Genomic DNA, 127903 nt, shown 5'->3' with positions numbered 1-127903 from the left:
AGCGATAGCGATAAAAATCCTTAGCCGTCGTAGCGTCACTTTGGTCCACATGAATGTCGAAGTCCCTGACAATAAGTATTCAGTGGGACTTCAGGGTCAGCAAACTCTGACAAAAAAACTGTATGTGATTTAGTCTTAGGTGGTTTGTAGACCGTAGCAATGATTGTAGAAGTAGAAATACTAAAATCCAAGCATTCAAATGATGAAAACTGAGGAACAGACACAGCGCTCATATTGAACTGCAGGTTGTAAACCACAATAATGCCGCCGCCGCCTCTGCCAGATAACCTCGGGAGATCTAACAGTCCAAAACCAGCATGAGTAAACGGGAGTCCATCATTTTCTTTACGCCATAATTCAGTTAAAAACAGTAAATCCAAGTTTTCTCTGAAATAAAATCCGATAAAAACAGTGCCTTGTTATTCACAGAACGGACATTTGATAACGCAGCATAAGCCAGGCTCTGCGGTGGAGACAACAGTGATTTAGTCTCCCCACAGGGAACCCATATTCAATTACTGTGATCAACACCAATGTAAACTAGATTGTTAAACTTAAATCGACGTGTAGGGACAAAAATATTAGGAGAGGATGAGATTTTAAGGTCAGAAGTTGGCGTGCAGTGTAACTTAGGGCCATAGTTGTTAAGTCATCATACACAGGCCTGTCGTAAGAGTTGAATCCCCATTGCACACCGCAGGTTATTCCGGGTGAAGTACAGAAGTAAAAGCAGCAATCCAAAATGTATAAAATGGCACAATCACATCGCAACCACCAAGGCGCAGAAAAAAATATAACTTGGATAAACCAAACAAACAAAACGGTGAGAGGAGCGGCAGTCAATCACGCCGGCGTTTCCTATCGACACCTAATGCATGTTATGGATGGATGATTCACGTGTGAGCGCCATCTTCTGGTCAGACGTACAAATTATGCATTATGGGTATTCTCTAGCCGTTGAGCGTACACCGGTTGTACACTCATTATTGCAGTGCATTGTGGGATTGAATGAGTGCACTCAACGTCCACTATGGTTTCGGATACCACTACAAATGACTGTTCCCTCAAATTGTGTCCTATTTAAGGGTATATGCTACGACTTTGGACACAACCACAGGCTGCATCTGAAATCGCATACTTCCCTACTATATAGGAAGCGAAAAACAGTATGTGACAAAAGAAGTATGTCCGAATACACAGATGACGTACTTCTTCTGGCGAGATTCTGAAGTGTGCATACGATGGTCACTTTACTATCCCATGAGGCCACGGGAGAGGATTTATGAATGGCAGTGAAGCCACGCAACTGAAGCTGGAAGGTCACATGATAATGAGAGCATGGTGAATGTAGTACGTCCAGATTTCATTCATACTACACACACTCATATATAGAACATACTTTTTAAGCGGTCGTGAAGTAATTACTATAAGTATAAGTATCTACTCGAGAATATGCGATTTCAGACACTGCCATAACAAACAAACAGCACCTTTTACAGTTCCTCCTACACCATGCCGTAACCGTAATTACAAGATGGCAACCCTTGACGTTATACCAGGAGCTGTTCACGTCCTCAGACTCTGATTTATGCGTTTTCATGTCAACATTATCAACGTCGAAATGAATCTGAAGCAGTCAGGTGGTACAACTAGAGCTCTGTAAGTTGTTTACGTTCATTATTATTTGTAATGTTATGTGCTTTGAGAGTCGTCTCGTGACGCATTGCTGACGCTCATGTGTTTTGAAGGAGGCGTGGCTTTGGAGACGCTCTGAAATTGCCTACCCTACCTTTAAGATATATCTATATATAATAAATAAAGGTTCTTCTATGGCATCACTCTGAAAACCTCCTTTTGGAAGTTCTTTGGAAAAGTGTTTTTTTGCAGGGGTTTATTAGCTGAGACATTCAATCAAAATCAAAAAATTTATTTCAATAAATATAAAAATAATGGTAAATTTGGTTTTCCATATGTACAATCAGTTAAGAACCGGTTTAAAGTCAACATGATATCTGAATTTACCCAATTTACTTTTCTTAATCCACAATCCTTAGGCCACATGCTACTAGACAATGTCATTGCCAATTGCCAAATACCTATTTGGGCATTTCAGTTCCTGATGGTTACATTTTTTCTCATCAAATACAAATACAATTACTGAAATGTTAAATTTAAAGAGCCCAGAAACCAATATGTATCAATAATCTCCAAAGCAGCTCACGAACCCTATACAGCCAAAAAGATGTATGGTTCAGAAGAACCATCAAAGAACCTTTATTTTTAGGAGCATACACATCTACAGCATCTCTGTAAACTCACATTTGAGTGTTGTCCTATAGCCGTTTGCATAATCTACCCCAGAAAACACACACAGCCCCTCGAGCATGTGTTGACTAAGTACCGTTATGTTGTTCTCTTCACATCTCTCATCAGAATCAAACAGCTGGATCCAGTTATTTACATGAGCAAAATCAAAGCACAAATCCGCCTTAAAAATCATTTTGCAAAGTCTGGAAGAACAAACACGTAGCTTGTATCTTGGCAAGCGCGTGTCTGTGCATGCGTTTATCTACACTCTAAAAAAAAGATGGTTCTTTACATATAGTACCATATCTTCCTGAAGAACCATTTTATGCAAACATTTATTTGTGTTAGAGTTTAGTAAAGCAATAAGCTCAGACGCTCTGTGTCATGCCTCAAGTCACAACACTAGCTGTTCTAAATTCAGTGTAAACCTCGGATTCACTTATTGCTTTTATAAAATGGTTAGTCCATAAAAATATTTATTTTAATATTTATTGCAGTGGCGCAGTAATACTTATATAATGAGGTCACAGGTGTATATGTTTGTAGAGTAATTTACAATGGCTTTGAACACGGCTCAACCAATCAGAATCAAGGACCGGAACTATCTGTTTTTTTTTTTTTTAAATGATAAATTTCTATTTAAAATAACTATTTCCGCCAATTTTTTTTTTTTGGGAGCTCAACCATCCAATTATATCCTCCTTAAAATGTCTATACTTTTTAAAGTAAATTTTAATTGTAACTGGTTTTCAACTAATCAAGTCTTTTTTTCCTAGTAGAGGCAACAATGTAATATAAGTCCAAGTTGATAGAGAGGTAAAAAACATAATATTAATGAAAACAAACTATTATTAAACAGGTTTGTAATAACACTATTATAGAATGTTCCCTTTTATAAAAGGGTTCTATTTAGCCACAAAAAAGGGGGTTCCTAATCTGGTAGTTTAGAACCATTTTTCTTAAGAGTGCCAATAAAGAACCTTTACTTCTTAAATGTGTATATACACGTTTTTTTTATTGGCATATGGTTCCTTGAATAACCTTTAATATTCACAGAACCTTTCCACTGCACAAAAGGTTCTTTATAGTGGAAAAGTTTCTTTAGATGTTTTTAAATGTTCTTCACGCTAATGAAAAAAAGTTATTTTAAGAACTGTTCTTTGGGGAACAAAAGGTTAGGTTAGGTTAGGTTACTTTACCCGTAGGTAAACTAGTTTTACAGGCTAAGAGGCAGGACATCCTTAAAACTTTTTTGACCACAACATAACATGCAACACACAAAACATTAAAACCTGGTTCCTCTGTGGCATCACTGTGAAAACCCCTTTTTGGATCCTTTATTTTTAAGAGTGTATTTATAAAAAGTTGTGCCTCTTTATTGGGCCGCAGGAAATGTTCTATACCAGCGGGATACTGTACAAGAGTTTACGATCACAAACACACACGTCTGCTGATCCCCCATGCGTAAAATGCTCTGCTGCTATATTTACACATGTGTAAAGACTCTGGTATTATTATGTCCCATGGTAGAACTATTTAATATCACAAACACACTCTTGGCACGAGGACTCGGAAGGTCTGATGTTTGAGTGTGTGTGTGTGTGTGTGTGTGTGTGTGTCTATAAACCAGACAGGATGCTCCAGGTCTGCTGTATTAGCGTGCGTCATTTGAAATGCGGTTGAACGGTGAATTCACGTCTGAGAATCTAGACATCAGTGTACGTGGATAAGAGAAGGCTGAGGTTTAATGAAGAGGGACAAAGAGATTCCGTGAATAAATCAATTTACAAAACTCTAGATTCTGATTGCGTGAGCAGCATTCAGATCTTTTGGAAAAAGCAGATATATACACACAAGTGTGACCGCACATCAATTGCATTTTGATGCATGACGTTGTAAATGGCCTGAATAATTAATTCTTGATTATTATTATTATAACATTTGCCTCTTTTATTGTACTGCTGTTGCCGATGTTTTAGAAAACCACTAAGCCACTCGTATGTGCATGGGTTTCAGTGATTTTAAGGTGTAAAACATTGAAGGTTGTGTTACCACTGTAAAATGACTTTACCATGTGGCCTCAAATGACTTATTACTGTAATTTAACTCTTTTTTAAAATTCTCTTAACTTCCTGTCTAAGAAACAGTCACATCTACAGCTTTAATTTTGTAATTTTCCATACTGTAAAACCGAACAGTAAATCAAATGAAATGAGTTTGTTTCACTCAAGTTCCCAGCATGCTTTGTGTCAGACTGCATAAGCAGGATACATGTTGAAATGGAGTGTTATTTTGTGTGTTTTTGCACAAGATTAATATAAAGCGAGATGTGTTACTTTAATCTTCTGTTATGTTAGGATTTATGTGCATGGTTTCTGTTATGTTGCAGTTTTGCAAGGTCCGTCTAGCACGTTTACATAGAAAATAATGGAAAAGCAGTAGCCTAGAAATCTAGACGCACCCTAGGCGGCAGCAAAATGTATTTTGCAGCCAGGGTAGTCTAGCAACTCTCTGTTGACTTTTGAGCTGGAAAAACCAAACTCTAGTCAGGCCAATCACATCGTGTATAAAGTCGGTGGGCGGGCTTAACATAATGACGACAGAGTTGCGACGGTTCCCTGCTACTTGAAAACAAAGAAGAGCTGCTGCTGGCGAACAGCGGTCTTTCGAATCGGCTTTGTTAAGCTTTTCTTTGAGAAAAGAACAAAGAACGGCACTTAAGTCATTCTTAAAACAGGAAGATGTGTTCGTAGTTTTGCCGGCCAGACACGGCAAAAGTTTAATCTATCAACTAGCTCCGCTGTTGGGAAAACACTCTGGTTGGTTGAAGCGCTGTCCTATTGCATGCAGAACGAATTTGAAAGACAGCCGTTTATCCCGCCCCTCGGATTGAGCCCTGACAATGGTGAGTTGCCAGACCTAACATCTTGATGTAGGTCTGGCTTGCCAGGCTAGAAAAGCAGTGCAGTGGAACGCAAAAACGTTCTGTGGAAACGGCTCCATACTGTTCAGGGTTGCCAGGTTTGCATAACAAAACCAGCCCAAATGCTATTCAAAATCACTTCAACCTGTGGACTAAAAAAACTACCCGTGGCAGCAGTGTAAAAGTAACCCGATTCTGGGAACACTGATATGGTTTCTCCTGTTTTATCGTTGTCGGAGCATCCGGGTCAAGAGCTGTGAAGGCACGGCCCTCTTCTGGAAAGGGGTGCGGGAAGCAGCAGCTCATTTGCATTTAAAAAGACACACATTGTGTTATTACTTCAAGCTAAAAAGGGACATTTGGGCATGGCAAAATAAATGATCTGTGGGGTATTTTGAGCTGAAACTTCATAGACACATTGTGGGGAGACCTAAGACTTAAATTACATCTTGTAAAATTTAAGGGCAACTGATTGCCTCATTTTTTTTTTTTTTAGTTCTGCCAAGTTATTAGGGTTTACAGTGAAGCAGACGTGGAATTCTGATCAGTCATGCCGTCATTTTTTATTTGTTTTTATAGACCTTATGCACCAGAGAAACAAGCGCGCAGCCATCTTTTGAATTGTTTTAACTTCTGTTTTTGCGGTCGCTCTGTGTATTTCTATGGCATCGCGGTCAAAGAGTGATTAGCTGGTGAAGTGGATTTACTTATTGTAGAGTTAATGAAAGTTATCATGAGGATTGTAATGTTTGAAGCGGATGTCATAACAAATGTCAGTAGACCGGGAAGATTTTAAAACGAGCGGTTCATTCATAAATCCGTAAGATCTTACCCTCATGTTGTGGAAGTACAAACCGGAAACGAGCGCAGCGCTGAAAAGGGGCGGAGCTACATAAGGTCTATAAATCATTTCCTGTGCATGTTTTATTTTTAATCAGTTTGATTAAACGTTTGACACTCTGCACACCATCATCATTCATTGTCTAAGTCTTAAATGTAAAAGAGAAGCATGAACGTTCTGCTAAACATCTCCCATTGTCTTCCACTGAAGAAAGTCAAACGGCTATTTGAACAACATGAGGGCGAGTAAATAATTTTCTGACCTGTATGCAAAATATTCCTTGAAATGCCCTTTAAATGTGTTGGGGTCTAAAAATAGGTTAAGCTATTTTAAATGTCCTCTCCAGAGAGAGAAGATCATGAGAACCTAAGAGATGTTTGTAAAGAGGCCATATATTTTGCTCTATTGCTGTTTATCGGCGAGATGAAAGCTTTGAAGGATGAAATCAGTCAGAATGGAGCGAATGTCTGGAAAACTGCTCAATTTCCTGTGCTTTTGCTTCTCTTTCTGTGAAAGCCATTATCTATGTGCCACTATACACACACATACACTATAAAATACAAAACACACACACATCAGGTCATTTCCGTTCCATGGTAAAGCAAGATTATCCAGTCAAGCGTTTTTTTGTCTAAACACACACACACACACAAGGATGATTTTCTTCTAGCGGACATCATGTGACCATTAGCTCATTACAGCGATGATGTCAGTGTTTTGGGAGTAGTTCCATTTAGTGATTGGACTAGTGATTTACCTGCGCTGTGTGACCTATTCAGTCTCCAAAGACTAACCGTCTCTAAATCCACCTGGATCCCAGACACCATCTGACACCACCATCTGCTTATATATCCACAATATTATTAATATTGATGTTTATAAGAGTGGACCTTTGTACTACTCCAGAATTTTTTCCCCACTTGTTCATTCCAGGTAAACATACCCATCTGATGTTTTTGCGTGTTTAGTGTTTTGACTTCCTTTAACATTCCGGGAAAATATCTTTGGGAGTTACACGTCTTCTCTCCCGATGCCAGTGCTACAAACACTCGATCCAGACGTCTGTGGGACTAGCTTGGATTTAAGTTGGAACTAAGTGTGGAATGAATGTCAGTGTGTTTGGGTTAAAGGATGTGAGACCTGTTCAAGGCTTTTGGGGTTTCAGTGGTGAAACTTGTTGATGGAGATAAAGATTTTTTTTACTTGATAACTGCAAAACCAGATTTCAAAAGTCATGGGGTCAAATTCACGAAACATTCTGAAAAATACAATTCTTGTAAAAACTGCAATTTTCTTCTTATTTCCTGACTGGAAATTCACAAAAACATTTCTTAAGAATGTTCTTATAATTCTTTTCTTGCTTCTTTATTGGCATCTATGGTTCCACGAAGAACCTTAAACATCCATGGAAACGTTCCATTCCACAAAAGGTGTATATAGTGGGAAACGCTTCTGTAGTTTCTTTAACACTATAAAAATATGGTTCTTTAAAAAAAATATTCACTGAAAAAATAGTTCTTCTATGACATCAATGTGAACCCCAACATTTTGAAACCTTTATTTTTTAGCGTAAGATTGTTCTACAGACAAAACCTGTAATTTTTCTTCTTAAGAAAATATTTGAGAACTTTTTTCAATAAGCACTGAGGAACATTTTCCGAACTCCGAATGTTTTCGTGAACCCCGGCCCCTAGTAGTTCCATTTCTTTTGATCAATATTTATTTGCCAAAAATGATTAATGCACACCATTGCATTTGCTTTAAACTCGCCCTGATTTTGTCCAAGCATTTTTTCCCAAACACACGCACACTATCCCTGTGTGTGTTTGTGCTCGAGGAGACTAAGTACCTGAATAATAGCTTCCATGTGCAACCTACCTCACCACACACACACACACACACACACACACACACACGCAGTGACAAACACACACGTCTGAATGCTATCCATCACACACTCTCATCTATCTTGGCTGCTGTGTCTTTGAGGTTTGTAGTGTGTGACCGCAAATTTGAGCTGCTTGTCTTCTAAAGCCTCACGCTTTCCTGTTGATCCACAGCGCCGCGGTTTCATCCAGCCTCCAGCGTAACACACAACAGAAGCTGATAATCAAAGCCTGTTGTTGTACTTTTACCCCGTACCCTCATTTCTGAGAAAACAAGAATAATATGTATGAGGTTAGGAAATTGCTAATTTTTAATTTTTATTTCGTACATTCTGTCATAATCTTGTGTACTAGAAATGTCCCGGGTTCGGGGAAAGTTAGCGTGCTGTTGAGAACCACAGCACAGAAATTCGACTCATCCATCAGTTTTTTGCAATAACAAAAACACATTTACAGGAATGGACTTGCAGTGGAAGTCTATTGGGGGCGAGACAAAATTGCACTGGGACAAATTTGTTGGTTTGAAAATGCAGTCAAGAGTTTAAAACATTAAGTTTAAATTATTTAATCAATTTATCAAATTATTTGGTGTATTTCAAAATGTTTTGTGTTAACATGAGACTAGACTGAAGCAATCAATTTACTAATCTTGGTTTATGCAAAATTCAAATCATATCAAATATTTCAATATTCTTGTCATCACCAAGTAAAGTCGGTAATCTCAGTAATTTTGCATAATGCAGTAGGGATGCACAATGATATCGGCACAACATCGGTATCGGCCGATAAAAGCTTTAAATGACCATCATCGGCATCGGCAGATATGAATATTTCTGTCGATGAGCCTTGCCGATAGGGTGGCGTGTTTCGTATGTGCACGTGGCGACCGTGAACGTAGCATGAGCGCTAGCAACTTAAACTTCCAACATGTGGAGGCATTTCGAGCATGGGCGTCAGTTTGGTTTGAAATGTGCTGGGGACAGAGACGCATTCGCAAGTGCATTTTCAGAAGTGCTGAAGACGATGTCCTGTAGCTTACTAATGTAAGCTCTCTAAGCTACTATGCTCTCCACAGAGCATAAAATATTCATTTTATTTTATTTTTCGTGTTCGCATTTATGAGGAAAAACAGTGACAGTTCTCGGTTACGGACGTGAGCGCTCTGAAAGCGGCACTAAAAGAGACTGCTTTAAAACTTTCACAGAGACCTCAAACAGAAAGCACAAAGCCTTTCTAAGTGAATTTCGTTTTATATTAATTGTATCTTAATCAATGTTTCATCAACCAATTGCCTGGATTTAATAAATAATAAGTAAAGCAGATAATAGATAATAGATATCACGACACGGAGGCGCCGGCGCTCATAAATGAAACGAAACTCAGCATAGCCTACTTGCCTCACAGACCTGAGAAATATATCTATTATCAACGCATTCTCATCCTAGGGCGTCATATACTGACGCTTTTGACATTTCGTCTACATCGAACGCACATGGCACCCTTTAGCGTCAATATGACACGCACAGAGCTTTGTTCGCTTATGGGTAGGTTTAGGTCTGGGGTAGGGTTAGGGTTAGACCGCTAGGAGGCGCCTTCTGGCCCATATCTATCTGCGTCTCATATTGACGCTAAAGGGTGCCATGTGCGTTCGATGTAGACGAAATCTCAAAAGCGCCAGTACATGACGCTTTGGGATGAGAACGGGCTGCTATTATCTACAGAACGCTTGAAATCATATTTTTAAACAGAACAATTCAAAACAAAAGAAAACTATGTAATCCGAAATGTGCATTTCTCTCCGGCGCGTTCACTACTGCGAAGATCGCGAGTCAGCATCGTCAACTTCATCTTTGCAGCCGACACAGAAAACACTTGTTTATTAATAAACAATTAAAATGTCTCCTTGCTATATTTGACATATTCATAATCATTACTTTTGCGGTTCGTTGTGACAGCTTTTAGTTGCTTTATTGGCAGCGCCACCCTCACATGTTACATGAACGGGTCGCCACTGCATCAGCACCGAAAACAGGGGAGCATTTGGTAGGCCTGTTCAAGTAGAAGATGTACATTTTTTTATATAAAAACTTGGCACTGGCATATCATTTATTCTCCAAGTGAAATAATTTACCTATTTTTCAGGGGTGAATGTCTGTCTACATTTGTAAAATTATACATTTATGGTAGAATCAAATGTTGTTTTGTTTGTCTCGTGTATTGCCTTATCTACAACACATGAGTGTAATACGGTAAAGGTAGTACAGGAGAGAGACTTGGATTTCTCTTCAGTAAAATTAAAGTGTAAATATATCAGGGGGAAAATGTGTATATATATCGGTATCGGTATCGGACAAAATTAGTTTGAAAATATCGGCATATCGAATATCGGCCAAAATGCAATATTGTGCATCCCTGTAATCCAGTAATGCGTGTGATTTTACAGTATGTGAAGAACTGTTTACATAAAGAGAAATACACACACAGGAATTGCATTAACAACTTTTATTTATATGTTTTTGAACAGAGCTAATATAAATGCATGAACAAATATATATATATATATATTTTCTGATTTCAAGCCCTCCAGAATGTCTTGACCCATAGAATTACAAGTAAATTGTAAATGCATTTTTTTTAACTGATGTATAAGGTGAAATTATTTTATTTTAGTTATTAGTTTATTACTATTTATTACATGTATATACACTGCCCAGACAAAAAAGTCAATGTTTGAATTTTGGACACTGTTTGGAGTCTATTATTGAATCATTATTGCAGTGATTATGATGTTTCTACATGTTATATGTTTGGCAACAGTTCTTCTAACCCTAATTGATGGAGTGTGTAGCTTTTCATTTCTTAAACAACCATGTAGGAAGACACATCATGGCCGTATCGAGATCTTAAATTCATTGAAAGTGTTTGGGATGTGCTGGAAGAGACTTTACAGAGTGCTGGACTCTTGCATTGACAATACAAGATCTTGACCAACAAATGTATGCAATTTCACAATTTGAGTCTTGATGAATATTGATATTGTCATCATGGAATATGGCCATGATGAGGCTTCCTACATGGTTGTGAAATAAATGACAATCAATTAGGGTTAAAAGATCTGTTTCCAAACATATAACATGCTAGAGACATGATAATCACTGCGACTTGACAAATCATTTAAACAAATTCATCGTTCTAGTCTCATGTGGACACTAATAATTAGTTATTATACCACTAATTATCATAATTAATAATAATATCTTCTTTTCAAGTTCAGATCTGCTTTCAATAGAGCTTAACTTTTATTGGACCTGAAAGATCCCACTGAAAAAAGGCCATTTTAAATCAGTTCAAGTTGGTTTTCTGATCTTTACTGGTCTAGCTGGTATTTAGCTGGCCTGCTCAAGTGGTCAAATACCCAAAACTTCTCTTAACACCATCAAACTAGACCTGTGTAAAAAGGTTTGGTGGCCAGATAAGACCAGCAAACCACTTTAGGCCGGTTTTAGATGTTTTTTTTCAGCGGAATATAAAGTGCCATGAGTCACACTGTTTGTAACTTGTAGATGTTGAGAGTAAATCTATCAGTCCACAGCAGGTTATGAGAACATTCCAGCATCCCGAATGACGTCAGAAGAATACTGTGCTGCCCCGCGGGGAAGGTCAGGGGAAAATTATACTTCCCGAGAGGAGTTCAAGAGAACATTTTCCCGCCTCAGTTTACCCCGTCTGAACAATTACATGCTCCTAAAGCCCTGTTACACAGGTTGTTAAAAGCACGACCATAACCAGCCTCAATAAACCCACTGAACATGACCTGTGCGTGAGAGGTGTAGCTCAGGTACGAACGCTGTCAGGAGTCAGCAGTGTCTGTTTAAAGAGATTTCTCGATTTGAAAACACATGATTGCGGCTATTCTTACACAAACATGGACGCGGAAACGTGTGCAACCGAACCCTCGTGCTCACACACATGGTAAGATCATTAGCGGGGTCGTCTTACCACAAACTAACAGCCTCTGTCAGGCCATCTCAACCTACAGTGAGAACAAAAGGACACAGTGTAAGTGTGTCTGTCTGTTTCCTGCTGCTCTACTGACGGATCCAACATAACCAGACATTCAGAGAAAGACTTAAGGCCAGATCCTGTTGTAACACACACACACACACACACGCCAACGGGAGGCGGTTTGAATCAGAACATTCCAGAACTTTGCCCACCTGGATCTTAACATACTCATAATGCCTCAGAAAGCTTTAATGACAGAGCAGCTTCGGCAAAAGACTGTAATTTCAGCTCTTAACACACACACACACACACACACACACATAGGGCAGCATTCGCCCCTCTGATTAGGATGTGGGATTATGTCACTCACCACAACATCATGTGATTGGTCAGTGGTCAGTGTGATCGGCCAATCGGCGGTATGAATATGAGCATGTGAGCGCTATATCAGTATCAGACAAGTCTGTCATTAATGATACCGACCGCCATGAGTAACGTAATGGAGCTCCGCCACGAGACAAGTGATAGTATTTATTCTCTCTGTCGTCATTGTCTATCCATATATGTGAAGGAAGCATATTTTTCGTTTACAAGCTTTTTTCATATTTTTTTACTGAAAATGTGCTTGCCTGTAAAAAAAAAGCAATGCTGCTAGGATGTTGTCGGTGGTTTCTATGGTGTTGCTAGGTCTTTGCTGGGTGGTGGTTGCTAGGGTGTTGCTAGGTGTTGTGGATAATTGCTGGGTCACTGTGGAAGGTTGCTAGGAAGTTTGTTGGTGTGGGTAGTTGCTTGGTTGGTTTCTATGGCATTGCTGGGGTGTTTTGGGTAGTTGCTAAGTGGTTGCTAGGTGGTTGCCGGGGCGTTGTGGGAGGTTGCTAGGTGGATGCTGGTGATTTTGTGGATGATTGCTGGAACATTGTGGGAGGTTGCTGGGAAGTTTTGGGTAGGTAGTTGCTGGGGCGTTGTTAGGTATTTTTTTTAGGAGTTGCAGTGTGTATGTGGCCATTTTGATGCATGACTTAGTATATGCCTAATAAAGGATACACACAACAACATATGTACAACTCACAGTCTTAGATGCTTCTTTGCCTTTTGTAAAGTGCTACTGTGAATGTTATTAAACTACCATTGAGATGAGAGATGAGATCATTACTCCTGTATCATTAAACGGCTGTTACCAGTGTATGTGCTTCACATATTTATCTGACTTTTTTATTTATTTTTTTATTACAGAATCCATTGCGCAAGAATCAGACCTTCACGGAACATTAGCAACTCTCCATCCAGTTATCTATAAACAATTCCCCAGAGATCCACCCCGGCAGACGTATTTTACGGCACCTGCCAGTCAAAATGACAGGAAAATATGTGAAAACCTGAGAAAGTTAGAACGGACGGAGGGAAAAGGAGGACGGAGAGAAGGATGTGGAACAAATGGAACCTCATAAAAGGTACCAATAAGACGTCAGATGCAAGCCAGGCCCACCAATTATACGACACCACTCGTTGCTCCGCCCACTCAGCATGGGGGCGTCTGTTAGACTCATGACTCCGCCCACCACAGCTGCTGTGAGTTGATAGACAGCCTGTTTCAACACACACACACACATCATTAAAACCCGAATGCAGACCGACCTAGCTCTTTTCTTCTGTCCCTCACTCCTGTGTCCTACTCAATCACACACAGACTTTCTCTATAAAACACACACTCGTAGCCAAAAGACACGAAGGACTCAACGATCAGCTCATAAGACTTCTCTCTCACACACACACTCCTTCTGTGGGGTGGCAGAAGGTTGTGGTAAAGGATGGCCGGCACAATTCATCTCCTCACGGCTGTTTCTCTGATGTTGACTCTCAGCTCAGCAAGCGCAGAATCAACCGGTGAGTACACATAAAGTTTCCTTAATAGGTTCAAATGTTTCTTTAATTCATCATTAGTTAAGTTGCCTGCTTTAACTAATAATATGACTATTTAAGTTCTTTTAGAATAACATTTTTCTGTACTTGTTTTCACACTCTTGCTCTTTTTCTTTGACAATTGTGTAAAATTTCATGCTGAGCCTTAAATCTCACTCTAAAAGGGTCTGATTTCTTCCGTAAAGGCTGGTTTCTTCATTTTCCTCACATTTGTAATTTTATTTTTCTATTTACTTTGATCCTCTTTCAATGTGGATGCGTTTATCACAAAGCATCAGGCTCTAATTTAGTTTTTTGGTCATTGCCTGAGTATGAGAGAGTTTAAGTAAGTGTGTGTGTGTGTGTGTGTGTGTGTGTGAGTGAGTGAGAGAGAGAGAGAGAGAGAGAGAAAAGAGAAAGAGAACGGTAGTTCATTCTGGGCTATAGAAGTCATAATGTCTTTTGCAGCAAGGATGAGATTGCATTATTTTATTGAATCTGAAAGGCGGACACATAATACTTAAAGAAAACACACACACACACACACACACACACACACAAACACTGAGTACTTCCACCTAATGAGGATATAAACATTACCCTTTTAAATGTCAATGTAATATTTACATCAAGACATATGACTTAGAGAATGTTTGAACATTAAAATGACAAATAATACATAAAGCCAAATCACACATGTTGACAATCACGACCAGCATGTAAATATTTCAGCACACCATTTATGAACAGAAATGATGCTTTTGAGCAACAAACAGCTCTTTGAAATGAGGAAAATGTATTCCTCATTAGAAAGTGAAGATAAACAGCAATTGCCTCGGTTTTTGTGGGAATATACTTAGTTGATGATTAGTGATGATTGCTAAGGCATGGAAATGAGAGTCAGACAATCTTTTTCGGTTAAAACATTGGAAAAGACGTCATTCTTGAGTCATTAACATTTTTTCATACAACATTACATTTGCCTGTTTAGCCAATGGCACGTTTCCATCGCCATAACAACCAACATCTGTATTTGACATCCGGCAGTGACACCACAACGGCTGTTCGTTCACCTGGTTTCCATGAAGTTTTCCACTGAAAATTTTCAATGGATAAGGTCCAATTTGATCCCTGTCAATCTCAATTATACAAACTAAAACCAGTTGCTTCAGTTACAGGACTTTCTGTTTATAAACTCAAGATTTTAATCTGAAATTCAAGCCTTTTCTGCTTATTCTGGAACCCAACCGAACACATTTCGATCAAGTGAAATTATCTTTTTCAAATGGTTCTCACCAAATTGTGTCACTCAGCAAGCATGTTAGATATGGTCTGGGTTTCAGCATTCAGACACACACCATTTTCCCATTCACAATGCCAAAACATTCAAAATTTGAATGCATTTAAATGCCATTAGACTTGTTACAGCTGAGTTGTGTTATGTATAAAAAACAAGTAATTATTGCCATTTACAAACTTCAAAGAACTACAAATCCTTAAACATTTGTTTAGCAACATGCAACCGACTAACTAAACAGCAACAGTATTTACCGTCTAACAGAAATGACATCAACCTAAAAAGGCCTGGGCATCACTCCCAGCATGCATTAGCCTGAGGAACAATTACATGTTTGTGAGTTTTGTGTTTCATTAACACTTATGTAACATTTAAATAACATTTCCCCCGCAGTGTATAACCTCTTAACGTCACCGGACTGTCTACCGGATCTCCTGCACGGAGGTTTGGCGGAGCAGGGAGTAACAGAGCTCTTTATTCTCACAACGTTTCGTCTCCAGCCTAGAACCGGAAACACCATATTCAGCCTGTACAATCCACAAGACAACAGCAAGTACTTTGAGTTCTCTGTGCTCGGAAAACTCAACAAAGGTACGTGAACTTTGGCAGTACCATACCTGTTCAAGCTTGTGATTTCCTGTGTGGGCTTCATTTGCGTTCACTATGAAAATTTGCAGCTGACTTTAAAAGTAGAGTAGGCAATTTTCAGAGAGGCCAGCAATAGCAAGCTAGCTTTGAAAGCATAAGATCCTACCCTCCAGAGCGCCTTTCCAAAGCTACGCCTTGGACAAACGAAAAAACGAAAAAACACAAACGAACACAAGAGGAGAGCAAACAAAAGCAACATGAGAAACGGCGTTAAACTACCTCATGTCTCAAAGCTCATAACAATACAATAATGAACAAAAAATAACTTAAAGAGCACTGACCTGTGCCACCTGACTGCTGCAGATTCATTTCGGTGTTGATAGTAGGCGCGTTTCCATTACAGATTTGAGCAAAACTTTTGCAATTTTTTCTAAATGTCGACAAAAAACTATTGCGAAATGATGGCGTTTCCATTAACCGATGTTATGCGACTAAAACTTCTTTTTTTTCTCTCGCGATAAGTAAAATCATTCCAAAAACCATGGCAACGGACGTTGGTAGGTTTATGTACTATATCCCAGCCACTGCACTAGCCATTATTAATAATTGAAGGAGATGTGTGTGTGTTTTCCAATCATTAATGGTAAGGAACGACCCTTATTATACTTGAGAGCGGCACATATGAGGTGTTTCTGGGTGTTTCTCCCTCATTTCTGCTTCGAGGTCTTGATTGTGGCATTTATTTGAGGGTTTAGAATCCACTATTCCTGTAATTCTTTTGTCTTATATGAATTTAATAAAGAACTCTATCTCGTATTCTGTCCAAACACACCGCGTCATCTACGTCAGCTGACCTGTAAATGCGCAAAAACAGTTTCCATTGCAGTTTTGCGAAATATTTCTTTTTCGAATTGCCTGAAAAAGCACCTCATGCGAGCGTAAAAACTTTTTTGCGATAAATGGGAGTTTTTGCGAAATTGACGTGTTTCCATTGGGCGTATTTTCAATTTGCGCAATTTGAAGGGTAATGGAAACGCGGCTAGTGTTGCCATTAAAATGTATAAATTCGAGTCACGAATGTCACAGTTTTCCACCTCTTCCAAATTACAGTAGTTATGGTGTGAACGCAGCATAAGCTCGTTGTTTTGGTTTATGAGGAACTGTACAAGGCGTCTGCTGTTTCGGTTGTGCTGCTCGGTGACTGACGTCTGTCTAATTCTGCATAGCATGAAACGCACTGATGACGTGTGATGTCTGTGCGAGTAGGGAGCGTAGACAGGTATGTAGGACATCGTATCTTTGCATTCGGACCGTATGCAATGACTGGACGAACATTTTATGGTCCTACGAGGCAGACGATATATATACATATAAATACATTTAGACCACTTAACTTAGTGATTGCTATCAGGATGTGAAGAGACTTTCAACCAGCATAACAAAAGATGCTTCTGGAACAAATCACCTACCCTGCCTTTAACTTGGAAAAATAAAGTTTTAAGCTCTAAAGACAAGCAGAAATTACAGAAATGTGCAAATGGATAAACACTTTCTCTCTCTGCAGCTACTTTACGGTACCTGCGCAGAGATGGTAGGATGAGTACTGTCACCTTTAACAACTTGAAACTGGCTGATGGCGAGAAGCATCGACTGCTCTTCCATCTGAAGGGACTGGAGGTGGGCCACCCAGGGGGCTTCCCGCACGGCCAGGGGGTGTTACCGGTGCCCGGGGTGGAGCTGCACCTGGACTGCAGGCTGGTGGAGACGCTGAGAGATTTACCAGCTGTGTTTAATGGCCTAAACAATCACCAAGGAGTGGAGTTAAAAACTATGCAGGGGAAAGCACAAGTATGCAACATCATAAACAGTTACACACTCACATGCTGAGATATATTTGAAGGGTTTTGATGCATGCACTAATACACTAACATAAACTCACCATTGTGCTCCTTCTGATCTGATTGGCAGGAGCAGTTGGAGGAGCTCAAACTGGCATACGGTGATTCAATGGAAAATGTTGCATCGCTGCAGGACTGCCACACTCATCAGAGCGACTCCGTACAGACTTTAGGTAACAACTCGATTTTTACATTTCTGAAGAAAACACGAGTGGTCCGAAACTCATGTGCAAAAATCTGCCACCACAATTTTAGGGTGTTATTGGTGGTTAGCAAACTTTTCCCATCCAAGACACAATATCAGCATAAATCTGAGTGCACCTTTGGGGAATAGATTACAAAAGATAAGATAAATAAATAGAGTGAAATATATGTCTGCTAAAATTTAAAAAGCGTTTTTTGTTTTGTTTATAAAGGGCTTAACACGAAACAGCTTACGAATCAGATGCTGGAGCTCACAAAGGTCATTAATGAGCTGAAAGATGTACTCATTCAGCAGGTAAAACCTTTCTGCCCATTTTCCTTTTGTACCCCTTTGTTTAATGTTCTTAATTTCCACCATCCATTACATATGACCCAGATTTCGTATATTTACAGGTGAAGGAAACATCTTTCCTCAGAAACACCATCTCTGAGTGCCAGGCCTGTGGTAAGACATTACATTGAGCACGAGCATGATATCGAGTTTGTTGGTGCAGATATTCAGATAAGAGACCCAAACAATATATATTTAAATCATGGGAGTGTTCTGTTACAGGCATATGAATGCTTCAAACCACACCATATATGTGACCCTAGACCACAAAACCAACCAGTCATTATGGGTCAATTTTTTTAAATTTACATTTATACATTATCTGAAAGTTGAATAAATAAGCTTCCAATTGATGTATGGTTTGTTAGGATAGGACAATATTTGTCAGAGATACAACTATTTGAAAATCTGGAATCTGAGGGTGCAAAAAAAAAATCAAAAATTGAGAAAATCACCTTTAAAGTTCTCCAGTTATGTTCACGATTTTGCTGCATTCACTCACAAAAATAAATGTTATATATATTTACAGTAGGAAATTTACAAAATATCTTCACGGAACATGATCTTTACTTAACATCCTAATGATTTTTGGCATAAAAGAAAAATCGATAATTTTGACCCATACAATGTATTGTTGGCTATTGCCACAAATATACCCGTGCGACTTAAGACTGGTTTTGTGATCCAGGGTCACATATGCTAAATATTATTGATTAATGTTAGGTCTTGGCGGAACGGAAGTGGTGAAATCAAAATGCACTCCTGGAGTGTGTTTCCGTGATGATATGTGCATAGAAACAGACGAAGGGGTGGAGTGCGGTCCATGCCCTGATGGATACACTGGAGATGGATACAGCTGTGACGACGTTGATGAGGTATATGCCTATTTATTTAAAGGGTCATCTCATGACAAATTACATTTTTCATGATCTTCTAAAATAGCCTGAGGAAAGTCGATTGACCAAAATAAATACAATTTTGTAGCGATGCAAGCTTGAGTAGTGTGGGATTTTATATGTTGATCTACTGAAATAAAAAGTTTTTGATGTACTAAAAACATACTGCAACTTTCAGACCTCAAAAGTTTGAAACAGAAATTAATGAATACATGGCCACTCACTTTTAGTTTTAAGTTACACCTTATAGTTGTTTAAGTTGACCTGTCCAGGCACATTGAGGTAAGAAAAATAACTGATTCAGACTTTCTTTAAAGTCTCAAGAGAGTCTAAGAATGGTCTATTTAATCAAAGGAAAACATTAATGAAACTTAAATTAAGACTTTTGTTTGAAGTTACATTTATGGACTTTTTCACCTTCATTTTAATAGGACAGTATAAAGTTAGACAGGTTAACAATGGGAGGGGAAAGGACCATGAGCCAGAATTCAAACTCAGGTCAGCCTAAGCGCAGCTGCCTCATATGTCGAAGCACTAATCTTGTTTGATTGCATGACATTGCCATGCATTTTTGTGTCTTTTGCAGTGCCAATTCAACCCCTGCTTCCCTGGTGTGAGGTGTGTGAACATGGCTCCAGGGTTCCGCTGTGAGGCATGTCCTCTTGGATTCACTGGCAAACCATTGGAGGGTGTTGGTGTGACCTATGCACAAACACACAAGCAGGTATGTCACTGATGTATTGGGGCTAATGCAATGTTCCCTAATGCATTCAATTTCTATGTAAAATGAAGTGTAAAGATAAAGCAATCCCCCAGCGCCACAGTGTGCACGTCATATGTTGTAACGCATAAGTTCAGACATTTAAAAAAAAAGGACCATTTACCACTGATATTTTGATGCACAGCCTGAGTGACGAGCAAAAGGGTGTTTAGTGTATGATTGGGTATGTGTGCATTTCCTAATTCCTACATTTTCTTTAGGTGTGTGATGATATCGATGAGTGTAAAGGACCAGATAATGGAGGATGCACCGCCAACTCCATCTGTGTGAACTCTGTGGTGAGAACCGACATGTTCATAATGCATTTCTATGATGCAAAGTGCCATCATATGTCACAAAGACTAGCACCTTAAAGTGTTATATGTGTCATGTGTAGGGATCATATCATTGTGGCCGATGTAAGACCGGATTTACAGGGGACCAGATCAGAGGTTGCAAGCCAGAGAAAAGCTGTGCAAACCGCCTACAGAACCCGTGCGACCCTAATGCACAGTGCATAGAGGAGAGAGATGGCACCATTACATGCCAGGTACTTTGAAACACACATTTACACATATGAAAAAGGCATTATGATCAAGGGCAAATGCTAAGAGTGTGTGTGTTTACTATAGTGTGGCATTGGATGGGCTGGAAATGGTTATCTCTGCGGTAAAGACACTGACATTGACGGGTACCCTGATGAGAAACTGCGCTGCCGCGACCCAACCTGCAGAAAGGTAATTATGGCAACAATGCAATCGATATTGACTTGCTTAGGGCTCTGGTGACATCACTTGCCTGACTCTGGGAGAGATGATTCATATTTTGTCCTCAACACCAGGATAACTGTGTTACCGTTCCAAACTCGGGACAAGAGGACGCAGATGGCGATGGGAAAGGCGATGCATGCGACCCAGATGCAGATGGAGATGGAATACTGAATGAGCAGGTAAACACACAAACATTTACACACACATTCATGCCGTGGTTGTTTATATGTTAATGCATTGCAGAATCTCACACTAATTATTCCTTTAAAATCTGGTTATTAAGTACACTTTGTTCCTGTGTATATGTATGGATTTTAGGATAACTGCTGGTTGAAGCCAAATGTAAATCAGCTGAACAGTGATAAGGACAGTCATGGTGACGCATGTGACAACTGTATCCGAGTGGATAACCCAGACCAGAGAGACACCGATTCTGATGGCCTCGGAGATGCATGCGATGACGACATGGATGGAGATGGTAAGAGATACCCATATACATACACACACAGTGAAGTACATCTAAAAGTCTTGATGATTTGGTTCCAATAAAAGACTGGTCCTTTTTGGTACTGAGTCATTCCCATTTGTGGTGTCTGATTTTATTGATAATCAGGGATCAAAAACTTCCTGGATAACTGCCAGCGAGTGAAAAATCGTGATCAGCTGGATCGTGACGGGGACGGTGTGGGAGATGCGTGCGATAGCTGTCCTGACATCCCAAATCCAAATCAGGTACATTATTCACAGACAGCCAAATATTCCTCATATACTGTTCTGTTCTTTTTTTCTTAATACTTACATTCAATCCTCTTTTCCCCAGTCTGACATTGACAATGATCTTGTTGGAGACTCTTGCGACACAAATCAAGATAGGTGTGAAAAAGTCCATCATTCATGCAACAGAGATGCAACATGGTTTCCTTTGCATATCAGGTTCTTCATTGTTACACCAAAATGATGCATTATCATTTTTTGTATCTTCAGTGATGGCGATGGTCACCAAGATAGCAAGGACAACTGCCCGCTGGTAATTAATAGCTCCCAACTAGACACGGATAAAGACGGACTTGGAGATGAATGTGATGATGATGATGATAATGACGGTATTCCCGACTCACTGCCTCCTGGACCAGATAACTGTCGGTTAGTGCCCAACCCTGACCAGATAGATGACAACAGTGAGTACACCACTAATACTTACATAGACACAGCATGCACTGTACATTATTCTGTGATCACCGACTCACCCAGAATGTACATAAAACAAAAACAAAAAATTAACAGTGCCTGTCAAGATTTATAAAAGTAGTTGACGTACGACTTTGCACTATATTCCAAGTCTTCATGTGTAAGCAACAGGCAGCAAATGATCCCATTATTCACAGAAAGTATTGTACTTAATGCAGTGAACATACAGAAATCGTATTACAATCATCCCTCACTCACCTGTTCATTTCTACAGATGATGGAGTAGGCGACATATGCGAATCAGACTTTGACCAGGACAAGGTAATCGACCGGATCGATAACTGTCCAGAAAATGCAGAGATCACGCTGACAGACTTCAGAGCCTATCAGACAGTTGTGCTGGACCCAGAGGGTGATGCTCAGATTGACCCCAACTGGGTGGTTCTTAACCAGGTATAGCAAAAGATACATAGAATTTTATGTATTGTGTTTGAGACATACAATTCTGACAAATTCTTTGCCTTGCTGCAAAGGGAATGGAGATTGTCCAGACCATGAACAGTGATCCAGGCCTCGCTGTTGGTGAGTGGATGCATGTTTTTCCATCATGATTAATGATATATTTGATTATTTACACGAATGACACCATTCCCCTCTCCGCCGACCAGGTTACACTGCATTCAGTGGCGTTGACTTCGAGGGAACGTTCCACGTGAATACGGTGACTGACGACGACTATGCCGGCTTCATCTTTGGATACCAGGACTCTTCCAGTTTCTATGTGGTGATGTGGAAGCAAACGGAGCAGACGTACTGGCAGGCCACGCCGTTCAGAGCCGTAGCTGAACCTGGCATTCAGCTGAAGGTTGATCAGCTCAATTTCAATATATATGATCTCTAAATGTGTGAGAAACTAATCTTTATCTCTCGCTCTCAGGCAGTGAAGTCCAAGTCTGGTCCAGGTGAGCATTTGAGGAACTCTCTCTGGCATACAGGCGACACTAATGATCAGGTGCGTCTCCTGTGGAAGGATCCAAGGAACGTTGGCTGGAAGGATAAGGTGTCATACCGCTGGTACCTGCAACACCGCCCACAAGTCGGATACATCAGGTGAGCTAATCAAAATTCAGGTGACTCAAAATTGAAGCCAAGCTAGCAAATGAGAAAGAAAAGTGTTAAAAAACAAGATGATTGTATGTGTGTTTTTAGGGTTCGTTTCTATGAGGGTACAGAGCTGGTGGCAGATTCTGGGGTGACAATTGATACCACTATGAGAGGAGGAAGACTGGGAGTGTTCTGCTTCTCTCAGGAGAACATCATCTGGTCAAACTTGAAGTACCGCTGCAATGGTGAGAACACAAACATATGTTATACACTGAAGTTGGAACAAGCATAAACATATCCATAACTGTTCAAATAAAGTAATTAAAACAAAGAAATGAATACTTTAACTCAGCAAGCATGCATTAAACTCATTAAATGTGTTTATATATAATTATAACATTTCAAACGTTTGAATGGTAGTGTATATACAAGCAAGTATAAACTCACACCATATGCTCAAAACTTATTACAGAGCCTACGCAATTATCATATAGTATTTTACCATCATCTCTTTTGCAGACACCATTCCAGAGGACTTCCAGGAGTTCAGTACACAACATGGCATGGACCCCCTGTAAATAATTCCCTTCATGCTATGTTTATACTAACACACCATTACACACAGTCCTATGTGTGTCTCTGAAAGTGTGAAACACATTTGTACACAATGTGTGTGTGTAGAATTGGGATACGTGTATACACAATGTGTATGCCATTTTTTTTTTAAATCAACTAATTTTTTTACTGTTTATTAGGTCAAAAATCTTTAGCAAATTAGCTAGATCATATGACATTTAGATGAGATGGACGTTATTATTTCCTGTTATCAGTCAGTTACAATTTATAAATCTCAGCTACATGCCTAGAATGCAAGTAGATTTGCATCACATTCATTGAACATTTACAAGAACGGATGACACATATTACGATAAAAGATAAGTAAACCTAAACTTGGAGTGTCACATTCATGTCTGGTACCAATAAAAGAATCTATTCAAAATATGCGACAACATTTTATGTCAATCTGTCCAATGTATGACTACTGTTCTTCCATCTGACTAAGATTTGTATGTTCTGTGGCCCAGAGACAACATCTCTGTTGTTAGAGAGCTAGCCAGCTGTATTCAAAGGTAACATCCTAAATGAAACCTTCTGATTTGGAATCGGGATACTTGACTGTAGCTAAAAGGTATCTTTAATTGTGTTTCCTACCTTTTGGAACATCAGGAGCATGCCTATTATGCTTTAAAATGCTGTTTTGGCCGGCAGCTCACTAGGGTTTGGACCAGAGCTTATGTTTGATGAGAATTTAAGTTAGTTTGTTCACATTAGAGGCTGTTTGCTCTGCAGCATTATTGCCAGAGTGAGTTAACTGCGAGAGTAAAGAGTCTCTCCTGCTGTTTTTGCTCTTAGCTCATGCTAACCTCAGCAGTTCTTGCCTCCGTTCACATTCCTCCTTATGTGGAAGCTGTTTTATTAGAGAGTTTGAAGGTGGGAAAAAAAGCTTAGACTGTTCAGAACATTTAAACAACATGGTCAGCAGATGGCAGTATGGCCTTTACATTCACTGACTATTGCTAGAACAGTCAGTTCTCATTACTGTGTTCTCTCTTCTCCGCCTTGCCTCATGTCTGTTACGCGTCTGAATATTAATATTTTTCAGACAATCACTCTGTCTGTCACACAGTCTGTCAACCAATCTTGGTTAAATTCATTAACAAAGCAGTTGATTATGAAAATAATTACACAACCAAATGAATCTGACTTGAGAGATGGATCTGAAGTGAGAGGTGCTGTCAAATGCCACTTTACTCATTATGAATCACCTCCGTAACCTTTACTGAGGGAGAAAAAGTGAGCGCAGAAGGAGAAGATGGTGTAGGAAGAACCGAACCTGTGAATATCACTCCCCTGCAACACATAGCTTCTCCTACAATATGAAAAAACGAGGAAAAGGTTAGACAGAAAGAGTATAGGGTGGTAAATACTTTCTAAAATTGTATAGGCTTATGTGATTCTTTTACTATTCCACTAGTAAAAAGGTACTGTAGTATTATTGGTATGGCGATGGTAGCATTATATATAGCCTACCATTGTATTTTCCTGTCCCTTTAAGGTACTTTGAAGAATAGCATGATATTTCCATGGTAGTGTCCAAAAAACATGGTACATTGGATTTTGTATTTTTAATTAGTAACTAGTTTTACAAGTGTTCATACTTAGGGTTAGTGTTTTTTTCTAAACATGTAAATCATTAACAAACATGAATATCCTACCTTAATTTGGTATCTTATTGAGGAGAGATGCTATTACTATTCCAAGCGATCAGATGTATGATTTTCACCTAGAGGACGATAAAATTGGTAAATATCCCAGCTAGACAAGACCTTAATGAATAATTTTGGGATAGGTTGTTTTGATTTGTGATGGAAACCACATAGCAACAGGCTAAAAACAAGCAAATTTTCTTCACAAAATGTCAAAATCTAGTACTTGTTAGGTGTAAAGCTAATCTGTGCTTATTATAAGGGTCATTGAAGAACGCTTAATCAGTTAAAAATCGACGAAACAACAATTAACTAACTGTACATCCCTCAATCGCTCGGATCTTGTTGGATAGATGGGTTCTAATTTAGCCGGGAAATAATATAGGAGTCATTAAGTCGACGTTAATAACGGCCATTCGTCCAGAGCGCGCGAAAAACAGACTTCGCCACTATGAGGGCGCGAAGATTACGCGGCACAGTTGGGTTTCCACTGGTCACGAGCGAGAGTTATTATTAAAAGCACGAGATCACGACTTCATATGACCTCCTGCAGAGCTTTAGGATACATAGCAGAAGCGCAATGTTCCCTGGTTGTCCTCGACACCGCACTAGCACAATGTTCCCGGTTTCCTCAGAAACATTTTCACGGCGATCTCACACGCCTGGACTCACATTCATCTTTCGAGAGTCGAGACATAACGGAAATGTCCGGTCGGTCTATAATGACAGATTTCGAGGTGTCATTCACACCACTCAGCTCGGGTTTCCTGCGCAACCTCATTTTTCCAAAATGGACGAAATCTGGCTTAGAGATTCTCTGACGTTTCTAACAGGGACATCTACACCAAATTTGTCCAATATTCCGGTACCAGCGGGAATCCTGAAGCATCGTTCGTCTGTGATTGGCTGAACGCGTAACGTCTGAGGAAATATGGCCATTTATGTACCGAGGAATGCTAGCCAATTCACCTGCTCATACGTTGCGTAATGCGACATTCCCCAAGGCTCCTCTTTAATACATGAACGCCGAATACAGTTTGTGAACGCGCTCTCGATCGTGAATGCGCGGGGACATTTTTATTCCTGCGCAGAGATGGGAACATTGAACTGTCCCCGTGACGAGCACAAAGAACTATTGGTACACAAGCCATGCACCAGCCTTGACAATCACACGTTAATTGCCTGTAATTGCATGTGTGGGTGAAGCGGTTCTGGCTGTATTTTTCCATCCGTTTTAATTGCACTTTGACACAAAGGGACACTGAATTGTATGTGTGAGAGAGAGCGTGTTTATGAAAAATTATAGCTAATAAGCCTTTATTGCTTGCTCAAAGCATCAAACATGATTTGACATTTTAATAAAGCTGACATTCAAGCACAGATCTTCAGAGGACAATAGGCTATATAAGATATATAAAACACAGGGCAGTAACCACCATCGACATTTTCTAACTTTATTAGTAATCCATTAAACATCCTATATATATAGCCTTATTTCGAAAATGCTAATTTAGCACTATAAACTGAACAACTCTGTCAGACAGTGACATTTTCTGTTGAACGCTCTCTTCTAACACAATGGCAATTATAAAAACAGGTGAGCAAGTGAAAATAAAGGGTTAAGGTTAAAATAAAATAGAACATTTATTAAAAAGTTGCACGTCTCAGGTGGAGGTGCTTATTTGCAAACTCGACTTTGCATTTATTTATTTAAAAATATATAATATGCATATTTTTTTTTCGTGTTCATTTGCTATCATTCCCACCTTTTATATAAAGACTTTTCACTACCATGCTGTGCAAAAAAACAAAATCCATTGTCATCCACTACTTTCAACCCCAAATGCTGCCCGTCAATCCAAAAGAACAGTTTGTAACAGGAGACCAATTTAGGATGGAAGGATGGAGAGAGAGAGAGGGAGGGAGGGATGAGACTCATTGTGAATTCCGGAAACGCGGCTCCACATGGAGAGGTGGGCTGCCACATCCGCGTGATGCTCATCTGATTCCGCAGCAGAGCCGAGCGTGGATTGGTGGGCACGCGGTATTCCCTCTCGTGTACGCGGAGAATGGGCGTGCTCGGGGAAGCTCGGTCACGCAGCGTGGGCGCCGTGAGTAGAGCTCGGGTATAAAAGCTCGAGGAGACCGGCGGGAGATGCAGCAGACACAGCTCAAGCAGTCACACGCTCGGCTCACACTCACCGGCAGCAACAGCATCAGCATCATGGTTCTCATCTGGACTCAGTTCGGCGTCAAACACAAGAATGTCAAGTGCAAAGTGAAAGTGATCCACGGAGAGGAGGGATGGACCCCAGAGGTGAGATCCTGCACATTTATATTTAAATCAAATATGCATGCATCTATATTATCCACTATATAATATACACCCCAAACCTTGGGGGTATTACATAATGGAGAATACAGAGGCATATTAATGCACATCTATATTCCCTACAATATATTATGAATGTATATATTTATATATTGGAGAATATAGAGGATGTTTTTTATATATACCTCTGTTTTCTCTTCTATGTAATAAACACTCAGTGTTATATAGTGGGGAATATAGACATGTATAGATGTATAATTTGTTATATATAACTATATAATATACACCCAAAAACTTTGAATGTACATTAAATAATAGAGAATTGAGAGACATTTAAAAAAATCTGTGCATTTGTGTCCCACTTTATAGTGGAGAATATAGAATTATTATTTTGTACTTGGAGTCAAAATACAATGCTTTTGCTACATAAAATAATGTATGTTTTTTTTTTGATAGTTTTAAACCATAAAAAATTTTGTGTTGAAAAAGTTGAAGGTTATTTTCTGCCTATTTGTGCAATATTCACAAAAAGAACTGAAGATTTGGTCATTGAAAAAAAAAAAAAAATCATCGTCTCTGAATATTAGGGGGACTCCCTTCATTGTCTATGGTGCTTGAATCCCTGCTAAACCACTGACCTTCATCTTTTTATTTGGAATCACCTTGTGTATGTGAACCAAGGAGAACTAGAAATGAGCATACTCTAAACTCCTGCCATCTGTCTATGTGTGTGTGCCTGTAGGAGCCGCGTGAGGAACCCGAGGTGTCTAGCCCCCCGTCCTCACCACAGTGTGTGGATTACTACTCTGTGCTCGGTGTGTCAAGTGACTCTAATGAGGAGGAGATCAGACGGGCGTACAAGCGTCTGGCGCTGCGTTACCACCCAGACAAGAACCCAGAAGCAGACGCAGAGGACAAATTCAAACAGATCGCACAAGCCCACGATGTTCTGACCGACCCAGAGAAACGCAGCATCTATGATCAGCAAGGTGAGAATAATTTGCAATCACAAATGTGTGCACTTGCATGTCAAAACTCACACTCATTTTAGATGAGTTCAGTGGGTTCCAACAACCTCAGCTAAACTGATTCACACACTCATCACACTGACTGATCAATTATTTATCCATACTTTATTAACCGGAGAATGAACCCCTTCCAAAAACAGATAAGATTTGATGACATGCACACTAATAAAAGCTTTTCATCTTCCTCCAGGTTTGACCAAAGGGGGTGTGGCTCCAGCTGGAAACAAAAGCGACTCCTCCCACAGCACCTCAAAAGCCGACGCCCACTCCTGGCACATGTTCTTCAACTTTGAAGTCGACTCGGATGACGACCTGTTTAACCCGTTCATGAGGAACCCCCTTCCCCACCTCAGCCGTAACAAGGGCGGGCTAAAGCCACCGGGCGTGGCCGAGGTTCACGATCTCCTCGTGTCATTGGAGGACATTTTGCTGGGCGTGACGAAGCGTGTGAAGGTGACCCGCCTCCGGCAGACGGACAAACACACGTTGAGACCGGAAGAGCGCGTGTTCGACGTGGAGGTGAAGAAGGGATGGAAGGAGGGCACCAGGATCACCTTCCCCAAGGAGGGCCATCAGATGCTCGGCCACGCCCCAAACGACCTGGCCTTCGTCGTTAAGGAGAAGAAGCACGCCCATTTCAGACGAGACGGCTCGCATGTTGTGTACACCACCACCATCACGCTGCGAGAGGTGAGATGTGTATGTGTGTGTACGTGTGCGTGGCAGTACGAAATGTTCCCTCGCAGTCGCTGGTACTCAATAAGCCTCTGCAGAGAGCCGAGTCTAAATTTAGCATCACTCCCCCGCAGCCTCAGCGCACACACTCTCACACACTCACCCTCCCATCTCGCACACCTCCTCCTCGCCTCTCAGCATCGTCTCACACACATTCTGTCATTCGCTCCTCTCTAGCAGTGGATTGGATTTTGCCTTTACGCCCTCATGCATCTAGAGAGCAGGGTGGCTGATATAATGAGGATGTATAAATACGACAGAAAATTTGAATGAAATTTACACTTATTTTACATAATTATACTTAAACAATAGAAATGATTAATTATCCGTTGGAACTGGAACTGGAACTGACACTTTTAGACGCTTCTGCGAACATTGATCATTTGATGCCGATAATTTTAAAAGGGCCATTTAATTGACATATTCTGCGGTTATCATCATTGATAACTGTGCCTGATTGGCCGACATAATGGTGATATGTACATAAAAAAAAGCAAATCATCGTTTATTATCCCTTGAAAAGTCCATTGACACTTAAAGAACAGACACTGTAAGCTAACAGCCAAGCGGACATTGATCACTTGATGCCAATAATCTTAAAATGGCCGAAAATTGGCCAATTAATTGTCAAATTATCAACAGAAGTGGTCATTAAATCGGCAATCCTGCTCTCTAGATATCAGATTTAGCACCGGATGTTTCATTCTTTCCATTCTTACTTTCCACACCAAACCTCTCGCCCTCGTTTGCTCTCTGCCTCTCTCATTTTCCACATCCACTTCATCTTTCTCTTCCCACGCACACCTCTCGTCCCCCGCAGACTGGAGCACCATTGAGAAATGAGAGCGATTAGCGGCTCTTCTCTGCCGTTGCGTAACAGTAATGTTCAATCTGTCTGGCCTATATTCCGCCCGCGTTCATACTCGCATTATATAAAAGTATCATATATAGACAAGTGGATTAGACCTCACAACATATGCCAGAGGGGTGTTATCTCTTCTGCAGTGTGTGATATAACAGATCCTACCTAGGAGGATCGATATAGACCTTTATTTCAAAGAAGGTCCAGTGACACAATGCTTAACGCTTCTCTTTCTTTGTTCTCCTCCAGGCTCTATGTGGGTGCACGGTTAACGTTCCTACGCTTGATGGACAGATGAAGCCCCTCCCATGCAGTGATGTAATCAAGCCCGGCTCATTGAGAAGGCTCATAGGGGAGGGGCTTCCCAGAGCGAAAAACCCCGCCCAGCGCGGCGACCTACTGGTGGAATTCCAAGTGGTTTTCCCAGATCGCATTCCTCCAAGCAGCAAGGAGATCATCAAGCACAGCTTGGGACAGTGTTAACTAACACACTAATTTCAGTGATGGACTTAACGTCAGCTGTTTGTCTCTGTGAGGCACACACACACACACTTAAGTGTGAGATGGGATGCTCGCACAAACATATTACACATGGGTATGTCATACCTGCGTAAGTGTGATTGGTACAAAGATGAGGTGTTTGAGGAAAACACACACTGAACACACACCTACACTCCTCTGACTGAAGAGCATAGGTGCTACTCTGAAGTGTTAGCATACTTCTTTAACCATGACGACCTTGTACTCATGTACAGAACTGTCAGTGATTTAGTCTCTATGAGAGATTCCTGTGTCATGTTCCAATGAATTATTTGTAAAAATTATACAGAGAAAATGTGACTTTAAGGTATTGCCTGGCATGTAAGATGAACGCATGTTTTGTAAGCAGAAATAAAGTTTTATTATTGAAATGACTGGCATTTGGTGTTGTGGTCTTTAATGGGTTAAGTACTCAAAATAGAAGATGAATGCATGCATGCAATATATTACATACAGTGGGTACGGAAAGTATTCAGACCCCCTTAAATTTTTCACTCTTTGTTATATTGCAGCCATTTGCTAAAATCATTTAAGTTCATTTTTTTTCCTCATTATTGTACACACAGCACCCCATATTGACAGAAAAACACAGAATTGTTGACATTTTTGCACATTTATTAAAAAAGAAAAACTGAAATATCACATGGTCCTAAGTATTCAGACCATTTGCTGTGACACTCATATATTTAACTCAGGTGCTGTCCATTTCTTCTGATCATCCTTGAGATGGTTCTACACCTTCATTTGAGTCCAGCTGTGTTTGATTATATTGATTGGACTTGATTAGGAAAGCCACACACCTGTCTATATAAGACCTTACAGCTCACAGTGCGTGTCAGAGCAAATGAGAATCATGAGGTCAAAGGAACTGCCTGAAGAGCTCAGAGACGTAATTGTGGCAAGGCACAGATCTGGCCAAGGTTACAAAAAAAATTCTGCTGCACTTAAGGTTCCTAAGAGCACAGTGGCCTCCATAATCCTTAAATGGAAGACGTTTGGGACGACCAGAACCCTTCCTAGAGCTGGCCGTCCGGCCAAACTGAGCTATCGGGGGAGAAGAGCCTTGGTGAGAGAGGTAAAGAAGAACCCAAAGATCACTGTGGCTGAGCTCCAGAGATGCAGTCGGGAGATGGGAGAAAGTTGTAGTAAGTCAACCATCACTGCAGCCATCCACCAGTCGGGGCTTTATGGCAGAGTGGCCCGACGGAAGCCTCTCCTCAGTGCAAGACACATGAAAGCACACCTGAAGGACTCCAAGATGGTGATAAATAAGATTCTCTGGTCTGATGAGACCAAGATAGAACTTTTTGGCCTTAATTCTAAGCGGCATGTGTGGAGAAAACCAGGCACTGCTCATCACCTGTCTAATACAGTCTCAACAGTGAAGCATGGTGGTGGCAGCATCATGCTGTGGGGGTGTTTTTCAGCTGCAGGGACAGGACGACTGGTTGCAATCGAGGGAAAGATGAATGCGGCCAAGTACAGGGATATCCTGGACGAAAACCTTCTCCAGAGTGCTCTGGACCTCAGACTGGGCCGAAGGTTCACCTTCCAACAAGACAATGACCCTAAGCACACAGCTAAAATAACGAAGGAGTGGCTTCACAACAACTCCGTGACTGTTCTTGAATGGCCCAGCCAGAGCCCTGACTTAAACCCAATTGAGCATCTCTGGAGAGACCTGAAAATTGCTGTCCACCAACGTTTACCATCCAACCTGACAGAACTGGAGAGGATCTGCAAGGAGGAATGGCAGAGGATACCCAAATCCAGGTGTGAAAAACTTGTTGCATCTTTCCCAAAAAGACTCATGGCTGTATTAGATCAAAAGGGTGCTTCTACTAAATACTGAGCAAAGGGTCTGAATACTTAGGACCATGTGATATTTCAGTTTTTCTTTTTTAATAAATGTGCAAAAATGTCAACAATTCTGTGTTTTTCTGTCAATATGGGGTGCTGTGTGTACAATAATGAGGGAAAAAAATGAACTTAAATGATTTTAGCAAATGGCTGCAATATAACAAAGAGTGAAAAATGTAAGGGGGTCTGAATACTTTCACTGTACAAGAGGGAAAAATATGTTTAAGTGTTTAGGCAAAACCAGTGTTTTTTCATACACAGGTCGAAGTGTTTATTTTATTACACATTATTTATTTGCATCTGTAGCTTTTAATTGCAATACTCCAATTTTTCTTTTTCATGCACTGAGCCAGAAATGTACACTTCAGTAGCACTTGCACCAGACTTTCCAGTTTTATTATATTCTAGTTTTATTATCTATATTCTGAAGGTTTGTTCCTATATCATTTGCCTGCCTGGGTTTATGTAATATTTAGAATTTTTTTTCAGGTGGTTTGAATTATTTTCTGATTTATGGAGTGATAAGTGAGACATCCAAAATGAAACGGATTTATCAGATAAATAACATTTCAGAATATTTCAGTTCTGGAAATGCATGCCAATCAGTGCATATTTAATTTGGCAATGCCTCATTTGAATATCTAAACAACATTTCAGAAAGCTAGTGCACAGAAATGAATCAACAGGAGAAAGTATGGTGATATCTATTTCAGTAGCTACAGTTTTTACCCTATTCACCTGTGCCATATTAAAAAAACGTTCAAAAAGATAAAAGATGATTAAAGAAGATCTTTCTGTATTAATCATTTGAGTTGTTAATAATTCACACCAGAAAGGGTTTCTGCTCTGTGGATTTGAATACTAATAAACAAAAGCTATACGAGGCCATGTTGTGGTTGATTAAAAGCCAGTAGCTGCCACAAAGTTTTAGCTTTTAAATATTTAATCAGCATGATTTAAATAGTTTCAAAGCCTTCTGTATATTCCCGATTCCTTTCTGAAGATGAAAACGGTAACTTTACTTGTTATAGCACAAAGTGCTCCACAGGAAAAACTAATCAAGAGCACATCCAAGAGTAATTAATATACAGAATTTTTTTTAATCAAATCTGTTGGACATGCCTCTGAGCATGAGTGTGGTTATGAAGAAATGGTTTACTAAGTCTAGTGTGGAAGGACTTGTGCACAGGCCAAACTTGAACCTTTATTGAAGACTTTTGGGATGCATTGAAACCGTGAACCAGACTCCACCATACAACAGGTCACCGTGATTTACCAAGACATTCTTTGTTGATCCTGTCTGAAAATATATTCATATTCCTAACCCTACCCCTGAACCTAACCCAACCTACAACCAATCCTTAAAATCAGAGTGAAATGATGAGTGAATAACTCTGATGTAGAAGCACCTAACCATGGTTGTAAGACTAAACTTGACATAAACTGTAAACTTGTCCCTCAAATCTGATTGGTTGATTGGAATGTTGTTCCAGGATCCAGGAACATGTTGTGCAATCACGTCCACCATACAACATCATACCTGTCAACCCTCCCGTTTTTCCCGGGATTCTCCCGTATTTATCCTTGCTATCCCGCTATCATCCCTTTTAAATATTTTCCCGTATTTTTAATCTTTCTATAAAAAAATCCCACTGGGCGCAAACCAGTTAAGCGGAAATCCCGCCCTGCAGCCGATTCTAAAGATTTTATTGGTCATGTGAATTACAGTACTGATTACGTACACCAAACACTGATCCCTAAACCTACCCGTCATTGTAACCTCAACCAATGAAATTAGCCAGTAGCACCTCTCTGCAGTACACGAGATCCAGGGGGCGGAGTTGGATCCAGATCTAAGGGGTGGAGATTGTTAGGTTTAGGGGTGGGTTTAGGGATCAGGGGGTGGAGATGGGTAGGTTTAGGTATATGTAAGGTGGGAGGAGTTGGATCTGAATCCAACTCCTCCCCCTGAATTTCGTGTTCTGCAGTGAGGTGCTACTGGCTAATTTCATTGGTTAAGGTTACAATGACGGGTAGGTTTAGGGATCAGTGTTTGGTGTACGCAATCAGTACTGTAATTCACATGACCAATAAAATCTTTAGAATCGGCTGCAGGGCGGGATTTCCGCTGAAGTAGTTTGGGGGAAAAACGCACTTATTACCTTTTCCTTATTTTCAAATCCCAATGTTGACAGGTATGTACAACATCCGTGCCTGACCTCATTGATGCTTGTGTGAGAGCGAATCCCTGCATCCGTGTTTCAGCATCCATTGTGGAAAACCTCCGCAGAAGACTGGAATCTGTTAAAGCAGAAAAGAAAGAACAAACTTTTTTTGGTTCTGTGCTGCTGGATGGTTTCATCGAGGAAATCCTTTATTTTTCTTACCAATGAGAGCTGCTATAGGCCTATATATATATATATATATATATATATATATATATATTCTAATTAGATTTGGAACATGATTTATGTCATTTTCTTTTCAAATCTTTGTTCCAATTTGTGCGCACATTATTACTATTATATAATTTTTGCACATTTGTTTCTGAGAGTGTACTGTATATTTGAAAGGGGATATTTGGAAATGACACCCTCCAGCTCAACAGACTGGGTTTCACAGGCAATGTGCAAATATATGAACTGTCTGAGTGAGAAGAACATTGTCTCGTGTCAGTCATAGCGGCGTTTGTGTCCCATGAATCATACTTGCAGCTTAAAATGACACTTACTCTTACTCAGGGTCAGAATGGCTGTTTTTAGAAGAGTGTGATCCTAGATATTTCTTAGAAAAACTAAAAAAAGCCAACTGTTAATCTAAAGTGTAATATTTGCTCACCATTGCATCCACTTGGAAAATCCACCACTGTAGAGATGTATTTTTCAAATTAGCTACAATTTATGCAGAAAATATGTATTTTTCACGTCTTCTAACATCAGAGGAGGAGGCAATTCATGACATTTCACAACACCTACAGAGCTTGTGCATTTGTGCTTTCAGCCTAAGTGGTAGGTATTATTCTCTGTGGAATCATTACTCACTTGCAAATTGTTTTTGCATATAAATGTTCCTGCAAAATGAATGGACATAAATGTAAGTGCTTAAGGGAACATCTAAAGGGCCTCATGTCGACAGGAATCAAGGTTAGGTTCACATTTTAATTATTTATTTGACGACTACAAAGAAACAACGTACTGTGTTTGTGATTGCATTTACATAAATGGAAATGAATGACCACTACAATCCTAAACTGGTCTATACTGCCCTCTCTCGGCCATAGACATCAATTACATGGTGAGAACAATCAAATATTTTCTATAATAAAAGAATATCGGTGTTAGTAGTATTTATATACCCATTATAGTGTTAATATTTTGAGTAGCCTAATTTTATGTGTTTTTGACATTTGTATTAGGCCTAGCTTCCTGTTTAGCTTTATAGGCCTACTTCAACATAAACGTATTTCAGTTGGATTTTTAAAATAATTTTAGGGTTTTATTTAATATTAGCCTAATATTTTATTTCAATTAACAAAAACGATTTTGAATAGTTTTAGTTAACAATAACAACACCAAACGTTTCCCTCAGCAAAAACTGATTAAGAAATAATTAGGCTACATCAAGGCCATGTATCGGGATTTTAAGATTTACTTTATGTTTTTATTAAGAATAATTTGGGATCATGCACAAAAATACATTAGATTTCAATAGGCCTACATTTATAAATCCTGGCTATTCCGGCTGACAAACCTGTGAGTGACGTTTAGCGACATAACAGAAGTAGCAAAAACATGATAAAGCTACATTAACATTATTTACATTTCGTATTGTCACCCAATGTTTCTTTCCTAAGCATTTCCTTAGCAAACTCCAGAACTTTCCGGGTGATTTTGCTTGGTTTTCCAGTCAGATATCACAGCCTTGATTTTACCTCAGCTGAAAGTCCTCAACAACAACAACAAAAAAAGGACTCCCTGCAATATTGAACTTCATTATCGTGATATTTTGAGGGCTTTCGAACAAAAAAGACTCCAAAGGCATTCTCATCTACGAGGTAAGACTGTAAAGTTGTTGTAAACTGTCGATTTCAAGCGGTGAAAAGCCAGAAAGCTCTTGACGCATCAATTGATTGAAGTCAATGGGGCGCACCTGCGGTTCAACAGTCGACTGTCAGTTTTAGTCATTTTATAGATAATATTTTACATGAAAACATTAATGATCACAGGTGAAATTGTGTAAACATCAAAATCACATTATCTATCTTGATTTGTGATGAAATGTCGCAGCTGGGATCGGCTGTGCCCTCATCAAACTTACCCGAGGGCCTCCCGGTGTCCAGTTTGGCCCTGCTGATCCTGGTGCTCATTCCCTGCGTCCTTTTGCTCCTGCTTCTCAACTGCCTGTTCGTGGGATACAAGCTGTTCCGCATGACCCGGAGGAAGAGAGACCGATGCGGGTCGGAAATCTCGCTCATGCACTCCTCATATTCCACCCGCCAGAGAATCACCCGCTTCTCTGATGAGCCTCTGTTCGCTCCAAACAGAAAGACCAACTATGTTTCGGTCTCGGAACCGATGCTGGCGCCACCCATCACCTCATCCCTGACCTCCTCGGCGGAGAGAAGGGCCACCGGGCAGCGCGCCAGGTTTCTACGCCCGGATGGGGCCACTTACGCCGGGTCCGAGTCACTGCGCGTGCCGAACTGGAGGAAGAGCGCCCCGGTTCTGCTGCTGTCCAGTGATTCGGACACGGAGCGAGTCAACACGGTCCCACCGAACTCACCAGCACTTCATGTGACTCCCAATGGGGTAGGGTCAAAAACACGAGTATGTCCAAAAGCCAGTTCTGGATCCTAATACATTATAAAATTGGAATATTAATTTGAATATTAAGGAAATATGTCAATGTTTATGGATGGTAGTTATGGGCCTATTGAATATTAATTTGAGTATTAGGATGTCAATGTTGATTATGGGCCTAATGGATATTAATTTGAGTATTAAAGAAAAGATGTCCATGTTTATGGTGGTTATGGGCCTATTGAATATTAAGAGTATTAAGATTATCAATGTTTATGGTGGTTATGGGCCTATTGAATATTAATTTGAGTATTAAGATTATCAATGTTTATGGTGGTTATGGGCCTATTGAATATTAATTTGAGTATTAAGGAAATATGTCCATGTTTATGGTGGTTATGGGCCTATTAAATATTAATTTGAGTATAAATGAAAGATGCCAATGTTTATGGTGGTTATGGGCCTGTTGAATATTAATTTGAGCCAAATTGAATATTTGGGCCTATTGAATATTAATTTGAGTATTAAGGAAAAATGTCAGTGTTTATGGTGGTGGTGATGGCCCTAATGGTATCATATTTTAATACCACAGTTCTTTAAATTGGTTGTTAAAAGCTATGGTAATTTGCCATTTTCATATAGTGGGGTATTTGCATGGCACTATAATGTACAAAACCATAAGTTGTGAAGGTTTATGGTGGTTATGGGCCACTATTAATACCATGGTTCTTTGGTAATTAAAACTATGGTAATTTTGATTGGCATTTTCATATAGTGGGTGTTACGAAAATGAACCATGGTTTTGCTACACTAACCATGGTTTATGTTGTAAAACTGTGCTCAAACAAATGGTAATCAATCTGCCAAAAAAGTATGGTTACTACACTTTTACTATAGTAAAACCATGGTTAATTTTCCTAATGGCACTACAACCTATAAACACCCCACTATAGTAGCCTATTACTATAGTACCATTCTTGGCTCCCAGTGAAATATGTTTGATCCTATGGATGTAATTTAACCCTTTCCCTGCACTGGTTACAGTTCACAATGCCGATGACCTCCATGCGTAGAAGCAGCACTATGGACCTGGAGAACGCTTCTCTGGATAAGATCCATGTGGAGTGTGAGTCCGCCAGCATCATCCGGCCGGAGATCTCCTGTTATGTGGCGTCGTCGAGCCCCTCGGCGGGGGGTTCTGGACTGGACAGTGACTTCGGAGCCAGTGCAGGCCAGTTTTGTGATCTCATTCATTCAAAAGTTCAAACCACTTCTTTAAGATTATGCTCAGCACTACATATACACTACTGCTCAAAAGTTCGGGACAATTACGATTTTTAATGTTTTTGAAAGAAGTCTCACATGATCACCAGGGATGCATTTATTTAATCCAAAATACAGTAATATTGTGAAATATTTTCTATTTCAGTATATTTTAAAATGTCATTTGTTCCTGTGATGGAAAATTCTTTTTTTTTAGCAGCCATGACTCCAAATTTCATTGTCACATGATCGTTCAAAAATCATTGTAATATGCTGATTTGCTGCTCATTATCAGCTATTATTGGTGCTCAGTTATTAATAATGGTTCTTATTATTATCAATGTTGAAAACACTTGTGCTCTGCTTAATATTTTTGAGGAAAACGGTGATAGTTTCTCAGGATTCTTTGATGAATAGAAAGTTGAAAAGAACAGCATTTCATAGAAAACAGAAATATTTTGTAACATTATAAATGTCTGAACTGTCACTTTTGATCAGTTTTATGCATCCTTGCTGAATAAAGTATTAATTAATTTGTTCATTTTTGAAATACTTAACCGAAACTGGTATGTTGTATAAACTGAATGAATTATCATATCATAATGATTTCTGAAGGATCATGTGACACTGAAGACTGGAGTAATGATGCTGAAAATTCAGCTTTGATCACAGGAATACATTACATTTTAATTACAATAATTTTTTTTTTTTTAAATTGTAATAATTCACATTATTACCGTTTTCCTGTATTTTTGATCAGATAAATAAAGCAGAAGAGACTTCTTTTAAAATCATAATTATTCCAATCTATTGACAGACCAGAAGTGTATATTTGGAGTTTGTTCATTCTTTGAATTCTCCTGATTGTTCATTTAGGTGTATCTCTGCGTATCCTTTCTATGGACAGCGATGGTTTCCCGGGCTCAGTCTGGGCATCCGCTCTGGAATGGGATTACTACGACCCAAGTTACGTCACGCAGAACCACATCCCGAAACACAGACCCCACGCACCTCCCATCACCACCAAACAGTACTGGGTCTAGAGCCTGAGGACGTCCAGAACAAGACTCAATTCAGCCACTCTCATTCTAGAACTTCAGTTGAGCTGAGTCTAGGTTTAGTGCATTTAATGTTCACTTGCTGTTTTAACTGCAACACATCACATGTTGTCAAAGCACACACAATCCAAACCAAAAAAAAAAAAAGTGTTCACAATCACAGCTTCTTTCTGCAGCAACTCCAAACAGGTTTGTTCTGTTCACAAAAAATGCATTTAGTGAATCACTTCACCATTGTTCTCACTTTAGCTCACTGCATTTGTTTTACACACTTTAGATTTCTCACCGTTTTGTTATTTTTATACATTTCCCACATGATTCTCAACATGGAGTTACTGAGGATTTCAGAAAACTGTTTTGACACCCTATACATTCTTGTATCAGAGAAGAAAAGTATTTAGATTATGCCTGAATTTAATAAAGTTTTAAAATACAGGGTCTTATTTTATTGCTGTTGACCCAATCTAATGCAACAAGAAAATGTACATATTAAAAGTGATTTTTCTTAGCGAGATAAGTTTGCAAAATACTGCAAAACAGCTGATCGGGAGTTTAAAACCTCAACTCTGGTTAACGCTTCCATGAAAGCTGAGAAACTAAGAAAACACCAAATAATTTCATTATGGTACTCTTCCAAAAATTCTCTTCAATTAAGCATTTGGTTTGTATTGATATAATTCTGTTTTGTCAGACAGTCTGAGAAGTACTGAAAGTGTTTGAGAATGAATAAGGCATTCAGACAGACATTTCAAACATCACTTTTTTTATTGGAAACACAGTTTATGAGGAGCTGGACGCAGCCACGGCTGCCCGACGGGGCTTGGGCACGGTTCCCTCCCGGAATCCATTTCTGAAATGCACAGAAAACATACTTCAGTTAACACAACAGCACACAGATAATGTGGAAAAAACTATTTAAATGGCCTTAGAGATAATTTCACGAGCTCATAACATGATCAATAGATCTGAGATGTGCAATAAAATCCCCACCAACGAGAGTTTCAAAAATCCACTAGTTTGAGGAATGAATAACTGATGACTGAAAACAGATCCTAACAGAAGTATGTGTCCGGCTTACCTCAGTACAAAATTATTATCACTGGACAGTCATTAGTTCAGACATTTATGTTTGGACATCATTGGTAAGCCAACTAATCTAACCGGACATGCACTCGAGTTTTGGACAGGCATCAGTGCAGACTCAACAGGAAGATCTCTTAACTACAATTAAATATCACGGCATCAACCTCGACCCCGATGAGACCTTTCAGTGTGTCAGAGTCATAATATGCAAAAGAAAAGTGCATATATATATATATATATATATATATATATATATATATGGCCGAAATAAGTAAAAAAGTAAAAAAAAATTTTTTTAAATGCTTGAAGAAAACTCTGCCCTTAACTAGAAAAAAAATAAAAATAAATTCATGTAAAGCTTAAAGACTCTTAGGGTGTTTACACAATAACAATGTACTAAAAACAGATTACAACGATCTGCGAAAATGACTAAAAAGGCTGTATTAAGCATGCCAGGCTAGTAGTTGGTGATGTCACTGTTAAAGGAGAACTCCGGTCAATTTTAACATTGAGCTCATTTTTTCAGTGCTGTCAGTACAGAGAACAACGACAAAAATCGGTGTTGCCTACACCGTGTTATCCTCGTTTTAAAATGTGCACCCTGTTGACTTCAATGGGGCAAGTTTTAAACCTGCTTTTAGCCTCTTAACATCCTTGATGTGTCATTACAAGTGCACAGGTCATGTGAAAGAAATATATAAAAAAATGATGTTAATTCAGCCAGCGCACATACCTGTATTTACATCCTGTTTTCGGTCGAAGTCCACAGTAATCGATTGTCGAGTTCACGCGCATAGGTTTAGTACCTATGATCACATGCGCGTGAACTCGACAATCGACTACTGTGGACTTCGACCGAAAACAGGATGTAAATACAGGTATGAGCGCTGGCTGAATAAACATCATTTTTATTCATATCTTTCACATCTACTGCAGTCAGATTCACCGTGTTCACTCCGAAGGAATCACTCACATGACCTGTGCACTTGTAATGACACATCAAGGATGTTAAGAGGCTAAACGCAGGTTTAAAACTTGCCCCATTGAAGTCAACAGGGTGCAAATTTTAAAACGAGGATAACACGGTGTAGGCAACACCGATTTTTGTCGTTGTTCTCTGTACTGACAGCACTCCAAATGTACAAAAAAATGAGCTCAATGTTAAAATTGACCGGAGTTCTCCTTTAAGAAACACCCCACGAACACATAATAGGCATGCGTTAACATGTTAAGCATGCGCAGGCCATCACCATTTTCACAACTTCACGTTTACGTTGTTCACATGGTGACGATAAAGGCATCATTTCCAGGCCCCCAGGACACGGTTGTCGTGTAAATGAACGGCCAAAACGCACAAGTTGTGTTTTCAGTCGCAAACGGTGTCGTGTAAACAACCTTAGAAGCAATGAAAATCTAAATGCACGTTTACTCACCTGAACCTGCGGAAGACGACCTTCATGTGCCTCATGCGGCCAGTTCCTGTGGTGCTGCGTCTCTTGGCCTTAGTGCTCCAGTTGTCTACAAACAAACACCATCATTACACTTCACACACATGAAAAACATAAACATGCATTTGAGCAGATGAGCACCTGTGTTCTGGTCATCAACATCTCAAGCTTACCTCAGCGCAAAACACTTATCACTGGTCAGTCAATTGTTCAGACATTTGTTTTTTTTGGGTCATCACTGGTAAGTTAATAAACCAGACAGAACACAGATGTTTTTGCAGTTTTTTAAATTGTGTGTAAATGTGTTACTTTAAAGTGCCCCTTTTATGCTATTTTGTTTTGAAGGTCTCCTATAATAGGTTTACATGCATCAAAGGACAAAACAACAACTCAATATACATTGCACCATCTAATTTCTCAAAAAGTCTGAAAACTATTAATTTGAAAATTCAGTCTCTCTAAACGCCTCCTTTCCACGAGCCTACTCTGATTGGTCAGACCCAGTCTGTTGCTTAACGCCTATTACTCCATGTCTGATTTTCAGCTCCAGATCTTCCTCAGCGCTTGATATGAACCTTAACAATGGCGTTGGTTTTTCAGTATCAATTCCAGCGCGAGTCCTCATCTTTTGAAGTGCATCAAAGTGGATTCACAGCGCTGAAAACAGCATCTTCTCTACATAGACAACACAAGACAAACTCTTCCAGTCTCAGCTACAACTAGTGTTTGAGGGTCAAAGTAGACGTTGTTCACGGGCAGCCATTGAAGACCATAGGGCTGCATTATGCAAATTTGTAATGTAAATAGGAAGAGAGACTGAGAACCAATTCTATCTTTAAGGAGACAATAGCTATTTGTTGTGCGCTTTGATCTCTATAACTTAAGACATTTTACTGCATGAAAGGCAGTATTTTGAAAAAGCATAACAGGGGCACTTTAATGTTACCAATAAAGCTCCTTGAACCTGTATCTGTGCAAAGTCAGCCCAAACCTTTGAACTGTGAACTTACACTTTCTCTTGCGCTTGGCAGGGTAGCCACACTTCCCGCAGGTGGACTTCTGCAGGTGATACGCCTTGGATCCACATCGGCGGCACAGAGTGTGCGTCTTATTGCGACGCTTACCGAAAGATGACGTACCCTTCGTCTGAAAAACAAATGTATAATTCACATTATTGCTTAAATGGGTCTCATTCATACATCAGGTTGCCAACATAGACAGCATTCATCAATATACAGCTTGATTGGATTTAACACTATAATGTTAATGGTCTATTCTGAGACTAAAGTGCACAAAAATACTGTTTATGTAGTCAGCTCACTAGATTGTAATTCCTAAACATGCAGTTTAATAAAGCAGCTCGTTAGGTTGTTGCCCACAATGATATGAAGGAAGCTAAATGAGTTGAGAATATGATGCCCAACAATTATGTATAGGAAGAAAGACTGGTAAGCTAAAGTACCATGTTAATGATGGTAACTAACCATGGACTATAACTTCCAATAAACTGTTTAGGGAAGGAAACACACTAGGCTGCGAGACTATTATGCACAAAAATGCGGTCTAGAAAAGCAACTTAATAGGCTCTAAAAAAACAACAACTTCACATGTCAGCACAGGCCAACCATGTAAACTCACACCACTACGATAACTATACAACTAGTTTCAAACGCTCGTTTCTTTACGGCCTAATTTAGACAGTTATACAGTCTCAAATATATTAAGACCCAAGACTACGTATAATTAAACGATTTAAATGAACACTGGAGATCGTTTTAAAGCAAACCGGTTTATTTTCAGGAGTTCGTTTCGGGAATGCTAAGCGTCATGCTAACCGATCAAATAAAATCATCTATAACCTCTCATTAAAGAGGAATCACAAACATAATAGATGATACTGAGTCTTGAATACATATGCTTGTGATATTATTAATGTTACAGTGATTTAAAACAAGCCACGAATCAGATGTTGGAGGATTTTGAGGGCAAGGCGCTGAAAGACTCACCATCTTTCCTCAGAGCTGGTTCGAAAGAGACCGGAAGAGGTTCCGGTGTTCGGTTAAAACACCACCGGCGCTCCTACGGTGCAACAAATAAATGCGTCCCCCTAGTGTTGCACTGCGGACTTCTCCATTCAATCACAACGAATCCTGCAGATATAACAAATATTTTTAATGACGATGACAAAACGTATTTTCAACCTAATAAGTAGCTGTTCTGGTCACAAAAAGGATAAATTAATTAGCAATTATTCCAGATATGCCAAACTACGATAACAAGATTTAGCCTATTAGCCTATTTACACAATGAAAACATTATACACATCTATAACCATCAAAAACATCTTAAGGAAATTATGTCTTAGTATCTTACTATTAAACTTAAGATTGTACTAAAGAATCCTGTTAATGTTAGGTTTAGGTGGAGGGTTTGGTGGAGTAATTATAATTAGCTTAATTTAAAGACAACAAAAGTGAAGTGTTGCCTAGTCTTTTCTTCGGGAAACAAAGCCAGCCATTTTATTGATTTGTCCTTTAGAAATGGTCTTTTAACTGCAAGGACTCGCAGCTACCGTAAACATAAATAACAGAGCTGCCAAAAACGTCTAGACTCAAACTGCCCCTAAAAAAATCCTAAATGACCTTCATAGGCCATACACAATCCTCTGATATCACTGCATGATAAAGCACTGATTCCTTACCGTTTTTAACACTTGTGTCCCATATAGGAGGCTATGATGTCATTACAGTAAAAGAGTTACATTCTGTTTGTCAATTAAAAATAAGGTGAAAACATTCAAATGGCCTTCCAATGAGAAATAATTATTTCCTCTTTTTTTTTTACTATCACTTATGTTCATTATATTTTCACATTATACATATATCACTATTTGATTTATATTATTTTATTTAGTTAAAATGCATTATTCAGTCATCATATGTTATCCTAATGGCGTTTTGTTTGGGCAACCAAATATAATGTCCAGGTATCGCTGCAAAGCTTCCTCTTGTAATTGCAGTCATTGATCCTGCTCTGATGTCCCCTAAACCCTTGCATCGTCGTCTTTCTTTAATGGTTTGAAACCAGTCTAGGTTGCAATCCCTCCCTGCCCCATTGGTGCTGATGAGAGGGAGTGGAGCGCGTCACCGACTGCGCGCGCTCTGCATTCGTGACGCGCATTCTGCAGGAGTGTCGCGTCTTTGCAGGTGATGCGAGATTTCTAGCCCTCCGCATACAGAAGATTCACCTCAGTGGGCATATATCGCTTTCTCTGACATATGCACGGGCAGACTGCTCAAACGCGACACTGAGGCGAACGGCAGCTGCTATGGAGACTGAGCGCGCATCAGTGCCTGTGAGGACGGTAAACACGCGCGGGTGTGCCTCGATGTGTCTTCTCAATCTGTAGGGCAAAAGCGACCGTGGCTTTCTCTTCTGAAGGATGGGCTACTCAGATCCGACATATAGTAGAGATCTGCTAGGAAACAGATCCCTTTGTTTTATTTTCATATGTGCTTTTGGACTGGTCACTTTATTGCAGCAAATCCTCTATGGCAAGAACTACATTAAAAGGTAAGATGATGATTTTTATCAATGGTGCATAATGCAACAACAACAAAAAAAAGTTCTGTGTGGGTATCTGTTCTGTATAATAAAGCAAAATTTATACTTATAATATGAAAGTCTTCAGCAGTTATTCTTAGACATATTCTAGTCATATTGCACCCATATTGCTTCAAAACCTCTTAAATTTGAGCTCCATTAAATCATGCCATACACAGTCCCTTGAATGACTGTCTATGCAGCGAGACGCTTAAGTCTGTTTTTCTTCTTCCTCTGTTTATTTTTCTCTTCTCTTCCTGATTTGTTTTTTTTCTTTCTATCTTCAGCCCTTTAAACAGCTCATACATCTTGCATAAACCTGTGTGACAGCAAAAATCCATATATTGCAGAACCTTATCCAGTTATGTCCATAATACGAGGCTATAAAAAAAACAAAACAGTGCACTGGAAGACTGCACTGGAAGACTGTGATGTAGCCTCTGTTTTTTTTTTTTTTCTTGCATGAGCACATAGCCTAGATTCAAGCACTGGAAATTAATTATGCATTGAAATCATGGTGCTGTTTCATAAGACCCAGATTTCATGCCTTTTTTGGGTCCACTTACATCAAAATGACATCATACTAAGAATAAGCCCCGGAAGGTGAATCATTTTCGAGTTTTTTTGGGAGCGGAGGTAAGCAGAGTGAGATGGCTCAGCATTGCGAGGGTGTTTGAGTGTGCGTGTGTGTGTGTGTGTGTGTGTGTTTGTCTGTGTAAAATGGCGTCTCTCGTAAGAAGCGCCCCCAGTGCATTATGGTTCCTGCGTCCCAGCAGATGCCCATATGCTGAATTCGAGCTTTCTAACACTCCCACCTGAACCCCCCTCCTGCGTCCACCTCTAACACACACTCAGCATTCATGACATCAGAGCCTGATGGCTGCATTTCGATTGCATGAATGCTGTCCTGTACCCCGTATCTATTCTGCTGAAGTGGAGAGAAACAAGCGTATGGGTGGGTGATGGTTTCGGCTTTAATGTAACATGCAAACTGCAGATTCAAAACCGTGCAGCAATGGAGACCAAATGGAGACTTTTGAGTTATTTCTCCCTATTTTTTGTTTCCTTAGTGTTTCAAAGCATGTGAATAAAAAACTGAGCTCAGATTTACTAAGAAACCATATGCTTTCATTATGAAAATGAACTTAAAACCAAGTAATAGTCTAAATATGAAACATTTGTCTTTCCAAGACCAAGTTATCTGGGTCATTCTATATTTTTAGTGGTGTTTTGCCAAGGCGAACCTTGGTGAAATGATAAAAAATAGTTTAAAAATCCCATAGATTTAAAGAGGGTGTAAAGACAAATTAAGGTTTATTCTAGTAGAACTGCTCATTTGGCTTGGATCAATAAACATTTATTTTGGAAAGTCAGTCCGCTATCATGGACTGTAGAACTGTAGAGAGTACTTGATAATTTACTTTATAGATTTATTCTTGACTTAGTAAAGCTACTCAGAATTACTGACTCCCAGAATGCATTGCGGCATAAAAAAATTAAGCAATTGCATAAAATGTAAAACAATTGATAAAACAAATAAATAAAATGTAATTGTTGCCATTGATTTGTTCTGCATGCTGAATGTTGATGTCTGTGTGTGACTCAAGCAAGGTCAGTTGCAAGATATTGTCATAACTACGTGAGGATTTTATCAAGGCGTTTATTACATAAGTGTTAGCAATACAGTTATAACAGATCATAATTCTACGTGAAAAGTAAAGTGGGTAATGATCTGGTAGAAGGTCACCTTTTTAAAGCAACATATTTATTACTTCTATTCCTTTGAAACCACAAATAACTGTGATTTCTTGTTGCATCACCTTCATCAATAGGAAGAGAATTATAGTCATATAAATGAAGTTCCAAGTGCCCAACCGAAGGGAACACTAATCACCATAATGGCGACTTCAAACAAAACCATTTTAGGAAATCAACATCAATTTATGATCTTATGTGTTCTTCTCTCAGACTTTTCAGTTGTATTGACAATTCAACATCCAAGATGACTTTGGAAAATTAATGAATGCAACTAAGGAAGACATAACTGCAGAAGTGGAGGAAATTAGTGAAAATTATATTAAGAATTGCCACTGCTTTTTTTTTGGTACTCAAACCAACCAATTAATGTTGTGTTTTCTAAGTAACAAAGGCATATGCGAATAGTACGGATTACTACATTTTTACAATTAAGTTAAGACATTAAGTAAAGTTAATGTTTTTTAGCGTCACAAAGCTTATTCAAAATAAGTACCTTCTCAAGAGAGTATGCTATATTTCAGACGCAGCCATACGCAGTCAGACCTTTTCATGAGTCATTCAAAGGACTCGAGAGATACCGGTTTGACTCAGTCTGGAATCTGAATTAACTGGGTTCTAAATCAACATGTAACTCATCATGAAATGCAAATTAAATGGGATTTAGGCATTTTGTGTAATAATGACATGTAGCCTAACACTTTGTTTTTTCAATTGTGCCTTTATAAATATTGATTCTAAAAGTGTTTTTAATGCAATATGAGAATAGACTACTAGTATTACCAGCCGTTTTGCCCAACTTTGAGCACCACTTACACATTTTCTTCAGAAAATGTCAAAATGTCACCATTAAAGGTGCAGTAAGTGATTTCTGAGAAATGCTGTTGAAAGTGGATCAGACCGAGCACCAAAACACACTTGTAGCCAATAAGCAGAAAGGGGCGTGTCCACTCATTAGGGGGAGGTTCCTGTGCATAGCGTGTTTTAGGGCAGGGCGGTATATCGAGTTTGTACGATATATCGATATATTTTTTAGAAATGATGTGGAATGAGGCAATACCGTTTATCGATACAGTAGTTTGATACGAGCACATCTGAAAAATAGCGGAGTACGCAGTGTGAGCTGCTGCAGTGAAAGTACATTGTACAATTTGTGCTAAACATGACACAAGCTCATGTTAAGCGCTTCAAACTAACTGGTAAGATATAGTTGACAAGTTTAAAGCAGCTTACCCTGTCAGATGCTCTGACAGATACTGTTGCTGACGGACAGATAAATTCTTGCGCTGTTTAATGCGTTTGAGATCTGGTGCTTTCCTCAGTGCTTAACTTAGATGTCACAGGTATATTCTCCATCTGTAAATGTTAGAAAGTCAAACAAATATGTCCATTTCACTGTCAATAGAGGACGAGCCTTCTGCAAGTGAATCTCCGCTAATATTCAAGCTTCCGCGAACGAGCGCCGCCGCGCGCATGCGTGCCAAACATACAGAGCACAATGCAATAATTCTGACTAAAATATACATATTGCTAAAATATTTGTTGTTGTTGTGACAGTAAATGTGCCATATGTGGAATTTTAAGTATATTTTTATGAAAGTGACCATTATGGGTTAATCAAATGCAGGCTTATATAATTAGTTTGTGCTTTTGTTTTTATTTTCATTTTCATTTTTAGTTTAACCTTCAGTCAATTTAAAAACAAAAGCATAATTTTTGTTTTTAGATTGTAATGTTACAATTTTAGAATGTATTGTGATTTTAACCACCTTTTTGTACATAATATATATAGCCTACATTACATTCACTATATTTGTTTACTTCAATATCAACATTGTTTGTAGGATATCACTGGGCAGGATGTGAAATAATTAAAAAATAAAATAGAAACTGATTTTCTTTATCCAAATAGAAAAATGTAGAAAGTACAGAGATATACTGTATATCGTATATCGACATTTAATCAAAAAATACGGAGATATGATTTTTTGGCCATATCGCCAAGCCTAGCGTGTTTGTGAATTTGGGGGCGGAGCTATCAAGATAGGGGTGTGATCCTTTTGTGTAGGGGCGTGTTTGTTTTGGTGATTTCAAACATCAACAGCGTTTCTCATAAATCGCTTACTGCACCTTTAAGTCTCCTGCACAAATGGAAGAGCAACCTCTGAGCGATGAAGTCTGTATATGCACTGCAGCATACAGTATGTGTGAGCATGTGACAGTGAAGTTATTTTGATATTTACATCTCAGCATTAAAGCAGTGACAAACACAGCTCTCAGATTGCTGCTCTCACGTCGGCCTGGCTGCCGCTGTGGAGACACTGACAAATGCATGCATTAATAATGCATCCACAGAACTGAATAAAGCCACTGAATAAAAACGTCCTCTTAAAAGCTTCTGCCAGGTCAAATTGCATTAGAATTATTATAAGCACTTTATGGTGGAATTGGCCTTCTAATGCCATTGCAATTATTCTTAAAGCTGTCATGTGGTGCAGAGGTTGGCGCGGAGTTTCAACTTAAGATAAAATCGCACTGAACTGGCCAGGGCAAGAAGCGATTGCTGTTTATAGATATTTATGCATATGAATCTATTGCATCAAGGTTATTTTTATTATGATTTCCTCCTAGCTTACACTGCCACATTTAGGATCAGCCTCTGCAGTTTTGTGCCAGGCTTGAAATTTCCCCTTTGTCCTGGAGATATTGATTTGCTAAGTGCAGAAAAAGTATTGACATTTAGATACATCTTCAGCTGTGACCTTATCTACTCGTCTCTCTCTCTCTCTCTCTCTCTCTCTCTCTCTCTCTCTCTCTCTCTCTCTCTCTCTCTCTCTCTCTCTCTCTCTCTCTCTCTCTCTCTCTCCTCACATTAGCAGCTGAGTTTGCATTTCTCATCCTGGTCACGGTGTTTACAGGAATTTGAAGAGCTGATGTCCACATTAAAATGACTCTTTCAGGATATGTACACGTCGGCTACTACAGCGAATTTGAAACTTGTGTACTTTCTCTTCAGGGAAAATAATGTAGGCTACTAAAAAAAGAGATGGCATCATGTTGTTCACAGATTAATTTTTTTTTTTCCAGTGAAATGCTGTCTATATGAAACTGACTGATTGGTTTAGTAAAAAAAAAAAAAAAAAACTTATACATAAAAAGAAAAAAAAAAATCCTAGATACATATTTAGTTTTTTTATTATGATTTGTGACCCTGGACCACAAAACCAGTCACATGGGTCAATTTTCTGAAATTAAGATGTATAGATCATCTGAAAGCTGAATAAATGAGCTTTCCATTGATGTATGGTTTGTTAGGATAGGACAATATTTGGCAGATATAAAACTATTTGAACATCTGGAATCTGAGGGGGCAAAAAACATCGAAAAATTGAGAAAACCCTTTAAAGTTGTCCATATATGTTCGAGATTGTGCTGCATTCACTCACAAAAATAAATGTTTTATATATTTACGTAGGAAATGTACAAAATATCTTCATGGATCATGATCTTTACTTAATATCCTAATGATTTTTGCCATAAAAGAAAAATGGATAATTTTGACCCATACAATGTATTGTTGGCTATATTGCCACAAATATACCAGTGCGACTTATGACTGGTTTTGTGATCCAGGGTCAATTTTTTTTCAATATAAGACAGCAATGTCTTATCTCCCAAATGCCTGTAAATAATCAGGATTATTGCTTTTCTTCTAACCCAGCATATGTCTGATCTCTCGCTCTCTCTCTCTATTTTTGTTTACCAGTGTTTTAATCCATTAAGCATTGAAGCAAAATAAGCATCAGTAAGATTAATGTCCAGAAACGTGCAAAATAAGACCATGCGCAGGGTGAAGACTTGCAACATCTGTCCTCAGTTGTAAATATACACTATATACTGGTCAAAGGTTTGGGGTCAGTAAGATTTTCTTGTTTTTGAAAGAAATTGATTCTTTTATTCAGCAAGGATGCATTCAATTGATCAAAAGTGACAGTAAAGACATTTATAATGTTACAAAAGACTCTATTTAAAATAAATGCTGTTCTTTTGAACTTTTTATTCATCAAAGAATCCTGATATGAAATGTAGACCTATTTCCAACTCTTTTTCATAATCATTGATAATAATCAGAAATGTTTCTTGAGCATCAAATCATCATATTAGAATGATTTCTGAAGGATCATGTGACACTGAAGACTGGAGGAATGATGCTGAAAATCAATAAATTACATTCTAAAATATATTCAAATAGAAAAGAGTTTAAATTGTAATAATATCTCACAATATTACGTTTTTTACTGTATTGTTCATCAAATAAATGCAGCCTTGATTTTGAAAACTTTCAAAAACATGAAAAAAGTCTTTCCGACCTCAGACTTTTGAATGGTAATACATGTCTTCAGTTCAGATCAAATTATTCAGTTTTCCTGAATTTATTGTGATGTTTGTGACAGAGAAAAGGTCTAATGTATATCAACACTCTTGCTTTTTTCAAGATATAAGTCTCACTTAGAAATGTCTGAATGTCTTTGGATTAGATAATATAATAACAAACCAAATAACCTTTATTTTAAGGAAAGAAAGGACAAGCACACTTTTCAAGCAAGGTTAATTAATAGTTTTAGAAAAACGAGTGCAGCTTTTGTTTGCAGATGCCACATGGTTCGATACTCTTGTTATTGACATTTGAACTGCATCTGAACATCTGCATTTGATTATTGACACATCAAGTGTCTAAATGGGTGTAACGCAATACGAGAATGTTTTTTTATTTAATATTTTGTATTTTTAGGGGATTTTATGGTACTAAATTATATACAGTAGTTATAATCAATTTATTCACTTTTTGAGCATGGACCTGAAAATGATATTTCCAACTTTAAGTGTCTTGAATGCTTTTGAGCACAGACTTCAGTTTGGTCTCTTTTTAAAGACGACAAAGTTTAAAAAAGTGAACTTTTTTGTTGATTTTTTTTCTTTAATTTTATGAAAAATGCAAAAACAACATTTTCAATATTTATAATAAATATATATTTTGCAAAACCCATTTTACTCTAAAACTGTGAGAAAATCGAAGCCATAAATCTAAACAAGCTGTGATCCAAATATGAGGTTGCTGTCTCAAAAAACGAGCTTTCAGGAAGAGTTTGTTTGCGCGCAGTACTAAACGTTTCCACTAGATGAAATTCGTCTCCCATTCATTTCCAGTACAAGTGTGTTGTACGAACCATACAAGTGTGACTATTTTTTTTTCAGGACCATTTAACATTTTCGAATCATGTCCATGATTTGTGTGTGTATGTGTGTGTGTGTACTTGTACAACTATCTTTGTGAGGACCAGTTTGAGTTTTAGACCATTGGAGTGAGGACAAAGAGAGTAAAGTGAGGACATTTTGGCCGGTCCTCGCTTTCTGAGAGCCCTTTAAAGGCCTGTTTGAGGGTCAAGACTTGGTTTTAGGGATAAGGTTATAATGAGGTTAAGGGTCGGTTTAGGGTAAGGGTTTGGGTTAGGCACCTAGTTGTGATGGGTAAGGCTAGGGTAAGCGGCTAGAGATTGCATTGTGTCAATGAATGTCCTCATAAAGATAAGTGTACAAGAATGTGTGTGTGTGTGTGTGTGTTCACACAGCAAGTGCCAAAACCTTTAAAAATCTTTGGCCAAAAATAACCAAACAGCAACACGCATCTGACAGTAGGGCAAACCAATGTTTTAGTTTGAAGCACGACACAGAGTTTGAGAGCATTTCCACTGTTTTCATTCAGTACACAAGCGAAACACTCATCCGGAAAATGTTAGGTACATGTCCCGTTACACCCCTTCTAAACACTTGGTTACACTTTATTTTAAGGTGTCATTGTTACACTCTCAGAAAAAAAGGTACAAAAGCTGTCACTGTGGCGGTACCTTTTCAAAAGGTACACCTTTGTACCTAAAGAGTGCATATAAGTCCCTCAAAGGTACATATTGGTACCAAACGTGTACATATTAGTACCTAAATGGTACATATTAGAACCCTTTTGAAGGGTACTGTCCCAGTGACAGCTTTTGTACCTTTTTTTTCTGAGAGTGTACAGTGTAATTATATATTTAAGTACTGAGTAATATTAAGCAACTACATGTACTTACTATAGGGTTAGGGTAGGATTAGGATTTGGTTGAGGGTTAGTTATGCATAACTTACTGTTATTACTATGGTAAGTACATGTAACGTATGTAACAAGGACACTGTAAAATAAAGTGTTAAACACTTTTGTCATCACTGTAGGCTGCAGCTGATAATGATGATATTTCTGTAAATGTAAAGACTTGTTATTTCCAGTATGTGAAGGGCTGTTCTGGTCTGCATCTTTGTCATGTCACTTGTCCGATCTGGAAGATTTTCAGTAACAGCATACACAAAAGTTGTACATACTTTGACAAGCCATCAATGAAACAACTCAAATCTTACAAATCTGTGTGTTTTTGACATTTATTTGCTGCCTTTGAACAAATAAATGAAACCTTAAACGACCTGCCTCATTTTTTCACTAGTGGGCAACAGTTTTCCCGCCTCAAAGGAGAGGAGGTGGGCAACTGGAGCGGGCTCATTAGTTACCCCGATGATGGAGGGATGAAGCCGGCCAGAAATGGGAGGAAAAGGTACAAAACCGCACAGAAACCTCTCAACAACAACACCAACACTCTAGAGAGACAGTGAGAGAGAGAGAGAGAGAAAGTGAGAGAGAGAGAGAGAGAGAGAGAGAGAGAGAGAGAGAATGCCACACAGCCAATGATCAGCCGCTTGCATGTATGGACTGGAGACACATCTAATCCCATCAGCCAATCAGATGAGCTGTGGCAGCTAAAACCACTTCACGATTATCAGAGCGAATCAGAGGGCCAGGACTAATTAGAGTTTCACTTTTAGATTTCCATGGGAGAAATTAAGCACAGCAGTAATCGCTTCAGGAAGTATTTGTCCCATTCGCTTTCTCCAAACCAAACCTGCTGTGAAATGAATCGCAACCTCACAAACTTTGATTTGAAGTGAAAGTTTGAACATCTGAGAAAAAAACTGACAAAGGTGTAAGTCTGTGTTTTTTTTCTACTAACTTACTGTATATTGCACAATATATAGCCTACATGTGTACTAGCTAATTTGAAACTGTTTGTATGCTACATTTTGTAAAAACATCTCAGCTGTAATTACTTCTGGTTTATTCGTCATACTGGAAGGGGAAGGAAATGTTGGGCACATTGCATTGTGGGAAACAGTGTTCCATGCAGTTTGCTTTATTGTATAGTGCAAGTTATTTGCACGTCGAAACATCTGAACAAAGCCACTGCACTTAAATGGGAATTGACTACTTATCCCATAAAGCATTGCTAAAATTGTAGATGAATCAGATTATTGTACAATATAAACCAATTTACCATAAGCAAATAATTTTAGAAAATACAATATATTTTACGGTTATTGCAACATACAGTTATTAAAAATATTTATTAAATTATGTATTATTAAATATGATATAAATGCTACACAGCCCTGCATCTTGATTTTTTTTTTTTTTTTTGCTGATTTGCAAAAAAAGGCCTATTATTACCTAAGATTTTTCATAATATACTGAATATGTATGAGCTTTTATGCACTTATCAAAATAACAAAGGCAGTTAAATGTCAAAGGTGTGGTTTTAATGGGTTTCTGCGGGTCTTAAAAGGTATTTTTCGCCCTTACACAAATTAAGGCCTAAAAAAGGTTTTAAAGGGGAAAGCCTTAAATTCATAAAATCATGGCATTAAATGTTGCACAAAATATCTTCCTCAGTATTTCTGTCCCGTTTTCCAATACATCTTTAAATCAAGATACATTTACTTAAGATGCAAATGTCAAATGAAATCTTGAAGAATTAAGTGAGTTTAGAGAACAAGAACAACTATCTGTCAGTGAGTTATGAAAACTTCCCTTTGAATTCAGTTTATATTTCTGAGCCCACTGGCAGATATTTGTTCTTGATTCAATCATAAACTCACTTCATTTTGATCAATTTCACAGAAAACAAGACTTTGTATTAAAGGGATACTCCACTTTTTTGGGAAATAGGCTCATTTTACAACTCCCCCAGAGTTAAACAATTGAGTTTTACCGTTTTCGAATCCATTCAGCCGATCTCCGGGTCTGGCGGTACCACTTTTAGCATAGCTTAGCATAGATCATTGAATCGGACAAGACCATTAGCATCTCTCTCAAAAAAATGACCAAAGACTTTAGATATTTTTCCTATTTAAAACTTGACTCTTCTGTAGTTACATCGTGTACAAAGACCGACGGAAAATGTAAAGTTGCGATTTTCTAGGCTGATATGGCTAGGAACTATACTCTCATTCCTGCGTAATAATCAAGAAACTTTGCTGCCGTACCATGAGTGCAGCAGGCGTAATGATGTGACGCAGCGCCTGAAAATAGGTCTAATAGGTTAGACAAACTTAGTCCCGGTCACGTTGGAAGTTACAGAGCTGGGGACTATTTTCAGGCGCTGCGTCATATCATATCATCGCCAGACCCGGAGATCGGCTGAATGGATTCGAAAACGGTAAAACTCAACTGTTTAACTCTGGGGGAGTTGTAAAATGAGCCTTTTTCCAAAAAAAGTGGAGTATCCCTTTAAGTAAATGTATCTTGATTTAAGAATCTTTAGACATTTGCACTGGAAACCAAGACAAAAATACTGAGGAAGAGCACAATTTTGCACAAAAAAAGTGTTCTTAGACATTACATTTAGAGAACATACTGGTGTATTGAGTTCCCTTCAATTCTTTACTTGGTCTTAAAAAGGTCTTAAATGCAAACCTTCGTAAAACCTGCAGAAACCCTGAGCATTTGAAATGTATCATTGAACTTAGTCGGCAAAGGAGTGCAAAAACAAATGTCAACAAACTTTTCGCACTGTTCGGATGTAGTAAAACATTCACAGATGAAGCGTTTTCTTCTGTCACTGGCCATGATTGTAACATTGAAATCATGGATTAGGCATAAAATTATGTCAAACATTTTGTGAGAAAACAAAACAGGCACTATTTTTGGAATCAGCACCCCAAAATTAGTGAGAAACAAGGATTGGGTTTCATTCAGCAAATATGATGCAGTGTGGTGTTTATAGTATTATAATGGGGCTAAAGGCGCACCGGGGTAAAAGGCGCATTTACCTCGATTCTCTTTTAAACCACTAGATGGAACAAACATTCAGCTCAGCACAAAGTTGATTCTGCACTAATTTGATCTAATATTTGATTTTTAATAAAAAAATTAATAATATATATTTTTTTATTTAATATATTTTGAGACAAACGTCTCCTTAATGATTTTCAGTTTTGTTGAAGGTAAGAATATGTAAAAGTATGGTATTTGTGGTAAACGGCGCCCCTGCTGTCACAATAATTAATATGATAATAAATATCTGGCTGACTTTTCCATTTGTTGACATGACATGGTTAGATTCAGATGGGAAATATCAAATATTAAGTCGGGGTGTCCACCTTAGAGATAATACCCATATTTATGATGAAAAAATTCTTATTGACATAATAAAATGTCCATTTTTTTGTTACTAAAGCTATATTAATTTATAATGGGATCTCATTCAATGCTTTCATAATTTTTTTTAATAATTTTGTTTCTGTACTTTTAAAATGAACATATTTTAATGACAGTATATTTATTTAACAAAAACGAGTACAAAAATAGTTCAAACATTGCTAAAGTGATTGTATAGACATTATTAAAAATGTATAAATGTATAAATACTGTGTGTGGGGTGAAAGGCCCACCTTGCCACCATTTTTAACCAAACAAACCACTTTTCTGATTTATTCTCACACGAAACCTATTCTCCATCGCTTTCCAATAAAAGCACGTTTTCCTCACGATGTGCCTTCAGCCCCGCTATATTTAAGTGGAGACGATTGTGTGGAGAAAACGGATGGGATGTGTACCCGGGGAACCCTGCTGTTGTGCTCTGTTGTGGTTTTCAGGAACTGAAGGGTCATTGAACCACACGTTTAAACTCTAAACCTAATCCACTTGTATGCATCTCGACAGATGTGTCCGTCAGAGTTTTCAGCACTCTGAGGCTCAGATCACCGTAGTTTTCACGCCGTGCCTAGCTGATTTGCAGAAGAAAAAAAAAGACAAAAAGAAAAGGTAGGCCACACTGATGGCATCTCCAGTTCACCTCCTTGCCAACCCTTGAGGATGTCTCTTCTTCGTCTTCTTTCCCATCGAGGGTCCGACTGCTCATGCTCAGTGCTCGGCACACCGCCGATCCGTTTCTGCATGTTGTCTGCAACTCACCATCCGCCCTTGACCTCTGACCTCTGACCCCATCACCCCCTTCCCCTCTACCTGAGGATGGGAGACCCTCCTTGTGTTCTTCTGGATGTCATGGGTCCCTGTTTCTGTGTCCCATCATGCATTTCTTAACCCTCCCCACCCCCCCCACACACCTCACCTGCAGTGTGTCATGAGCACACTTGAGTGTGTGTGTGTGTGTGTGTGTGTGTGTGTGCACGCAAACAGCTTGTGTAGTGGAGCGTGAGTGTGTGTGTCATGTGACTTGATTCCCGCTTGCTCATTGCACCGCCTCTTTTTGACCTAAACAAGTAGGTTTTTTATTTTTTTTTTAACGGTTTTTCTTTTCATCAAAATGATCACAGAAGATTGTAATGTGTCATCGAGGGTGTTTGACTGATCACACATAAGGTCGCTCATGATTACCCAGTGTGCACCTCTTCAGGCTACAGCACAGTCACATGTCATGACGTCACTCCAGTCAGAGATGTATGGAATCGCTAAATGTGTTTCTTTTTCTTCTGCCTTGCCTTCCATCGCTCCTTCACTTTATTTCTCTCTTTGCTATCTCGTCATTCATCTTCATTACAAACCATTATTTTAATAATTCACAGTAGTCTTGGTATTGATGGCATTTAAACCACTAAACAGCATTTTATTTATTATTATTATTAATAATAAGAGGAATAAAATGCAATTTAAATAATAATACAATGAAATAATGCAATAGTAATAGAATAAAATAATATTAAAATAATCTTGAATAATAATAATAGTTATATACTCAGCTTTTAATTTTACAGTGCAGTATTATTATTACAATAGTAATATAATAAAATTATAATATTTTAAGAATAATAATAAAATAAAATAATTGGCTACACTTTATTTCGATAGTCCACTTTAGACATTCTACTAACTATAAGTAACTTTGCAACTACATGTCAACTAACTGTCATTAGAGTATTAGTAGACTGGTAGGTTATGGTTAGGTGTCATAGGGTTCGGGTTAGGAGAATAAGTTGACTTATATGAGTCATATAATGTCTGTAAGAGAGCATCGAAGTAAAGTGTTAGCAGATATTAAGCAGACAGTCTACTAATAATCTAATGACAGTTAGTTGACATGTAGTTGCAAAGTTTGCTTATAGTTAGTAGAATGTCTAAAGTGGACTATCGAAATAAAGTGTTACCAAATAATTTGAATAATAATAATAATGCAAATATTTTTGTTATTATAATGACAGTTATTATTATTATTAGTGTTAATAATATTTATTATTATTGATATTTTTGTATTATATAGTCATATGGTCACATGGAATATATAATTTAGAACATGTTATTATATAACATATAAGAAAAATATATATATATATATATAAATGCTGTAGTGTTTGTAGCCTTTGATATATGGGAGGCCTTTGGCTTCTGCAAAGATAGTTATCAGCCATTTTGGTCTGCAGTCCACCATTACAGTCCATTCAAATGGAAACTCAAAGCACTGAGTATGCTCTCATGGACGCCATGCCTGAGGCAAAAATGAAAATGGTAAACAGAGACATGAGAAAAACACTTCTTCACACACACATACAGATTATTCATTTAGTCCATGTTTTTTTTTTAATGCATATTTTCTGTATTTCTGTTTCACAACCAAGGTGAGGACTCATATTTCATCCATCCAAACCCTGCTGCCTCTTCTCATTGTGGTGAAACTGTTATTTCTTTTATATTTCTCCTCAGAACATCAGCAAAGACCATTGTTAGCTGAATGTGTCTTGCATATCAGAAGGAATGTGTCTTCAAAGTTGAAGAATCCTCAAGGTTTTCTATGGAATTCCTGTTATAATTTGGAACCAATCCAAATGGGAACATTATGGACATACAGTACATGCATACACAAATAAATGTTTCACTGTTGTTGTTGTTTTAGTTTTTTCACAATTAACATATTTTGGATGTTGAGGTAAATTTTAAATTGGACACTGAAACTTTAATACAATTTTATAAATTCATTTCTAGTTATGTCAATTTTATCAGGTAGAAATTCCTATTTGATAGTAAATATATATACAGTACCAGTCAAAAGTTTGGAAACGTTACTATTTTTAATGTTTTTGAAAGAAGTCTCTTATGCTCATCAAGCCTGCAGTTAAAAAAAAAAAAAACAGTAATATTATGAAATATTATTACAATTTAAAATAATGGTTCTCTTTTTTAATATACTTTAAAATGTAATTTATTTTTGTGATGCAAAGCTGAATTTTCATCAGCAAGTACTCCAGTCTTTGGTGTCTTATGATCCTTCAGAAATCATTCTAATATGCTGATTTATGATCAATGTTGGAAACAGAAATATATTTTTTTATAACCTGAGATACTTTTTTCAGGATTATTTGATGAATAAAAAGTTAAAAAGAACTGTATTTATTTAGAATAGAAATCTTTTGTAACAATATACACTACCGTTCAAAAGTTTGGGAACAATAACTTTTTTTTTTTTAAAGAAATTAGTACTTTAAATCAACAAGAATGCGTTAAATTGATAAAAGGTGATGGTAACGATTTATATTGTTAGAAATGTTTTTATTTTGAATAGATGCTGTTTTTATGAATAAATGCTGTTAACGTTTTACTCATCAATGAATCCTGAAAAAAGTATTCCAAAAAAATATATTAAACAGCACAACTGTTTCCATCATTGATAATAACTGAGTATCAAATTATCATATTACACTGTAAAAAAATTCTAACCCTCCCAAATCAAAATTTCAAGTGACCGATAACATCTAAATTTTTCAATTGGCCCAAGTGAAATTCTGTAAATTATAAAATTCAATTTACAGATTTTCACTTGGGCCAATTGAAAAATTTTGATGTTATCGGTCACTTTAAATTTTTGATTTGGGAGGGTTAGAAATTTTTTACAGTGTAGAATGATTTCTGAAGGATCATAAGACACCAAAGACTGGAGTACTTGCTGATGAAAATTCAGCTTTGCATCACAAAAATAAATTACATTTTAAAATATATTAAAAAAGAGAACCATTATTTTAAATTGTAATAATATTTCATAATATTACTGTTTTTTTTATTGTTTTTTGTTTTTTTTTAACTGCAGGCTTGATGAGCATAAGAGACTTCTTTCAAAAACATTAAAAATAGTAATGTTTCCAAACTTTTGACTGGTACTGTACATATATAATTATATAATATTTTGTAATTATACATACATTTTCATAATTTCATAGGTAATAAAAAGTGTAAACGCTGAAGAACATTTAGTTATTGAAACCTCTGGAATTACATAATTTCATACTGGACAAATATTTATATATTTAATTTAGCTAATTTCAATTGCCACTCATAGTTTCTGTAAATAACAATGTTTGAACATTAGCAGCTTTCTCATTACAGCGATCATGGCGCTTCAGACATTGTCTTTGATAATTTGAGGCTTCGGAGTCAGAAAGTTCTGTCGTTAATTACTCGACCTCATGTCGTTCCAAGACTTTCGTTCATCTTCAGAACACAAATGAAGATATTTTTGATGAAATCTGAGAGCTTTCTGTCCCTCCATTGACAGCTACGCTTGGACTGAACCGCTCAATTCATATGGATTAGTTTTACGATCTCTATATGAACTTTTTGAAGCGTCAACTTGGAGGAACAGAAAGCTCTCAGATTTCATCAAAAACATCTTTATTTGAGTTCCGAAGATGAACGAAAGTCTTACGGGTTTGGAACGACTTGAGCGTGAGTAATTAGGGACAGAATCTTAATTTTTGGCCGAACTATCCCTTTAATATGCAATACAAATGCAGTGTAAATGAAGAAAATGTGTTATTTGGTTCTTAGAGGATTCATATTTGATTCTGTTAGGATTGGTTCCAAGCTATGATAGAAATCCATTGGCATTCCCTCAGGATTGTTTGGCAAGACTGTAGAAAACGTGCAACAAGGATCTTCAGTTAGTCTGGAAGCCCATGGCAGTGTGTGCCGAGTGTTTGACTCTCTGTTTTCTGGCAGGTATCTGGAACGCTCCGATGGCTCTTTGGAGTTCAACTCCACTTCCTGCAAGGAACTACGGCAAGAAATCACAGATGTGAAAGTACTGACCATGTACGTTTCTCTCTCAGATGTCTGTACGTAGAGAGTAAGCAGTCCAGCGGGAGTCAGATATCCTGATGAATGTCTCATCTCAAAGGACAGACCTTGTAAAAAGAGCATCTATTTAAAGACATATAATATCTGAGCGAGAGCGCCGCTTCCTTTCCTTTCTTTGGTAGTGATTCTTAAGGAAACCGCACTTGTGCTGTGGCTGTGTTTAATTGGCTTTATGTGTGCGTGTGTTTTAGGGTGAAGACATCAGAGCTGTTTGAGCGATGGAGGAACCTGCAGGCGTGTAAGTGGGAGCAAAACAAGGAAGAGTCGGATCATTTCAAGTGAGTCCCACAAGCACACGTCCACTTTCTCCTTCCCTGTTTTCTTCTATCCCACAACGTCAGCACAGTCATAATGGGGCTTCTCTGTCAAAGGAATGATGTCATCTCTCTTATCATCTCAATCCAATAGGATTCTTTTGTTGTAACGAAGTGATGGTGATGTCATCTCTCCCCCTGTCCAATAGAATGTCTCTGTCACGTTGCTGCAATGCCCCCTCCTTCCTGTTTACCACGAAGAGAAACACTCCCTCGGGAACTAAACTGCGTTACGAGGTGGATACCAGTGGAATCTTGCACATCAGCCCGGAGATTTTTAAAATGCTCCCTGATGTGAGTGAGCGTAGAGTTAAATCATCTTTAAAGTGCTTGTTTTTGACTACATGGAAGAGAAGGATTAACCAATGATTCCTATCGGAATTTCATCATCATTTAGAACCATTCCTAATTGGAATTTTCATATTTAGATTCCGATAGTTTGGAGTATTTAGTTTCTAAGAGGATAAGAAAAGAAACTCTAATGGAGTTTATTAGCAAGACATTATTCCAATAAAATAGAACTTGAGGTATTCATAATGTATGTTATAATGCTTTATATATTTTCAGATATAATTGTAACCTAGTTAAAATGCATTATATTTGTATAGGTTCCTTATTCCATCTGAAATTAGTTGTTTGTCACGTGTTTTAATGCATTGTATTACGCATTATAATGTATTATAACTGTGGTTAGGCTACAGTTATTAATGAGATCATGCAATGCATTATAAGGTTCATTACAAGGCATACAGTAATTCGTTCAAATACTTTTATAATGCATTATATATAAAGTTGCACAAAATCTGATTCACATAAGATTCTCATTATGTGAATAGATTGTTTTACCAGAAGTGCAGAGAAGATGTTATATGCACACACACATGTAATTGTTCTACAGTTGAGTCTCTTGCGTGAAGCAGCCACACCCTGACTAACATTACCAATCTTTAAGTATCAAGGCAAGCGTTACCTAGCAACTTCTGCAGTGATCACACCCTAGAAACTCAATGCCTGCAACAGTTGCCAAGCAACCATCTCCAATCAATCATCCCTGCAATCCCATTTCGGTTCCTCCTGTCCTGTTTCTGAAAGTATTCTCTGCTCTGACTGCAGGACATGCCCTATTCCAAATCCCAGTTTAAGAAATGTGCTGTCATCGGGAACGGCGGCATCATCAAAAGCAGCAAGTGTGGACGAGAGATTGATGCCGCTGACTTTGTCTTCCGGTAAAATGCAAAGCGCTGTGTGTGTGTGTGTGTGTGTGTGTGTGTGTTTGTTTACATCATGGGAATATTTAGAGACCATCTAATCATGTTCAATCTCTCTTTTAGATGTAATATTCCTCCCATCTCAGATGTGTACAGTGAAGATGTGGGATCTAAGACTGATCTTGTAACTATAAATCCCAGCATTATAACTGAGAGGTACACACTGCACACACACACACACACACACACACACACACACACACACACACACACACACACACACACACACACACACACACACACACACACACACACACACACACACACACACACACATCTACTGAATGTGATCTCGTCACTAGTCAAACATAAAATGTATACATACATTTAATATAGGAGTGAATATTATATAATAAATAGGATTAAATATTATATAATAAAAAGCTTGTTTTTGTAAGGATACACACACACACACACACACACACACACACACACACACACACACACACACACACACACACACACACACACACACACACTCACCGACCACTTAATATTAAAAATCATAGCATTATTATTATTATTTCATTGTAGGCATTATTTATCCCTATTTATCATCACAGTAATATGTCTGGAGTTTTTACTTTAGTGATTTTTACATTTTTATTAATTAACCTCATTAACACTGATGATTGTTGTTACTTTTATATAGTATTTTTTACTGTAATCATTTTATAAAAAGACAGCATAACAAGTATTACCATGATGAATATTAATACTTTACAACTTAAATAATTTATATATATTTTTAGCATTATGATATTGAGAGTTCGGAGATAAAATCTGTAATAAGCATGAAAAGCCTAACTTATAATAGGCTTAATTTTTCTTTACGCAAAAAATAAACAATAATAAATAGTGCAGTCAAATCATATCTAACATTAGTCTTTGTTTACATAATACGTGTATATATATTATTATATTTATATATATTATATATGTCTATGTGTATATATACTGTACACACACACACACACACACACACACACACACATAATATATATAAATATAATCATATATATACACACAGACATGTATTATGTGAACAAAAACTTTTATGCTAGATGCGATTAATCGATTTGTCAGAACTATTATGTATATGTATTTCTTTTTAGGGGGGTGAAATATAATCTAGACATATTCTTAGCAGGTCCTTCTAAGAAATGTGTGCTATAACTTGATCCTTTATGCAAAGAAATAGCTATGAATACTAATGAGATCAGTTTGCATTCCTGTAACACAACCATTCGGACACTAAGGCCCTGTCCCAAATGGCGCACTTCATGTGGACTTTCGGTCTCGTGGACTTAAATTGTCTACGAGTCCGTAGGCCGTCCCATTCAGCATTTTAACGCTCTGAAGTGTGCTCAGCAGCGCCCCCTTTGTACCCCTGAAGCGGTCTTCTGCGAAGCCCGCATTGATGCAGGCCAATCAGACAACGGATGGGAGGAGATTTCGCTCACGGACAATTGTTGACATGGCTGAGAAGAAAATATTACGTTTTTTATGACCTAGATGTACATTTTACCAGTTGTTACCTACAGTTTATACAAACATTATGGTCATCGACCAGTGGTTGATGTCTCAAACATAATAATAGCGCGTTGAATAATACGATCGCATTATGATTCGTTAAATAAATAGAACCGAATGTCAGGGCTTTACTGAGTCATATGTAAATATAGTATGAATATTGAAACCTGTAAATTCATCTGAAACTCATTTTCATTATGTGTTAAAATTGTAATCCTAGTTCAAATGGAACATTATGTATTATTATGTACAACTGTACATCATTTAAATAAGCATGATGTATCTATTGTCTAATGCCCAGGTGGCATGCACAATATCAAAATATAGAACTGTAAAATTAGGCTGTGTAGTTGACATGGAGATAAGACGTCGGAGCGCAGATATGTGATTTCTCCTGTCCGACAGCAACCAGACCGTTATTTCCGGCGTGACGATTGAGTCTGTCCCAAAAATACCTCTCAATGCGCCCTCGTGGACTCGTGCCAGGGGCCCTATAGGTCTGCACTACATGACGTCACCAGTGTGGACTCTTACCCCTTTTCCACCAAAAAAGAACTTGTTCAGAACTGGTGCTGGTTCAGAGTTGGTTCAACTTGCGAACCATCTCAGAACCTGTTTGTTTTTCCACCGACTAGAAAGCCCAGCGAACAATTCATAACAATTACAATGTTGGACTACATCGTCTTTCTGCAAATGTTTCTCCTGGCTTTGCGATTCTATATTGGGGTCAGAAGAAGACGTTTAGAACACATTTGTGCTGCTCGTCTGGATTACTATAGATGGAGGTTACGTTCGAGAAGAAGTTCGACAATAACCCCGCCCCCAGCCCCCGACGTAAGCATGACGTGGTAAAAGAACGGTTCTAGTCCAGCAAAGAGTTGGTGCCGCTTTGGAACCAATTTTCCTGGCCGAGAACCGGTTCTTTGGCTGTCGAAACACAAAGAACTGGTTCGCGAGTAGGCACCGGCTCCGAACCGGCACCAGCACTGCCTTGGTGGAAAAGGGGTATCTGAGGAAGTCCACAAGTCCGGAGTGTGCCATTTGGGACAAGGCCTAACTCTCTCTCTCTCTCTCTCTCTCTCTCTATTTGCACCAGGTTTCAAAAGTTGGAGAAATGGAGAAAGCCATTTTATGACGTTCTCCGGAATTACGAGAACTCTTCGGTGGTTTTGCCGGCGTTTTACAACACGCGGAACACCGACGTGTCCTTCCGTGTGAAGTACATGCTGGACGACTTCCAGTCCACCCGCGGCGTGTTCTTCTTCCACCCGCAGTACCTGCTGAACGTGCAGCGCTTCTGGGGCGTGCAGGGCGTGCGAGCCAAGCGCCTGAGCAGCGGCCTGATGCTGGTCACCGCGGCCATGGAGTTATGCGAAGAAGTGCATCTCTACGGCTTCTGGGCGTTTCCCATGAACCCCTCCGGGATCTTCATAACACACCATTACTATGACAACGTCAAGCCCCGCCCCGGGTTCCACGCCATGCCGAATGAGATCTTCAACTTCATGCACATGCACGCTCGCGGCATCTTGCACGTGCACACGGGGCCCTGCAGGTGAAAAGGACGAGGGTCGGTGCCGAACGTGCGATCTGATTGGATCGTTTTGCAGAGCTCCTCCCGTTTACTGGCGCTACGGAACTTAGACTTATTAAGGCTGATTTAATACTTCTGTGTCGGACCTACGCCAGAGCCTCTACGCTGTAGGCAACGCGTTGGTTTTCATTTATACTTCTACGTCGTAGTCTGCGTTGAAATGGGAGCATGTGAAACCCGAGGGAGCGGTTCTAGCAGACCAATCACAGCGCTTGCGTCCGCGTAGAGTTGCCGCGTTGTTACATTTTTTGGAGAGGTGCACGTCAGGGTACGCCGAAGGGTACGCGCGCAACACACAACCTACGACGTAGCTACGGCGGGAGTTCGACGCAGAAGTATAAATTGGGCTTTACGCATGTGTACTTGCGTGTGTGCAAATCGCTGCCTTAAAGGCCAGCCGTTTTATTACTACGTGTTTTTACAAAATAATGTCTGGACGGTTGCAAAGTGGTTCGTGTTTCCTGTTCGGTGATTTTCTGTAGTTGTGTCGTATTTGTGTATCTGAGCAGATATCACGTTTTAAACTTTGTGATGAGGCTTCATGCGCCAAACAAAATAGCGACAAATGATGTAAAACAGAGCATTTTGTTTCTACGGTTTCTATTTCTGCAGAGTAGCCCCGCCCACTCTGGAATCTCATTGGTCCAAAATCCCAGTCCACTCAGTTGTACATTAAACATAAAATATATTCAGATTGGATGAGATTGTGGCACGTTGCACCTGTTTAAGGCACACTGTGCCCTTTATTACAATAACACTGTTTTAAGAGCAAGTTTAACATTCATTAATAACCACGTCAGTGCATAAAGTTTGGCATGAAGTTGAACATTCCAGCTGAAACTTTTATGTATAATGGTAAATGCTTGTACATGTTTAACGCATAGGTTCTGAAGATGTATGATAATTTACAAATGAAGTAACACTTTGTGTAATCAAATCCAACACAGTTGTTTATATGTTGAGGAATGTTTTTATAGTCCATTGGTTTCTCTCTCTCTCTCTCTCTCTCTCTCTCTCTCTCTCTCTCTCTCTCTCTCTCTCTCTCTCTCTCTCTCTCTCTCTCTCTCTCTCTCTCTCTCTCTCTCTCTCTCACACACACGATCAGTGATTGAGGTTTTAGTGTCTTTTAAATCGACTGATCTTGTTCATAATGCTGAACTTTATATACTTTGTTTCTTTCATATATGATATTGTGATAACAGTGTGACTTTATCACTTTACCAAGAAATCAACTTTTTAATATTTGCGATTTGAGATCCTGATTTCGTGAAACTTGAAGACATCTTAAAGACATCTATCTATCTATTTGTCTGTCACCACTGATTTCTTAAACTGCACAATATTCTTCTATTATTATCTTCTTTTTATTATTTTTGCATTTTATTCATATTTTTTTCTCATATTTATCATGCATTGTTTTTTTTTGTTGTCAGTTAACCTACCGTTGTTTTGGTAACACATGTACAGTTATTTGTCAAGCCAATAAAGTACACAGATCTGCTTCTCTATAAAGTGAGTTCTGTGGTGTTTTTATATTATTTTTAGTGTCTCTCTCTCTCTCTCTCTCTCTCTCTCTCTCTCTCTCTCTCTCAGATATCCAGAGTTGGTGTCAGATGTTGATCCAGTAGTAAATAATTGATCAGTTTCAGAGGTTAATCAGTGTTAATCAGACAAACATAGTTTGATTTCTCTGGAGTTCTCGTCCTTTACCTACACACACACACACACACACACACACACGTACGTACGTTGTGTTTTCATGTTTTATGGGGACTTTCCATAGACAGTTTTTTATATATTTCAGAACTTAACTGGGGAAACCCTACATTATACATCACATTATACAATTCTGTTTTTGAATGAGGATCTAAATAACATAATGGAACATTCTACACGTTTCTTTTTAATTCTGTGATGTCATTTTTATGATGTCCTCACTATTCTTACAAGAGTTTATTTTTTTCCATCTAAAAACTCCTTGGTAAGTTTTGCTTAAAAAACTTAAGAAGTTGAAATCCACCGGATATAAATCATGTAAGAAATAAAAAATACTTCTGAAATCTGAAAAAAGAGATCACCTGGAGAAAATCAGAGGAAATAGAATATGTTTTCTATGAAAAATGCCTTGGAATTATTAATAAAATAATTTGGAATGGGGTGCTTTGTTAATAATAATTTAAATGCTTATCAAACATGATGTATAATTTGACAAACAAGTTCATTTGTTTACATTGCATCAACTAATATGAACTATGAGAAATATATATTTTTACAGCCTTTAGGTTTAGCTAATAAAAACGTTCATGTTCTTGTTGTTTCACAGTGACATTAAAATGTTTCAGTAAATGTTATCTAAGCATGACATTATCTTGGCTAAATGAAGAAGTATTGTTATAAAAGTTCATTGTTCATTGTTAGATCATGTCTACTAATGCAGTTAGTAATGTTAGTAATGTTTAGTAATGTTAACAAATGAAACCTTATTGTAAAGTGTTACCTGAAAAACTTTACTAGAAGGGTAGGGTAGAGTGGGGGAAAACGCCCCCCTTAAGGAAAATGTGACATTACAGTGAAACAAAACATAAATGTGACTAGAATTGCCATCCCGGTTTTGAGTGACTATGGCAGGAGTTATTCACCAAATATTAAAATTGCTCAGCCTTCATAATTAATTAGTATTTTCACTGAAAATATTTTTGTACAAAGGGGGCGTTTTGCCCCAGCGGTGGGGTAAAACGCCGCCCAAGGTGGGGTAAAATGCCCCCTTTCTTACCAACCAGTTTGCTTCATAGATCAACAGCAAAATTAACAGACAATAGTTTTTAATCTCTAAAGGTAAAAGGCAAGTAATGTATCAACATGTATATATATTAATATTTATTTCAGCAATGTTCAAAATAGGCAAAATTAACTACCTTCCATCAGTGAGCTAACTGTGCTAGCAAGCTAGCTAGTTAATGCTCACTTGAGGTAATTTTTTCATGTTTTGTTCAAATATTTTGATTTTACCACCTAGTTATACTGCATTAAGTGTAAAACAAAGGATTTGATAGACAGAAATATTTTATTATAGTAATTATGATAGAGAAACTATGCCCCCAGGGGGGGCGTTTTACCCCTCAGCGTAGGGGGCGTTTTACCCCACAAGCTATGAGTTTTTAAAAAAAAAATTAATTTTTAAAATATAATTATATTCCTTATAAATAATATATGATCTCAAACTACAGACTTCACTATTCATCTATCATACATCACTGCGATATCCTGCAGAACAATATTCTCTTAAACACTTATTTACTAATATCTGAAAATTATAGCATTTACCCTGTAATCCTCTTCTCTTCAAATGTGTCGCTGGTGTCAGCTTCTCCATAGAGATTTGTATATCCCCGTTATCAACATAGTGCATAGCAACAGTAAAAATGTATCTTGACTACTTTTAGTGGTTATTTTGGGAAAAACAGGTGGGGGGCGTTTTACCCCAGGGGGGCGTTTTCCCCCACTCTACCCTACTGGCTATAATACAGATGAATGACATCTGACAGAAAATAAATCAAGATGTTTTTTAATCTGGATTAAGAAGTTTTTTTTAAATCTGGATTAAGAAGTTTTTATCTGGATTATATATGGATTCATACGAGTTGAATTATAATGTAAAAAACTAAAATCGAATCAAAATGCAGTTTAATTTAAGAGTAAATGTAGGCCTTTAGCCTAAATATAATATTTTTTTCATTTACTCATGGACATTGGATTTATTCTAAACACATAATTTATTAGAGCACCTGCACAATATTTTCTTTCTCAGCAAGAAGAGCTCACATAAAAATTTAAATGCATTATTCACTCTCAAAAAATTCAGAGAACTAGATCAGAAAACGAATCGTTCTTTTGAGGCGGTTCTCTTTAATGAACCACTTGATCCGGTTTACAAAGCGGACTGGACACACACAAACACCGACAAGAGGGTCAGATGTAAGTATATTAGCTGGTCAGCTGACCCATGTGTTGTCTTTACAACAGACTGTTTAGTGAAGAGTGAATAATTTAACATATGGTGTGTGTGTTTGTGTGTGTGTTCTGTATATGTGTGCACTGTGCATCATGGCAGCGTCTGTTATATCGCCCTCTGCTGGTCATGTCAGTGCTGCTGGTAAAAGTGTTTGTGCCCACAAGATGTTTCTACATGTGCAAACTGAAATAAGTTGTACGAAAGGAAAGAAATTGTGAGTTATTTTCTTTAAAATTAATATGGCTGGTGTTTTTATTGTGGTAAATGGTCAGGACAAGAGAAATGTCCAACACACAAAGATAGCAAATCCTAAACACACACACACACACACACACACACACACAACATCCTTGTTGAGGTAATTTGAGAGAGGGAGATATAAAACCGTGTATGCGAGAGATACAGTGTGTAAATGAGCTGTTGTGAGGCTGTGTGTGTGTGTGTGTGTGTGTGTGTGTGTGTGTGTGTGTTTATCAGATGAAAGCAGTATCAGGTGTTCGTAATAAAGCTAATGGCAGGAGTTAGAAGTTTTCTTATGGGTTCAAATTCTTCAGAATCAACAAAGACAAAACAATCCATACACATTTAGATTAGCAATCTACTTGCACAAGAATTAGCATTAGTTTTAAGCATTATGTGCATTAGCCTATAATAACGTGTTATGTATCAGTCTTTTTAGACCAGTTCTGCATTCATTGTCACTAATACACATCTTACATTTGTTTTGTAGGCTACATATGTATATGGCTTGGTTTTCTGTGACATTTGATTATTGCTATTTGTTCGTGTGTGTGTGTGAATATATCACTGCTTGTGATGTGATTGTTAAATGAGTAAATATGATGTTTTGTAGAAATTTTGCAAGAATGAATTGTGATTGCTTTGGTAGCATAAGAATGCCTTGAAAGTAACAGACATGTTTGTTTTGTATGCCATTTTTTTTTTTTTTTTTTCATCATTTTATGAATTTATGGTTGTCTTGGAGTTACATTCCATCCGTAAAATTTCCAGCTATTACTGCATATTTTTTTCTTTAAAAACAAAATTGAACATTTGTTGGAAAAAATGATTCGTTTTCAATTATAATTGAATTTTGCACACATCTTAGTAAATTTTTTTTTATATAATTAATTTAAAATGATGCATATACATATAATTTTAATATTTTTTTTTTAAAGACATTTTTGGGGTTTTGGCCAGAAGAAACAAACCTTACTGTTAATCCCTGTTCGAGGGTGAGCAATTTTGGCAAAAAAAACTACTTGACAACTAATCCGAACACCATAAACCAACTAACCAGAACACTTTAGCAATGTCATATGAATGCCACGGCACTAACAACATTGTGAAGGCGAGGTTTGTACAGTCAAGAAAATGTAAAAAGTGTTTATGAGCTGTTGTTTATGCTCATTTTCTTGTATGTTCACACGCAAGTGTTTTAGAGCGACTTCCACTTTCAGCCAGACGGCAATTTGCCTAAATTAGGAGCCCGATCTTCTTTATTGCCTAGGTTGGGTAAAGCATGTTAAATAGTTTGACCACGTTAATCCAGTGGCAATAACTTATTTATCTGTGTTAATGAAATCACTGTTAATTATTTACAAGTGTTAGTGAAGCGTCTTTAATTATCTGTTCTGTAATACTCCCTCTCTACCGGTGTATCTTTTTTCTCTCTCTCTATGTCTCTCTGTGTCTTTGTTATATAATCTCCCTTTCTTTTTCTCTCTATGTCCTTTTTCTGTTGATGTGCATTTGAAATGTTCAATGTGCATGAACGAGCACATATTTCCCTTGACGTTGTGCTTATGTATTTTTATAAACATAAACCATATAAGTTAGTGTGCGCATATAAACGCACGCCGTGCTTTAGTAAAGCGATCCCAGGACCATGAATAATGAACATTATGAGGCCCAACCCCCCTCTCTTTCGCTGTCCTCTCCGTTTTCATTTGCTTTCTCTCACAGATCATGTGACCACTCTGAGACCAGTAATTATTCATGAGCTCCTCACCGCACCGCAGGACCTGCGCGAGAAAGCCTCCGGCTCCGAGCTGAGGCCCCGCTCCAGCTGCACGCAGGGGCCCATCGGCCTGCACGGGTCAGACGGCGACACCTTACACCGCAGACGGCGAGGAAACACTCACCCTCACCCCGCCACACTCTGGATGAATAAAAGATGCCCACAAAAGAGAAAAAACCGACAGAAACCGAAGAAAGGGATGACGAAGGAGAGGAGAAGGAGCCAACAGTGAAAGGAAAGAGTAAGAGGGACGCAAAGACGAGACAGAAGAGCTCCGAGGAGAAGACAGCAAGCACTGAGACACTTACAGAGAAGGAGAAGAGAAAAAAGAGTGACTCAGTAAAAGAGAAAAAGAAAAAGAAGAAAAGGGAAGATGTTGAGGTGACAGAGAATGACAACGGGACAGACGAGCAGAACAACAATGAGCCCATCGGCAAAGAAAAACAGACCAAAGGGAAATCCTCTAGCGAGGAACGGGACGGAAAAGAGGTAAGGAAAGAGAAGAAGAAGAAGCGCAAACCATCCGAAAGCAAAGAAGGACAAGACGACATGGGGTCCAAGGAGAAAAAGAGCAAAGACGGCAAGAAAAAGAAGAAGTCGGCCGAGGAAGAGGAGGATGAGGACGCCGTGCAGGAGGAGGAAGAGGAGGATAAGAAGAAGAAGAAAAAAGATAAAAAGAAAAAGAAAGGTTCCGACAGCGACGAGGACAAGAAAGCAAAGAAGGGGAAGAAGTCGAAGGTCAAGCAGGTGGATTATGCCGAGCTCTACCAGGAGGAGCTGATGAACTATCACACGGAGGAATCGGATGATCAAGAAGATGAATTCAACAAAAAGAAAGGTAGACTCTGGAAGAGGATTCCACTCCTGTTCTTCTTTGTATCCTTCAAGTCTTTTCATCGAGACAAAAGAGAAAGGGAGAGTTTAAACTAGACCCGCTGAGGTTTTCCCAAAGCGGTTTGTCAAAACTTAATGCATTTATTCATTTGCTCGAAAAGTTCTGTCATCGTTTACTCACCCTCATCTTCTTCCCAACATGCTTTTATGGGTTTGAAAGGACGCCATGCAGTAACCGAGTCTTTTGAGCATCATAACGGACAAAAAATCATAAAAACACCATAAAGAAATTTCAGAGCTTCAGTGATGGAGAAGATTAGCAATTAACAACTTTTGGCCTGTTTCTCACACAAATCTAGAGTGACTTCAGAAAACTTAATTGGCTTCTGTACTGTTTTTGTTGTCCTTTTTGTAGCATGTCTGCCTTGGTTAATGTGAACTGCCCGCAAAAATCTCTCTTTTTGTGTTCAGCAAGCAGGTTTAGAACAACATATTTGTCATTTGTTCTTGAACTAACTTGTTAAATGAGCAGATTAGCCTACATGTGGAGACTTGGTGAAGTGTATAGAGCCACCCGACCTACTGTCAAACTGTCTGTCTTTTCTGGGGATGAGCTGTCTTTCTCTCTCTCTGCGTCTGTCTCTCTTTCTCTGCTTTCACTCTCAGTCAGGCACCCCCGTCCTCTCGGTTTCTCACAGGTTGGATTTCTTTTAACCCTGGAACATCTCTTAATTGATTACTTGAACGTTGGAGGTCGAATGGCGAAAACAGAAATAGACGAGGGAGGAATGGAGACAGAAAAAGAGCAAATAATCCACCTCTTATGAACGATTTTTCTGGAGTGGCAATATGGAGATTAAGATGCTCTTGTTTTTAGGCCTGCGATAGCTAATTATAATCAGAACTTTAATTTTTAAGAGTGTCAGGATCTGATTTGCAGTCAAATTCTGATCATTTCACTAACGTCCAGTCAGAGAACCTTCCGGATTTCATATTGGCAGACAGCTCTAGAGGTCTCTGTTTGGCACAGCAGAAGTGTGTCTGGATTGGCTGATTATTACAGTGTCCTGGCAGCAGGGTATCATGACAGAACGGCGGCGGGCGCTGTGCCAGCGGTGGATTTGAATCAGACGGGCACCTCTCTATGGCCTGAAACATTACACTCTAATCGGCCTATTCATGGATCCATCAAAACCGCATTCAGCACGGTGGACGTCAAGCTGTCAGGTTCAGTCAGGTGTAGCACGTTGAATTGAGGTTATCACTTAGCACCGACCCAGGGGAACCTTACCTTATATTTCGCAACTTAAAGGGACAGTTCACCCAAAATGAAAACCTGTATGAGTTTCTTTCCTCTGCTGAATACAAAAGAAGATATTTTGAAGAACATCTGTAACCAAACAGTTGTTGGGCCCCATTGACTTCTATAGTATTTTTCCCTTCCATACTATGGAAGTCAATGGAGTCCATCAACTGTTTGGTTACCCATATTCTTCAAAATATCTTCTTTTGTGTTCAACAGAAGAGATAAACTCATACGGGTGAACTATCCCTTTAACAACGCTTCGAACAACGTAAGAGAATTAAATATAATAGCAGCGTTTACCTATAGCAACAGTGCTGTAGGCCTACTCGAGCGCTTTCCGTTAGGATCTTAATGGGATATAGTATAGTACTGGTAAACTAAAACATAAGTAATGTAATTATTTTTCAGTATTCAGTATACGTCAGTATTTATCACTAAGATGGTTATCATCGAGATTTATTTTATCAATAAGATAGTTGACAGCTAATAAGGGGAGGCAAAAAGGGGAGGTTGCACGAGACGGGACAGACCTGCAGGGTAAAATAAGTCGACCCACTGAAAGTCATAATGATTAAAAAGAACCAACATATCGTGAATTATATAGATTTTACGGACAGAAAGTATAAAAATAATAGTCGATTTATTTCAAGTAGGACATAAATGAAAGTATAAACGCTTGTTTTTCAGTTTCCGCTATGAATGATTCGTAGTTCGTTCAGTGAAAGATTGTATAGAATGGTTCAAACCGATAACATTTCAGTTTGTGAATCTTCACTGATTAATTTAAAGAACCACTAGTGACCAGTTTCATAAACTTATCCTCTATGTTGACTGTGTGTCTTAAGAGCTAGTCTGACCATCAGTTTGTTATGTGGTAGTTACTTGTCGGATTCAAATTGGGCCAGTCTAGTTTTTTATGTAGCCTAACTGTTAAAATAAAAATTGTATAATTAAATAAATTACACCATGACTAACTTGTAAAACTATCTAAGCAGTTTATGCAACCGGCCACAGTTCACAAGAGTCATTTGTTCGTAAAAAACTAGTCAAAATGGATGTGTTTTGAGTGGAGCCGGGAAGACACTGTAATCAAAATATTTGTTTGAAGAACCTCAGATGATGAGGTTCAAGAGTCAGGAAGGAAGAAGACAGGGGTCGGCGTGACTGGGACTCGTACTTTATTAAAATAAAACAAAACAAACAAAACACAACGCGCATTCACCGTGGCGACGGCACAAAACAGTTCAAAAATGAGAGCTCGGATCCACCGGTTTTCTTTCTCTGCGTCCAATTTTCTCTCCAGTCTCTCGTAGGAGTCCTCAGTCTCTCTCTCTCTCTCTCTCTCTCTCTCTCTCTCTCTCTCGTTCCAGCGCGGCTTATAAACGGTCACTCCACGCCAATTACTGCAATAAGACACAGGTCACAGTGTTCGTCATTTGCTCGTCTCGTTTCTCTCTCTCCCGTTACAGACCGCGCTGAACCCTATGGCTGAACCACGTCCCCCTCGCCACAATCATCAAGAACTTTTTTAAATGTTTAAAGAATTATAGCAACTTAAGAACCTTATACAGCCATAATAATTCCTGAAATTAGGGCACAAGGATATCGCCACATGCCAAGATAAATTGGTTTGTAATGAGCTTTGGCATGAAATTATTCATTGAAAACCCAGATTGATTGGTTAATCTCTGTCCAATTAATCCCAGTTCGGGGGACCAGTATGCATTGCGTTTGTGAACATTTTGATTAATAAAAGCATGTTCCATATGTTTGAACGTTACTCCTACATGCTGCTCCTCTGGATAAAACATGCATTTGGTTGTCACAGGTCTTGCAGTGGTTCAGAGAAAGGTAGAGGTCACACCGTGAGCATCAGGGCCATGTCGTACTCTCACTCCATTAACATGGCTAAGTTACAGAGATATTGCTTACAGCGATTCAGCTTATACAAAAGTGGGTGAGCTTAGAATAGCAAGTTGTTGGGTTACACGGGATATACCTGAGCACTCTGCATTCGAGACTACAACCCTTCTAATGTTATGCTAATGAAAACAAGATGCTTTCTGTTGGTGGAGGTCGGCCATAACCGAGATATAAGCAATATTTCCGCTTTCTCCTCAGTGTACGAGGTGGTGACCATCACGGGTGATGTTAAGGGTGCTGGGACTGATGCTAATGTGTTCGTCACCTTGTATGGAGAGTTTGGAGTGACTCCCAAAGTTCACCTGGCCAGCAAGTAAGTTATGCTTCGACTCTGCATCTGTACATGATGATCTTAATCTTGAGAGTTTCCAAAGTCAAGTCATTTTTCTTAAAGGGATCGATGCATATCAAGATGTGTTTACTAACTACTTGTAATTGTTTTGTGTTCTCAAATCTTTCAAGTGTCAGCTGAATTTTCTGGTAATTTTGAGGACGTCCGTGGTGCAAAATAAGTAGGAATTTCTGTGGATTTTGACAGTGACAGTGCATATCTGTCATATTAATTATTTCACTTTGTATTCTCCTTCAATCTACAGCACAGAAAAGAGGTATAACATTAACATGGCCACCTCATCTGCTCGTGTGTGGCCGTGCATTGCTTTTTTGCGCACAATGCTGTACAAGAGAACATCCTGCATGCTTTGACCATCTCATTCACTCCTACACATCTTTGGGAAACAGATATTGTTTCCTTAGCAGGGCTATATGATTATTCATGAAATGAATTATTCATGACATGAATTTTAATCATGCTTGGCTCATCCATTACCCTCGGTCACATGGTGCAAAGCACAGGATTTGCTCTCCTCTATACAGCATCACCATGGACATTCATCTGAAGGTGAAGAGATTCATGTGACTTTCTCGTTGAATCAGTGTCATATGGCATCACTTCCTTTTGTGGTCTTTCAGGAAAACTTGAGAAGTTTACGCATATTCAACACAAAAGGTAGGCTACTCATAAAAATCTCCACACACACATATAATGTCCCATGTGTGCGTGTTGATTTTTTATGAGTACGACGACAGACCCTCAAAACTCTCCCTACAGTAATCAGTCATCCTGATCAGTGCCGATCAATAATCGGTGAGTGATTTAGAAATGAATTGCTAATGGGAGAGTTTTTACTTGCTCAGATGAATGTCCAAACGGTTAATGTTGCATAATGACTCGTAAAAATTAGAAAGGAGAAAAAAAGGACAGATGCAGCTTCAGAAAAGTTTAGAAGAAGATGAAGAACAATTCATAAACTGGACACCTATTCATAAATAATTTGGAAGTTTAGCTTATATGTCTCCAAATTTTTGATTTTACAAACGTTGTATATTTGGGTAGCTGGTGCATCTCACGAAACTTGTCAAGAACATAAACGGGTTAAATTTCACCCCGATATCTAAAGAAAAGTTATTTTGCTTTAAGGAAAGGGAGCCTATAGTTATTGTGACAGTCCTGACACGTTTTCGTGGGATTCATCCAGTCAGCAAAACTAATTTATTATGTATAATTTCATTAACACCTTCTCAGAGAGTTTCACCAGAATAGAACAGAAATGTTTTTGGACTGTAATTGTCCGACAGTCAACATGCAACATTTTGGAATCGAGATGATATTTAACAGAATCTCTGAATCTGTCTAAATGTCATCATTTCCAAAGTTTGCTGGTGCGGTTTCAGCGTGCTGATCTCAGGTGACATGTGTGTTGGTTTCACCGCATCGGTAAGTCCGTGTGGATGTGTGTGTGAGTAATTTGGCAGTGTGAGTGGATGTGTAATTCATACTGGATGATTTTTAATTCATGCATTTTGCATTTTGATTAGAGAGATGCTTTTGCAAAAGCCAACGCAAGAGACCGTAGAATGATATGTGGGTCAATGACAGTGACAGATGTTCTCTCATAAACACACTCTCATTCATAGTCAGTCTCAGACATCGAGGCATTACAAAGTTAGAAGCTTGATTGACTGTCACAGTAAATCGTTTAGTTTTGAGTCTGTTCACTGGTTTATTTCTCTATTTCAGGAGCAGAACAGCCTTCGAAAAGAACAAGACTGACGTCTTTAGGATCAAAACTCACAATGTTGGGCCAATAAAGAAAATTAGGTACGTGCATACGTCCGCATACATCCAAGAGTAACTACTTTAAAGGCAAGTCTTAAAAGTTACAGTTTGTGATGTACTTCCTGTGATGCAGAATCGAGCATGATAACACAGGCATGAGTGCCAGTTGGTTCCTGGACCGAGTCATTGTGACTGACATGAATAGGCCACACCTCCGCTTCTTTTACGCCTGCAACAATTGGCTGAGCAGAGAAGAGGCAGACAAACTTACGGTCCGATATCTGTTGGGCAGCCTTAACCCAATGGACATTCCAAAACGTATGTTGTGACCTTTTATTTACAATACATACTTGCACAATGGACCACCATTACTGGACCACCTAAAAATGTGGCAATAAATTGTCAAACTTTAAATTAGACAAAATTCTTACAATATAAAACATGCTTTTAGGTTAAACTGTTAGAACATTATTTAATTTAATTTAATTTAATTTAATTTAATTTAATTTAATTTAATTTAATTTAATTTAATTTTATTTTATTTTATTAAATTAAATTAAATTAAATTAAATTAAATTAAATTAAATTAAATTAAATTAAATTTTATTTTACTGGATCACCTGAAAAATTTGCCATACGTGTGTCTAGAACAATTGAATTTTTTTTTTTTTTACATTTCTTTACATTTTTAAATAAGCATTTAAGTATTTAAGATATCATCCAAAAAAAATAATTCTATTGTTATGTACACATCCTTATGTTGTCCCAAACCCATGTCATCTTCCATGGAACGCGGTAATCCTTAGTCAATATACAACCAACAGAACACATACACACATAATGCTACAAAAATATGACACACTATAATTTTTTCATTGACACCTGTAGAATACGTAAAGTACATCAGATAAAATTCTACGTCTCTCAAATAAAAACACTAGTAATAAATACTACATTACCTATAGATATACTTCATGCAGTATTTATATGTTTTTCCATATAAACCATAGATAACATCACATAGATCATGTGATCGTGACCATAGATGCACAAACATCACCAGCCCAAACCAGACTCAGGTTGCATACAGAGGATTAGGAGAAATTTAGTAGTAGAGTAGAGTTTCAGGTGGGGATCACAATATCACCAGTCCAACATTCCCATATACCGCTGACAATATAACATTACATCTCACAGAGAGAGAGAAAGACTAGATGTCACAGCTGTTTCAAAAAAATACCATGGTGTAATCATAGTTAATGGCCAAGAAACATGGTACATGTCCATAAAATGCAGGTTTTACCTTGTATATGTGTAAATGTGTGTGTGTCCATGTATTGCAGAGAACAAGTACATAGCCAGTGTCTTCACAATGGATGCTAAAGGCAGTGGGACTGATGCTGACGTCTATCTAAATATTTTTGGAGAGTTTGGGGATACAGGTCAGAACTAAGACCGGTCGATGTTTCTGTGTGTGTTAGTGTTTTATGTTGCACAGTCTTGGTGTGATGTTTGCAGGAGAACGGAAGCTGGTCAGCGATGGAAAGGACACTTTTGAGCGCGCTAATGAAGACAAATTCACCATCGAAGCACCAAATCTCGGCAGACTCAGAAAAATCACCATCGGACACAACAACAGGGGGTCTTCTGCTGGTTGGGCGTGTGATAAAGTACACAAACGCACTATTCTCACAAAGAACGTCTTGTGTCTCTCTCCTCTGTGATCAATATGGTGTGTTTATGTGTTATGGTGATGTGTTTTAGGTTGTAATTGATGACATGGGGAATAAAGAGGTTTATGAGTTTCCTGTTGATGCATGGTTTGACATCTCAGAAGGGGACGGCAAAATACAAAGAGATGTGCTCGTCGGGGCCACACAACCAATGGGTAAGAGCTGTGTGTGTTTGTGTGTTAGAGGAAATGCATTTGATTAAAAGCTGGAAAATCAAACATTAAGTTCTACTTAAACCCTGACATGTAGTATAATCAAAAAAACTTTAGTCAAAATATAAAAGAAAATCTAAAAAAGTTTGCACATGTGTTTTATGTTATGTATCATATTTGATACATTAGGCTTTTATTGCACATATGTTATTCAGAGGCCCAAACTGAGCAAAAATATGCAATTTGGTGCAGATGCTGATATTTATATGGCCAAAAAGTAAGAAATTCTGATAGCTTGTGATGTAAATCAGTGAGATCTTTATAACAGTATAGCAGACTACTGACATAAAATGCATTTAAATATCAGTTGTAACTCTATATCTCCCAATAATATGTCTTTGTAAGATGATTTTTAAATGCTTAGTCTTATGATCAAACATATAATGCAGAATTTGAGAGATGTACAAATAAATGTTCGTCAAAAGCCTGATGGATCATGTTCGATACTCACATTTTAACATGATTTTTCTAAAAAAAAAAGAAGAAAAAAAGGAAAGATGTATGAATAATCAAGTAAACAAAAATAGCTTCAGTCCGGTAAATGTTCATCTTGAAATATTGCTGAAAATATAAAAGTTATTTTTACGCTTATACTTTATAAAAGTCAGTAAAGATTTCATAGCAAAAACACACGTGAACCTTGAGCTGAAAAGGTTTTCACGATTATACTAAAAGGTCTTTTAGTTGCTAAAACGGTATGAAATCAGACGACAGAAGGCATGTGCAGATTTTCAGGACAGTTTTGATCATGCTGATCATTTAAAGGCCTTAGAAACGATTTCTCTGAATGTGTTTGTTGTGTATGTGCGTGCAGCGATCGTGTATAACGTACAGGTGATGACGGGGGATATCCGTGGAGCGGGCACTGACTCTAAGATCCACCTCGTAATGCACGGCCATAAGGGAATTAAGAACAGTGGCAAGTTGTTCCTGGAGGGCGGCACGTTTGAGCGCGCCCAGATCGACATCTTTAACGTGGAGCTGCTGGAACTGCTCAGCCCGCTCAGTAGAGTCACCATCGGACAGGACAACGCTGGGATGGGCTGCGGATGGTATTGCGAAAAGGTGCGTGTTGGGGCTATAAGGTGTTTTGAAGCTTTCATTACTTATTCATACATACAATGTGCGATCTATCCTCTCTTTCTCTCACAGGTGACCGTATACTGCCCGTTCACAGGCTTAGAGCAGGTCTTTCCCTGCGGACGGTGGTTGGATGAAGATGAGGGTGATGGTCTGGTGGAGCGAGAACTGTACGAGATGGTCTCACTAAGACATAAAAAGCAAAAGAGTGAGCAAATTATCAAAATATTGCTCTGTTGAAACAGTCGGGCAAATTTGCATTAACATTTAGTCATTTAGCACACACTTTTATCCAAAGAGTTTTACAGATTCATTAAACATGATGTATTTTAGTGTAAAGACATGCATCTTATTCACTAACCAGCTGTAATCCAGTGTAACCGGGCACTATGTGCTGGAATAGTGCTGTTGTATTTAAACTAAGTTATTTTCATTCTTTCAGTGCAATTATGTTGTCAATGACCTATTATTTCAAAATGATAATGCAAAAATAAAAAAATAAAAACAATAAAATCAATAATAAAATAAAATTGTATTCATAAAAATCATAAAATTAATTAAAAAAGAAAATTATATTAATAGAAAATAATAACATTATAATTATAATTTTTTCCAAAACAATGATAAAATAGTTACATTCATAAAAAATAATAAAACCAACAATAAAATAAAATTGTATTCATTAAAATAATAAAAAAATGTTTTTTTTTAAAATAGCACCAATAATAGAATTATATTTATAAAAATAGCATTAATAATAAAATAAAATAATATTCATAAAAATATAACACCAATAATAGAAAAACAGTAATCATAAAAATAATAACATCCATAATAAAATGTTATTATATGTATAAAAAATAATTAAATAAAAAATTATAATCTTTATCAAAACAATAATAAAATAAAATTACATTAATACAAAATAATAAAACCAATAATAAAATAAAATTGTATTCAGAAAAATAATGAACTTAATAAAAAATAGCACCAATGATAAAATTATATTAATAAAAAATTACATTAATAATAAAATAAAATAATATTCAAAGAAAATAATAACATCAATAATAACATCCATAATAAAATAAAATAATATTCATAAAAAATTATTAAATCAATGTTAAATTATAATCATCATCATCATCAAAAAAAAAAAAATGTTTTGCTGAATTGACTCTTAAACCATCAAAACACAAATTGATCTTTTCTGTGCGTTTGTGATTCACAGAATTCCCCTGGTCTCTGTGGATCTTTACGTCGGAGATTAAAGGTGCCGGCACCGATGCTCAGGTTTTTCTGCAGGTGTACGGAGAAAACGGCAAGAGCGATGAGATGAAACTCGAGAGCAAATCTGACAGTTTTGAACAGGGACAGTGTGACAAGTATATTGTATGTCTGCTTGTCTCTTTATCTTTGTGTCTCATTCTATGAATAAACAGCGGTCCCAAAACATATTTGTACACTTCAGTATTCAATTTATGAATGTCATTATAGTAGATACGAATTTAGCGAAGTTTACTATTTCTAATGCAGTGATATTTATAAGTGTCCAGATATTTTTCAAGGCCACTGTAGTTTTGATAATGTTGAATTGTGTAAAACATTTGCATCTTTGCTGGTGCCCTAGATTGAGATGCCCGATATCGGGAAGATACGCAAGCTGAGAATCTGGCACGAAAAGAGGAATCCGTTCTCTGGCTGGCACCTTGGCAGGGTGAGAGACCTGCACTAGAGGCTCGTGCACTATTACACAGAACCAATTTGTCCATTTCACACTGTAATCATGATTTAGGCGAGCAAGCATCCCGTTTTCTCAGCTACTGGTGCCATTTAAAGTGACTTGTGCACTGTACTGCTAAAAATAAATGTATTAGTGTTTCACAAGTGAGTCAATATGAACTCAAACATTTGATCTGGTCCTAATGATCTGTGCTATGCTATATGCATACCACAGATGCTATATGCTATATGCAAATATATTTTTTAAACAGTCTCTGTGGTGAAAATCAAGTTTTTTATGTGTTTTATAAGACAAACCATGTGCAAATTCATCAGTTAACATGATGGTTGAGTATCTTCTCCTTAAAACTGCATTGTACCAAAGACATTCTCAAAAACTGTCCCTCTTTCCTACCGTCACAAACATGTAACCAATCCCATCAACGTGCGGGGCATGGCTTTGTAGCGGCAATATAGCGGGTGAATTATGTATATGATGTATATTACGATGTTATGATGAGCTATATGCCTTTCTCCACTGGCGTTCTGAGTTGTTCAAAGCGTTTCTAACTAAGGATGCTGATTGTTAGAAGGCAGCTGTGTGAACGGGAACATGGTTTGTGTAACATTAGCAAGACGTTATTAGCTGTTTGATAACAGTAGTCAATCCAATAATTACCTTTATGTGTCCAACGTTGTAGAGAGCGTTACATAAAACGCATTACCATTCTGATACATCGACTTGTAGACGACCCTGTGTTATTCACTCTTCCTCTTCTTCTGAATCAGTTCCAAAACATATTATGGATGAATTAATATTTCCACTTGCCATTGTACAGCGTTTGCTACAGTTGACCAAGTGGATCAGAAAATCCGAGCTGGTGTGAGTGAGTGGAGGCGGGGCTAATTTGCATATTCATGAATCTGCGTATACTAAATGAATAGTGTGTAGAGTTCAATTCAAGCTATTTTTAAAGCATCAAGAACCTATAAAAATGTTTAAATATGTCATTTTAATTATCAAAGATGAGTTTTAAGGGATCAAATGATTGACTGCAGGGGGACTTTTTATATTATAATTTTTAATTATAACTTTACATTCTTTCTGAATTTTGTTTGTCCAGGATGTTGCCAGAGCTCTAAGCACTAACATTTTCTTCTGATTTACTGTGTTTGTCTGCACAAAGGTGACGTTGATGAAGACCCTTACTAGAGAGAAATACTCATTTCCTTGTAACCGTTGGTTGGACATCAATGAAGACGACAATGAGATCATTAGAGAACTGCCAGCTACTGGAAAACTTGTGTCAGAACCTTTACCAAGTGAGAGAACACAATGCACAAAATACAAAACACGTCCGGTCAGTCTTAAAGGTTGTATCAGTGATTTCAGGCCCATTTTTTTTTTTATCACATTCATCTAATCTTTCCTAACGATCCGCTAGCTGTCCGCCCCATAAGCATGCCGTCAAAAAACCGCGTCTCTGTAGGCAGCCTCTGAGATCTGCACACAAAAACAATTGGTTTCACCAACCACTCAAAACAAACAGTGTTCCAACCAATCACCAACAAGGGGGAGGGTGTTGTGAGGTTTTGAGCCAGCTTCTTCTTCAGCTCCGACTTCGCGTGCAGCCGTGCACGAGCACAAAACCTCACAACACCCACCCCCTGTCGGTGATTGGTTGGAACACTGTTTGTTTTGGTTTTGAGTGGTTGGTGAAACCAATTGTTTTTGTGTGCAGATCTCAGAGCCTAGGCTGCCTACAGAGACGCGATTTTTTGACGGCATGCTTATGGGGCGGACAGCAAGTGGATCGTTAGGAAAGATTAGGGCCTGAAAATGTTGGGCCTGAAATCACTGATACAACCTTTAAAGATAAAGGTTCAAGTTAGTGCCTAAACTATTTTAAGTATCAACAAAACTTCAAACTACAAAGAAATTCTTTAGTTCTTAAGAAAACCATTTGCATGGTAGTACTGGTTCTTTAAAGAACCCAGAACTCAAAACCCAGATCTGAAGAACCATTGATGAAACATCAAGAACTTAAACTACAAAAAACCATGATATAACAACTCGAGAGCCCCATACAGTGAATAATGGTTCCTAATAAAAATAAGGTTCTTCATCTAACGCAAGTGACTTCAAAGAACCAATGAATAACCTTTACGTGTTTTGGTCTAATGGAAGATAAAATCCCAATCACAGTCATGCATTATGTCAATAGTTTACAGTTGGGGAAAAAGCTAAGATTTTTTCCCGAATTGATGTTTACATACACATTGCTGTTTTTTTAATTGTACATTTTTTTGTGCCAATTAATAGTTCTTAAATACCGCGTGACGATTTGCACGGGAACCATCAGTGGAAGTGGAACAGACGCCAGTGTTTATTTGAACATCATCGGTGAATTAGGAGACACCGGAGAGCGTCTGATGTTCATGAGCAAAAACAACGTCAACAAGTTTGAGAAAGGAAACGTGAGTGATGACATTTAACATGCTGGCATGAAACATCGAATGGAACAAATCAGCATATTAGAATGACTTCAAAAGAATCACGTGACACTGAAGACTAGAGTAATGATGCTGAAAATTCAGCTTTTACATCACAGGAATAAATTACATATTCAAATATATTCAAATAGAAAACAGTTATTTGAAATTCTAATAATATACCAACATTTTTGATCAGATAAATGCAGTCTTAAATTTAACATTAAATATTTATATATAAATAAATAGCGTTATTAATAGCATATTTCCGATTCATTTTGAAAATGAAACCTAAAGATAAACACATTGCATTGTGGGATACAGAATTATATACAGCACAATATGCACTGAATGTATATTATCTACTGCAGGAATAGTAAGTCTTTTACACTTTTCTCAGGCTGATGAGTTTCTGGTAGAGGCGGTCACACTGGGACAGATCCGGAGGATTAGGATTGGTCATGACGGACGAGGCGGAGGCTGTGGTTGGTTTCTGGATAAGGTGATGATCAGAGAGGAGGGACAGCCTGAGGCTTCATCCATCGAGTTCCCATGTTTCAGGCAAGACAATCTGACAAACACCATGTTTAATATGTTTATTAGATGTGGGAAAGCATCTTCCAAGCTTACATAGCAGTATAAGTACGTACCCATATGTGCGTGTGTCTGGCCGGGGAAAGAACATGGGAGAGTGGTGTTTAAGTCAATTATGTAGTTGAGAAAACAGACTCTGGTTACTAATGGACACTAAAAGAGTACAGAGGAAACCCTACCTACACCAACCAGAGAGTTCGGTTACACACACGCCTATAACACACACACGCACAAATGCACACACTTACACACTCACCTACTGTATCTCTCTCTCTCTCTGTCTCATCTCAGGTGGTTGGATCGTAACGAAGACGACGGACAGATTGTGAGAGAGTTAGTCCCTACTGATCATGGTCAACGTTTGTTCAGTGAGTGCACATATGTACATACAAACATAATCACATACAAAAATGTCAAATGTGTGCAATAATGAAACAAATAAAGTGCAAATAGGTTGCATACACATCCCTCTTCAACTAGCTGCACGATTTAATGCATCATTCATCTCTGTAGCACAAACACATCTTATTCAAATCACTAGTATGAGCAACATGAGAGGAGTGATGCATAACTTAGCAAACGTCACTAAAGGTAGATACAATACGATTCAACATAGAAATTTGTAGAAAAACTGAAATAGAGTGTGTGTTTATTCCAGCTGTTGGCTATCACATTGCGATAAAGACAGGCAGTATTAATGGTGCCAGCTCAGATTCAAAGGTGTTCGTAAAGCTGTACGGAGAGAAAGGCGACACCAACAAGATGCTGCTGGTCGTCTCCGATAACGACTTGGGAAACTATTTTGAGACGGGACAGACGGACATCTTCACAATTGAGACCTTTGACATTGGCAAGGTATGCTACCTGATCAGGTTAGTCCCATTCACTCAATTTGAAGTTAAAATTCTATTCTATTCTATTCTATTCTATTCTATTCTATTCTATTCTATTCTATTCTATTCTATTCTATTCTATTCTATTCTATTCTATCTAATGTTCGTATTTATTCTATTTCCATTGTTTACATTTGTTCTATTGTGTTCTGTTGTTCAAATTCTGTTCTATTCTTTCTAATGTTCAAACCTGTTCTATTCTATTCTATTCTATTCTATTCTATTCTATTCTATTCTATTCTATTCTATTCTATTCTATTCTATTCTATCTAATGTTCATATTTGTTCTATTTCCGTTTACATTTGTTCTATTGCGTTCTGTTGTTCAAATTCTCTTAAACTCATTCTATTCTATTCTATTCTTTCCAATGTTCAAATTTGTTCTATTTTGTTCTGTTTACATTTGCTTTATTGTGTTGTATTTGTCAAATTCTATTCTATTCTATTCTATTCTATTCTATTCTATTCTATTCTATTCTATTTAATGTTCATATTTATTCTATTTCCGTTATTTACATTTGCTCTATTGTGTTCTATTTTTTAAATTCTATTCTATTCTATTCTATTCTATTCTATTCTATTCTATTCTATTCTATTCTATTCTATTCTATTCTATTCTATTAGGATAGGTACATACTAACTATGCAACTAACTTTCCACAAAGAAATTGTGTTAAGTGTGAGGATGTGGCTCCTCGTATTATGAAATATGATGAATGAAATACATAACCATATCATTTTATACATTCTTACACCACAGCATTCACACTTTGTATTCATGTAATAAAACGAATCTGCCGGATTTGTGTATTTATCGTGACTCCCCTCCGCTCTGTGGGAGGGTCCTGTAGATAAACAGGTTGTTGATTGGCCACACTAACGAGGGCCTGCGAGCTGGTTGGTTTCTGGACAGCGTTCAGCTCTGGGTGCCGGTGCACGGGCTGCAGTACATGTTCCCCAGTCACCGCTGGCTCTGTAAGGATGAGGCTGATGGGAAGGTGGAGGTGGAAATCTACCCAAGTGAGACTCTGGAGATAGAGAAATGTATGTATTTCATTTGCATTTATACGTTTGACAAATGCTTCCCAAAGTTCTTGCATTCCATGGGAATCAAACTCTTGAAATTGGCGTTGCAGGCACTGTGCTATTTTAATATAAGCACTCAAAATGTGACTGTTAATAGTGAGATTAATGCTCAGATCAGCTACTGTGAATTAAAAATGATTAATCAGTGCTTTTCTAATCGGCAGTGATCAATTATGAAGTTACCGTAGTGACAGGAGACGTGTGGGCCGCAGGGACGAATGCGAATGTCTTCCTGCAGATTTATGGTGAGGAAGGAAAAACTGAACTAATACGGCTCAAGAGCCGATCCAACAACTTTGAGAGAGGAACCACTGAGATCTTTAGGGTGAGTACATGAAAATCTAACTGCGTATTTTAAAAGCTAAATGATACGTTTCTGGAATCTGATTGGTTGTGTCTGAAGAGAATTCTCTTTCATTGGTTGATTAAGATCGAGGGCCTAGATGTGGGGCGGGTCTATAAGATCCGGATCGGCCATGACGGCTCGGGAATAGGGGCTGGATGGTTCCTGGAGAAAGTGGACGTTAAACGGCTGATCATGGCAATGGTGAAACCAGAGAAAAAAGAGGAGGAGAAGAAAGACAAGAAGAAGAAAAAGAAGAAAAAGGTCAGTTTGGGGACAAACCAATTTGACATGTGACCATTAGATGAGACCTTAATTTAGACTTAAATTAAGTCTAGAGTAACTTAAGTCAAGTCCTAATTATTTAATATTGTGAGGGACCAAATGTAAAATTTTGACAAATAAGCTATTGAAAAACTAACATTGATTGACTACTAATCTGAATATTTACTTTCTACAATCATGAGTAGGAGGAAGAAGAGGAATCCCCAGGGGAACTGAAGGAGGTAGTTCGAACTTTCAGTTTCCCATGTGGCCGATGGCTCGCTCGTAGTGAAGAGGATGGAGAGATACTCGTCGAGCTGTGTGCTGAGGATTACGAAGACCTAGAGGGTATAGAGAGAGATTCAATGCTTTAAGTATATATGGATAAAAGCTATTGATATACTGTATATATATATTTTTTTTATATAATACATTTGAAATCAATTAGAATTTTATTTAAAATTCATAAATTAATGAATACATAAAAAAAATCATAATTAAAATATAAATAAATGTAAAACAATTTAACGATTAATCACATCCAAAATAAAAGTTTGTGTTTACATAATATATGTGTGTGTACTGTGTATAATTATTTAGTATATACAAATACACACACATGCATGTATATATTTAAGAAATATTTGCTTAAATATACTATATATATATATATATATATATATATAATTTGTATTATATATAAATATAAATATTTTATATATAAATAACACATTTTTCTTAATTATATACATGCATGTGTGTGTATTTGTATATACTAAATAATTATACACAGTACACACACATATATTATGTAATGTAATGTGATTAATCGCGATTAATCGTTTCACAGCCCTAAATTTTACAATTTTAATTTTAAAATTAATATATTCATAAAAACGGTCAATATATATACATTTTGAATACATAATTATAATATAATGTAATTAATACATTTATTATTTTAAATGCATTTTTATTTCCTTCAAATTGTTATTTAAATGTTTTCCTTGTAAAGTCTGCTTGAGCTATTTCAGATAAGTTTAATTTGATAATACAATTAATTAGTTTGCTCTTTTGTTATTCTAATGCATTTAGATTACAATTCTATGTGTGGCTGAAGTGTTAAAGTCCTCCTATTATGCTTTTTTGAATAATAAAAAAAACTCCTGTGTGTTCATTTGTTTTAGACAACTTGTATGAAGTTCATGTGTTCACTGGGACTGTGCTGGGGGCCGGAACCGATGCAGGCGTTTACATCAACGTCTATGGAGAAATGGGCGACACGGGCGAGAGAAAACTACGCAAGTCAAACCACCTCAACAAGTTTGAGCGCGGACAGGTGAGTGGAACACAACACACACACACACACACACACATTCAAACGTGTACAGAATGCATCTGAATGTGGATCATTTTCAGGAGGACGTATTCACGATCACTGGGATGGATCTGGGGCAGCTGAAGAAACTGAGGATTCGTCATGACAACAAGCAGGCGAATGCTGCGTGGTACCTGGACCGCGTCGAGATCTTTGATACAAAAGATGAAACCATGTAAGTGTCATGCACATCTCAAAACACATTCCCTCGGCTCAAAACACAAGACTAGTCCCAGACTAAAATGCATGTTTAAGTTGGTTTATCTGAAAGCCACTTGTCTGATAGATCTTAAAATCAGTGTAAAAGTAATGTTTTTTTCTAGGGCATGTTTATAAAAGCTACTAAAATGCCCTAATTGAACTAAGGCCTAATCCTGGCTTAGTCTAAGCCCTGTCTATGGAACCGGGCCTTAATGAATTCTCAGTTATGTCTAATTTAAGTATCAACTTTGTCTCAGATGTTTCTTGTAAAATGCCTCAGGAGGAATGAAAATAGATGCAGATGAGTAGTACATTGTTGATGCACAGTAAGAGTAGAGAGCTATACAATTAATGTGGTTACCATTTCAGATCTTTCAATCTTGGGTTCATATTGAGATTGCTGATTTCTGATTGCAGAGTTTGGTATCAAGCAAACCTAAGCATAATTTGAGACATTGTTTAGATCTTCACTGAGCAGTGTTATTTTAGTATCATTAATATACTATGTTGTGTTTATTACATCTACATTTAATATATATTACACTTTGGAACACCACAAGTGTGACTTTGTGCCATTTTGTACATGATAAAAGCATTTCGAAACAAACTTCCTGGTTAAACATTAAAGCACACTAGTGTGATAAACTGCAATTGCTTTCATATTTATTGAATATTGACAAAATTGTCCACAAATTCTGCTTTTTTCACTAAAAAACTGAGGTGCATAAGCTCAGACCAATGAGGCCTACAATCAATCAGTTCCAAAAAGAAATGCAACTCCTGCCCTGATTGAAAGAAAAGAAATTAATAAAAAGATTGAATCCAATATTTGGGGATAATATAGCATAACGAGAGATTTATAAGCTATGTTTTGTTGGCCGATCATTTTTGACCGTGTAACAAGTTCGGAAAAAAATCCCTAAAAAGTACAAAAATTATTTTGGGAAGTAGTTATCCCCTATGTGAGCTAAGTCAGTAAGTTTTAGTCCAATGCAATAACATTAACTAACATTTTCTGGAAAAAGAAAAAGAATTCCGGGTCAAAATGAGGTTATCAAAATGATAAATGGTGCATTGGCAACCACCAAATAAAATATTACATTTTATTTTATTTAAGTTCATGTTTCTTTTATTTCCAGTAATTCTTTTTTATGGTTTTAGTTTTAGAGTTAGTTTTAGTTATCTCTCTTTTTTTCCCCTCAGATGAAAAACGTGATCCTTAAGTCTCAATTTGCTCAATTTAATCTCATTACTGTGTATGGAGAAGCAATTGAAACATTAAACAGATCTCATTTGTGATTTCTCTTGCCTATGGGTTGTGTTGACTGTGTTTGTGTGTGTTCAGGTATTTTTTTCCGTGTCAGCGCTGGTTGGCAGTCGATGAAGACGACGGGCAGCTGTGCCGTGAGTTAGTGCCTGTGGATGAAGCTTTCATGAAGAGGGATGAAGATGAAGAAGAGGAGTCGTCGCCTGCTCAACTTGGACTAGAGCAGAAAGGTTTTGAATGTTATACAAGCATTCTGCTTTAACCTATTAGTATTTGCTCGTAGCATTTATGCATTGATTGTGTGTGTGTGTGTGTGTGTGTGTGTGTGTGTGTGTGTGTGTGTGTAGCCATGTCAACCACATTCACAATGAGAGTAAAAACAGGGGAGAAGAAGAACGCCGGGACAGATGCAAATGTTTACGCCATTCTTTACGGAACCAAAGATGACACAGGTAACCTGGAAACACTGCATTTCTTCAGCACTAATAGCCCTTCAGCTTCAGAAAAGTGTGTTTGTGTTTGTGTCAGGTATCATTAATCTAAAGGCTTCTAAGAACTATAAGAACAAGTTTGAGTTGGGATTAATTGATGAGTTCACCATTGAGGCTGTGGACATCGGAAAACTCAAGAGAATCCGCATCGGACACGACAACGCAGGTACACACATGCACACACTCTCAGCAAATATCACTCTATTAATGCTGAAGTTATTGAAAACACAAATACACTGAATCTACATTCTGTGGATGCACTTGAGGATTGGTCGAGGTCAAATCTGTGCACTGATGACTGACGTGTGTGCGTGTGCTCGTTTGTGTGTTTACACTGTAACGAATCGCTGTTCTTTTTACAGCAAAAAACAGAAGTAATGCACAACCATTCCTAATAATGAACTTATTGTGTTGTTTAGAACAGTGATATTATTTACAGATAATATAAAGACAGGTTATGAGTTTAAAACTGTATATTTACTACAACATAATCGTAAAGATGTTTCTGCAAGAAAGGTTCATTGTAAAGTATACACTAATGTGGCCGATGGCTTATTTTTTCTCAGTGTAATTGCTTCATTATGAAGTGAAAATCTTCTGTTATGCATCATAAGACATACCCTACCATTCAAAAGTCTAGGGTCAGTAAGATTTTTTTTGTAAAACTTTTATCTGTCAAGGACAGTAAAGACATTTATTATGTTACAAAAGATTCTATTTCAAATAAATAATGTTACTTTGGACTTTCGATTCATCAAAGAATCCTGATAAAATGTATCACGGTTTTCACAAAAAATATGAAGCAGCACATCTGTTTTTAACATTGATAATAATAATCAGAAATGTTTCTTGAGCAGCATATTAGAATAATAATAAACGGAGCAATTCCAATAGGGTCCTCACACCATCAGTCCTCGGCCATAATGATTTCTGAAGGATCATGTGACACTGAAGACTGGAGTAATGATGCTCAAAATTCAGCTTTGATCACAGGAATAAATTACATTTTAATATATATATATATTCAACTCTTCTGATTATTCTTTTCACTCCTCTATCAGAAATCTTGCGAGGAGCATTGGTCGAGGCAAATTTATGGTGAAATGATTGTCTTTCCACTTCCGTATTACGGCCCCAAAAGTGCTCACTGGACCATTCAGAAGCTTAGAATGGCGCCTATAACCAATGCCATCATTATGTTTTGCAACAATTAGGTTGCGAAGGTCTTGAGACAGCTCTTTGCTTTTACCCATCATGAGATGTGTCTTGTGTGACATCTTGGCAATGAGACCTTTTTGTAGGCCATCATTTGGGACTGAACCAGCTGTTATTCATTTCCACTGACAGGGGGCTGGATTGCTTTTTAATTACTGTAAGTTTTCAGCAGTTGTCTTGGCTTTCCATGCCTTTTTGCGCCTCCCTTTCTTCATGTGTTCAATACTTTTTCCCTGTGTCATTTCACATTATTACACATAACTTAATTTCTGAACTTATTTTTGTTTGTTTCTTTGTATGTATGGCTTACTTGGGTTGTTACCAACATCTGGTGAAAATTTCATGTCAATAGCACCTTTGGAAATATATTTACTGAGAAAAATGATGACGTGTTCAATACTTATTTCCCCCGCTGTATATATAATGTTTTTTTTTCAAATAGAAAACATTTATTTTAAATTGTAAAAATATGTCACAATATTACTGTTTCTACTGTATTTTTGATCAAATTAAATGCAGCCTTTGTGAACAGAAGAGACTTTCCAAAACAATAAAGAAACCTAACCGACCCCAAACTTTTGAACGGTAGTGGAAAATGCCTAAATGTGTTTCCTTGTATTGTAAAATATATATTTAAAGGGAAACATTTTAAAACTTAAACCTTGGTAAACATGCATTTGGCAAAAATGATCTTTTGTGCATGTATAATGAATTCATTAAGGTTTACACATGCATAACGAAAATTAAGGTTTATTTATGTCCGTATAAATCTGTGTTTCTTTGTCGTTTATGCCTTTGTCGTTTTTGTCACTTCATTTGGGATAATGTCACTTCATTTATATCAGTGGCTCTCTTCTGAATCTCCAGCACAGACGGCATTGGTGTAAATCCTACAGACAATTACTTACAGTGTACATGTGTGTATGTACATGTGTGCATGTGTCTCTGTGGATGTATACTGTACGTGTTTGTTTGTTTGTGTGTGTGTGTGTGTGTGTTGGGGGGGGGGGGTTCTCAGGTGGGTCTCCAGGCTGGTTTCTGGACTGGGTGGAGATCGATGCTCCGTCTCTGGGTCAGCTCCTGCGGTTTCCATGTGGCCGCTGGCTGGATAAAGGAGAAGATGATGGTGCCATTATCAGAGACCTGTACCCTAATGAACTGCAGACACACCTCTACACTCCCTGTATGACACACACCTGCACACGACTGTATAGCTATACTCTACAGATATTTTACAAAGCTAATTATAATGATTACAGACTAATACTAAACCTTATTTACTTTACATATGAATCATTTTATCTTTGAGGATGTTTTCAACAGGAGGAACACTTGTTTACCTAAATGGAAACATTTCAATGACGTTTTTTGCTCTTAAAATGCCCCTATTGTGCTTTTTTCAAATATTACCTTTCATGCAGTGTGTAATAGCGGTCTGTGAATGTAAGCGGTCTGCAAAGTTGTAAAGTCAAAAGTGCAAAAAAAAAAAGAAAACGGAAAAAAAAGTGATTTCTGTAAAAGCAAATATCTCCCTTTGCTCTGAACTTTGAGCATTGTAACTTTGCAGATGTTGTTTATGCTCATACAGCAACATTACACATTAACTAAATTAAAAAAGTGAAATCATGTGCTTTTGTTATTTTTATTAGTGTTCATTTTGTATTTTACTTACAGAAAATGTATTTTATTTCAGTTTTAGCTTCAGTAATTTTCGTTCTTCAACTTGATTTTTTTGTTTTTTAAGTTAAAAATTTTCATCTAATGTTTAGATTTTATTGTAAAATTGATTTTTCAAAAGTTTAAGTCAATAATAATAACTCTAAGCCTAAACAAAATTGAGTGTTTTTAGAATTGATTAAAATCCTTATTTTGTATGTTTTGAGGAGATTATATCTCTAAAAGGAGTTTTTAACTTCTGGGGACAGTTTATTTTTGCAGTTTTGTCCCCGAAAGTATAAGTAAGTCAAAATCAGACATATACAGATACCCTTAAACCTAGAAACTCATATGTCAATGTACAGCTGTATCCTAAAAAAATTATAATAATAAATAAAATAAAATATATATAAATAATTTTGCATGCTTCATAAGTACAGACAGATGCAAATTTGTGCCTCATCATTGTCATAGACAGACCTACACGGACCGTTTGTGATTAATGTGCATTTCTCTTGTGTGTTGCAGTTGTTCCCTATGAGATTAAAATCTTCACCAGTGATGTATTTGCTGCGGGAACAGACGCAGACGTCTTCATCATTCTGTACGGGCAGAATGGAGTGTGTTCGTCTCAGAAATCTCTCTGCGTCAATAAGAGAGAGAGGAAGATGTATTTTGAACGAGGGGCGGAGGACATGTTCATAGTAGAGGTAAATGAGGAGACTGAAGCCTGAAGTCACATCTGTGCTGGTCATGTTGCGTTTTGAAAGCTAGCGTGCTTGAAAAACATTGCTATTCGCCCTGCTTCATTTGAAAAAAACTGATATAGTCATTTTAAATAAAAACCTGGCTGGCATTAAAAAACAAACAAACCTGCTTCATTTGCTAAGTTTTGCTGGTGAAGTTTTGTTGCTGAACCAACACCAGACCAGTACAAACTGGCATAAACCAGCCTGGACGAAATTCATTTTGGTCTTAGCTGGTCTTTTCATCTTAACTTTTCACTTTTCTATTAATAATTCAAAGACGGGCTTACACTGACAACAATGATGATGATGATGATGATGATGATGATGATTCTGGGCTTCTGCAGTTGGAGGACATCGGAGATATCATTGAGAAAATCCGCATCGGTCACGATAATCGTGGAGTGAATCCTGGCTGGCATTTAGACCGTGTGGAAATTCGCAGACTGCTCCGGAAAGGGAAGGTATCAAGCTTTTTTTGTACCATACTTTATTAAACTTTATGTGTGTACAAATCTGCATCTACTGTACAGTTCAATGTTTTGTCTAATCTTAGCCTACAGCATTTTTGGAAAGACTTTCAAGAGATCCAAAATAGCATATCCTGCCAATTTCAGCTCCCTAAATGTCCCAGAAATCAGCCAACTGTGGTTGATCCTTCCACATGTTGTTCAGACGTTCCCCTCCTGCCTAAATAGGTATTTTGGCCAGACTAAGCCACACCGTGGACCAGATACTGTACATTGGTCTTTATTCTGGCAACGTGAAACTAGGTTGAGTCTAGAATGTTCCCGTTTGGCCGTGGAAAACCTTCTTTTCCTCTCCACTGTCTGTCGTACACCCATTTCATTGACCCACATCTGCTCTCTGTTGCCTTGTGTATAATTAGTTCCAGTGACTAATCTTCTCTGACCTGTCGCTCCACTCCAGCGCTATCTGTGTACAGTAGAAGAGTGAAACGCTGTAGTGCCGTCAAGCACATCACACCACCTGATATCAACACACACGTCCACCTGCAGAAACACTTGTGCGTTTACACTACTGCTCAAAAGATGAAATTAAGACTTTTACTCAGCAACGATGCGTTCAATTGATCGAAAGTGAAAGTAAAGACATTTATAATATTACAAACGATTTCTATTTCAAATAAATGCTGTTCTTTTGAACTCTCTATTCATCGAAGAATCCTGAAAAAAAATTGTCATGGTTTCCACATAAAATATCTGTTTTCAACATTAATAATAATAATAATCAGAAATGTTTCTTGAGCATCAAATCATCATATTAGAATGATTTCTGAAGGATCATGTGACACTGAAGACTGGAGTAATGATGCTGAAAATTCAGCTTTGATCACATTTTATTTAAATTACATTTTATTATCAGTTATTTAAATTGTAATAATATTGCATAATATTCCTCTTTTACTGTTATTTGTGATCTAATAAATACAGCCTTGGTGATCATGAGAGACTACAATAAAGAGAAAACAATAAATAAACCTTCTTGACCCCCCAAACTTCTGAATCGTAATTGTATTGTAAAACATTTTTGATGGGCAAACCTTAAAACTTGGCAAAAATGAGGCATTGTGCATGTATAATGATGAATTAATTTAGGGTTAACGCATGCTTAATGAAAATGAAGGTTTATTTATGTCCATATGAATCTGTGTCTGTTTCATTTTTGTTATTTTTGCATTAAATTGTCACTTCATTAAAAATGTTTAATTGACAAATGTTACCAACCCCAAACATTTGAACAGTAGTGCATATTATATGCTTTTCGGTAACACTTTATTTTAGTGTCCTTGTTACATACTGTATGTTACATGTACTTACCATAGTAATAACAATGAATTATGCATAAATACATGCAACTAACCCTCAACCAAATCCTAATCCTACCATAACCCTATAGTAAGTACGTGTAGTTGCTTAATATTACTCAGTACTTAAATATATAATTACACTGTAACAATAGCCGCGTTTCCATTACCCTTCAAATCGCGCAAATTGAAATTGGAAATTGAAAATACGCCCAATGGAAACACGTCAATTTCACAAAAAAACAAAAAAGTTTTTACGCTCGCATGAGGAGGTTTTTCAGGCAATTCGAAAAAGAAATATTTAGCAAAACTGCAATGGAAACTGTTTTTGCGCATTTGCAGGTCACCTGACGTAGATGACGCGGTGTGTTTGGACAGAATACGAGACAGAGTTCTTTATTAAATTCATATAAGACAAAAGAATTACAGGAATAATGGATTCTAAACCCTCAAATAAATGCCACAATCAAGAGCTTGAAGCAGAAATGAGGGAGAAACACCTCATATGTGCCGCTCACAAGTATAATAAGGGTCGTTCCTTACCATTAATGCTTGGAAAACACACACACTTCTCCTTCCATTAATAATAATGGCTAGTGCAGTGGCTGGGATTAGTACATAAACCTACCAACGTCCGTTGCCATGGTTTTTGGAATGATTTTACTTATCGCGAGAAAGAACTGAAGGTTTAGTCGCATAACATCGATTTATGGAAACGCCGTCATTTCTAAATAGTTTTTTGTCGACATTTAAAAAAATCGTAAAAGTTATGCGCAAATCTGTACTGGAAACGCGCCTATAGACAGACAGAATACACACCTGTGTGTGTGGGTGGTCGTAGAATTCGTTGAGAAAGTCCATAAGCAGGTCGATTTTGAGAGTGCTGACACATAAGACCACATGTCTAATGACACCTTAAAATAAAGTGTAACCTGCTTTTCTTTACATTGCCTGTCTGATGGATTTTGATATTTGATTAGATTTTTGATGTGATTATTTTGCTGAAATTTTAAACTAGCCCCTTCTATCCCATTGTTTAACTAAACTGGTCAACATGCAGCCCAGACTCGTATCACTGGACTCAGATAACAACCACTCAAACAAACAGAAGAATGTTGTAAGAACGACACTGACACAGAATTTATGTAGGGTTACATTTTAAGCAAGAATAGGATAAAGTGAAAAATTTAAACATTTAACCCTTGAATAAACGCTTCATTAATCTAATTTCCTCTAATAAAACCTAACGGAAAAGACTAATATTCAACAAGCCAAGACTGAATAATGTGTGTGTACATGCAGGGCTCTGAGACGGCAATATTCCCGTGTGAGGGATGGTTGGCTCGCTCGGAGGAGGACGGCGAGACCATTCGAGAGCTGGTGCCGTCTGACATCATCGTGGAGAAGCTTTCACGAGACGGAACCCTCAAAGTCATCGAGACGGAGGTGGACGACGCGCTGGAGAGTGAGTCAGACCATACGTTTTTCAATTCATGCACTTCGTCAATGGGAATGAAACGCATGACCTTAGCTTCGCTAATGCCATGCTCTACTTACTGTTTGAGCTGCAGGAATGATTTTGCATGTGTGTGTTGCAGTACACACATATACAGTGACCGTAACCACAGGGGATGTGTACGGAGCGGGCACTGATGCAAACGTGTTCATCACTCTTTATGGAGACATGGGCGACACTGGAGAACGCAAGCTCAGCAAGTCTGAGAACACCAACAAGTTTGAGAGAGGATCGGTGAGACACACACACACATACACACTTATTTCTGTCTTTATGAGGACGTCATCCTAATGCTTCTTCATTTTAGGTACAATTTGGACCTTTATGAAGCTATTTCCTGGCAATGTCCTCAAAGTTTGTCATGTTTTATTATCCATGTGAGAACATCTTCAGACATTTGTACCTCGTGAAATCTAACTCACACTAATGAACAAATACATCATTTAAAATCACCATTCAAACGTTTGTGGCCGGTAATATTTATTTAAATGTTTTTGAAAGTCTCTTCTGCTCAGCAAGGCTGCATTTATTTGATAAAAAATACAGACAAAACAGCATTATTGTGAAATATTATTACAATTTAAAACAACTGTTTTCTATTTGAATATGTTTTCAAATGTAATTTATTCCTGTGATGTAAAGCTGAATTTTCAGATCCTAACATGCTGATTTGTTGCTCAAGAAAAATGAAATAATATTTCTTAAAACAGTTGTGCTGCTTAATATTTTTGTGGAAACTGTGGTAAGTTTTTCTTTTTTTAAGATTCTGTGATGAATAGAAAGTTCAAAAGAACTTTTATTTTTTGAAATAGAAAATTAGATATGTCACTTTTGATCAATTTAATGCATCCTTGCTGAATAAAAGTACTGACCTCAAACTTTTCCCTCTGATTGGCTGCTGATAACGACTGCTTCTGATTGGTCAGGTGGATACGTTCACTTTGGAGGCAGTGGATCTGGGCCAGGTGTTCAAGATCCGCATTCGCCATGACAACAGCATGCTGAGTGCTGATTGGTACCTGGACCAGGTGGAAGTGGCGGACACAGACACAGAGGAAGTGTTTCTGTTTTTGTGTGAGCGATGGCTCTCGAGAAAGAGGGAGGACAAACGGATCGACAGGGTGTTCTACGTTAAGGTCTGCCTGCGTGTGTGCATGCGTGCGCCCATGCATGCATGCGTTAACAATGTTGGGTTTCAGTCTAGTTACAGGACTAGTCCAGAGTGCATCTACATATTCTCTGTGTGTGTATGTAGGGGTATGAGGGAGAGCGAGAGACCGCCTTCTGTCCAATTAAAAAAGTGACAAATTTCGACAGCAACATGAACAAGAAAAACAAGAAACGGCATTCAGGGGAAGACGACGAAGAAGAGGAAGGATCACGTACGTACATCGTATTGAGTCCCACTCCAGAACATTCAGTGGGATTCAAAATTCTGAGACCACCAGTTAAAATGGTTCATTACAAATGATATTATCAGCGTAACAACTTGAGTGAAATGAATTAGAGAATTGTATATGACATTTTTTTAGCCCTTTGAATTGAGCAGAATCTGAAATATTTAATCATAATTTTTATTAATCCGTATTATTTATTCAACATACCAATTTAAATATTCTGTTGAATTATTTTTTATTTAATTTAATTTAACTTAATTTGCAACTTATTTTAATTTAATTTGACCTGACTTAACTCGATTTAATTTAATTATTTAATTTAATTGAATGTATTTTAATTAAATTAAATTAATGAAATTGCATTATATTAAATTAAATTGCAATAAATTGCATTAAATTAAATTAATTTAATTTAACTTAACTTGCAACTTATTTTAATTTAATTTGACCTGACTTATTTAATTTAATTTAATTTAATAATTTAATGCAATGCAATGCCAACCACCCATAACTGAATTGTGAAAGCAAGTTTTTTTTTCATGATTAAACACCATTATTTTCTATTTGAATTTAATTCGAGGAAAGAAAAAAAAAAGTGGTGTGTGTGTGTGTAGTGATCCCCTACCACTTCTCGGTGACAACGGGTTCAGATCGGGATGCTGGGACGAGTAGCCGAGCGTACGTCATCATCATAGGAAAGAAGAACAAGGGGACAGACCGCCTATGGCTCGACTTAGACGGGAAGAATGCATTCCTGCCTGGATCCCTGGATTACTTCACCTGTTATGGATCTGATGTTGGCGAGATCAAGACAGTGCAAGTGAGGAAACACACACAGATTCTGCAGTTTTGCATGTCATAAGCTTGTTGTGCAGCACGTATAGATACTGTAGATGTCAGATTGGTGGTTTGTGTTGTGTGTAGTTGGGTCACGATGGGGCGACCCCTGAGAGCTGCTGGTTAGTGGACGAGTTGTCCGTCGAGGTGCCGACTAAAGCAGTGCGATACGTGTTCCGCTGTAAATGCTGGTTGGCCAAAGACAGAGGAGACGGACTCACTGCCCGCTTCCTAAAAGTGCAGGATGCAGAAATGGTCAACATCTCACAGAAGGTACACCGTTTCATTTCAATAGCTCATGTAAGGTGATTACAGTATACACTACCTTTGGGGTAGGTAAGATTTCTTTTAATGTTAGGCTGTATATATTTGATCAGCAGTTAAAACAGTAATTTTATTACAATCTAAAATAACTTTTCTATTTCAATATAATTTGAAATGTAATTTATTCCTGTGATCAACGCTGAATTTTCAGCATCATTACTCCAGTCTTCAGTGTCACATGATCCTTCAGAAATCATTCTAATATGCTGATTTTCTGCTCAAGAAACATTTCTTATCATTATCAATGTTGAAAACAGTTGTGATGCGAAATATTTTTGTGGAAACTTTGATACATACACACATAAAAAACAGCATTTATTTGAAATAGAAATCTTTTGTAACATTTAATGTGTCTTTAAGTATACTTTTTTTTTTTTTTTTTTTAAATCTTACTGACCCCAAACTTTTTAAAGACGTGTACAGTACTTCATGAAAGGTCTTTTTCTCCAAGGTTATCTATGAGGTAACCGTGATAACAGGAGACGTCCAGCATGCGGGAACGGACACACAGATCTATTTAACTGTGTTTGGAGTCTACGGCACATCAGAGGAAATTCTGCTGCCAAAATTAGAGGACAGGTACGTATGTACACGCACACAAAGAAACACAAGTGTACAGTCAGCTGGTAATTAGTGCAAGATAAATGTAAAGTTTTATTTAGCAAAAATATTGATTTGAGCTGAAATTATTATAATATTTATGAAAATAGAAGGAAATTAGAATGTAACCGATTCTCCTAAAAATTATGATTATGCATATGTGACCCTGGACCACAAAACCAGTCACATGGGTCACAATTTTGAAATTGAGAATTATACAGCTTTCCATTGATGTATGGTTTGTTTCAACTATTTGAACATCTGGAATCTTAGGGTGCCAAAAAATCGAAAAATTGAGAAAATCTCCTTTAAAGTTGTCCATTTATGTTCGAGAACATGTTCACAAAAATAAATATTTTATATATTTACGGTAGGACATTTACAAAATATCTTCATGGAACATGATCTTTACTTAATATCCTCATGATTTTTGGCATAAAAGAAAAATGGATCATTTTGACCCATACAATGTATTGTTGGCTATTGCCACAAATATACCAGTGCGACTTGTAGTCCGACTGGTTTTGTGATCCAGGGTCACATATATGTTTAAACGGCCTAATTTTGTATGTTTAATGTGTGTGTGTGTGTGCAGGTTTGAGCGAGGGCAGAAGGACACATTCAATCTGGAGATTGAGGATATCGCTCCATTGAGAAAGATGAGAGTGCGTATAGATGGTTCTGGAAGCAGACCCGACTGGTTCCTGGACAAGGTTTGTAAGAGAAAGATACATACAGCATACTGTAACTTCCCAAGCCTTTGAGCGTATTAATGTGTAATCTATGTAGGTTGAACTGCACAACCTGCAGACGAATGAAGTGGCGTTATTTACGTACGAGGATTGGCTGTCTCGCTCATACGGGCCCAGGCGAACCCTCATATGTGAAATGTCTGCCGTGATTGATGATGAGGAAATGGTGGAGCTCACCATCTACACCGTTTCTGTGAAGACCAGCGATTCAACTGGTACGCAATTCCTCATAACGGTCTGCAACTATTTTGAGGGTTTGTTCACACTTGGCATGTTTGGTTGGATTAAAAAACGCACTTTGGTGCGATTGCTCTGTTACTGCGGTTCATTTGAATAAGTGTGAACGCTGCCATCTGAACCCTGGCGCCGAACAACCGGACTGAGACCGCTGGAAAGACGAGTCTCAAGAACTCTGGTGTGGCTAGACTGAAATATGAACGCAACACGGACCAAAGACATCAAAACGAACCAAAAACAGGATGTGATGTCACAAGATGCGACCCAAAAAAAGGACAGAATGCTCAAGCTTGTTCTAAATGTATCATTTTCTTTTTTGGTCCAGACCAAAAGAACCCAGAGAACCGAACTGCAAGTGTGAGCACACCCTGAAACACTTTTCATACTGTTAAAGGCTTCATTGGTTGTTTTTATTGTCACAGATAGATTGTAACCTATGGGTTGTTGTTTTTTTTAGCTGCTGGAACCGATGCTAACGTGTGGATGATTATTTTCGGCGAGAATGGTGACACTGGAACACTAGCTTTGAAAGAAAGCAACAAAACCAACAAGTTTGAACGCAAACAGATGGACACATTCCGTTTCCCAGACATCCTCAGCTTGGGCGAGCTCTCGAAAGTGCGCATTTGGCATGACAACTCAGGTAGGCCAATCAGAGCGCCCAGCACAACACTAATGAGCCAATGAAATTAGTGATGAGCAAATTAGCCTGTTCATCTCAGGGTAGGTCTGTCATAAAACCTTTATAGGTTTATATGCTCAAAACTAGTATATGTGTGTGTGTTTGCGTTGGCAGGTCTGGCTCCTGGTTGGCACCTGGAGTATGTGGAAGTGCATGATGACATCATGGAGAAGAAGTTTCGTTTCCAATGTGACCGCTGGCTCGCCAAGAAAGAGGATGATGGACAGATAATGAGAGAGCTGGCTTGTGCCAACAGTGATGCTGTGGATTTCGATGAAAAAACCAGTGAGATCTCCATACAAATGTAGCTTAAAAACTGTTTGAGATTAGAATTTTTTTTTTTTTACATAAAGGTATATTACATTTTAAAATGTAATATAGCAGAGGAGGCTTCTTTCAAAAACATTAAAAAAATCTTACTGACCCAAAAATTTGCCATGTGTTTTGCTTTCTGCCTCATACAGAATATGAGATCCTGGTCAAGACAGCAGACACAGATGATGCTGAAACCAAAGAGAACGCCTGGATCGTTCTAGAAGGGAAGAAAGGACGTTCCAAAGAATTTGTAATGGAGAACTCGACTAAGAAGAAGCGTTTTTTACGGTAGGTGTACACATAGGTGACGGGATGCGGGTGCATTATGTTCCTGTTATCACTGTAAAGATGCTTTGAAACAATCTGTATTGTGCAAAGCGCTATATAAATAAAGGTGACTTGACTTGTATGCCAGGAATATGAGCCGGGACTCTAGGGGGCCCCAAATCACCACGTTGGAATTATTTTTAATTGTTTATTTTTGTAGCTTTTTTTATTTTGTATTTTATATCTTATATACAAGAACAAGTAGTGATTGAGAGGTGAAATGGGTGAAAATTTACCCCACAAATCATGTATTACAAAATCAGAACGAACAGAGTAGTGATACATACTGTTAAAACTACAGCTCTGCAATGATAAGCTATACTTTTTGTGTTATTATAAGCTTTTTGCAGTGTACAGCCGCGATGTTTGCTATTTCCTGATTTTACTGCCTAAAATAAGAATTACATGAAATTTTTGTAATGGAGGGAGATTTAACTCTTGAATGAAAAGACAGTGTATGGCTGTTTAGATGAACACAGTAGCCTATCAATAGACACGTCCCCAATATTTGATTTTCTTGATGCTGCTCGGTATCTGTACTGCACATGTACGGAGGCCCCTAAGTGGACATGGTGCTGGGAGAAACTGTCCCCGAGAAACTTTGCATTCGCTCGCAAAAACGTTGTGTTCTCTGCAAGTGAATGCAAAGTTTCTCGGTAGAACGCAAAAGCATTGACATCATTTTTCCTCCCATCTCATATTTGTTTTCTTCACCATGTCCCTTTAGGGGCTTCGCAGTATCGCTCTCTGTGTGTCTCAGTTTATATTTTTAGGCTGGTCCACCTCTGATACAATCTACTCTACTTTGCCATTTTGAGTTAAAAAAAAAAAGACAAGAAACATTAACCGAGTCATATTCGGCATAGAATTTTGAGTAAGAGTGAATGTTTGCATTTATAATATTATTTCCAAATATTTCAAATACAAAGTTCTGTCATGAAACTCTATGGCACAGGCTAATAGGTCCTTAACTCAACCTGCTTGCAGTCACATGATTCTCTATAGGGCACAGCTGATTGGTTCCTGCTGTATCAGTTATTAACCTTCAAATACTTTTTGAGCGCAGTACGCTTTCAGAAACCCTCCACCTTCCCCAGCTCCACCTGTGTAGATCTGCTACGGGGTAATTTATCTATGCTATATTTCACTTTCACGTTCTGTAGTGAATAATGGACTGGGGTTTGAGACTTCTTCACCGTCATAACTCTAGAGCAAAGTTTGCACATTGCTTGTGTGATATCCACTGGCTCTCCTTCATGGTTTAAAATGGAAATATTTAAAATATTGTGCGATAAATTTCTTTCAACAATTGCTTGCGAGATGATGGACAGCGATTAAGATTTTGCACGTGTAATTTCCGTGATAAAATGTATTAAATTATTAAATAAATGAGTCAATAAATAAGCACCCCCCCCCTCCTCGGACTTGCGGTTCCCCATGGATTTGCTATGTTTTCATTGGTTTACATGCGTCATTCTGTGTAATGTGTGATTTCAGAGGCTCTTCAGACCGCTTTGAGTTCTCCTCCAAGGAGTTGGGAGACATCGCTAGTATCTGTCTGGGACACATCCCTAAAGATGGCAAGAAAGTCAAAGTTGATGCCTCCTGGTTTGTGGAGGAGGTTGTTGTCACAGAGATGGAGCTAGGCAATAAGTGAGTGATTTTAAGAGCAGTGTTAAATGATGGTTTAAACCTTTAGGATCTGAGTTATTGTCTAGTAAATGCGTGCTCTTTACTATCCCTAACCTGTCCTTTTCCACTCAGGTATATCTTCCGATGTGACGCCGCCATCCCTCTTTCCTCAAAACGAGACGAGTTTCAGACATTCGAGTGCACTAAATTCATCGAGAGCTTCACCAGCAAGGCCCAAAGCCTCAAACCTGTAAAATACGAGGCCATTGTTATCACAGGCGAGGAGAAGGGCTCAGGCACCGACGCCAACGTCTTCATCACCATCTTCGGCTCCAACGGCGACTCCGGCCGGAGGCAACTCTGCCAGAAGTTCAGGAACCTGTTCGAGCGCGGCCAGACCAACCGGTTTATTCTGGAACTGCTGGACATGGGCGACCTGCTCCGAGTGTGTGTGGAGCACGATAACTCCGGACTCAGTCCCGGTTGGCTCCTGAGCAGGATCGAAATTACGAACACGGCCAATGGTGTGACGACGATATTCATTTGTGGGAAATGGCTGGACAAGAACAAAGCAGATGGGAGGATAAAACGTGTGATCTATCCAAAGTATTGACATTCAATCAACCGATCAGTGGTTAAGTCAGTATTAGTAATGACACTTCATTACATGACATTCTCAGATCAACAATCCTGTCATTATTTACTCACCCTCATGTTGTTCCAAACCTGTATAAAACAAAACATTTTCATCAGAGGGTGAGCGAATCTTTTTGGTAAAATCTAGAATCAACATTTTGAGATTTTGAGAGTATGTCAGGTAATACTGATATATGGTTTGATATTTTGTTCCCACTGAAGTGAATTGGAAGAACCAGTCTTCATCTTAATGGCAGCTGATTTTTTTTTAGAATTGTCTCAGGAACAGTTTGAGAAGATGAATGAAGGGGTGTTGAAGGAGTAACTGAATTTACACCTTTACTTTTAACTGGCCAATCAAATACACTCTGCATTCGGATCATGTGCATTGCTCAGATTGTTGAAGAAAACAGCAGGATTTTGTTTTCATGATCACTCAGCCTCAGCTCTTCTCAGATCACTGGGAAAACTTTGGAAACCTTTGAAATGGAACATTCCAGTCTCTCTTTTATCTTCCAGAGTGCCACTTTCCAGTACATGTCACCAAATGTGCCTCTAAAGAGTTTTTATGGATGTGTGAAAGAATATGTTTTTGTTTGTATTTTTAATGTTATTATTTTGTACATTTACCTCTGTGAGGCAGTAAGGAGCGCATGTGTGTGCAACAAGGTTTGTCCAGTAAAACTTAACCCTGAATCCACGGCTTCACTTTTGATTCATCATTACTCCAGTCTTCAGTGTCACATGATCCTTCAGAAACCATTCTAATATGCTGATTTGCTGCTCAAGAAACATTTCTAGGCCCGGTTTCCCAAAGCGTTCTTATCTCTTAAGTAGTTCTTAACCTATTCCTTAACCTCTCTCTTAACCTTATGGGACGGTTCCCGAAACGTTCGTACGCTAAGTATATCTTTTGTAAGTCACACTTTCGTAAGGTTGGTCTGGACCACTCTTAGCTTTACCTTATCACTGTTGCAGGTCTATATGAATATAATTCTGAAGTTTTAATACACCCAGACAGTATTAAATTAGGCTAATTCAAGTGTTTTCATGCAAAGAATAAAATTGTCATTACACTGATTGTTGTTAGATTTTTAATTATATTATTATACAATATTATTAATTTAATTAAAACGCTCTTTTAAAGGCATAGGCTACTGTCAGTTAAGTCCTATTCGGACGCTAATATTGTTTCTCATGGGCTCGTCCGGTATTTTAAACATTTACAGGGGTAAGTCGGTGATTTTAGTGCCGTCGGAATCCATAATATCAGTGTTTTTCTCACCCAACCCGCGTAAAAATCCCTGGCCAAATTAGTACCTTCTGTTTTTTGACAAACAGGTCGTGTGGTAATTTAATTGCCGTCTGAATCCACATCTCCGAGTTTACAAGAGATTCAAAATTCACGGTTTAAATCCTTTTTGATCACTGCCGAGCACCGTACGCAAGATGTACACTTTTATTACTGAAATGCTGGAAAGTATTTACAAGAACAATATTTCATCGCAGCTCCACCTCAGCGAACAAAAATGGGAAAGAGAAGAAGGCACGTACATTTTTGAAAAGGTTATTGTGGCAGCAATATATGTTACAATTTTAAAATATGTAGGCTAGGCTATTATAGTTTGGATTATTTTTTATAATATCCAATAATCATAATAAATTGCAATTTCAACTATTTCTGAAGTGCTTCATTTATAAAGATCACCGCTTTCTCTCATAAACAGCCCCTGCACGAGAGAATAATTGATTGTCGAGCCATCGATATCAAACAATTCAGCACCATCGCCACGGACAGCGCCGGGTAACGTCGCACGTAAGAAGGTATATCTTAAGCAGCTTCCTAAGGTATGGTTCGGGGAACACACTTAGGAACATAAACACCTTTGGTAAGATATATCTTTCGAGCTCTCTTAGCGCGCTAAGAGTGAGCGTTATCGGGAAACCGGGCCCTGATTAATATCAATGTTGAAAACAGTTGTGCTGTTTAATATTTTTGCGGAAACCATGATACATTTCTTTTCAGGATTCTTTGATGAAGTTGAAAAGAACAGCATTTATTAGAAACAGAATCTTTCGTAACATTATAAATGTCTTTACTGTCACTTTTGATCAATTTAATGGTATAAATCAAATCATATCAGAAATAAACCACTCAAATGTACTTTTTATTGCCACAACAAATTACAAACCGAACTAAATTCAACATCTGGAAGTATGAACAGTTGAACCGCTGTGTGTGTTAAGTGCTGTAGACTCAAACTGCTCCAGAAGAAGCTGCTAAAAGAGCTTTTGGTCACATTTCATCTGTTCTCGAGAGAAAAACAAGCCTCTGACATTAGAAAAAAAAAAAAGTTGGATCTCCTAGTGAAGTATGAATTTGTGCGTCTCTCAGTCGGCTCCCTCTGTGGTGACTGTAGACACGGCAGTGATGTGATAGGGTCCCTCGTTCATGTAGGTTCTTAGCTTTAAGTAATTGCGCGATCCAAAGATCTCCTGAGCGCTCGAGGAGCTCAACAACGCCCCCACCAGCTCAAACTTACAATCCTTGGCTTCTTTTCCCTTCCCCACTGAGCGATCCATCACCCACTCCAGGAATCCAGGAGTGTCCATCATCAGCTGCTGACCCCACGGCTGACAGCCAATGGCCTGAACACAGAACAGTGCAGAACACAACGTAAGCTGCGTTTTCTGAGATCACCACACACACGACTTCAGCTGCGTTAGGATTAACCGATCGGTGCTTGCAGTCGGGGGAGGTCTTGAAAACGATGACGTGAAGTTATACACTCACGTGACACTCGAGCGGAGCTTGTGTGCTTTATCACACATGAAGTGAATCAGATGCAATATTTGTCAAATACACAGACGTTTTCATGTAGCGACAGAAGCACTTTTCCATTTCCAATAATGTAAGGATTTAAAAAGTATAATATTGCATAATAATATTTACATTGTTAGCATTTATAACATTTATATTTAACATTTTCCATGACATTTCAATGATTACTGGATGAGGATCTAAAAATACATAATATTAATAACAACAGCAAAAACACAAACAATATTAATAATAATAACAAGCAATTTCAAGCAATACTTCATGTGCTGCTTAAAGTCACCATGAAATCAATTTTGACAATTCTTATTTATAGAATATTGCAGTGTTTATTATAAATTATTTATCCGTGCACAATTTTTAAAAGTCATGTGTAATCTTTAATCAAAATAACTTCCCCTCCCTCTTGCAATGACATCTCTTTTCTTCTCTGATGATGTGTTTACTGGCGTGAGGGCGGGGCAACCTGTCACTCACATGAGATTGACCAATAGCAAACCACAACCATCCAATCAATTCCCCATGTACAAAATCAAGTCCCGCCCTACATTTGTTGTCGGAGAAGCCATTTCACTGAGATATTCATCACAATAGGGAAGAAGAGATTATCACAACTTCCATTTCACACTGACTTTTAAAGTAGATCATAAGCAACCCGTGAAGGAGCTGTTACGTCCTCAGACTCGGATTTACGCGTTTCTATGTCAACATTATCAATTCCGAAATGATTCTGCAGAGTCAGGTGGTACAGGTCAGAGCTCTCTAAGTTGTTTGTATTCATTATTATTGTAATGTTATGTGCTTTGAGACATGAGGTAATTTTACACCGTCTCTCGTGACGCTTTGCAGACTCTGCTGTGTGTGTTCATGTGTTTTAGAGGCGTGGCTTTAGAGACGCTCTGAAGGGAGGGTGGGATCTTATGCTTTTAAAGCTAGCACGCTATTGCTAGCCTCTACGAAATTGCCTTACCTAGCTTTAAGACTTTATTATACCGTTTGAGACATTTAAGACTTTTTTTGGCCTTAAATTTGATCAAACTGAATTTAAGACCCTGTTTGATGGAATACGCCACAGTGACGTGGAGTCGGTGGTGTCTCAAATCAGAAAAAAATCTGTTAGTTGCTGATCGGTCTGTGCAGAACATACTCTAACATCCTCCCAATTAACCTATTTATGCACTATTCTATGCCATTTTGTAGTATAAATAGTGCAAGTTGTGTGTTCACAATGACATTTTTCAAAAAATAAAAAGTGCACTTTAAATGTGCACACTACGTAGTTTAATACATTGTGTATAGTGCCTCATTTGTAACACAACTCACAGTGAAGATTCGTAGCGCGCTGCAGTGGAGCTCTGGGAAGGGTTGTGTGCTTATGTTCTGTATCATCGCCATCGGCTGAGAGCTCAGACAGTTAAACCACGACTCGGTCAACAGTAACAGGTCATCCGTCTGCTGCTCCACCTACACAAACCACAAATATTTCAGCTTCACAGGAACATCTGAAAACAAATCCTGCTCCTATGAGGAAACACCCCCGCACACACACTTACAGGTAACGTGATCAGCTGCGCCAGAGCCTCCAAACATCGGACTCGGAGTTCAGTGGCTCCCTCAAAGGCCACTTTACTGATTCTCTTCAACACCGACGTGAACTTCTCACCTGCGGAGTTACAAATATTTCAGAAACAAAGTCAAGCATCACGGTTACTAATCAGGCTGTTTATCAATGCAGATTTACAGATTCAATTCAGCAAGATTCTGATTCGCAAGCTTTTGATTTGATTCATTTAAATGTATGCATTTAGCAGACACTTATCCAAAGCGACTTGCAAAAGCTCAATTTAGTTCTGATTTAGTTACATTTATGTCCCTTTTGCTTACATATGAAAGTAATTCTCTCTTAGATAACACTGTAAATTATACAGAGAATCTTTTAAATTGGTACATAAAAAAATCATTTTAAATAATTAATAACAGGGGCCAAATTTTACGGTTCAAGTTTAACATAAATAATCAACAACCAAAAACTGCTAGTAAACTTGAAATTGCATTTCTCATATAAAAATGATATCAAAAATGAAAAAAAAAAAAAAATTATAATCTTTTCGATGGTCTAGTCAGGGTTTCAGATGCTTGGGTGTCATCCTTAAAAAAATAAATACAATTTTACAATTATAAACTCCAGTTATAAACTCCCATGAAAGAATATAGAAAGTTTGCATCTATAAAGAGTCTATTTGAATGATTCAATAAAAGCAGCAGCTCATAAGAGTCATTTGTATGTGTCCCGATTCAGAGGCTGCATCCTTCGAAGGCTGATTGTGTCTCAGCGGTGCGATGAAGGCATTCCCAATTCGAAGGCTCCTTCAAATGCGGTCTTGAAATGCATCCTGTTTCCCAGGCAATGAAGGATAAAACAGATAGATCCTTCGCGGCCTCGTCTACCCCAGAATTCATTGCGCGTCAATGACGACAATGACGAGAAATTTCTGGATTACACTTACATTACAGTGTAAGTATTGAGTTTCAACTTACTTGAATATCTAATGATACAAATGTAACCAAAAAACGTTGAAGCGGATCAGATATTGACATATCTTACTAAAATGCGATTTTATATAGTTTATACTCTTTATTATGTACATAAATGGACCTAGGTGAACATTAGACAGGTTGTGAACCCTGTTTTGTTTTCAGACAGCTGGATGTAACTTATAAAACAAAAGTCCAGTACAAACGTTACTGGCGCTCGTCAACGGCAGCTGTCACAAGTCTGAACGATCGGTCCGAACTTCGTGCCCTTTGAAGCCCGTGTCCTTGGAATCGGGAATTGCCTCTGAATTGGGACACAGCTATTAAAAGCAGATCTGAAACAGAACCATGACTCACTTTGAATGGCCTATTCTGAGGATGCGTTCACTAACACAGTTACCTGTTTTATGCAGGACCTGTTTACCCTCCACGGTCCCGCCGAGCACTCCGAGCGTGTCCAGGGCAACAGGGGTCAGTGTGGGGTCAAGGTTCATCGCCATGGAGAAGACCACCTCGAGGAATACTGGGTACTTCTCGCAGACCTGCTGAGGGCTATCCATGATCGCCAGACTGCCGAAGAACTTCACCAGACCTATAACAACAACAACAACAACAACAAATGTAAATATTCTTCATTTTCTTATGTTTTACTATTGTTATTATTATTTATTTTAAATATTTAAAAATAGTTGAAAATCAATTTTTATATTCAAATAGCAAAAATGTAAATATTATTATTAATTATTATATATTTCAAATATTTATATTATTGAAAATGTTATGTAAATTGTTGAATATAAATATTTCAAATGCTGAAAATGTAAATATAATTTTTCTTCTTACATTTTCAGCATTTTAAATATAGACAATTTACATTACATTTCCAATAATATAAGGATTTAAAAACATTTTTAGCATTTATAACGTTTATATTTAACATTTTCCATGACATTTCAATGATTACTGGATGAGGATCTAAAAATACATAATATTAATAACAACAGCAAAAACACAAACAATATTAATAATAATAACAACAACATTTTCAGCAATTTCAATATAATCAATTTTTACTGATCAATTTCCATGACATTTCCAATGATTATTGTATAAGGATTTATAGATAGATAGATACATTCTCTCTCTCACACACACACACACACACACACCTGGAAGGTAAAGGCTTGAGAGGGCATCGGATTCTGCTGCGATGATCATGTTGGAGATTTTATCCATGATGCCTTGCTGTGCCAGATACTGACGGCCATGTTGACTCTGAGCCAGATTGGTCACCATCTCTATAGCAGTTGCTCTGGAAAGAGAAGAGAGAAAGTTTATCTCTGCAGGCATAAATGTTTCATAGTACATTGTGTGTGTGTGTGTGTGTGTGTGTGTGTGTGTGTGTGTGAGATCATTACCTGACCAAAACATCATCTCCGGTCAGTTCTTCCAGCAGCTGTGAGAGTAAACTGCTGTTGGCGCAGTAACCCAGAGACACTGGAGACACCGTGGACACTTCCACGATCAACTGGACACACACACACACAGCAGAACGCACACGATTAAGCTCCAATCTCTCATAAAGTTCACTCCTTTCATACGTCGATTATCACGCACCTCATAAACTCTGTATCTGATGATGTCACTGGTGTGCATCACATCCTTGAGCTTGATCAGCAAATCAGAGCGGAACAAAGCATCAAGCCCCGCTTTCGTGTTGCTGAGTTTGCTAAGAGCAGCTATCGCCTGACAAAAAAACACATGAACCCGCTTCAATATAATTCATGCAGGAAAAAGAGTGTTTTGACTGTTTTCTTTTTGCCTGTTGTGATGTTGTGTTGCAGCGTGGGTCTCTGTACCTCTTTGGCCACGGCGATACGTTCAGTGCTGATGCACTGAATCACATCACACAAGATTTCCACGCTGTTCAGCATCTGGGTCACTCCATCAGCGTGACCAGCCACACGGCCGATCTGTGGACACAGACACACAACGCATGGATGAATGACATGAAAGATCAACCCATATTTGGAGTAAACTTGTACAGAGTGCAACAGTAAAAATCCCATAGGGGAATTGATTCTGAATAATAACTAACAGACTGTGAGCTATGAAGTTTTAAATCAATGGTTTATGCCTTTGTTGAAGACATCAGCCTGCATTTTTTTACTTATTTTTTAAATAATCGTGTTTAACAGCAGAATTCCTGGTGAAAAACGTCATTACCCATAATTCTGCAAAGGAATCTCCACCTTATAAACCTTTAAAGACAGCCGCACCGTGAGCTGCAAGGTTGTTAATCAATGCTATTTGCTTCTGTCAAAGTCATTAGCTCGCAAGGTTTAAAACAATTGTCTTTAACAGTGGAATTCATGGTGAAAAACTTCATTGCACCTGCACCACTGACCTGTGTGAGAGTGAGCACTTTGACCGAGTCATCCGGGTGGTTCAGTCCACTCTGGAGCGCCGTCTTGTAGTTCTGAACCAGCTGGACGGGTTCTAGAGCCTGCAGAACACGACTCAGGATTTCCACACACACCTCGATCTGCTCTCTGCACCCAGAACAGTCCGAATTTAGTTCGACATCACATTTTCCACCCTTTCCCTTTTTGCAGGTTCATTTTTAAAAGAATACTCCTGAACATAATTCATATACATAAAAAAGGAAATTTATGATGCAAATGTACAGCCTCATAACATATCAAACTCTTATTTCAAAAGAGCAAGAAAATCCTGTTTTTCAAGGTATAAAATTATTCTCAACTACAATTTTTTTCTCATATTGTGATTATCAAATTTTCAAAAATGATTATCATATTGTTAGGTTTGATGATTTTATGCAAAAAGTGGTTTAATTTTTGTGTAATATATGGATTATAGGTAAGTTTTATTTCAACAAATGAAGATCTAGCTTAAATGTTCTATGCTCTAAGTTTTGTGGCATTTAAAAATGGTTTTCAAGTTCATTTCAGCTGAAATCTAAATTATTTGCAATATATGTTGATTGCATGATCTATTACTTAACAATGTGATATATATATATATACAGGGCTTGACATTAACTTTTTTGCTCACTAGCCAATGTGGCTAGTGGTTTTCCAAAGTTACTAGCCACACAGCATTTTTACTAGCCACATTTTTGTTGTTGAGAAATTACCTAATAAAAGTTGACTATGGCGTGCTAAAATTTACTTGAACTAGATTTACAACCCTTTTAAATGTAAAACCACTGTACACACCAAAATAAAGACTACATAAATATATAACAATACAGGTCATTATCATTAGCTCTGATAAGGTTGTGTGTAAAGCTCCTTTTTTTTTTAAATAAAACCATGTATTATGTATGATATGTCGCCACATTGCTCCACCGACATACGACATAACTCCAGCAGGGCAGCTAGCTGTCTCTTCGATTCTTTGTTGTCGGTCACTAGCGACAATACTCATTATAGGGCTGTCAAAATTGCTCAAAAATGACCTTCGAATATTCCCTCTAAAAAAAACACATAGCTTATACTCGAACTATTCGAACATCTGGTTGCGCATGTCAATGACGCGCATTACGCATTACAAAGAGACATAACTACTTGTATAGGTAGTTTATTTAAGTTTAAACATATTTGACAACGTATTACCTACACGAAAACAAGTAAATCAACTAATGGCCAAGACCACAGACCTCACTCACTCTCGCTCGCTCACTCGCAGGCACTCTTTCTCTCTCTGGCCCTCACCCTCAGCACCAAACGCGAATAGAGCGTCTGGCGCGAGTGTAAAGACGCGTTTACGCGCGTCTGGAGGTCTTGCGGCGCGAATGAGGCGTCACGCGCTCTGTGCATAACAGTTTAAATGGACAACAACAATAAGCAAATGTTGAGTGCTGATCAAGAGTTTTGTGCAAGCAATTTAAGGTCGCAACTCTTATATAGCAGGCTTCATTCAGTGATTGAAACAAATATTATTAACATTAATTGAAGTTTTACAGTATAACCGACATTGAACGCTCCGAGCGAGCTGTGCTGTGGTAAACATGGAACTTTTCCTTGACATGAAACGGTAAATAATCAAACCAGTGGAAGCCTGCAGTGCATGAAACTGTTGTATCTAACCTACCTTATTCATGCAATATCTATTCAGTCAGTACAGTAGCCTACACTTTAGTAATGTTTCTGTTTAACGTTAAATAAAATGATCCCTCAGGCAGCGCGCCCACTCGCAAAGCAGACAGCCGCGCCTCTGCTACCGCGGGCGTTTTTCCACATTCGAATATTAATTTTCACCTTCGAAATTCTGTTTTTTTAAAACTATTCGAATATATATTCGAATTTAGAATATTCGTTGACAGCCCTATGGGATTTGTAGTGTCGTAGTGTCACACTTATTTCAGATGCCTTTTGAGAAGACTACAATTATTCAACCCGCCAAAGTGGCTAGTTGGAGTGACTGCGTTACCCGCCACGAGCAAAATCCACCCGCATTTGGCGGGTTGGCGGGTGTTAATGTCAAGCCCTGTATATATATATATATATATATATATATATATATATATATATATATATATATATATATATATATATACAGTACTAGTCAAAAGTTTGGATGCACCGTCTTATTCAATTATTTTCCTTTATTTTTATTGCTTCCAACATTGTATATTAATACTGAAGACATTGAAATTAGGACAGAACAAATATGGAATTATGTAGTCAACAAAAACGTGTTTAATAACTGAGAATATGTTTTATATTTTCAATTCTTCACACCATCTAAGGTGGATTCAGATCGGGTGATTGCCAGGCCATCTGATGCAGCACTCCATCACTCTCCTTCTTGGACAGTTAGCTCCTACATAACCTAGAGGTGTGTTTGGGGTCATTGTCCGGTTGGAAAACATTCTAATAAACGAATAAACGTATAAACGTATCCTCTGTTAGGCATGTTAATACCTGGCTGTCATCAGGTAGATCATCCTGGCTGTTGTCAGACTCCTTGTGCATACAGAAATCTCGCTGGATTCTTACAATTAATGGCAAAAAGAATGTTTGGAAATGTAAACTGATATTTCCTACTGACACACTACAGCAAAAGATATAAATAACTGACTTAAAACCATTTTTTTTTTGGTGGGGGGGGGGGGGGGGGGGGGGGGGGGGGGGATTAACATGCCTAAGACTTTTGCCCAGTACTGTAGCTCTTGGTCGTCCTTTCCTGGGACGGTCCTCATGAGAGCCAGTTTCATCATAGCGGTTGATGGTTTTGGTGACTGCACTTGGGGATACATTCAGTTTTTGAGATTTTTCGGGAATGACTGACGTTCGTTTCTTAAAGAAATGATCTTTTCTCTTTACTTAACTGAGTGTTTCTTGCCATAGTATGGATTTGTACAGCAGTTGTATTAGCACTAATAGTTCTATTGACTCTGTAACGTTACCCATCCTTCCTCTGCACAAGACAACTAACGTTAATGGTCTAAAAAGCACATTAGAAGGCAAGAAATGTCACAAATTTACTCTTGTCAAGACACACCTGTGAACTGAAAACCATTCCAGGTGACTATCTCGTTAATCTGATGAGAGAATGTCATGAGTGTGCCTACCTGTTATCAAAGCTAAAGGTAGCTACTTTGGACAATCTAAAATATAAAACATATTCTGGGTTGTTTAATACTTTTTGTTTACTACATAATTCCATAAGTGTTCTATCATAGTTTGGATGCCTTCAGTATTAATGTACAATGTTGAAAATAATACAAAATAAAGAAAAAACACTGAAGGAGAGTTCATTTATATCTGCATCAGTGTGCAGTCTGCAGTATTTATTGAGCCCGTTGACTCAGCAGTCTATCAACACTCACTTGTCATTTGTGTTTAAAAGCCCGAATATGATCTCCAGTCGTGCTCCAGACACCACCTGCCTCAAACCGCTCACGGGCGTCGATAAAAGGACCGTCCGGAGGCTCTTGAGCTCCTCGATAGGATCTTCTGAGGCACAGATTTCATTCAGCAGACTCTGTATAGGCGCCGCCATCATGCAGCCAATGTTTGCGTCACGTGACCGAGGGGCGGGAAACATGATCCTAGGCTCATTTGCATACCGCTTTGCGCACAACTGGCAATCTGAATGAGAAATAAATTAATCCTAACAAAAATTACTATAATATAATATTAAAAAAAAATTCTTCACATTTTAAAGTAGCGGTTAACTGGTATTTTGACGGAAACTACGGATACCATGACAGCTGTGTAAAGGAAGTGCAAAAATGGACGATATGTAAATCAACTCCATGTAAATTAGCTTGTTTCTATTTTTTTATATATTTTTTTACACAGGAAGTTTTGATAAGTAAGTTATCTATCATATTTGAGAGGACACTTGCCAATTTCCACAGGTGGGCGTTCAGGTAACGTATAAACAGTAACGCTCTGTGTTTTATTTTATTGTAAAATATGTGTTCGTACATCTACACAGCTTTAATTCGTTAGCTCTGGCGTCTGTGAAGTGACTGTGTGTTCCTTGTTTTCAATATACACACCTTCTCCCGCACTAAATACGGATTTGATTGTGAGGAGAGAATCTGTACGTCCCTCTACTGGCCGCTAGATGACGCCATTGGGGCTTGTTGTCTGTCCTTTATCTTCATTATTTGTGACTGTTAATTAACTGCGGGTTTCCAGTTTTTATGTCAGCAAGTGTACCTTACTGTGATAGTATCAGGTGGTTATACCATGGTACACACACACACACACACACACACACACACACACACACACACACACACACACACACACACACACACACACACACATATATATATATATATATATATATATACACACAACACATACATATACCATTGATACCATTGGTTTCCATATTTCCATACCACATCATTGCCATGAACCAAAACCATGTCAAAAAATGAATACACCTATGTAAAAGCACCATAGTAGTATAATCTTGAACCATACAGTAATACCACATTACCTTTGTGTTAGTGAAGGCTCTAATAAAAATGTATAGTCGATTAAGCCGGGTCTGTATCTTCAGATATCAGATCTCAGAACATCATCATATCTGCTGTTGGGACTGGAGTGTATGTTGAATGTGTATGTTTCTCCTTGCGTGGTGTTTGTATTTGTATGTCTCTTCACATCAGTGTTTGTGGACTATGTGAGCGTGTGTGGTGCGTGCCGACCTATTGCTGGGTATTGAGCAGTAATCCCTGTTAGGCAGTGGGAATGTTGGCCGAGTGCCAGTGGATAACTTCAGGATCATTCCGGATTATTCCACACTGGCAGCTCCATTTAATGCCAGCCGGGCAAGTGACCATCCATAGAGCTTATACCGCAGGAGACATACTTAAGAAACACATACACATACACTACCGTTCAAAAGTTAGGGATCTGTAATATTTTTTAATGATTTTGAAAGAAGTCTCCAAGACTGCATGTATTTGATGCAAAAAAACCAGTATTATTGTGAAATATTACTCACCAAATTTGTGAATATATTTAAAAATATAATTTATTCCTGTGATCAAAGCTGTATTTTCAGCATCATTACTCCAGTCTTCAGTGTCACATGATCCTTCAGAAATCATTCTTATACTGATTTGATGCTCAAGAAACATTTATTATTATAAACAATGTGGAAAACAGTTGTGCTGCTTCATATTTCACTTTTTTTAGGATTCTTTGATGAATAGAAAGTTCAAAAGAACAATATTTATTTAAATCTTATGTAACATGCATGTCTTTATTTTCCCTTTTGATAATTTTAATGCATCCAGTTTTTAAAAATAAATAAAACAGATAGACATAGATAGACATAGATGGATATATATATACAGATAGATAGATAGATAGACAGATAGACAGATAGATAGATAGATAGATAGGCCTAGACAGATAGATAGATAGATAGATAGATAGATAGATAGATAGATAGATAGATAGATAGATAGAGAGATAGATAGAGAGAGAGATAGATAGAGAGATGCTAAGATGTTGTAGGTGTTTGTCAGGGTGTTCTGAGAGCATTTCTATGTGGTTGCTATACTGTAATGTGTTGTTGCTAGGCGAGTCCTTACTGACCCGAGTCTAAAGATCCAGCTCCCAGTGCTGCAGCAGCCGTGGCCCGTGAGGCTTGCCGAGTCCATACAAGCTGTATTTGTGCGTCTGCATGTGGCCTCCTGACTGTGCATTAATTATGGGTGGGATACTCCTGTTTACACACACGGATCAAACCATCTCAACCGTGTTTGTGGAAGAGACTTAAATCAATGGCCTTACTGATGAACTTCACTCTCAGCCTTTACAAAGAGTCCGTATGTCTACGATCAAAGCGGATTCAGTGGAGCTTTCTGTCTCTTTCTGTCCTCGTGCATTCTTGTAGAATATAGAAATCCCTTTTCTTTCGACATCCGTGTGTTAAAACTTCAGCTGCTTTAGTTTCACTGTGTGTGTGTGTGTGTGTGTTCACTATGAGAGCATCATGCCATTTTTTTTTTGTAATAGAGAGGAGAAACACACACACACACACACACACACACACACACACACACACACACACACACACACACACACACACACACACACACACACACACACACACACACACACACACACACACACACACACACACACACACACAAATAGTTCTTCACTTCTGAGAGTGTTTCAGAGCAGGTCATCAATAGCCTCCCTGTTCCTCTGAGGTAAAATGAGATCCTACACACACAGATACACAGCAGTTTAACCTCAATCCAAGAGCAAAAATAAAACGGCAAAGACCCACCTTCTTTTCTGAAAGACATTACAGTCCCAGTGCCACACACACCCACACACAGATATTATGGTAATAGAACTAAAATAGTTGCCGTTGTTCACGTCTCATTTCTTTTGGATTACAGCTGCAGCGTCATTTCAGTGTACGCTCATATCATCATTACCATAATGACTCGATTAGGGCATTCGTTGATTCGGTTTAACAGTTTTTGGGTAGCATATGTTTCACTACACACACTAAGTTGTTTAAACTTCAAAATAACAAACCAAATAGTAGGCCAAACAGATGAGACTTGATGGCGCGTATTTAATACGTCTCAGATGTGTATATATAAATATATATACACATATAAAAATACATATACATTTTTATTCATCAAGGATGCATTAAATTGATCAAAAGTGACAGTAAAGACATTTATGTTACAAATGAATCGATTTCTATGATTTTAAAAGAACGCTGTTCTTTTGAACTTTATGTTCATCAAAGAATCTGGAGTTTCCACAAAAATATTAAGCTGTTTTCAACATTGATAATAATCAGAAATGTTTCTTGAGCAGCAAATCATCATATTAGACTGATTTCTGAAGGATCATGTGACACTGAAGACTGGAGTGATCACAGGAATAAATGCATGCATTAAATATATTAAAATAGAGAAAACTGTTATTTTAAATTGGAATATTATTTCACAACATTAGTGTGTTCACTGATTTTTTCATCAAATAAATGCAGCTTTGGTGAGCAGAAGATCTTATACCAAACCAAAACTTTTGAACTGTGGTGTAAATAGAATAAAATGAGACAGTTATTTGAGTGTTGAGATACAATATAATGTGTCTGTGATGATAAATGTTTGAGTTCATATTGACTATTGATTGTAGGTGTTGGAATCTTAGCAAATCTGAGTTGAGATCTGAAAGAGACTTTGTGCTCCATTATTGTCAAGGAGAAAGAATCGAGACATTAAAGAGATCTCGTTTGTGACGTTTCTTTCGTATGGGATGTCCTGACATGTTGAAGCCTATAGCCGCTTCTCATCTTCCATTTCCTCTCTGTGGAGTCATAGTGGCCCGTTGTGAACCTCCACACAGCACGCGTGTGTCTATTTGTCGGTCTCTTTTGGGTGGACTCATTTCTTGCTCTGGGACGGGCAGTTATTTTGGGCTCACAGACTGAGGCGCACTGTGTCACTGCCGAATCTGTATTTACGCTTCTCTGATTGGCCTGTTTTATTTGTGTTTCTCTCACTGGTCAGCTTTATTTGTCTGTGTTTGACCGGCTGTGTTTTTGTGTTGGTTTGGCGTGTTGTGTTAGCTTGATTTGTGTTTCCTGCCGTACGGCGAAGAGAAAAAGAGTCTGCCTGTTTATTCAGTCTAAAAGGCAAAAAAAAAATGTTCATTCCTAAATGAGTTTAGATTCATGAATGTTAATTTGTTCATTCAGATTGATCAAGCACTTCAGAGTCGCTGCATGTTTTGGAGCGAGCAGATCAGACAAAAGACATGCAATACTGATGTGTGTGAGGAAAAACATGAGACTCAAATGAGCAATGCATTCAAGTAATAATTCACCCAAAATGTTTAATTATGTCACTCTAGTGTTATTTCTTTTTATGGGATGCAAAATGAGTTAGCAAGAAGAATGACCAGGCTGCTCTCTTCGAAGCTCCAAAATGATATTGTGTTTTAGCAGTTGGATATGAAAGAGGTGTGTTATTTTGTGTATTTTTTAGGAAAGCTACAAGTTTGGTTCTCTTGGTTCTTTTGGTCTTGACAAAAAAAGAACATTTTACTTTTAGGGTTTGTTCACACTTGGCATGTTTGGTTCGATTAAACCGGACTCAGATGCGATTGCTCTGTTACTGCGATTCATTTGAATAAGTGTGAACGCTGCCATCTGAACCCTGGTGCCGAACAACCGGACTGAGACCCCTGAAAAGATGAGTCTCAAGAACTCTGGTGTGGCTAGACTGAAATATGAACGCAAAACACGGACCAAAGACATCAAATCGAACCAAAAACAGGAAGATGAGACCCTTAAAAGGACAGAATGCTCCAGCATACCTGTTTTTTCTCATCATAGTCGTGATGTTGCCCATCACAGTTCAGTACAGGCGTCACCCCCAATTTCCACCGGCTGCGTTACGGCTCCGGCACGGCGGCGGAGTCAATAGGTTTCCATTAAAGTCAATGAGTGTATTTCCACTGAATGCGGTACAGCTGCGTTCCGACTCCGGCGATCCGCAGCCCTCCGGAGCAGATACGCAGAGCTTCTATTTTTGCCGGATGCCGGAGAGCTCCGCAGCAATTGAGCACTTATATCGCGCGACCATACGTGAATTCGCGAGATCTCGTGGGTCCTCGTGACTTCAGCTGTCAGTCATGACCGCAGCCGTTCCGCAACAAATCCGGACCTGGTGGGTATTGACGGACGACGGAACACGGAGCTGTCACGCAGCGGAGCCGTTCCGCAGCCGTTACGCATCCGGTGGAAATTGGGGGTCAGAACCGCGTCTCCTCGCAGCAGATCTTCGCTTGTGTGTGTGATTTTGACTCCTTTATACATTTCATAAGCTCTTCACGAGTTCTCAGCTGGTCAAAATACCATCACATGTAGGCTACGCACATACAACGAGTGCATTTATCCCAACACACGGCATTGTTTTGGATGTCCGGTAAGTTCCGTTGTGAAATACACGTCATAAAAGCCGACCAATCAGGTCGGGAACATATCCCTGTGCCTTTAGGTCCTGTATCTTTTGGTTCGGTGTTAAAAATGCCAATGTGAACGCTAAGTGGACCAGGACTAAATGTGTGGTTTTTTTTTTGTCTGGACCAAACGAACCAAGCGAACCGGACTAGTGTGAAGAACACACTGGTTCTCTATGCGTTCACACTTTTTTTTTTATCAGTTTTATCACTGAGATAAAAAAAAGAAGAAGCTTTTGATGTTTTGCCACAGAACTTCCCAAACATCCCAAAAAAATGCTGTGTGCTGCCGGGCTAAATGCGCATGTGTTGTATGTGTGTACTTATGAAGGTATTTTTATCAGCTGAGAACTGTGTCAAAACAATGGCAGGAATTCCTCAGTTACTTACAAACAAACATCTGCTGAAAGAAGACACGGAAGACACCTTTACCAAACTGTAACGGACAACGTCGCGACTATGACGAGAAAGAAACTGGTAATGCTTTAGCACTTAGGGTCGCATCTTATGGCATCATGTCCTGTTTTGGTTCGTTTAGATGTCTTTGGTCCATGTTGCGTTCACATTTCATTCAAACCACACCAGAGTTTGTTTGGAACCGGACCGAGACTCATCTTGTCAGCGGTCTCAGTCCGGTTGTTTGGCGCCAGGGTTCAGATGGCAGCGTTCACACAGAGCAATCGCACCAGAGCTAACTGAACCAAACCTGAAAAGTGTGAACAAACCCTTAGTCTCAGACAGATGAATGCCGTAAAGTAGATCAATAGAAGCTACAATATTTCACATAAAAAAAAATGAAAGAAAACAAATACTTTGATGGAAACATGTGAGTGACTCAACTGAATCTGTGAAATTCCCTAAAATGAGACTTGAGAAGGCAGACAGTCAGACAGACAGACAGACAGACAATGACAAGTCATTGTGTGAATGTGGGTCAGAATATGGCCAGAAGTTAGAGACTGAGGATGATTAGTTTGTTTTGTTTTGTTGATTTGTTACATCCAGCCAACGAGAGTCTTACAAGCAGATGTCCATACAAATGAACACAATTTATGCACAAATAAGGGTACACATAGCACTTCACATTTCAGATATATTTCGCATTATACACACACACACACACAGTGTTATGTAAGTGAGCACAGTGGCACTTTTCTCTGCTGTGGAGTTTCCGGTCGGTAAACCACACACACATATACACATATATGAAGTGGACGATTGTTAAGAATACGAAACACACTAGTTTTTTCACGTGTGTTAGGTCACAGAGAGAAAAGACTATAGATCTCACTTTAGATCCACGTGAAAAGCTTCATTCAAATGAGTTTTCATGAAAAGAGCAATTCTACATGCGATGCAGCCTTAGAAATCAGCTGAAAGGAAGCGTCTTAGAAGCAGCCTTGAAATACTGCCGACCGAGGTACCATAGTACCATAGTACAGTTTGATTACCATATTCACATACCTTGTTATTTAAATTGTATTACAAGGTAGTTCAGTAAATACCACATTATTATCATGGCGCTTTGTGCCGAACAAATGTAAATCGCTTAAATGGTACTGTAAGTTACTTCAAAGAATAATCTGGTAATACCATGGTACTTTGATATAGACTATACCATAATTCTGAACAATTACCATGGCACCTTCTGCAAAAACATGGTAATATCTTGGCATTTAAATTATACTGTAGAAGAAGAATATTATGGTATTACCTATCAAGGTAGTGTCCAAAAACATGGTATTACTATAGTACCACATCCAAAAAGCTCTGGTATTGCAATGTTACTGACTCTCTCTCTCTCTCTCTCTCTCTCTCTCTCTCCCTCTCACTGTGGCTGTAGTCTGTCATTAGGGTTTTAAAGGGAAGCGTGTGGTTGTTTCCGTAGCGATGGTCATCTGGAGGCGGGAGTGAGCGGTCAGTAATATAGCAGGAGTACAGAGGAGACATGCATATATATAAACATAATTACTACATACGCACCCAGCAAAATATACATCTCACAGCCTGCAATTACGCCTCCCTCCCTCCTTCTATTCAGCTCCGCTCCTCCATTTCTCTCTCAGAGCAGCTGCCAGCGCGCAACAGGAGGGATATTTTCGAGGTTTGATTTAATGTAAGAAAGCTGATCCAGTATTTGTGGATTTGTGGGAGGACTAGTTCATTTTGCAGAGTTTATTTTTCCTAGTAACACCTGACACGGTTCGGCCCAAAGACCACTGATAAAAATACAGTAATGCACTAACAAAAAAATACCACAAAGCACCATACTGGTTCCATGGCCTTTTGAACTTGATCCATCTTAATATTGTTTTTTGACATTTTTTTTTTTACAAAAGCACATAACAAAATTACCAAAACTTAAACTAAAATTAAAATTAAAAATAATAATAATAAAACAATTTTTTTTACATGCATCTCAGTATTTTTATTTATTAGTTTTTATTTTTTATTTGGACGAGCATCATGGCAATACTGTGTTTTTTTTATTGCATGTAGCATGATAATCCCATTTTACATAATCTTATAGTAATTCTATGCTTTTTTTTTTTTGAATACGTCCCATAATATTTTCCCCGATTTTTTCTTTGGGGACATGTACTATAGTAACACTGTTTTTCTTTTTGGACATGATTGTACCATAGTAATCTTTTTTTTTTATTATTATTTTTTATATATATCTGCCATTTAATACTTATACCTCATTTTTGCATAATCATGGTACTTTGGAGTACCATGTAAATACCTTTTATGAATATGGCAATCATTCAGTACCATGGTATTCATCAAAGAACCATAGTATTATCATGCATCTGATACTACATGGTGTAAAGTACTTGTTTTATAAGGCTGATGAAGAAAGAGTGTTTAGATGGGGTTTGACAAGGCCAAAAGATTTTTGTGTGAGTGTGTTTCCCTATTATTGTGTGATGATGACCATATTTCTACACAGTGCTGAACTCCCCTTCATAATGCATTTACAGTTTTTGGCCAGAAGGGGCAGCAGCACTCACTCTCACCATTCACACACTCTGCATGCTTGTGTTTGATAATTTGTGCTTGTCCTGTGAAAGAAAGGTGTGTAGGTGTGTTAGATTACAGCTGTCATCGTGTTGACTGAGGGTGAATGAATCCTCACAGACATAACACATCCTATTTTCTTTTTCTTTCTCCGAGCCAGAAGATTTCAGAGATTGTGGAACTGTGGGCAAACTGTGGCAAACCACAGAGACATCATTCACCTGACTGAGAGAGAGAGAAAGAGAGACTGAAGGCTGAAGTATTAGAGGAGAAAGAGAGAAAGAGCAGGACACATGCAGGTATTAAGAGAGACTGCAACAAGAAAATCAAATGTTTCGGACAAATTAACGTGCAATTATTATATATTTTTATTATGACTCGAGTAATGCGAGAAATCATTCTGTCATCCTTTACTCACCCTCATGTAGTTCAAAATTTGTATTACTGACAAATTCCAATCTCTTAATGCTGCCCTATTATGCTGCACATACAACAAAGGCATATTTGTGACCAAAAATAACAAAAATGTGCCATAGAAGTAGTCAATTCAACTTACTAGGTCTCCAGTCTCCTGAAATCTTGTATCTTTGTGTGAGGA

The 127903-nt window shown here is 38.1% G+C and overlaps 7 protein-coding genes and 1 long non-coding RNA gene across 16 annotated transcripts; 5 read left to right on the top strand and 3 right to left on the bottom strand.

The window, feature by feature from the left end:
* The first annotated feature begins 13560 nt into the window (after positions 1-13560).
* On the top strand, positions 13561-23905 carry thbs4b (thrombospondin 4b). Its single transcript, XM_084387415.1, has 22 exons — positions 13561-13846; positions 15552-15749; positions 17311-17594; positions 17715-17817; positions 18061-18143; positions 18242-18293; positions 18903-19054; positions 19662-19799; positions 20057-20134; positions 20233-20385; positions 20468-20572; positions 20677-20784; positions 20924-21083; positions 21219-21337; positions 21426-21478; positions 21590-21783; positions 22068-22246; positions 22327-22375; positions 22462-22658; positions 22731-22903; positions 23003-23142; positions 23417-23905. Exons 1-22 carry the CDS (start codon positions 13771-13773, stop codon positions 23473-23475), a joined length of 2853 nt encoding a protein of 950 aa, XP_084243541.1. The 5' UTR covers positions 13561-13770; the 3' UTR covers positions 23476-23905.
* An 822-nt stretch (positions 23906-24727) lies between these two features.
* LOC311277201 lies at positions 24728-25983 on the bottom strand. The gene is made up of 3 exons (XR_014625181.1): positions 25837-25983; positions 25174-25241; positions 24728-24827 (listed from the first exon to the last, which is right to left on the bottom strand). It is a non-coding gene; the product is annotated as an uncharacterized lncRNA (long non-coding RNA).
* A 1325-nt stretch (positions 25984-27308) lies between these two features.
* On the top strand, positions 27309-31035 carry LOC311277198 (dnaJ homolog subfamily B member 5). Its single transcript, XM_084387414.1, has 4 exons — positions 27309-27481; positions 28239-28485; positions 28715-29214; positions 30371-31035. The coding sequence occupies exons 1-4, from the start codon at positions 27320-27322 to the stop codon at positions 30602-30604; spliced, it is 1143 nt and encodes a 380-aa protein (XP_084243540.1). The 5' UTR covers positions 27309-27319; the 3' UTR covers positions 30605-31035.
* Positions 31036-36271: 5236 nt separating this feature from the next.
* On the top strand, positions 36272-40151 carry hwa (huluwa). Of its 4 annotated transcripts, none has more exons than XM_084387087.1 (4): positions 36272-36575; positions 36808-37329; positions 38365-38551; positions 39460-40151. In XM_084387087.1, exons 2-4 carry the CDS (start codon positions 36949-36951, stop codon positions 39624-39626), a joined length of 735 nt encoding a protein of 244 aa, XP_084243213.1. In that variant the 5' UTR covers positions 36272-36575; positions 36808-36948; the 3' UTR covers positions 39627-40151. The 4 variants fall into 4 exon arrangements, with proteins under 4 accessions (XP_084243213.1, XP_084243212.1, XP_084243211.1 ...); XM_084387086.1 differs by lacking the exon at positions 36272-36575 and having other exon boundaries at positions 36662-36977; positions 37065-37347; XM_084387085.1 differs by lacking the exon at positions 36272-36575 and having other exon boundaries at positions 36662-37329.
* Positions 40152-40383: 232 nt separating this feature from the next.
* On the bottom strand, positions 40384-44301 carry rpl37 (ribosomal protein L37). Its single transcript, XM_084387088.1, has 4 exons — positions 44179-44301; positions 43183-43318; positions 42158-42242; positions 40384-40491 (listed from the first exon to the last, which is right to left on the bottom strand). The coding sequence occupies exons 1-4, from the start codon at positions 44179-44181 to the stop codon at positions 40422-40424; spliced, it is 294 nt and encodes a 97-aa protein (XP_084243214.1). The 5' UTR covers positions 44182-44301; the 3' UTR covers positions 40384-40421.
* A 1034-nt stretch (positions 44302-45335) lies between these two features.
* st8sia5 (ST8 alpha-N-acetyl-neuraminide alpha-2,8-sialyltransferase 5) lies at positions 45336-68269 on the top strand. 6 transcript variants are annotated; one of them, XM_084387015.1, is made up of 9 exons: positions 45336-45745; positions 54064-54171; positions 57612-57713; positions 61893-61985; positions 62222-62308; positions 62494-62638; positions 63458-63570; positions 63676-63768; positions 66242-68269. In XM_084387015.1, the coding sequence occupies exons 1-9, from the start codon at positions 45615-45617 to the stop codon at positions 66702-66704; spliced, it is 1335 nt and encodes a 444-aa protein (XP_084243141.1). In that variant the 5' UTR covers positions 45336-45614; the 3' UTR covers positions 66705-68269. The 6 variants fall into 6 exon arrangements, with proteins under 6 accessions (XP_084243141.1, XP_084243142.1, XP_084243143.1 ...); XM_084387016.1 differs by lacking the exon at positions 61893-61985; XM_084387017.1 differs by lacking the exon at positions 57612-57713 and having other exon boundaries at positions 45352-45745.
* A 4466-nt stretch (positions 68270-72735) lies between these two features.
* On the top strand, positions 72736-108065 carry loxhd1a (lipoxygenase homology PLAT domains 1a). Its single transcript, XM_084386377.1, has 42 exons — positions 72736-73609; positions 77033-77147; positions 78915-78995; positions 79087-79271; positions 80297-80395; positions 80472-80623; positions 80718-80841; positions 81713-81963; positions 82051-82186; positions 83210-83370; positions 83609-83695; positions 84888-85023; positions 86024-86178; positions 86594-86754; positions 87079-87155; positions 87446-87642; positions 88531-88723; positions 88930-89090; positions 89196-89372; positions 89579-89720; positions 90560-90711; positions 90792-90925; positions 92297-92448; positions 92566-92670; positions 92747-92875; positions 94943-95107; positions 96109-96290; positions 96674-96790; positions 99457-99619; positions 99753-99904; positions 100597-100806; positions 100926-101052; positions 101682-101887; positions 101992-102177; positions 102680-102807; positions 103424-103541; positions 103618-103795; positions 104275-104460; positions 104614-104784; positions 104964-105102; positions 106639-106794; positions 106906-108065. Exons 1-42 carry the CDS (start codon positions 72928-72930, stop codon positions 107384-107386), a joined length of 7209 nt encoding a protein of 2402 aa, XP_084242503.1. The 5' UTR covers positions 72736-72927; the 3' UTR covers positions 107387-108065.
* Positions 108066-109558: 1493 nt separating this feature from the next.
* Positions 109559-118830, bottom strand: psmd5 (proteasome 26S subunit, non-ATPase 5). The gene is made up of 10 exons (XM_084387575.1): positions 118641-118830; positions 115191-115335; positions 114643-114756; positions 114401-114529; positions 114202-114311; positions 113953-114095; positions 113184-113375; positions 111802-111911; positions 111572-111712; positions 109559-110058 (listed from the first exon to the last, which is right to left on the bottom strand). Exons 1-10 carry the CDS (start codon positions 118814-118816, stop codon positions 109801-109803), a joined length of 1518 nt encoding a protein of 505 aa, XP_084243701.1. The 5' UTR covers positions 118817-118830; the 3' UTR covers positions 109559-109800.
* Between the last annotated feature and the right edge of the window lie 9073 nt (positions 118831-127903).

This window comes from Rutilus rutilus (genome assembly GCF_951802725.1).
Source record: "Rutilus rutilus genome assembly, chromosome: 18".
NCBI classification, from domain to species: domain Eukaryota; kingdom Metazoa; phylum Chordata; class Actinopteri; order Cypriniformes; family Leuciscidae; genus Rutilus; species Rutilus rutilus.
This window is presented reverse-complemented; position numbering and strand designations above follow the sequence as displayed.

What these genes read in the sequence shown, in the direction of transcription:
- psmd5 (XM_084387575.1), bottom strand. Translation starts at nt 118,816, where the DNA reads ATGATGGCGGCGCCTATACAGAGTCTGCTGAATGAAATCTGTGCCTCA. An exon ending in CTTTTAAACACAAATGACAA is followed by an intron (nt 115,336 to 118,640) that starts GTGAGTGTTGAT and finishes TTCTGGGTGCAG; the next exon opens with AGAGCAGATCGAGGTGTGTG. An exon ending in ACAGGTCCTGCATAAAACAG is followed by an intron (nt 111,912 to 113,183) that starts GTAACTGTGTTA and finishes GTAACTCCGCAG; the next exon opens with GTGAGAAGTTCACGTCGGTG.
- rpl37 (XM_084387088.1), bottom strand. An exon ending in TGCCAAGCGCAAGAGAAAGT is followed by an intron (nt 42,243 to 43,182) that starts GTAAGTTCACAG and finishes GTTTGTTTGTAG; the next exon opens with ACAACTGGAGCACTAAGGCC. An exon ending in GTCGTCTTCCGCAGGTTCAG is followed by an intron (nt 40,492 to 42,157) that starts GTGAGTAAACGT and finishes TGTGCATTTCAG; the next exon opens with AAATGGATTCCGGGAGGGAA.
- hwa (XM_084387084.1), top strand. Translation starts at nt 36,799, where the DNA reads ATGTCGCAGCTGGGATCGGCTGTGCCCTCATCAAACTTACCCGAGGGC. An exon ending in GGGTAGGGTCAAAAACACGA is followed by an intron (nt 37,348 to 38,364) that starts GTATGTCCAAAA and finishes CACTGGTTACAG; the next exon opens with TTCACAATGCCGATGACCTC. An exon ending in TGACTTCGGAGCCAGTGCAG is followed by an intron (nt 38,552 to 39,459) that starts GCCAGTTTTGTG and finishes TTGTTCATTTAG; the next exon opens with GTGTATCTCTGCGTATCCTT.
- LOC311277198 (XM_084387414.1), top strand. Translation starts at nt 27,320, where the DNA reads ATGCAGCAGACACAGCTCAAGCAGTCACACGCTCGGCTCACACTCACC. An exon ending in CAGCATCTATGATCAGCAAG is followed by an intron (nt 28,486 to 28,714) that starts GTGAGAATAATT and finishes ATCTTCCTCCAG; the next exon opens with GTTTGACCAAAGGGGGTGTG. An exon ending in CCACCATCACGCTGCGAGAG is followed by an intron (nt 29,215 to 30,370) that starts GTGAGATGTGTA and finishes GTTCTCCTCCAG; the next exon opens with GCTCTATGTGGGTGCACGGT.
- st8sia5 (XM_084387015.1), top strand. Translation starts at nt 45,615, where the DNA reads ATGGGCTACTCAGATCCGACATATAGTAGAGATCTGCTAGGAAACAGA. An exon ending in GATGTGAAAGTACTGACCAT is followed by an intron (nt 61,986 to 62,221) that starts GTACGTTTCTCT and finishes CGTGTGTTTTAG; the next exon opens with GGTGAAGACATCAGAGCTGT. An exon ending in GCCGCTGACTTTGTCTTCCG is followed by an intron (nt 63,571 to 63,675) that starts GTAAAATGCAAA and finishes TCTCTCTTTTAG; the next exon opens with ATGTAATATTCCTCCCATCT.
- thbs4b (XM_084387415.1), top strand. Translation starts at nt 13,771, where the DNA reads ATGGCCGGCACAATTCATCTCCTCACGGCTGTTTCTCTGATGTTGACT. An exon ending in AAGATGTACTCATTCAGCAG is followed by an intron (nt 18,144 to 18,241) that starts GTAAAACCTTTC and finishes GTATATTTACAG; the next exon opens with GTGAAGGAAACATCTTTCCT. An exon ending in ATGGCACCATTACATGCCAG is followed by an intron (nt 20,386 to 20,467) that starts GTACTTTGAAAC and finishes TGTTTACTATAG; the next exon opens with TGTGGCATTGGATGGGCTGG.
- loxhd1a (XM_084386377.1), top strand. Translation starts at nt 72,928, where the DNA reads ATGCCCACAAAAGAGAAAAAACCGACAGAAACCGAAGAAAGGGATGAC. An exon ending in AGACCTTTGACATTGGCAAG is followed by an intron (nt 87,643 to 88,530) that starts GTATGCTACCTG and finishes AGGGTCCTGTAG; the next exon opens with ATAAACAGGTTGTTGATTGG. An exon ending in ACAAGTTTGAGCGCGGACAG is followed by an intron (nt 90,712 to 90,791) that starts GTGAGTGGAACA and finishes GATCATTTTCAG; the next exon opens with GAGGACGTATTCACGATCAC.